General features: G+C 42.3%; 3 protein-coding genes across 6 annotated transcripts; 2 read left to right on the forward strand and 1 right to left on the reverse strand.

Moving 5' to 3' along the window:
• Positions 1-31005: 31005 nt before the first annotated feature.
• On the forward strand, positions 31006-49892 carry GFPT2 (glutamine-fructose-6-phosphate transaminase 2). Its single transcript, XM_054217808.1, has 19 exons — positions 31006-31179; positions 36009-36116; positions 36705-36803; positions 37487-37612; positions 38561-38619; positions 39134-39268; positions 40732-40793; positions 42309-42388; positions 42674-42791; positions 43491-43654; positions 44201-44296; positions 44398-44495; positions 44840-44960; positions 45271-45428; positions 45565-45679; positions 46285-46412; positions 47102-47269; positions 48289-48450; positions 49026-49892. The coding sequence occupies exons 1-19, from the start codon at positions 31173-31175 to the stop codon at positions 49068-49070; spliced, it is 2049 nt and encodes a 682-aa protein (XP_054073783.1). The 5' UTR covers positions 31006-31172; the 3' UTR covers positions 49071-49892.
• A 1968-nt stretch (positions 49893-51860) lies between these two features.
• MAPK9 (mitogen-activated protein kinase 9) lies at positions 51861-83557 on the forward strand. Of its 4 annotated transcripts, none has more exons than XM_054217249.1 (12): positions 51861-52011; positions 56449-56623; positions 61436-61565; positions 62716-62774; positions 63788-63926; positions 66520-66685; positions 67990-68061; positions 72286-72468; positions 73461-73585; positions 74098-74161; positions 75642-75713; positions 76457-83557. In XM_054217249.1, exons 2-12 carry the CDS (start codon positions 56502-56504, stop codon positions 76471-76473), a joined length of 1149 nt encoding a protein of 382 aa, XP_054073224.1. In that variant the 5' UTR covers positions 51861-52011; positions 56449-56501; the 3' UTR covers positions 76474-83557. The 4 variants fall into 4 exon arrangements, with proteins under 4 accessions (XP_054073224.1, XP_054073222.1, XP_054073223.1 ...); XM_054217247.1 differs by having other exon boundaries at positions 76462-83557; XM_054217248.1 differs by having other exon boundaries at positions 76534-83557.
• A 2577-nt stretch (positions 83558-86134) lies between these two features.
• LOC128916230 (rho GTPase-activating protein 24-like) lies at positions 86135-88059 on the reverse strand. Its single transcript, XM_054217600.1, has 2 exons — positions 87577-88059; positions 86135-86342 (listed from the first exon to the last, which is right to left on the reverse strand). Exons 1-2 carry the CDS (start codon positions 87828-87830, stop codon positions 86135-86137), a joined length of 462 nt encoding a protein of 153 aa, XP_054073575.1. The 5' UTR covers positions 87831-88059.
• Between the last annotated feature and the right edge of the window lie 17261 nt (positions 88060-105320).

Below are 105320 nucleotides of genomic sequence, written 5' to 3' on the forward strand. Positions count from 1 at the left end.
GGAGAGCTAGCCCAGCTTCAGCGATAAGCCTGGGGGAAGAACGGTTCAGAGTCTGTTCTACGCAGCCCAGCCAAAGTGACTGCTGACACATGGGGCGTCCAGTATTGTGGGAGTTGTCAGATTTGCTCTCACTTCATATAAATTGTAGAGAAGAGAGAATTTTATCCCCAAAGAACAATAGAAAGAGGTATTGAAAGTACGTTCACCACATTTGCCATCTTTTCGGTACCCTTTAATTTCAGAGGCATTGTTCCAAGTTGTTTTTGCTGAAATAATTATAAGATGTTGGAGTTTATCATCTTCCTGGATGACAGCCGTACCTGGCAAAAAGCAGCGAATAAAAGCCATGTTAGCAGTTAGCCCTGGGCTGGTTCCCACTGTGAGCCAAGTCCTCTCTTCTGGAGCTCAGCTGTTTGCAGTTGGCAGCCCATTTATTTAAAAGCTGTTAAAATACCCAAATATTTTTTCCCTAGGAATTTGATGAAATTGAATGTAATTAATTTCCGCATTTCTAGCAAGCAGTTAAATTATTTTTGTTCCACGTTAGCTAATAAAGCGCTCAAAATGGCAAGCTGTTTTCCTGCCACAATGAAGGAATAGTAATATTTTGCTCTTAAAACATCGGCATTCATCTGAGGGTCACCAAACATTTTGCAAAGGTGGATGAATGTAAGGGTTGGTGTGTATACATACATTGAGAGAGAGAGAGAGAGAGAGAGAGATGGGCCATCTGTCATGGGCATTTCTGTCACAATGTGTTGTCTCTAACTGCAGTCACAGCTGGTTCCGGCTGGGGTGAAAGCTGACCCTCACCAAGGAAATGTGTTAACTTCCAGACCTCTTAATTCTTTAGAGGTGGCTAAAAAAGTTTGAAAACATCTTTTCCCCTCTAGCCCCATAAAAGAAAAAAGACTGACGATGTTTTGATTATGCTTTTTGCTGAAAAAACCCAAGCAAGCAAACAAAAGCCCTTGGCTCCAGTTGGCTGGAAAATTTATTAGGGTGAGTTGGGGGGAGCTAATTTTCTTGAACGGTTTCAATTTCATTTCTAAGCTGAAAGAAAATAAATTTGAAACCTCAATTTTTTTATTAAATGTAATGCCGTTTTCTAGCCAACCCTACATCTAAAAAAAAAAAAAACCCAAACAAAACCTAATGTGATCTAATCTTGGGTGCCAAGGAAAACCTTTTCTGACCTGGGTAAGAGACCAGTCTGCTCCGAGCGGGCGCAGGAGCACAAGGAGAGGTTGGGGCAGGATTTCTGGAGGGATTTTTTTCCTCTCCAGGAAAACTTGATGGGAGGCCCATCAGGCCTGGATCTCTTCCCTTTATCCAATCAATAATTCAGACTCTCAGTCCCCAGCCAAGTGTCTGTCCCTTCCACAAGCCCTTCGGCCTCTGTCTTCTATGTCAAGGGACTGGTTCCCTCTTGGTTTTCTCACCAGTTACCAGCCGAGTCTCTTCACATGGACTTCGTGGACTTGGGAGATTTATCTTCTCCTGCATTTACCCTCACCCTCCTTGCCGCTCTCTCCTCTCCCCCAGCACTGGCCAAGCCTGGCTTGGCTTCTCTTTTTTCAAACTTCTGAGATGCTCCTTCTGCTCCAGTGCATGAGAAAAGTGACCACACACATTGAGAAGCAGCCTGTCTTGACTCTTTTCCCGTGGAGGCAGATTTGCCGGGGAAGGGGGCAGTGAATAGGCTCTTTCAGCCTGAAGCTGGAACGTATCGATCTCATTTGCTGTATGACGTTTCGAAGGGAAAGTGGCATGATTCTGCCCGATGTCAAATGACAAAGTGTAGTACTCTAATAGAAAATTGTTTCCAGTTGCTTTCCAGCAAGTGAAGTGAATCCAACCCAAACCAGCCCGTATTACCCATATTCATCCATCCGTGAGCAGATGAAGTTGCATAACGGAGTGTTCAATGCTGAGCCATTTCCAGAGTGAGAAGATAAGGGGATATATCGTATTTAATTACGAAAGCAGCAGAGTCAGTTCAGAGATTTAGACTTATGAGCAGCTGTGAGTGTGGAAATAAAACAGACCTCTTTAAAAATATACTTTAAGATCCTTTGCCAAACATCTAGTCTTATTCACCTTTCAATGAACACTAGCCTTTTTAATTAAAAAGGGAGCAAATTCCATTATTATGAACTGCTGACTGTCAGTAGGAGAAGAAACATCTGTCCTGTGTTAACTTAACTTTCAGAAGGATTTTATTTCCCTGAAATGCCTCCTTTTTACAGGCTTTAGCTTTATTAATACTATAAATGCAACAAATTGTATCAATTTAAATATCCACCACATTTTATTCAAAATGAGCAGAACACCTGGCTTTTAATAACCATGGATGTAAGCCATAGAAGAGAAATCTTTATGAAATGCAGTGAAATTTTTACGAAATGCAGTGCAATCACTAGAAATTTTACCATTAACTTTGCTGGATTCAGCTCTTCCCTCTGGTCACTGTCAGCTGTCATTTCTTTCCCCAACAGGGGAACAATATTGTCCTCTGCTGCCACCTGGACCTAAACCAGGCTGGCCAGGCCATCCCTTCCTCTCCATCCACAGCTTTACCAGCCTCCCCAAACCTACACCACCACCAGCCGCTTCCCTCCCTGTTGCTTCGCTGGAGGCAAGTGTGACCCAAAGCAGTCTCCAGGCCACCTGCCTGGGCTGCAGCCAGGTTAAATGCAGGCAGGTCTCAGGTCTGAGGCTACTTCTGCACCCAGCAGAGATCAGCAGCACCATTTCGGTGTCTAATCAACATAAATTGGGCTGCCTGAAGCTTGGCAGTAATTTACAGTTATTTACAGCCACCAATTTACTGAGGCGGGCAGGAAGACCTTAAGCTGTATCACAGCACCAGCTGGTGCAGGATGTGTTCCCCCATCCCTTGCCAGTACCACAGCCTCCAACTCTCCCTCCCTTCGTCCCTCCCTCCCATCTTTCACCCCTGCAGCCGACTGGTTCCAGTACAAGAGTTGACTCACCCTGAGCTGCCTAGACTATCTATAGTGGATGCTGCATGGTATATGCTTGACAGATACTAACTATCCATCTTGGACTTACTCATAGCTTCCAGCAATGCTGTTTTTATCAAACTGCAGTAGCTAAAAGAGCTCCTTTCCCTCTTCAGGAACTCAACAGTCACCACCTTCCAGGGCATTTCCTAAAATGGAGAAAAAGACACGCACCATCACCAAGAAAACAAGAGGTTATAAATATTAACTGGGTTGGAAAACAAGTGGTTCTTTTGCGTTTGATCCCCATTCTTCAGTGCTGGGTATAGCAACAGAAAATGACTTGAATGACTCTCGTCATCACTAAAGATGCTCATTTTCTAGAGTCTAGGAGAGACTACAGACTTTCTGGATAACAGCACATGTTGCTACATACGCACAAAATGCCTGGCTTGGGTATTTTATTTAGCTTGGTTTGTTTTCCAGTTTCCACTTCAGGCCTTGGAACTGGCCTGTTTTTCACACCTGAGGCTCACAAGAGGTCTATAGACCAGTGCTAGGCACAAGAGAAGGGGGCAGGAGATGGCTGGCAGGGAAAGTGATGCCTCCAGAATCCAAAGGGTAACTATTTATGTACCCAAAATGTCACTGGCTGGAGCACTGACTGGAACTGTTTCGTGGAGAGGGAACGGGACTCCTCCAACAAGCGTTGCACTCACGGGTGGAATTTCTAAAGTAAATGGAGCCACTGGAGCCTCTTGTCCCAGGGCCCTGACCCAGAGCCGCTGCAGGCAATAGGAGTCTTTCCATCAACTTAAACACACTTGGGATGAAATCTGAGGTACAGAAACACTAGATCTTGTGCACAGAAAAATAATTAGAAAAATTCTGTTGGCTGAAGTTGTTACCATCTTGCATGTTTGTGGATTCGTCTGGCCGGACATATGGTTAGAAGAAAGAATTAGGACTACACACATCCCCCCCTAGAGAATTAACTTCCCTTATTCCCATCTGACCAAACCACCAACCCCAACAAACATCTTGACACCAGACTCTTTTCTAAGATGTTTGCTAATCTGCATTGGAAATGAGACTAAAAGGGCCAGATTCCATTGCTAAACTGGTGAGGGTGGACTGTGTGTAAATCAGGGGCAAAAATCTGTTTGAAGAACTCTACATAAATCCATCTTGCCCACAGAAATCTTCTAGCGGGAGATACACTCAGCTGGCTGGGGCTTGGGAGGCTGGGATCCTCGCTCCAGTTTGGCCATGGGCCCACTGGGTGATCTGGGCAAGTCACCTTTGTTCTGTGTGGTTCATTGGAGGCAGTTGAATTACTCTGCAATTAGATGTTCCTGGCAGTCCAGATGCTTCACAGCTATTGGGTTTTTTTTCCTTTGCACTCCTGGGCAGCCTATGGAGAAATCTTGCATAACAGAGACTCTGGAGGCACACCTAAGTCAGAAGTAAATCCTGATGTCGGAGCGTCTCCAAGCCTTCCCCACAAACCTGATACTTCTGCTGACAGATCTTTCGCTCATGCCCAGTTTTATGCTCACTTAACCTGCTTTTATACATCTATTGGGAGAACTGGTTTCTTGCTGAAAAAAAAGAAAAGGTTCATATATGATGAAATAATGACGGTGCTGGTGATGCAGCCCTTAGTCAGAGACCTGAGCTGCGGGAGTTCATTACTCATAGTGAGTACAGTCGCACTTTTGTCGGTACGCTTCCTTGCTTAGGATCAAGCTGAACACACGCAGCTAGCGTATCTTCACTGTGATTAACGGAGGTTCACCTGTTGGTGCTAGACTTGGGTTTGCCCCAGTATTTATGTGTCTGGTAAAGATGCAGTTGCCTTTTATTTTTACTTGGGCTTTGGCAAATGACAGTCAGGAGAAATATTAATCTGAAATGTGCGTAGTAAACCTTTGATTGCCTTGAGCCAGTGAGAAGCTGTGATTAATTTTAATCCTTTAAATGTTCAAATGCAAATCCAGAAATCTGAATTAATATATTTTGCTGGCATCACTAAAGGATTGTGAAACAGGAAATTAAGAGCACAATAACTTTAAAAAAAAAGCTTATGAAGAAATAATGGCAGTGGAATGGGTAATGAGTCAGAGTGAAGGTTGGGCTGTTCAGAGAAGCCTGTAAGAGCCGGGTACCAGTTCGGTGGGATTTGGGGACCTATTTGCCCCTTAAGTTTCTGGAAAATCCCAGCCTAAAGCAGTTGCTAACATTTTATTGCAAGTTTATATCTTCATAGTAAAAATTCTTAATAAAATTAGCTTTCCTCTGACCTTGCGCTGAGTCCCAGCTAGAGCCTTTGCCTGTGGGTATTCCTGGAGTCTATTGTCTGCAGCAGAGGCTCTGATTTGTTTTTCACGGGAAGAGTGGGGACGGTCTCCTTCATCATGCCAGAGAGATGCTACGGTTTATTTGCTGTTTGTTATTGATACTGGGCAGCATCCTTAAAAAATGCAAGATGTAAAATGTACCTGGGGGTTTTGATCCTGTAAATTTTGGTTATGCATTGTCAGTTGATCTCTAGTGTCATTCATCATATTAAAAAGCGACATAAGTATTATTTATACATGACAGTTACCCTACTAACTTACAAAGATTTAATAGGTGATAGATGTTTCCATGAGGAGCAGGTGTCACGAGTGAGTACAGTCATATGAGCAATAAATAACAAGTCATAAAAGACCAACTCTGTAACAACAGATTAATCATCATTAGCCCTCTCTGGAATACTTATAATTGGAATCAGATCATTAATTTTCTGCCTACAGCCAGCAACAGGTTAACCAGCCACTTTTATCACTGAGCTCCACCTCTGGAGGCCCGATCCTGATTCTGTTTGCAGTCCCACGGGGCTAGAAATGACGTTGCTCAGCACTCTGTGAACCGGTGCTCCTGGTGCGCTGTGCTGGGCTCCTTCGTGGCTACCACAGGCAGGGGACGTCATCCTGCTAATGCTCTCCTAAAAACACCCAAAATATTTACTAGCCTGTGTGCTACTAAGGTCCAGGGGGAATGAGTTTGGGAGTTTGTAATGTCTCTCTTTCTCATACTGCAAGTCTCTGCTGTCTCTAGTAGTCTGGGATTATGTCTGAGCCTGTAGAGCTGAGGAATTGTGTGTGTGTTTGTGTGTGTGTGTGTGTGTGTGAGCCATTGCCGGAAATTCGGCATCTGGAATCGATTGTGCCACAGTCATCCTGAGCCGAGCTGGAAGCCAAAAGAGCTTCAGACTGCATGGATGCATTTTTTTCCTCCATGCCTGTGGGATTTTTAAAGCGTAGAGCAAACTCAAAAAAATCCAAATCCTAGCATCTCTAATCCTCACGAGTTGACTTCACATTCTTCGGTTTTAAGGGTCAAATTGTGACCCTTGCGCAGGAGCTGGGGAAAGCTCCCTCCTCCTACCCTTTCAGACTGCACCCACCATTCCCAGGCACACAGCACCCACAAAAAGCCAGTCTGGGAGAGTGCTGACCCTACCTCCACACCGCCAGGGAAGGATGTGCCACATTTCACCTCTCTGCATCACTCACATAGCGGTGAATGGACCAGAAAGGAGGCTGAAAACAGCCCCTCCAGAATCCCATGTCTCTCTCTGTGATAGGCATCATCCCTGCGCTATCTGCGTCCTCATCCCCTTGGGTGAATACACACAGGAAGAAAGATGGAGAGCAGAGGGAGAAAGAAGGTAGAAAGGGTGGATGGTGGCTGCTGTCACGCAGATCCTCATGAAGCAGCCACGGGACTGCTCTGGGTTACCCTGGGGACCATGCCAGCCCTTCACTGCCTCCAGAGTGCCAGCAGCACATGAGGATTTTTACCCCTTTGGCATTGCTGAGATCAGGTTTGCTCTGTTTTCAAGAGAAGTTTCTCTCTGAGGTTTTTAGAGGGTGCAACATATCTCTCTGCTGCAGGTGGCAGGAGCCAGAGGGTGGATTCAGTGGCCATGCCCAGAGGTTGGTGTACACAGCAGGGCACTGGGAGAGGAGCTGGAGCATCACCCTGCTATGGCTCCCTCTGTGATACCTGTAGGGCCAAAAAACAGCTGCCACCTCTGTGGCACATGCTGCAAGGGTTTACAGTGGCATATATCAGGGAATAATTAATTCCCCCAATGGCACAGCCTCCCCCCCGGGTAATGTCACAATATGTGGTGCGGTTAGTTGGGTTTTTTGCCTGTTAGAGGCTGTTCCAGAACTGCACTGCTATTCCAGAACCGCACTGCTCAGATGGTGAGAAAGCCCCTGATTCCCAGCCTGAACTGCTCTGTGGTCAGTTAACCTCATCTGTTCCCCTGCCAAAATTGCTTTTACATAGCTCTTCTCTCTCACAGGCATTATCTTTCCAAGTATTTATAGAAAGCAATCAGTGTCCATTCTCACTTGTGTAGTCTGAAGATGTAATTTCTCCAAATCTGTCTTTGAGGAACTCCCTATGTGACGTGGGCAGTCAGTAGTTCCTTTTTCTGCTGCTGCTTTGGTATTTCCCTTTTCAATGCAAAATCAGTGTTTTCTCTTTAGCTGGGGAAATTACTTAATCAACAGTTTCTTATTAATACCCATTTCCTCCAATTTATTTGATTTTCCTGGTGATACCTAACCAAAGGCTTTACTGAAATCCTCGTAGGTGAGACCTACCACATTCCTGTTGTTTAGAAAATCACATATCAAGCAAAGATTCTGTTCATGTAACTGGTGTTACCTTTGATAACTTGCAATATGGGTTTATCCTGTTTTTCTACAACTGAATATGGAATGAGACTTCAGGCACACTCAGGTGCTGCAATGGTTATTCCATGTATGAAATAGAGTGATTAAAGTTAAAGGAGAGATTTGAAGGAAATGGATATGATCATCTTCCAGAAGATAGATAAAACATCAGGAAATTAGGTTTGGAGCAAAATGAAAATGCTGTGGGTTGTTAAATTGAAGAAAATCTTCCATTCCAAGCAAAAAAAAAAAAAAAAAAAATCTGTGTTTCTCCTTGTAGGTTTCCTTTTGATGCATGACACTTGGAACACTTTGTGTTTTGACAGGATAAATGAAACCGTAGGCCTAGTGAAGGAGACCTTCCCCTAAAAATCCATTATTTCTGCCTTTCTCATACATTCTGGTCACCTTTCCTTCCCCTCTCTCCTGAGCTGGTGGAGAGCAAGGAAGGCTTCTGTGGTGAAACCCATGAATGCTCTTATTTCAAAACACTAAAATGAGCAGGAAGAGGCTCTGTCCATGTATGATTCGCCTTTAGGGTTGGAAGGGACAAGGGACTTGATCTGCCCATCCCTGATCAGAGCCACCTTGTGCCAAAGAGATGGGAGAGATTCAGATCCAAGCCCCCAGGAACGACGTTGGGTTCAATGTGGGACTTCAAGAGCTCAGCACAGTTTTGTCATCTTGGATATCCAAGCTCATAGTGGATCAAATAGTATAAGTTACATGGGAATGTCTTCTGTTTCTCTCACTTTGGACATCTCTGAAGCAAGTAACCTGGAGCGCAGCGTGCTGGCCCCATGGAGGGGAATAGCACAGGAAACCCAAACAGCTCTTTCTCTGTTGATACAAACCAAGGTTTGCTCATGTGTCCTCATGTGTACTGCTCTTATGGACAGCCTCATGTGACAAATGAACAGCAGGGACTGCCCAGGTGTCAGGCGTGAGTGTCACTTTTTTCCAGGGAGGCAGGGGAGGGCAGTTCTGAAGTGAGGTCTGAATCGGGCTGGTTGTCCTGGGGCTTTGCCATACGAGTGTATCCAAACCCCTGTGCTGCAGTTTAGCGGGATAGATTTGCTAAGACTGAACATTGTAAGTGTTGTAAGAAACAGAATAGCAGCCTGTTGCAATTTTTTACTTTATTGCCTTTAAAAAGTTGTAGGAGTAAAGTGCGCCTCCCCTTGACCCCCAACACTGACTTAGTGATTCTGATATTCCTGAGGTCACAGCTCCCTTGATCCTGCCACAGAATTTGTGCCAAACTCCAGCCAGCATGTGATCAGTGAGGGATGCTTAAACTGAGAAAACAAATAAACCCTGGTGCATTCTGAAGGGGTGCAGATTTTCACTGCATGTGAGTCTTGACAATGTACATTATGTCTACATTCAGTAACAAATCTGTTATCTCCTGGCCTCAAAAACATGCCACAGATGCAAGTTACAGAAAAACAGCTGCTACAAAAAGGGGATGTGTAAGTAGTTACCATCAAAAAAATCCACAAACCTAAACAAATGTGAACTACTATAATGTCTCGCTGGTTACCACAACAGAGAGAGCAAATCTGTTTTAGAAGGGAAATGATGCAAACACCAGTCTCCAAATCAAGAACATCCCAGCAAGACCTCCCACAGCAACAAAAGAATTAAAAATAACAGGGCAAAAAGGACAGGGCAGACAGCATTACCTGGGCTGCACGAGCAGATCTAGAATCCCCCGGTGTTACGATGAAAACATTTACTGATTAAACAACTTCCACTCTGGCACTGGCACTAGTGGCACTGCAGCGTGGTACTTCCAGCGTCACTACTGTGAGCCTGTGCTTACCGCAAGCTGATTACACCGTACAAAGTAAGGTCTCCTACATACCGACTTCAGTCACTACCCCAATTACTAAAATCCAGCTTTCTAATCAACCATATAGTTATGGTTTAGGAGAAGGAGCTAGATCTGGCATTAAAAACCCCATGGCTTTTAATTTGGCCCCTGGGAACATTGCCTGCTGCAGATTTAGGCAGGGGTTATTAGGTTACACGAATTGCCATGTGAATATGTGAGTAGAAATGAAGCGGGCCCTCGAGCACACAGAAATTGGCCATCTCTCAGTTACAGGATGGCTCTTTGAAAGGCTTGAGTGGACGTGGTCAGCTGTTGGCCATGAAGTCACGTCAATGGAAAACAAATGCCAGGGAATGAGCTCTTTGACACTGTACCTGGTAAATGATTACTCCTCAAAGTGGGATGAGAACTGGACTATACAGAAATTTATTATGAAGCATTATACAACAGACGATGTATTCTGAGCTTGGGTCTTAAAATCTCAAAATGTAGCCAGCTATTTGTACCCTTGGCTTTTTATATTTTCTATAATTAATTCAGCCCTTGCCTCCTGGTAGACATTTCTGCTAAAAACTACTAAAGGGACAGCCCAGCTCCATTCCTGGTGTGACAGTCTATGTTTGGATACTGGAGTCTAGGGTTGGAACTATTCATTAATGATTTTGGCCGCTGCAATGACATATCGGGCTTTAACATCTTGACTTCTTCCACTTTAGAGAAGGGAGGGAATCTGCCTCCCAGCCAACTAACGGTTATGTGCTGAGGAGCTTTCTGCCCAAGTCTTTGTGGGCACATGAAGTTTACAAGTATGTGAAAAAGAAATTGTCATATAGCATTTTCTCCTGCCTAAATATCTACCACATTATAACTCTGTAATTGCTCAGCTTTTTGCAATATAAAATGAAGAGCTCATGAAAATGCAGAGGAAAAGCTCCCCAATTCCCCAAAGAACCAAACATGGGAACAACATATTCTAAAAGTTCATCCTCAGCAGCCAAACTCTGATCCAACCCAGATGTAGTCGAATATTGTAGATGGAGAAGATTATCATTTTATATATTGTTTCTCTTGCTTTATCATTCTCTACATTTTTATGGGCTAGCCACATATTGCTTCATGTATGAATGTAAATACATATGTAAATGAACACTATTGTGCAAAGTCTTTTTTCTGATATCAATAATGGGATGTTTTCATCCCAGGGTTAGATGTACAGCATACTAAACTGCACGCTTTTGACTTTTGAGTATTATACTATTTCCTGATAATAAAAGTACGCAACCCCAGTTTATTGCTCTCCGTTTAACAAAGGAAATCAATGTTTATTTGGTATGTCTGAAAAGTACAAACTCAATTAAAGGAATGACCGATGAAATACTGACTCAGGAGCTTGTACACAGACTTAATCACACATGTGGGAGAAACCCCCCTGGAAGACTGATTATGCTGCCCATCGAGAATGATGCCAAAATCTATTAACTTCAACAGGAACAAGAACTGGCCAAATCTCCGGGCTAAGGGTTGGCAAGAAATTTCCAGCATCTGCTGTAGGATCCTGTCCTCTGCTGCGTGTACAGAATTGCTCCTTCCACAATAGCCCACATCTACGAAGACCCCCTGCTGCAAAGGGCAGCCAGCTGGATCCGGGTACCCAGCGGTGCATAGCTTGGATCTCTCAAAGAATTCATCCGGTCTTTTGGTATTAATTTTACTGCACTTGAGCAATATACAAGAGTGGGCAAAGGTCACAGCTGAAAATGGCCAGTTTTGCCTTGTATCACTGAAAGGTGACGGCAATTCGCAGAGCGTTGGTCATGTATTTCCCATTCACAAACACGGCAAGTTTCAAAACCCCCTAATGTCATTTTTTTTAAAATGTCACTGACAAATTTTAATAGGCCTCGCTCTAGCAATTCTGTGTCTGATTTTTAACACATGAAAAATAGAATTCTTTCTTTTTGCTGGTACAGACTGCATATTCAACATCATCGTTGGTAAAGTTGAAGTCAACGACACAATTTTTCAGTTGTGTCATTTTCAGCATGATTTAGACACAGCCATTTTCAGACGCAGAAGACATTAAGTAGGACAAAAAACTGCACTGGGCGTTATAACCCAGAAGGGTGGCCTGTTCCACTCCCCAGCTACTGATGACTTGCGTAATTTGATGGTCAAACCTATTGAAACTACGCAACATACTCTGTTTTTCAATTTCATAGACAGTGATGTAACTCCAAAATGAGCAATGATTAATGAAACATCATTCGTCCCACCCAGTGCAAGAAATGTCACACTGCTCTTTCTTTGCTATTAGACTGAAAATGTGTCTCTAGAAGAGCTTCTGCAGTGCTGTTTCTGTCAGAGACATGGCAGCTGGTCTTCTCTGCCCCAGAAAATTTCATGTAACATGGTAGGGAGGCTCTAGGCACATCTGGAGAATGATTCAAGTGGTTACAATTGGGTAAATGGTTCCTTGCTCAATATCCTAAGTCATTATATCTGCTAGTTTTTGTGTTTTCTTTAGAAACCAACAGAATTGCGTTATCTCATGCAAAGCCACAGCTGAAAAGGAAGTATCGGAAAAGAAAATGTATGAATTTGGGAATGTCTCGTTTTGTGGAAAGGTGACTCTGTCATGTCTCACGCATCAAAGACCACCTCATGGCTGACTGCTGTGGGAGGGGTGCGTGAGCCCTGGACCAGGAATCCCCATGGAAGCCTCAAAAGTTCAGACAGACTTGTTCACTGCTCAGCTTCATCATCTCTCATCCTCATTAAAAGTAAAAATATCATATAATACAGGATATCACACAGTAAAGCGTCCTCTAAATTAACTCATACTGAAGGAGTGAGAGGTGAAAAAGAAAAGAAGAAAGCTGAAGAAAGGCACAAGCAAAGCTGCTGTGTGAAACATGTCTGCTTCCAGGGTCACGCAAATCAACAGTGGATGTTTTAGATAACCTCTTGTGGCTGTAACCTGACGTGCCAAAGAGCATTTCTGCCCTACAGCCCTTCATTTTTTCTTCCTTTAAGAGAGTAATAGGAGAACTTTCTGTCATCCAGTGAAATTTCTCTTCTACCATGATGCTACCGCTAGTGATTTGATATATATCCGCCTCTGAAACTGATATATATCGAAGGGCTGTGGAGGTAGAAATCCCTCCAAGCTTTGATGCTATTTGGGGGATTTATTAGGACACTGTCGATGCTGAAATGCTCACAGCAACACACAGACCCCCGGGCTCTGCAGCAAGCAGTCTCTTTGGCCTGGCCGCTGTTGTGCCAAGCACGGATGGGAACTGGGGTGAACGGGGATGAAATACACCAGGTTGATCTTGCTGTTGGTGTCACGGCTTTTTTTGCAGATAATGTAACTACAAGAACGGTTTGCTGAGAAGGCAGTTGGGCTCTAATCCCTCATGGAAGAGCAAATGTGACACGAATGCAGCTGGCAAAAAAAGCCTTGCGAAAGCACAGTCACTCGGCAAGTTACTGGGATGAATATTATTGTCACCAAAAAGCGGCAATTATTTCTTCACTCATGAGATCTACGTCTCCTGCCCCTCCAGGCACTAGAGCGAACATTTACGTTCTGGTATTCCTCCAGAGTGCATTATAGTGACATGACAGAAACAACAGAGAGATCTTGGAGTTGATTAACCCTCATGTACGAAAGGCATGAAAAAATAAAAGTCCAAAGAAAGACGAAACTGGAGATGAATTTCTTCGATGTCTTCGTCTTTCTAGAAGCACTTTATCATTTTTGCTCAGAGGTGGTGAGCTGGCAAGCAGAAGCATTCCTTGGTAGGATGACCACTGAAGTAATCAAATTGAATAAATATACCTGAACTGCAGGCAATAACCTGGGGCACACCAGAGACCCAGACTGAGCCTTGAAGTCCATTGTCAATGAATCCTTATTATATCACGTTGCCGTACTATACACACACCCCTCATTGCATCTTTAACACAACTACACACATATGAGTCTAAAAGTACTTCTGTCCCCCAATACGTTTAATCAACTCTTTTCTTAACAGAGGTTGATTTTCTTATTTTTTTTTTCTCCAGCCTGCATAATGAAAAATACTGTAGTAAGGAAGAAAATGCTGCAGCGGCTCCTGCTTATAATTAAAACCACATTGTGGCAGAGCCCTGAGGACTGGCTGGGGGAGGTGGAGGCAAGGGGGCTCCCTGGCTCTGCTCACAAGTATGATTCAGTAAGTCATTTCCAGGGTAAACATATAAATCTGTCCTTCTTGAACAGAATCCAAACAATCAGAAGTATCCCCCTTGCTTTATTCAAAATGTCTCTGCTGCTACTGAGGAAACAAAAGTAGTGGACAAAAACAAACACCCTTTGGTGGAAGTCAAAAAAGAAAACATTCAGTGTAAATGTTCAGATGGTCACCGAGTAACTTCGCTCAGAGGCTAAAGTTCTGGCTGCTGCTGATGTTCCTGATAAGTGTCCTACCTCACGAGTGGCGTCATGTGTGCACTGATGTTGTTGCTCAGAGTGTTAGGATTAGATGTTAGAATGGATGCCCTGGAGAAAAGAAAAAACAGATGGGGAAGAAGAAGAAAAAAAAAAAATCAACAGTTCTTCCCCTGCAGCAAATACGGTTTAGCTAATGTGCAAGTCTGGATTTGTACAGAAAGCAGAACTACTATCGCATCCTGCTTTCATCAGCGTGCCCTGCTGGGAAAGCTTAAGGCTGGCTCAGTCGAATGGTGAAGATCAAGAAGAAAACTCTTTTTATGAGGGTCAAAACTGCTGTGTAATCTGCGGTGTCAGATTAAAAAAGCAAAACAATTCTGATAGATTTTGCATTGCAAATGAAGGCTATTGAGCTGTCATAATGCAAGCTCTCCCAGCCCCAAAATCTAGCCCTATGTATAATGTCATTGAAGAAGTCATTATCTGCTACAATTAGTGTCTGGTAAGATGGCTCGCTCTGTTGTAAACCTGTGTCTGTATGAGAAGCTTTTCAGACCTAGTGCTATTGTTTGCTATCTTGTTTAAAAGGTTGATCCTCATTGTTAACTTAAAGACCTTTTTCTGCAAAGGCAGTGATGATCTTAGAAAGTTGGTGTTACAACACCTGATGTTACAACACCTGATGTTACAGAGGTGTTTTCCTCTGGATAGTGAGTTAAACTCAGTATCTAAAAATGGTGATACTTGAAATCACCTTTCTAGCTGTGTTCTACGATCCATTTCTGCTGCAGAATACCAAAACTTCCCATTATTCCCTACTGAGATGATTGAAACAACGGTAAGTCTTCTACTATTGGTCTTCATTGGGAACACCAAGAGCAAACCTCAACGTTCAGCTTTAGCTCTTTCCCAAATTGTGCTATTTAATGCTTTTACTTGCAGATCCTTCCTTTAAATACAAGGCTGAACCTATGCTCCTAGTTTAGCCCAGCTACACTTAGAGTTTGTCTGTTTAGAGATTGTTTGTTACCAGGTTTGTAACGTGGTAAAAGGAGGACTCAGAAGATGAGCCAGGTTACCCACAGTATGGTTGTAGACAGCATAAAGCCAATCAAGTCACCGCCAGTAGAAGTCAGGAAGATGCCACCAGATGGTTCATCCTCTCTGTGTAATCAGCTGGATTCTGCCCTGAGGATCTACAAGTAATTCGGCAAGACAACTACAAGTAATTTTCCAGCAAACACACATAGGAGACTGTGCATTTCTGTGGTTCTTTTACAGCTCTATGTAGCTGCATTCTTATCTTTCCGTACATATCTTCAAATCTGCCAACTTAAATGTAAATTGGTTAGCTATAGAAGGTATAGCTATAAAAGCTATAGAAGACGGTGTGGACTTTCTATTTTTCCCTACCTCTTGCTTAGCTGACTCCACTCTTGAGCTTATATTAATGGTAGAAGACCATGAGATGTAATTCCCAACGGTGCAAGACTTGACGCTACAACTTCAATGGGTCATTTCCATCTTGAGTACAGCCTCTTCCTGCATTAGCTCAGTTGTATGTGTCACTAAGACGCAGATGATCCCATCACTTGACTGTGTTTCTAGGCATAAGGGGAAAGGCAGACAGCAGAGTGAGTAGCTAGGAAGGAATTACATTTTTTCTGTCAGTCCTTTCACTACAGAGAACATTTAGAGATGTTACTGGCATAGTCATGTGAAGTGTTTTCCAGACTAGATTTCATCAAAAGGCTTAAAAAGAGTTAGGGACATAAATTTAATATTTAGATGATTTTGTGAGGAACAGATTAATTCAGCCTTGCTTTAGAGCTGAAGTAACTACTAGGAAAGTAGAATAAAGCCCAACACATTTTGTACAGACGGATCCTTATTATCTGAGCTCACGGCTCATGCAGAGTGTGTCAGGGAGAGAGTCACTGGCGGGGACTAGAAAGTTGAATCTATTTTCCTACATGGAGACGGGGTAACACCGAGCACCCACACAGGGAAGGGCTGGGGGCACGACAGGAGGGCATGAGCATGAGATGGGTTTGGGTGGGAGGGGATGGGTTGCAGTATGTACACACAGGCGTCTGGGAGAGGGTTCACAGCTCTTCTGGCAGAGGGAACTGGCCCCTCCTTCTGTCGGACACACATATCAGGTCAGACAGACGTATTGGGCGGATGCATTATCATCTGAATATCTTTCATATCAGGTCATTTGCAGGTAGCTTTGATGTTTCAGTGGGGTTTATTTCCCAGTTCCCCCAGGACATCCTTCCCTCTGTAACTGCTCTCTTTCCCTGTGTAATTTGAAAGCACGGCTACTGCGGGCTGAGCGCGCTGCTGAATTGGTTTTAGAGGCTCAGGACTTAAATTCCCAAGTTGCCTAGGCACAAGGCATTATGATACCAAGCAAGGCAGTACCCAGATATTTTTAATGGTCCAGATTTAAGTGATTTACCTACATTTATATTAAAAAATCAGTGTTGGAGCATGAGATTGAAATAGGATCTGCTAAAGCCCTTTTAACCCCTGAACCATCTTCCCCTGGTCTAATTGGTGCTTTAGAGCTAAAGGAAAATGCCACAAGCTTAGTTCTAGGGTTCACCTTGGAGACACTTCTAAGTAGAAAGCAGACTGGATAGACATTCCGTGTCCCTTCAGGGGTACATTCTGCTTTCATAGCACTTTCTGAAGGTCAGGAAATCAGCTGCTCAGAGCCTGTTCTGAACAGTTTGCAGACTGGGAGCTTCAGCCTCTTGGCTAGTGGGATGGTGCTTCAGAGGGAAGTCATGTGTTGGGGGGGCTATATTGCAAAATTAGGCTCCCAGTCTACATCCATGGATACTTACTGTCTATTATTGCAAATTACTGTTATATTTCCTACAAGAGTAACTGCTGAAACACTGCATCCAGCTGCTAACAGCTGGGGTGCTGGGGAATATAATGCATGCGCTAAGCCATTTTCTTGGAAATCTTTTAGATATCTAAATACAGACTGAAAAGGGAAATAATTTTCACTGAAGGTATCTTCCTTTTGTTAGCTTCCTCTGCCAACGGTGGTGTTCTGATGTCTCACTTTGCGGTAGGAAGCAGAAAGGCTTGTTGCAAACAGTTAGGATACTGCTTTACCACAAAAGATCCGGCAAAATGTTCTGTGGGTTTAGTTTCATTCTGAGCAGTACAGGATCAAAAGACCAGCTTCTTTCTTTTCCTGAATCAAAATAAGGAAAGCAGAGGAACCTAACTACTTCCATAGCCATAAGGCTAGAGCTGAATGAACATAACAAAATCTTATCAAACAGAAAAGATTCATTCACGCGGTTGTTATTAGCAAGAGTAAGACCATTACTTGGCTGAGTACTGGAATGATTGAACCTTGATTTCTGGAAAAAGTTTATGATTCCTCAAAGAGTTACAAACAATATTTCATCATAAAATTCACACAGGGAAAAAAGCATACTGTAATTCACTACTTCTGTATTCTAACACTTTGAAATTTATTCAAAAGACATAGCATAGAATCCATTTGCCCCAAATATTGTACCGCAAATAGTGGAAATGAACATTTTCAGAAACCCATAGGCTGAACTTTGCCTCATAGTATTATTACTCTAACAATTATGTCCATCTAAAACACAATTAACTGGCAAGCAATACATTGACAGAAAAGGGAAAATATAACTAATATTGCTGAATAGTTTATTTTGTATCTCTCAGTCTTATCGGCACCATTAAAGCTTGGTTAGCTTGAGATGGCTAATTTATTTTTGAAAGAATCTCCATCTGTGTAACATGTTTTGTTAAATCTAAGCCAAATTTGGTAGAAAGGAATTGTATTTTTGCATGCCAGAAAAGGATGTATTTCCTGTTAATTTTGCCCAGTGAACTGAGCTCAGATCCATTAAAAGACAGTCAATTACTGGAAACCTCCTCTAAGTTGTCACTAAACTGAAAAACAATACATATCACAGGACAGTAAGAAGAGGTAAAGAGGAGAAGGGTACTGGAATTGCTCCTTTGTTTTTGTTGGCTGCAATAAAAGCATTCAATCTCCTCTCGGCTACGTTTTCTCAAGTGCCAAGTAACACAACAATAGAGTAAGAATTGCAAGGTAAGAAGAGTTAGAGCCTTCAGAAGCTAAATTTGTAAAGGACACGTCCTATCTGTCAAGGTCATCTGGGAGACTTCTTGTATGGAAAACTGAAATATTTCATCACCTTTTTTTTCGAGTGTGAGCTGAGAGCTGAGAGATGGGCTTGTGGCTGGGACAGAGACGCTGCAGGGGCTTCCCGCTCAGCATCATGCACTCCCTTGGCTTCTCTAGGGCCTTTGGCAAGTCCTTTACCCCATAAGCAGGAATAAGAATATTTATTTGTCACTTTATTTAGATGTGATATTTAGATATTAGATTAGATATATTATTTAGATATTTATAACAGATGCTTCGCCCTGTTAAAACCAAATACAAATGTTGAACAGTAGGTGCAGTGAATAATCCCTCCTGCATAAATCTGTGCACATTCAAAGCCACGTGCACAGATTTGAGATCACAGCCTAGAAAAGACAGCCCTTGCCCCAAGCTACAAAGTGTGCATCTTGCCCCCAGCGTTATACTTCTGTGCTTTGAAACTTCTAGCAATAAAAACCTGCTTTCTTAGGAATTTTCCTAGCAGCTGATTGCCTAGGGAAAACAGACGGATATGGGCGTAAAGAGACACAGAGGTACCAGACGCAAATTATCAGTGGGCAGGGACTCCCTGCGGCCAACAGTTTGGCTTGGGTAGAGTAAGTGACCACCTGGCCTGGAGCTGATAAGAAGCAATAAAACCCAAGAAACATCCAGTCTGAACAAGAAAGGAAGAAATAGGATCCAGCTTCATTCTCACCTATTTTAACTCAAAGGATGATACATGGGATAACCCTGGGGGCAGATCCCAGTAGCTGCAAAGCAAAACCAGGTGGCTGGTGCAGCAGCGTACAGCATCGGCCACTGCTTATCTTGAATGTTTCCATGAGAGCAGCTCAATTTTGAGCCAGTTTACAGAAGAGTGGTTTTCAGGAGGGCCTGATGGATGCAACATTCACAAACGTAACTCAGGCTTCTGAAAGCTCAGATCTCATCCTAAGTCCTTAAGCCATCTGTATGGAAAATGGAACTAAGGTTCCCAACGCAGCTGTGTGTTTGAGTATTTTTCCTTGAAAAGCTTATAGTCTCCATCTGTGAGTTAACTCAGCTGCTCTCAGCTGGTGAAGATCACGTAAATTATTCTGTTGTGTGGGTGACCCTTGGCTATATTTAAGGGCTGTAGCCTTAATCTCTTCCCCCCAAAATTGTATCTGACTGCTTAAGTAGAAGTGAATTTTTTTTTTTTTTGGGTACATTTACGTCCATCAATTTAAAGGATAAGGAGGAAGCTTAAGTTGGTTTGGTCTTGTTGTATCAGTAGCCAAACTGGGCCCTACCAGTCTCAAGGCAATGAACAAGATGTGGTTTACACCATTGACAGAGTAGGGAGAAGAAGACTAGGACTGAGTTTTGGGTTTTGTCAGTCTGTACAATAACTGAAATAGTATTTATTCATGTTCATGGAAATTTATAGGAGCTCTGTTCTTAGGAGGAAAGATGTGCTTTATCCTGAGTTGTGTTTTTCCCCAGCCTATCTAGAAAAAATGCGTTCAGGTAGGCTATAACAATTGAAGCACAAGTTATTTATGCATTGCTGGCTATTTCTGACTTGAAATATTTCAGAGGCTCTATGTTAAATATGTGGCTTTAGTTTCTAAATGTCCATCTCAAAGCCTCTTTTTCCCCCATGCCTTATTAAAAGGCTGTAAGAAAGGAAGTGAGGAAACCTGGAAGTTAAAAAACATTCTAGGGGTTTGCCCAGAGAACAGAGGAGGATGTAGGAAGCCTTCCAAAGCATTAGCTCTCCTTGCCCTCTTACTAGTGCTTTGAAATTGCTATATTAATTCTATTGATTAATTAGCTTGTCTTTCTTTACAAATTATAAATGCATTTAGGACTTTTTAAGGAAGAATTTGCACTTAGGCATAGAGTTGTCAAAGATGCCAGAATTAGAATTAGCTAAAACTTCATTTGCCTCACAACATTTGCCTCTACGATTGATGAGGATGCGTTTACTGGGCTGAAGGTAAGAAGCAATCACTTCAACTGTATGTGTCCGAAGAAAGTTTACTTAGAAACCACCTTCCAGAGGCAAAAGATAAAATCCCTGCCGTATTTAATACCAGCTTCAGGCTGCCCAGTGTGATTTGCCGTGGGAAGCTGCGTACTACTGGCAGAAGCTGGCTCAGGCTGGTGCCTTTGCTGTCGGGTCTCAGTGCTGATGCCCTTGCCTTGAACCAATGCCCAACGTGGACCAGGAACCCTGCGCTGCTGGAGCTGGTGTCTGCAGGTAAGGCATAGAAAGGTGGTCCTGATCCTCTCAAAGCCATTAAAGATCCTATACTATTTTTCAAAAGAGGAAAAGGTTTAGTGCTAGTGCTTTAATCAGGTTCTTTGCATCAAATGAGTGCGATGGGGGGTGATGGCTGCTGCTCTTACAGAGGTTGCTCTGTGGTGTCAGCAGCACATTCAGGTGAGCAAACCAAGCTATTGCCCTTATACTGCACAGTGACAGTCATTAGCAGACTTGTCGATGGATGTCACTGATAGCCTCAGAGCTGGACAAAAGAATTCTTCTGGTTGTTTGCAATGCTAACGCAATGATTTGGTTTGAGAGACACCATAAGCTCAACACATACTGTCTCCTTGAGAGCCGCTGGGCTGCCCAGGTACACCAGGAGAGACTCTGAGCTAGTTAACATCATTAATGTGCAGCGTCCCAACTCCTGCCTCCCAGCTTGGATGTTAAAAGCCCTGGCAGTGAGCTTTGCTGGCCACTGTCTCTTTCTCATAAGATTGCGCAAAACCAATGAAGATGGGCCACCTATGTTACCTGGCTGCCCAATGTGATCAGGCTAATATTGCTGGGTTTTGCAAAGGTAAAGGTAGCGATAAAGCCTTGCGTTGAACCTAGTGGCTTTCTCTAATGTACTTCAATAAGCCTGCAAATTTGGGAGTGTAGAAACACAAGTAACTGTATAATACTTTGTTGCCCTTCATACAGCTGTGCTCAGTTGTTGACAACATGACTTGGGAGAAAGCAGATGGTTTTGCAGTCCAGAAGTCTGGAATTCATTAGTGGAAATTTTCAGACGTGGGTTGGTTTTGGTTTGGGTTTTTTTTTTTTTTTTATTCCTTGGCTTAGCTACAAGAAGTCAAAGCAAACAGAGCTGAAAATTCATACTGAGGGGTGTGAAAGAGTTTCTTTGCTCTCTTTCACCAAAGAAGTGACTGGACAGAAAAATCAAACACTTGTGAATTTCTTTTTCCTGGTTTGTTTTATCTGTGAGAGCAAACCTTTACTGAGAAAAGGAGCTCTTAAGAGCTTCTCTGGAATTCAGGTTTATTTGGAGAACACCAACAGGATACTTGCTACTAAAGACTGCAGTTTTGCTAACCTCGTAAAGGAAAGGGGAGGAGACGGGAGAAGTGATGTTAATTTATTCGCTGAAGAGTTCAAACTATGTAGTTTTCCCTACAAGGATCTTTTTCTCCTACCAAAAAACACACAGGAACCCTGCACAGAAATAAAAACTGCATAGCAAATGTTAACCTGTGACATCCTGACTTGAGGCAGGAGCAAAGCTCTTCGATAATGTGACGCTGTGTCTTGGAAAGGTGGAGTTTTGTGCTTGCCCTTCTTATTGGATCAATTTGTTTTCTAGGCACTAGCATCTCAATAACATGATTGCCTGGAAGAAGCTGGAGGTTGAATTATTTTGAGGGAAGTAAAAAATTCTTTGTATGAGTAAAATGTTTGTATGCCTGCTGCCCTGGCACAGAGCTCTTAGCCAGGTTCTGCTTCGAGCTCTCCCTTCTCAGAGTCTCATATCTGTTTCTTCCACTTTGTAGGTTTTTCATCCATTCCCACCATCTAGATTTGTTGCTCCAGGCTCCTCTTATCTGCGGGGAGGGGGGAGGCAATGGCATTGTCCCAGCTCCTGGCAACTCATTTCTACAGCGTTTTCCTTGAGGTGCTGTACCCCAAGCCTGCCCCAGGAGCCGCCCTTCCCTGCCGTGTTACTTCTCAGTATCCTTTAGACAACAAGTATTTCCTATCTTGTCACACTCCTCTGATGCTAAGCCGCAGAAGGGTCTGGGCTCTGGTCCAGGGCCAACAACTTTCTGACAAGCACAAGCGACACCGTAACAAATAACAAGGCTTTGGAGAACCGCCTTTTCAATAACTAATGGGAGGTAGAGAGAGAAAACATGCATGTGAAACCTCTACTGCTAAATTTTTTCAGCACACGCTGTGGATCTGCTACAAAAGATATTTCAACATGAGCTTCTGGAAGCTGTGTTGCTTGTGAATGACGAGGTGGTTTACGCACACCTACAGTCTGGGAAATCCTTTAAGCCTTATGTAAATACAGGCTAACAAAACTACTTTGCCTGGGACTCTGAAAGTGTTAGGTAAACTTCTTCAGGATTGGGAGACTCAGTTGCTTGAAAAAAAAAAATCCCTGTTACTGCTTCTCATTCTTAGTTGTCTTGGATTCCAAGCTGAGTTAGGTTTTATCCTCCTTTGCAGACATGGGGGAGGGGGGTGCAGATTCAATGTGTCACAGCAGCCTCAAGGCAGAACTCATGTCACAAGAAAGCTTTGCCTGTATCCAGACAGGACGATGACTCTTCCAGTTGGAGCTAAGGACTAGCTTACCCCTCATCTATAGCGTAGGGAGGGTGCTGTGGCTTGTTACTTCACTTAACATCTGTGCTCCTCGCTCTGACGCAGCCAGTAAACAATGTGACTCAAAGAAAACGAAATCGGAATTATTTTTTTTTCTGTAAACTGGAATGTGTAATTATGGCAGATGATAATCCTCCATTTCTTGGAAAAGGCAAAGACTCTTAGCTGGGATTTCCTTAGCATGACCCAGTTCAAAAAGCAAATGACACTTCACAGGAATCACTGCAAAAATTGCTGGCCCTTAGTGCCAAGGGTGCTGGTGCTCGCTTGGTGAACCGACAGTCTTCCCTAAAGAGCATTGCCTTCCCTTCCCAGCGCGGAAATTCTTGTTCCAACTCCAGTGGCAGATGCAAGACAGACTGAGAAGCTGTTCCTTCTGCCTTCTTTTAGTGCTGCTTATTGTAAATGAACTCAGAAGATATGTGATATAAAGTAGAATGGTGCCTTATTTGAAAATTTCTCATGAGCTTTGGCTTTTTTTTAGCACATACGAGGTAAAACTGCATTCCTTTAGGTTGCTTAGAAGTAATTTCAATTTTTCATGCCAGGGGGATTTATAAATGCACATAATCCTGCTAAATGTTGGTCATTTAATGCCTTTAATTCAACATCTATCTGTGCTTGAGTTAATTTGATGTAATCAAACTGTATTATAGCAACATAGCTGAGGCCAAGCTCTGAACCGGAATGGACTGTATTGCATTCAGATGCTCTCTTAGGCTACAGCGATGCCCTTGTGTCACTGTACAGGCACCAGTTTAAACATGGCTATGGTTAGAAGACTTTAGCACTACTTCCCTCAAAAACACGGGCAGAACCTTCGTAGCTTGTAAAGCCAGAAGAGACGCGTGATCATCCCGCCTGCCTGCTGCAGGACCCCCCGCTCACTGCCTCGGCGTCGCGTCGATGTCCTGCAGCACCATCATTTATGGGGGTGGAGGCCAGTCTGGTGCACACAGCTGTACAAATAAGGGATTTGGCTGTTTTGGTTTCAAGTTTGCTGGCCAGTTATGGTCAACTGAATTGAAAACTGCCTGTGTTTGCTGTCAAAATGTACAGCTTAAAAGCTTTTTGGATCTGAATTGAAATGAAATGTTATGATTGGAGGAGGATAGTTTTTAAGAGTAAACCCACTTCATTTTAAGATGTAATGAAAATACAGAAAACATAAATATCGACTTCTCTTTGGTTTTCTGGCAAGTCTCTCCTCCTCCCACTCTCCCAAATTCTTCCCTAAATTTTGTCCAGGTTATAGTGACCACCATCTTATCTCCCACTTGCCCAGGTACAATGATGGGGTAAGTTGAGGACAATGTTTTGCTTCAAAACTAAATTTCCTGCTTTCAGTCAACCTACAGTTTACTTCGTCTGGTATGTTCACACCAAAATAATCCTAGCCCAATGACAACACCACAGGCAACTTTGGTTGCCAAAGGCAACTTTACAGTGCAACAGCATAAACATCCCCATGGGATGTCATCCTTTCACGCACCTCATGGGACACCCTGAGCATGAGGCTCTAAATCCATTTAGTAATTGGAGCTATTAGGAGTAGATAGAGTCTATCTGAGTGAATGAACCCCAAAAGGGACTTTTAATTTTACTGTAACACAAAAATCCTATGCTTAATAGGAGGGAAAACTATATTTAAAAAAATAAATAAGGAAAAATACAAGGAATTTTTTTCTGGCAGTAAAACAGTGCAATTCATAGCTTGGTCATAACAGTTGTCTAACTGTGTAGTTTTCAGAAGTTGTCGGGGACAGATTTATGGCTGGGACTTGAGCCTGACCGAGGGGCGGCAGGGGCAGAGGTGGGCTGGTGTGGGACAGGCACTCTAGGGGACGAGTGGGGGAGCTGCCATATCACAGCACAGCTTCTCCTCCATTTCCTGCTAACTTAAGGTTAACATCCCGCATGCTTGTTGTAGGTTGTACAGCACTCTGTTTCTGTTAATTTATCAACGTGTAACTTCTACTCAGCAGCGTCTATCACCCTGTCCTATAGCAATACTAGATACGTAGTGAAAAAATTGATGCCCTGCATTATGTCGTCTTAGGTGCTTCCTAATCCCTAGGATGGAGGAACTGCACAAGAACTGAACTGGGTTTGTATACGGCTGGTGATAGAAAAGTTATCTTGAAATCCCCTGTGTGCCATGTCTTTATTTCTACCAATGCAAATGTGCTCAAGCCTGGTTTTGACAACTGGTAGATTACGGCAGGCAGATCTAACAACCCCCAAACTCCAGACACAGAGATACAGAGGGGTCATTAATTGGCAGTGAAAGAAAATGAATGCTTTCATTTAAGCATAGTTTATGCCATTTTTCTTGGAATAAGCTGCCAAACGAACGAGATCATAAGCTGTTACAAAAACAACTTAAGCTGTAGCTGTGATTTGTGTCGAGCATTCAGAAAGGAAAAATACAGAAACTGTAGGCAAGAGCAGATATCAGTGCAATAGCTGTGACTCCAGGACTGAAAATAACCCACCCGTGACATGAGTTTCCTTCAATAATTTACCAGTTGTTAAACAAATAGCATTGCATGTCTATCATAACTGTCAATGTATTTATTAAAGCTGGGGAATCTCTGGTCACTTGTGGGTGTTTGGTGGTGTTTAGGCATCAGGTACTTTACTTTCAGCCTCTTTTAAAATAAAAAGTAACATAGCAGCTGCACCGTTAAATGCACCAGTCCTAAAAATTACTGCCGTATCTCGAATCTGGCTCCCCTTATTTATTTATTTTAGTCAGAAATGGGAGAAAAAGGGGAAGAGTGGTAGTGTTGAAGTTCCTGGTATGTAATCTTTTGATTCCTATCTGCAATTGTAGAAGGGAGTGATAGGGACAGTAGAGCTGAACGTGTGAGGTAAAGCCAGATGCATCTTGTTATATGGGCTACTTTTAGAAATCTGGATTTGTTTTCTTTTAGTCTAGAACTGCTGATAACTGGAGCTGTATGGAAGCAACTCATGCTCCCAGCACCTTGCTTCCCTCCAGCTCCTTCCAGTTGCTGCTGTAGCAGCTTCTTGCTGGGCAGCGGTGGCAGAAGCAATGTTGGGGGGTGAGATGGTGGAGAAACTTGGATTGCTATTGAGCATCCCCTTGCCTCGCTTTGTGGATAGTGCAGGTACGTGCTCTGCAAAGCAGCAGGTTTCGATTTGCAAAATCAGAAGCTTCTTGCCAGAAAACTGTCTAAAGGGCAAACTGGAGGGCAGCCAGCAGCAAAACTATTTTCTAGCTTCAAAGGTGCTCATTTCGAAGGCCAGTCTAAATCTTTGAGGTATTAAAGCTGTGAAAACAAACCAAGAGAAGAATGGAATGAAATTGTTCTTACCAAAATAGCAAGCCAGGTTCATGTGCTTCAAAATAAAATTACCCAGAGCAGTGCAGAAGTTGCACTTCCCCCTGCTCTGTGGTGTTGAGCGAGCCAGGGCAGCTCGGAAAGTGCTGAATTATTGCACTTGGAGGGTGGTTGCTGCCAGGAGAACTGGGAAGGAGTGCAAGGCTTTCCTGTAGTGGAAGAAGTAAGAGGTGATGCTGGGGCTGTAATGAGCCACATACAGCTGTAGCTGCGGTACCTGTTTTGATTTTATAATCAGCTCCTTGTTCAAACACTTTCAGTGAAGCCATAATTTGGTGTATACTGGACAGAATTAAGGATTTCTTTTAACGCTTTCTTTATCTTTGGAATTTAAGCTTTTTGACTTCCTACACGGGCATGCTTTGCCCAGCTATTGTAAGTAGCTAGCTTTGCTCCCTCCAAACCCACCTAATCTGTGAGAATCTTGTATTTATGCAAAATACTGAGTGGATGGTCCTGATCCTCAGAAATGGGGCAGGGGAGGGCAGGCATTCAGATATCTGTATTGCTCTGTCAGCATTTCTCACTCTTGACCTGAAGGACCACACAACGGGCTGAGAAAATTAATCCAGCACCAAAAGCTAGCTTGAAAAATCAACAGACTTTTCCAAATATTTCTTTGTTTCCCTGACACTTCCCATTAACTTATTTGCAGCTCCTGTTATGAGGCATTTACATCAAAAACTCAGGAAACCACTTAATGCTATTTAGAACATAATACATTCAATTAATTATTACTAAATGCGTCTTTGTGTTTTTAAAGTATTTCAAATCTAGTTAATTAGCCGGGTTGGTTTTACATTACATATGCTTATCACGAGAATTCTGCTGAAAAGCCGTCATTGAATTAAATCATGGTTACTTAATTCTCAATCATAGGTATGACGTTGATTCACGTTTACGCCTAACTCCTCCTAAAACACATAATTTTTAGCATTTCAAAGACACCTGTCTGACAGCAATGAATGATGATTAACTCTCATCTGTTCTCAAATGAAAAGCTGTTAATTACTATTATGTGCTCTTAAATAGAAAATAACAACTCCTTAGTCCTAGACAGATCCTAGGTGACTTGCTAGTTGACACCTCTGCTGAGAGAACCATCAATATAACACACGTTTTCCTCCCCTTTGAACTTCTCAGCAGAAGAAAGGTGTTGCTGTCTTCACTTCCGAGGCATGTGCCAATTATCTTCAAAACTCGCTGTGGAGCTGAGACAGACGCAGAGGGCGGCCGGCCTTTCCCACGTGGCTGTGTCCTGTCCCAAAGCACACGGGCACCATGTCCTGCACAGCCCAAACTCCTTCAAATGCCAGCATGGTCAGCCCTGACATTCGTGTTTTTTCTATGAGTGAAATTCAGCTTCACTGGAGTGACTCCTGGTTAGCAGTCACCAGTATCAGACTGGGAAGAAATGGGAGAGGAAACCAGATCAATCCAGCAGCCCAAATATTCTTGAGAGCCTTGGTAGGGAATAACTGTCCCATTTTTTAAATTAAAGTGATGGTGATGGGAGTGCTCAGCTTTTTGCAATGTTTTACATATTTTTATTAGGAGAAATACATAAAAATTGCAGAAGGGCAGGAGTCCAGTTGAGGAGGATGATGGTCTGTAATGTACAATGGCTGCTTTTGGTTTCTCAACTTCCACGTTTTAAAGCAAGAAAACCTCTTCAAGGGAACTAGATGATCTTTAAGGTCCCTTCCAACCTAAAGCACTGTATGATTCTATGAATCCTTCCTAGTGGTCCTTTTCTCTAGTTCGTTATTTCTTTCTTTTTTATATATATAAAAAAATAAAATAATGCATTGTTGTTGTTAATATAAGAATGTGTGCTGTGTAGTCTAGTATGAATCTAGCAACAGGCTGTTAGTTCTCAGAAAGTGTAGTAGCCACTTAACCAGCAGTCCAAAAAGGGGCAATTTAAAAGGAGTTTTATAACCCAGCTATAATCATAGAAGTGCTAGAGTTGGAAGAGAATTCCATTTGGTCACCCATCATCCTTCGCACCATACACAGATCGCTCACTCTAGCGATGCCTCCCAGGACAGGGTCTACTCCAGCAGTGTCACCAGTGAAAGGGCAACAAACCAGCCTTTGCAGCCTCTTCCATTGCATAACTGCTCCTCCTGAGTTTTTCCTGATATTTGTCACAGCTTTTTTTTCTTTTGCAGTTCACATCCACTACTACTTTCCTGCCCCTGTTAATTAATGAGAGTATTTTCCTCAGTAGGAAATTCAGTCTGCTTTGGTGTCTAGCATGGAACAGAACAAGGTATTGAGATATGTATCTGAATTTCTCAAACATGCAAATAATGCTGCTGGCTGCTTTTCAGGGCTGTAAGGACTAGTATCTGCATTAGGCTCAGAGAGAGCCTAAGCATAAATCCCTCTTCTTTCCAACTACATCCTGAATGATTTTTCATTGCTCCTTGCCTGTGCCTGCTGGTGCCCCAGGCAACTTCCTTGTTACCTGGAACAGTGACACAATATTCTCCGTACTGTACCCTACTATCTCCTACTTCCATTTTTGATCACTTACGAGAAGGCAGAAAAAAAGAAAGAAGTAGCTGAGCAGAAACTCCTGATCCCCAGAGTATCACTCAGATTTGTGCTCGGACTTTCATGGGAAGCAACATCAGTTATCTCCTTGTGGCTTCTTAGATGCCTGTCTCTTATAGCGTAAGATAGATGATGTTTTCATGTATTTTGGCTTTTAGACTTTAACGAGTTTTAAGGTGAGGTGGGATCAGTTTGATCATCTCATCCGAGCGCTGTAAAATCTGTCCCTTCAAGCCAAAAAAACCCGCCAGTAAATACAATTACTGTATTCTTTAATATACTTCCAAAAATTCCTGAAAAAGCCAAATGGCATCAGACAGGTGAGTCTGGGAAGTGTTGATTGATAAATTATTAAAGTGACACATTAACCACTAATTAACTCAGTTCATACTTGCAGTTGAGTCTCATTTTTATTTAGTTTTCTTCCTGGGAATGTCACATGGAAACATGAAATGTCTTGCATGAGTGAAATTTTGGTCTCTGAACTTGTGATCTTTGGCGATTAGTGTTGCAGTGATGTTTGTTTTTTTTTTTTTTTTTTTAAAAAGTGTTTCTTTCCCACTGTCTGCGCCACTCAGTTACAATTCATGTTGCACAGGGAGCAACAAGAAAAAAGTTTATCTTTACTGTATATGATTTAGTATGAATAGCAATGCTACTTAACAAGCGTAGCTGAGATTAGGAACCTCCCCCTTTGCTCGGGCTGGACTGGGGGAAACAAGATCAGAGGTTGCTTCAGAGGAGGAGCAAAGTAACGTAAACCGACAAGACAAACTGGAATGGAGTGTCAAAAAGACTTGCCTGATGTCACACCGCAGGTCAGTGACAGAGCTGGGACTACAACGGTGACAAATCATGGGCCTCTTTGGTCTTATTCTGGGGGCTGGGGCGAAGGAAAACAAACCTGGGGTTTACTGAGCATGGTGTGCATAGCACACAGGCAGTAAAAAATACACGTAATTTATTCCTCCTTATAAACTAATTTACAGCAGAATTTCTAGCACTATTTTCTTTAATTTTATGACTTGAACATACTTTCAGTCTATGTTTTTGCCTTAAAATAGAGACGTAGTTTCCCTTTCTTGAAGTGGCACAAAAGTTTACAAAAAAACAAAGGGGTTTTTTTTTGCAGTTGAAATGTTGATGTTCCAATCTTTATCCTTCATTCAACCTCTTCATCAAAAGGGACAAAGTTTGAAGGAACCACTGCTTTATGTAAAAAAAATTAACTACAGAAAGAAATGTGAGAGAAAATGAACCCTTAAGTTCTAGCTTAAATAAGATGCCTTGTGCTTGAGTTTCAGTAACTCTGTGTACGAGATAACTAGGATCATCTCTATGAAATATTTTGGTACTTTTTTGATAAGGAAGAAGAAACTGTAATCAGGACGAATCATCATGAAGCTTTATGTATTTTTAAAAAATCATGTTTGTTCAAATAGTGGCTTGAAATAATTTGTTCAAATCGCAGCTTGAGCTACTTCTGTGACTCCCAAGCATGTTGCAAGGCACTCGCTTTAAAAGCCACCGTTCCCTTTGCTGGGAGGAGGCTCCCTGAGATCAGAGATGACGAGTTTCTTCAGAAGCAGCTCGGGGCAGCAGGACAGGGCCTGTGCTGAGGTGCGCCCTGCAGACATGGCATCTGGGCCTGTGGCCACCATCACCCTCACGGTGTCTGCCCCCAGGAGAGCTCAGCCCAGGAGGAAGAGGCTGGAGCCGATCTGCAGCTTCCTTGTTGCCAAGTAAACGGAGGAGAGCACACAGAGTGACCAGGAGTTTAACCTGCTACTTGCAGGGAAAGGCTCTCCACAGGCAAATGGCCCTCGCCTGTGGCCCTCGTTCAGCCAAGCACCAACGCAGGCGCTCTCGGTCCTGTCTCTGCAGATGAAGGTGGCTGCTGAGGGTCTGCTTCTAAATGCTGGTGGCCAAAAAGGCTGGAAAACGGTGGACACCTTCCCCTGCCGAGCTCGGAGAGGGGCTGCCCTGCCCCTCCGCCTCAGGCCCGGCCATGTTACCCTGACAGAATGGACTGAACCGCCTCCCGGCCGGGCTTCTCCCTCTGCGGAGCCCGGCGGCCCCCGCCGCTCGTCACAGCCCCCGGCGGCCCCCAGCAGGGTCGATGCGGGCGGACCCCGCCGCTCGTCGCGGCCCCCGGAAGGGTCCAGGCGGGCCAAGCGTGCGCTGGAGGCCGCCGGGGCAGGGCTGGGCCGGGGGCAGGGCGCGAACCGCCGCCCCCGCGCCGGGGCTCTGCCCCCATCGTGCGGCCGCTCGGAGCCCCGGGCGGAGCGGCCCCGGCGCCCGCTCCCCGGCCAATGAGCAGGGAGGCAGGGGCCGAGCCGGCCGCGCTTATAAGAGCCGGGGAGGCGGCGGCAGTCCCCCAGCCGGGCCGTCGGGCGGGAGCCGCGTTTCCTGTCAGCGGGGAGGATCGTGTGGCGCGACCATGTGCGGTGAGTGACGGGGCCGTCAGGGGCCCGCCGCAGCCCTTCGCCCTCTGGAGCCGGGGATCGCTGGTAGGAGCGAGGTGTGCCCGGGGCCGGCCTCCTCTCCTGGCGGGGTGGGGGACACAAGGGCCGCTGTGTCCCCGGGCGGAGCGGTGCGGGTCTGCCCCGCTCTGACAGCGGGGCCCGGCGCGGCGCCGTCCCGCTTCCTTCGGGACCCGTTTTGTGGGGGTGGGAAGGGGGAATGAGCGGCTCCTGCGGTGATGGCAGGTAAAGGTGAAGCTCCTCCGTACTCCCAAGGAAAGGAGATTTTCTTGCTGTCCCGCGCAGCCTCGCCTCTCTGTGTGTCCTCCGTGCCTGGCGGCTTGTCCCCGGGTCTTGGGATCGGAAAATCCCGTTCCCGCCGCCCGGCTGCTCCGGGGGTGTCCCGGCCGCCCTGTTCGCCTTTGCTGCTGCCGGTCCCGCTGCCCGGGTGCATCGCTGCCGTGGCTGGCACACAGCCGCCCTCACGGCTGGGCTCTGCTGGGCCCCGTCCGGCACTGGGCATCGGCTGGGACCCGCTGCCCAGCGCCGCCATGGCAAGAGGTTGTGCTTCCCAAACAAAGGCTGTGGAGGAGCTTAATTCTTAGCTGATATGAGTTTGTTCACCTTCCTTTATCTAATGAAGATGAGGTGGTGAAGATAATGCCAACAGCGTGTGTACAATTGCTTACATATGCTTTGGGTCAGATTAAAATCAAAGTGCGGGTTCATAAGCTGCTAATTTTAGTTATGAAGGACATTTTAGCGAAACTTTACCTATCCCTTCACTGAAACCTCCTCTCAGGTCTGGAAGGATACTTTTTTTGAGATTAGAAAAAAAATGCGCATGTACTTCTTAGCCCTCCTGAACAAAACCTCTTTTGTGAGACACAGACTGAAAGTGACTTGAGTTACTGCTCCCAAAAATGTGCTTTCTGAGCTAGATATCTTTTCCCTGCCTCCACATCCTCTTTAATTTTAACCTCAGAAAGAGCAAGGACTCCAGTAAGCCTCTTTCACTTGAATGGAAACACGAGGTGATATCTGAGTTCCTACGTGACTCTCAGGTCGCTATCAATGGGGCAAACTCAGTGTCTTCTAAACAAAACCCCTTCAGGTGAGAGACTTGGCTCAGTGCTGAAGCAAACCAAAGGTATTGGTGGCAAGCAATACCTTGGTGAGACATGTAATGGTAACTCAAAAACTTAGCATATCTGGGCTGTATATTGATTGGGAAATGAGGGTGTTAGCAGTGTTAAATGAGTTTAGTAAAACATCTAGCTTGAGGTGGAGTCACTGACTCAGTATGAAATAGCAAAGCGAGCAACACCTCATGAAGTGCAGTGGGAGTAGTGCTAGTTTTCTTCCCATCGACATACAGAGGCCTTTTATGTGACATTTGTTATCATCAGAGATGTCTCATATCTTCCTTGCTATGCTGATCTGCTTTAGGAAGTGCAGGAGACCTTCAGGTTGCAACCAACAGTTTCTAAATTACTTTGTTGTTGTTATTTTTGCGTATCTTTCCAGGTTTAAGTGTTGAAAACATGTCTTGTTGTGTTTTCCCTGACACAGGAAGATTTAAACCCATTGTTTTCTGTTTTGAAAATACATAGGTCATTAAATACTGCCATAAACGTGTTCTTTAGCAAACAAAGTTGAGATGTTGTCACACTTACACATAGGAAAACAGTATAGCAAAAGTACGCAGGGTTTAAAAAACAGGTAAGATGCTTTTAAACTGATGATCTACCTATTTTAAATCAGAATATGAAGTGGAGACTGGGACTTTCTCAAAACTAAGTTTCTGGCATCAACAAAGTGCTTACCCCAATAAAAGCATCCTTTTATTTTTTTTAAATAATTAATTTTGTTCAAACTTAAAGTATAGGCTGCCCCCTTCTTGTTTTTGGTGAAGTCTTGCAATTGCAAGAGTTCTTGTGGCTTTTTCCTACAAAAAATACTCAATTTTTCCTCCTCTTAAAGCTCTGCTTGCCGTCCGGAAAGGGAAAGGGGAAACTCTAAAGTCTTGGTACGCACATGAAGGGAGGGCCTTGCTTTCAGTGTCTGCACCTGATTAAAGCTGGTTTTAGTAATCTTTTAACAACGCTCTGTTTCTGTTTTGAGTATCTGATTCTAAAGGTAAGCCATACATGATTGACCTAGGTCATGCTTCTATGCAAACTCTGTAATTATAGAAAGTTATAAACTAGATTTAGCTTTCAGGTCAAGAGAGCAATGCACTAGTAAAACACTTCTTAAATGCTTTCATTGGACTCTGTTTGTATGTATGACTTAGGAAAGTATTTCATTGCTTATGTTGTGCTGACAAATAAGCGTTACTTTACTTGATACATATCACTTCAGTATTGCATTAGCTTGGAGAGTACTTGAGTCTTCATTGCGAGGAGAGATGCAAGCTCTGGAAATGGTATCTAATAGCTTGAGGAGGCCATTATAAAGTAACTTGCGAGCATCACAAAACGCTCTTATCACGAGTATGATTCAACTAAGATTCAGTCATATTGGTTTGCTTCCAGAAGGAATTAAGCTACAAGAAGTCTTTATCAAAAGTTGTTTCTACATGAGTTGAGCAATGTGCTTTAAATCTAGCCAAAATGATGACTGAGTAGGGAAGAAAATATGCAAGTGGGTAAATCATTAAGCAGAAAAGCACTAGAGAAATGGTGCTGAGAGCTAAGATTTATTTCCTTTAACTGAAAGAGTTTATAATATATTCCTTGAGAAGTCAGGCTGTAGCTATCGCTTTCATTGTAAGCGGCCTTTGGTAACTTCTGCATCTTCTCATTCACGTGTATGGAAGCACAGCTACAGTTCCCTGGAAACAAGGATCTTTTTAACAATTGCAGCACACTGGTAGCATTGTAAGGACGGTCCTGAAGGAAGTTTTTTCCTGGAGCTCTGTGTAGTCAGAGATGCCACATAGAAAGTACAAGGCTGATGAGTCTTAAATACATTGTGAAATCTGGCCTAGAGAGTAGAGCTGGATCTGAAATGAGGTGTGTAGCAATGTTTTGGAATGATGTTGAGAAATTTGTATTGAAGAAATTGAAGAATGCTGCTCTTGAGGTTCGTGGTTAGTGCCAGAGAACGGTAAATATCTGTCTGGAAAAATGATCAACAAGCTCTCAGTCTAAGGTGACTGTATATAACCGGAGGTGTTATTTTTCAAAGCGTCCATGAAGGAACAGTATTTAGCTGTTCAAATTCCCAAATACCTCTTTAAATGCAATGATTGTCTTAATATCTCCCTTAACATTGGACGGTCTAGAAATAATTAGGCTGGGCTCCTCATAAATCTCACTTCTGTAGCAGAAAAGCATTTTCCACCCTTTAATCCTTCCAAGATAAATTCAGAGGCCAATGTAATAGTCTCTTAGTCTCACTGTCAAATCATCAGTGTTAATGGCTTAAAACCAGTGGAGCAACTGAATTCACAACAATATTTATAAGGGAGATTTATTGGTGTATCATTATAACAACTTCTTCACTACAGCCATTTACAGTTCAAAAGCCTTAATTGAAGGGGAAGAGGGTGTTAAATTTCAAACAAAGGCTTTCTCTATTTAAAACATTTGCTTGTCTGAACTGCTTATCTGTTGAGCTCTTAAAGCCTGGTTTTTGCTAACTATAGTCTACAATCCTGACTTGTTGCTTGGAGAAACTATCGAAACAGTGAAATTAGACATTCTGTTTTGTTGGGGCACAGATTTGCAAGAGTTAATAAAAGGGCCTAATCTATCCTTGTAAATGCAGAGGTCCCAAAAGAGCAGTAGGCAAAAGAATGGTTGTGTTTTCCTTTGCAGGTGACCTTTTTATTACACCTTTTCTAAAGATAAAATGACATCCCCCAAACTTTTAATGAAGAAATGCTTGTGTACTTTTGCCTTCCAAAAAAAAAAATTGTGTAGAGGGGGAGAACCAACCCAAAAACTAAAAAAAGCCACTTCTTGGTAGATGACTGGTCTATTCAAGAGGAGAGGGATCAGATTTGCAGACTCTTCCAGGCTCTGTTTGCCGAGTAGGCAAGGAGTGAGTTCATGTCTTTCCTGTGACGCCTCTGTAAGAGTTGACCTGAGTCACACGGGGCAAGCAAACGCATCTTGTGTCTCTGTTGAGTTGGATTTGGCAGGCAGCATTGTCATGAGGCACCAGGAAGGGTGAATGCTTGTTTTTTGGGTGACCCTGTTTCTCTGTCTTCTGTTTCTTGTCTTTGTTGTCCTATCCTTTTGACTTCTGCCCTTTCTTTATGTTTTCTTCTCTCTTCTCTTCCTGCTGAAGTGACTGTTATATACTGGATTAAGCTGGAGCCTTTCAGAAAGAGATGTTGTGCTTAGTACCTACCCGTGGGTATTTAAGGCCATGACTTTGATTACAAAAGTCTCCTTGTGTTAGTACTGGTGAATATATTCCTTCTTTGAATGTCTAGTTTTAGATCTGGATATGAAATAGATCACAATGTTCCCATTTTCAGCTGCGGTTTTAATGAAAAGTAGAATTTTTTAAGCTCTCTCAGCTGTTTAACTCTTGGTGGGTAACATGAGGAGAGTGAAACTGGCCAGTAAAGCATATGCGTTTGCGTGGTGAAAATGGGGGTCCTGATTCTTTTATTGTATTTAAACTCTTTCATTTAAAAACCCAGTGGGAAGAATTGTACTAAATGGGAGATGGGGTCCCGCTAAGGACCTCTCTGTGATGCTAGTTTTAAAGGGTTTTGAATTGAGTCTGAAGGGATACAAACTCTAAAAAAAACCTTTGCTTCTTTTTCCTCCCCCTCCCCTTTTCTCTTTAAACAGGAATTTTTGCTTATCTAAACTACAGAGTGCCTCGGACTAGGAAGGAAATATTTGAAACCCTGATAAAAGGATTACAGAGACTGGAATACAGAGGATATGACTCTGCAGGTATGTAAACTAACTTTTTTGACTTTTTTGGGTGGTTTTAACTTCTGCGTCTTGGATTTCTCTTTTTTTTTTTTTTTTTTTTTTTTTTGTCCTGCAGATTGAAAGATCAGAATGAATTACGTTGATTATTGGATTTTCTTCTTTAGCTTTTCTCAGGACTATAAATTGGATGTTCAGCTCTGTAGTCAGGTGGTGGTTGAAATTTAGTACACATAAGCACAGCAAACAGGGTGCGAGGAAGAAGACCTCCATACAGGGTCATATAGTTTGTGCCTCGGCCTTTTTTATGCATGAGTCCCAGTGAAAGGATGAAGAAGATTAAACTTCTCTTTGAGTTGGCTAACTTCATTGGGCAGACTATATCAGCATGTCCTCAAGCAAAATATGAGATGGCTTATGTATGTTTTCATCTATGCAGGGAATATAGACTTGATCTAGTTTGACTTGCAACAGACGGTCTAGCTACGGTCTATCCTGTTGCAGGATAATTTTAAAATAGTGTGTGCTTGCCTGTATTTTCTCAGCCTTTTTTTCATCCAGTGTATTTCATGCTTTAAATAACGCTTGTGACTGTGTCTTGTATTGTAGGAGTAGCGATTGATGGAAATAATAATGAAGATAAAGAAAGGTTCATCAAACTAGTTAAGAAAAGAGGAAAAGTAAAGGCCCTGGAAGAAGAGTTGCACAGTAGGTATCTCAAAAATTACCCCTTTACTTTGGCCTCCCAGTCAGATAATATTTGCATCCCAGCAGAAAGTCAGACCATGAAATTACGGTTACGATTTTGTACCAGAAATAACTGCATTGTGTAATCCAATGGCAGTTTAATGCTTTGTGCCCTCCAAATCTGCACTCCAAAAGCAAGTTGATCTCTAAATATAGTACTGTGAAATTATCGGTCTACTCTCCCCTCTTTTGGTTGCTTTTTTGTTCAAGACCTGGGCTCTGTTGGTGCTTGACTTGGATGATTTCTGTGCTTGGTAGCTGAAATGTCAGAACATGGACTCTGACAGAATTTACGAGCATTTAAGCATCTGGCTGTCATCACAATCTGCTTTATGCAGTGCTTTCATCTGTGAAGAACTGAAGTTGTGTTTTAATGCATTTACATTATGATTTGTAGTAATGTTGTCTGTTAGCCTAGCTGTTAGTATTGGCTGAAAACGCTCCAGTCTTGGCAAAAAAAGTTTTAATCACAGTATCTTGAACTATCTGAAGTGTAGTGTCAAGAAAGCAAATGGTCTAAAAGAAAGCTAGAAGATAACTTTTAGTTTTTTGCCTGTAGGAATTCTCTTAGTGTTTTACTAGCTGTGTGTGTGAGAGAGAGACTCAACCTTAAATATTCAGTTAACTGAATTTCTTGTGTATAGAACAAGATGACCTGGATTCAAAAGCAGATTTTGAAACCCATTTTGGAATTGCTCATACTCGCTGGGCGACCCATGGAGTACCAAGTGCAATAAACAGTCACCCTCAAAGATCAGATAAAAGGAATGGTATGTAATCTCTGCAGCACTCTGGAACTGTATGAATCTGAAATGGTTGAACCCACGTAGTATATACATATGTACTCTCTTCTTTCTGGTGTTATGGTAGTTATTTTGTATACTAGGGCTAAGCTGTTGCTATTCTATCTAGGTTAGGCACTCTTCCAATAAAATAGCCTCTTCTGAGGCTAAAGTAACAATGTATAAGATTAATTGGGCATGTTTAGCTTGGAGAAGAGGAGGCTGAGGGGAGACCTCATTGCCCTCTACGACTACCTGAAAGAAGGTTGGAGAGAGATGGGGGCTGGCCTCTTCTCCCAAGTAAATAATGACAGGACGAGAGGAAATGGTCTGAAGTTGTGGCAGGGGAGGTTTAGAGTAGATATTAGAAAGAATTAGTTTACTGAAAGAGTGGTCAGGCACTGGAACAGCCTGCCCAGGGAGGGGGTTGAGTCACCATCCCTAGAGGTGTTTAAGAAACGTCTAGATGTGGCACTTCAAGGCATGCTCTAGTGGCAGAGATTGTAGGTTGTTCGGTTGGACTCGATCTCAAAGGTCCTTTCCAACCATGAAGATTCTATGATTCTAATGAGGTCTGTTTTCTGGAAATTGATGCAAGTTAGTCAAAGGTAACATTCTTGCTTTAAAAGGTAGGACTCTTAAAATATAACTGCGTCAATATTGTCTGGGCTGGAAAAGGGAGATTTCATGTTGTTTTTCACTTGAGATGGCTTGGTGCTATTCTACTGGGTGTAGTTTAAAAGTGTCGTGATGATTTGGAACAACCTTCATATGCCTTCAGAATTTGTAGGCATCTGCTTTCTGTTGTCCATGTTACGATAAACTGTAGGTCTGAAAGCTATAGCAGGTAGTTTCTAGTGTACTTCTAATCTTGTGTTCTGAGTTAAATATCTTCATTTTCCATTACTGATGTTTACATATATTTTTTCCTTTTAGAATTTGTTGTTATCCATAATGGAATCATCACAAATTATAAGGACCTGAGAAAATTTCTGGTGAGTTTGTGGCAACTTGATTCTAAAATTAGAAATTAAATGCCTCACCAGCTACTGTCAGGTCTTTCATGACTTTGTTAGAATCTGAATTCAAGTTTCTAGATATCATCTATAAAATCATAGTGTGAATATGAGTCTGCCTAATAAAGGTACAAGGTAGTTGGTGAAGTGCAATATGTTCTTGTAATCCTAAATACAAAATACTTCTGAGTAGAGTAGCAGTTTGTGCTCAAATTGTTTGAGAGGGTGTGTGGAGTGGGCTCCCTCCTGTCTTTTGTTGCTTGACGGATGCTAACCAAGTGTTACTACGTCTTATTGCAGTATTTCTGAAAGAGTAAGCTAGGACAGGATAAATCTTCATATTTTGTCTATAGTGATAGATATCCACAGGTCCAGTGTAGTCCTCCAAGCCATCTCTTACTGTGCAGTTTCTGGTGGGAGACAGCTGAAGGGCTCATCAGTGTTTCTTGCCTGAGGATGAAAACGCTTTTTACTCTTCTGTATGACATTGCAGGAGAGCAAAGGCTATGAATTTGAGTCTGAAACGGATACAGAAACGATCCCCAAGTTGATCAAATACATGTATGACAACAGAGAGAGTGAGGACACCAGTTTTTCAGCCTTGGTGGAAAGAGTTATTCAACAGTTGGTAAGTGAGAAGTTCCTTTTTTCCTGTACTACGTTATAAGCTATCTGTGAGATTCCTTAGTATTCTCCATTTATGCATTTAGATCCTCTGCAGGAGTCTTTCAAAGGTGCTGCAAATAACGCTTTTTCACTTCTAAACAACGCTTAATAGACCAAGAAATTAGATTAAGATTTTCGAAATTTCAAAGGGTTTTCAGTGGTAAATTTTTAAATTGCATTAGCAGTAGGTCTTGGGTTGTTGTTTGGTTTTGGTGTTTTGTTTTTTTTTTTTTTTAAGTAACAGGTTATCACAATTTTTAATGAAGCAACTTAATTAAAAGAAATTGTAGGAGCCTCTGGGGGTTGAAATCTCTCATAAAGGATAGTGTGTTCTTAAAGGCTATTCTGATCATGTTAAAACACTGCTGTGATTCAAGTTTGTCTAATAGTGTGCCTTGGCTCACCTATTTGGAAATAGATCTAACAAGCTGTACGGATCCATGGCGTAGTGGTTCCCGAGCTGTGAAGTGGGAATCTACTGTTACTTAGTATGTGAACGCTTAAGAACTTCGATAGATGCATTGCAAACTTGGAGAAAGCTCGCTTTGTTTCTTCTCCCAGTCTCTGGGCAGATGTTTTCCCTCCCCTTCCTGCAGTTTCTTACACTTCTTTCACCACCCCTTTCTCCTCTCTAAAGCAGCTCTGTAGGATTCCCCTAGAGCAGGGCTGGAATTCACAGGGCCTGTATGGGCCAAGAGGGAATAGTGGTGCAGCCATTTAGTTGAGCGGAAGGGAGACTTCACCTGAGCACAAAAGAAGAGCAGAATAGTCTCTCGCAGGAGTCCCTGCAAGAGGAATGCGTGTTACCATCTCTCTTCTCTCTGCAAGGGCGGGGGGGGGCTTTTGCTCCAGCTTTTAGAATACTCCTCAAGTTTGCAAGCTGCATTAATAATACAGAGCAGTTGATTTTGTGTTCCAGTTTTTGTTCTTGTGTTGTGAATTTTTTTTTTCTTGTGGAGGTTTTTTGGTTTTTTTTTTTTGAAATATGTTAGTGAGAATTTGCTGCTTAAACTAGAAGTAGTAACTCCAAAACTGTAGCTGAAAATGCATGATAAAATGCAGCTACATGCACATTCTTATTAAAAGTCTTACTAAAAGTAAATGTCTAATAGTCTTCATGTTCATTACAAGTAACATCTCAGAGATTTTCCTAACCCTTGCATTAGAAGGTGTTGTTTTTATTTATAAAGAGGCCAAGTGCTCACTTCCTGATCATTCAGCTGTTACCCTGTTACTAGCTCGGTCTGTTCCATGACCAATTCCTTTAAAGGTGCAGTCTGCCCTCCAGGAAGAGATTCCTGATAGCAGTAAAGAGCTTTCCTTCAAAACCTCCTCAGGAAGAGGGGCCCCAGTTTAATGAGATGCAACCAGTTGAGATAACTTGTTCAGGATTTTTTTTTTCTCTTCTGTTTGTGTGGTTTCCAGGAAGGTGCTTTTGCATTGGTTTTCAAGAGCATCCATTACCCAGGTGAAGCTGTTGCTACCAGGTTAGTAGAAGTCCATTTAATACATAATTCATGCTTTTTTAAGTTAAAAAAAATGCTAACGTCTTGTAAAAGCAAAAACCCCATAGAATACTGATGTTTAAACTGCTTAATGAACCAAAACTCAGGAGGTAGATAGCTGCACCAGTGAAATCCTTGTGAAATGCAGTAAAGCTCTGCTGAGTGTCTCTTTAACTGACTATTAAATATAACTTAATTTCAGCTGTACTGACTGCAGGTCACAGAATTTCCGGGGGCTTGTGCTGATTCCCTATAATCTTTAACTTGATTTTGTTTAATAAATTAGCTGTGACTACTCACTTTTTGAGGATGCACAGACAAGTGAACGGTAATCAGATGATGTTTTCTTTCTTCCTGCAAATACACTTTCGGTTGCAGATGGTCCAAATGACACACTCAGGAGAATGTACCACTGACATTCCCACAGCATGTCCCTTTATCTGTTACTGTATCACTAAAGAAGCTTAGTGTATCCTCTGTTTCTGAAGTTATATTAAGATAAGAGTGTGCTAACCTTTCTCCTACATCTGAAAGGGGAGGGAAAGGATATGGTTCAATTTTACGTCACATTGAATAAAGACCGAGAGAAGTATTTTCAGGTTGACTAAAATGCCGTCATACTAATAGGTTATTCAAATAGCGTTCTATAGTTGTCTAGCATTTATGATTTTTTTTTTTCCTGTATAAGTTCTACTTTTATTTATCACTTGGAAAACAACTTTCACGAAACGTAAAGATATTAAAGTAGCAAGTGAAGTAGCAGTGGGAATAAAGGCTGTTTTATGCTACAAATAAAAAGGCCATTGCTTCTGTGGCCTAAAACAGGACTATATTAGAATTGTGAAAAAGCCAGCTCTACCATCACTCTAAATGGAGAACATCTTCTGAAATGAACTATTCTATACGTGGTTCAGGTTTGGGTTTTTAGGAGTGAGGGGGTTAAGAGAAGCTAAACTTGTAATCTGAGGTGTTGGGGTGTGTGTGAATTACTCTTTTATTCCTGTGACATATATTTTTTTTTAATAAGCTCTTCAATATGGTGTGTGACCCATATAATTAAAAAATGACCTTAATATTCTACAGTTTCAGTGGCGCAGCTGACATTTCTGAGTTTAAAAGGCTAAAGGGTGGAACAGTATTTGGGTAGTAAAGAGCACTGGAGTTTATTGCTGGCTCACTGCAGAGGCTCAGTAAGCTTTGTTTAAAACCGGTATTCAAATTGATGCCTGTGCTAGGCTGTTTTGTGATTACTGGAAGGAAAATGGCTAGTTCATATACATTTTCCTATATCTGGGTGTAGTTCCTGGGGAAAGACTCACCAAGGTATATGGTGCTTATTCATATAATAATATTTGTCGAATCTTATGTAACTCCTGCCATGTAATGGCTTTAGGATCAGGGTTGAGGAGGATCTTCCTATTTAGGGAACTAGATGGGATACTGTCAACTTCACAGATGTCCTTTGACTTGTGTCCTTTGTGTGTTTTCCGTTTGTAGGAGAGGGAGTCCTTTGCTCATTGGGGTTAGAAGCAAGTACAAGCTCTCCACTGAACAGATTCCTGTTTTATATAGAACATGTAAGTTGATAAATCAAATTATATTATTTTTAAGTGCTAAAATTGTTACTTTATGATTAGAAATTAGGTTAATTGGTCTTTGTACTATAAAACTACCAGCTGATGCCCCAAATAGCTTCTTAGCTGAAGATATTCTATTTTTACACTACTGAACATGTAGTTTGTGTAAAAGTCCCACCCCCCCAAAATACTTGTGTAACTGTGATACCTTGAACCTGTATAGTCTGTAATCTCTAATTTTAACAGATCTGGTTTTGCATTTAAAGTGTCTCATTTCTTTAATAGGCAACATTGAGAATGTGAAGAACATATGCAATTCACGAATGAAAAGATTGGACAGCTCTACCTGCCTTCATGCTGTTGGGGATAAGGCAGTAGAATTTTTCTTTGCTTCAGATGCAAGGTAGTAAAAGTACTTAAAAGCTTCTCAAAATACTGTTTTTGTTTAGAAGTGAGATAGTTCTGAAAATCTTACGCTATCTTGCTGCTGTATGATTGTTTCCTGATAGGATAGCTTCTAATCCAGGTAACTTCATAAAGCCCACGGGTACTTGAAAAATGTGGAGGCTTGACATTAGCATTTGAACTGTAAATATCTGTCAATTACTAACTTCTGTGTAAAATAAATCCAGTGTAGGAAGGTAAGTTGGGTACAAATAGACACCATCAGCCGAGTATTTGAGCAGACTATAGGTTGGTCTGGGTTTTGTCATTTTAATCCAGCTATTAGAGGAGGAAATAGTGGTGGTGTTCCAAACTTAGCAGGAACCTGGACATCAAGTACACATTTGTCTCTCTCAGAAGCAAGATCCTAACCTTAGGGGTCCATCAGAGACCCTGGAAGGCAAGATCAGATCAGTAGGAACTTGCTGATGTGAGATGCTGTGGTTCCTAAGCCTTCTGCTCTGAGTTCCTGTGAGAGTGCAGGAGGAGCAGCAGATGGAGCCATTTCCTTTAAGATGGTTCTATCTGCAGTTATGTCCAGAAGGAAGAGAGAAGGGGGGGCTAGAAGTGCTGTGCAGCATATTTAATTGCTTTGAGAAGTGCTGCTACCAACTCCTGCTGACGTGTCAGCTTTGTATTGCTTCTATTTTTTCTGTAGTGCTATCATTGAGCACACCAACAGAGTAATTTTCTTAGAAGATGACGACATTGCAGCAGTAACTGATGGGAAGCTTTCAATTCACCGTCTTGAGCGTTCAGCTAGTGACGATCCTTCCCGGGCCATCCAAACCTTGCAGATGGAATTGCAGCAAATCATGAAGGGTGGGTTGAAACATCTGTAAATGATTATCATCAAAGATGGATAATTACTGACTGTTTGTGTAGCCGAGAAGGCAGAAAACTGCTAATCTGTTGTGAAAATGATCTGATATTTAGGCTGTTTGTACTGGGAATCAACAATACCAAGCTTTAAGCCCAAGCGGTATGGGACCCTATGCATTTTTAGCCTTGGAAAAGTCCTAGATGCTTCTGTTCATCTCAACATTGAGTGAAAATATAACCAATGTTTAAATGTTGTCATAGTTGTTGGCAAACTTTGACTGTAAACTGAGAACTGAAATGGAATACAGAAGTTTCCTTAAAAAGGAAGTCAGTTACTTTGTTAGCATTGGGAAATGAAACCAACCTAATAGAGTGAACTACCAAGCCCTCCTTTCTTCTTGCCTATTCTTAAGCTTTTCTTTAAGCTAACACAGTCAACTTAAATTAGCTTGCTACTACAGCAAGTCTTAGAAGTCATCTCTTTGCAACTGTAATAGACTTCAAATAACAATCCTAAGCATTACCATGTAATCTTTTTCTAAACAGGTAACTTCAGTGCATTCATGCAAAAGGAAATCTTTGAACAACCGGAATCAGTTGTCAATACAATGAGAGGCAGGGTGAATTTCGAGAGCAGCACAGGTAATTCAGAACAGGCATTCAAGCGGCACTAAGCCTGCAGATTTTGAACATATTAACTAGAAAATAAAATACACCATTGATATATGCGTGTTTGTTCACAGTTCTGCTGGGGGGCCTGAAGGATCATTTGAAAGAAATCAGAAGATGCCGAAGACTGATCATTATTGGCTGCGGGACCAGTTATCACGCCGCAGTAGCCGTATGTTCAGCCTTAGCAGAAATGCATATATAACTCCTAGTTGCTGGGTTTTTAGGCAACAGCTCTTCATCTGCTTTTTCTTCTATATCTGAAACTTTGCCTTTCATTGAGGGGTCTCACCCTTTTATTTAGTTTTTCTTTGTGCCATGTTCTTTATTACTGCTCCAATGTTATTACCTACCATGCTAGAAATTAACTTTTTTCACCTTGGCTTTTAGAGCTCTGATGAGCTGTAATTACCAATTTTTATAATAAAAGGCCATTTAGATTATCTCTGACTCTAAAGATGTCAACACTTTCATGGGTGGCGATATTAACAAATATTGTGTGCTGCTTGAATGCAGACTCGACAAGTATTGGAAGAATTAACTGAATTACCAGTGATGGTGGAACTCGCTAGTGACTTCCTGGACAGAAACACACCTGTGTTCAGAGATGACGTGTGCTTTTTTATAAGTCAGTCAGGTGAGCTGCATTTACTGTTTGTCTTCAGCTGAGTGAAAACTAGAAAAATTTTAAAAAGCCAATGATTTACTACTTTCTGCATGTTGCAAAGGAGGATGATGGCTAATGGGCCAGATCTGTCTTGAAAGTTTCTTTCAGGCTTGATTCAAATATATAGACAATGAGTGAGTGCTGAAAGATTGTTTTCAGTTTCATTTGGCATTGTGTGAGCATGGAGGCAGTTATTTAGAACACACTTGTGTAGAATGTTATGCTTTTCAGGAATCGTTACTGTCCTCTGCCAAGAAGGCAAGATGTAAATGTTTTTCAGGTGAAACTGCAGATACGCTTATGGCCTTGAGGTATTGTAAAGACCGTCGTGCTCTAACAGTTGGCATCACAAACACAGTTGGAAGCTCGATATCCCGGGAGACTGATTGTGGTGTACATATCAATGCAGGACCTGAGATAGGTGTGGCAAGCACAAAGGTAATTGCTGTTCAGTGTTTTACTTTCGTACTTCACCCTTGTGGAATCCAATTAAAATTTTAATTGTAGTACTTCAGTCTGAAATCATACTAACTTTTTGCAGACTTAGCTGCTAAATGTTTTGTTTTGTCTGCAGGCTTATACCAGCCAGTTCGTGTCTCTTGTAATGTTTGGCTTAATGATGTCTGAAGACAGAATTTCCTTGCAGAAAAGGAGGCAGGAAATCATTAGTGGACTAAAATCGTTGCCAGGTATATTGATATTTTGGGTTTGAGGAGGGATAGGGGATGTTGTTTAATGGGCAATATAAAATACTACCTGAGAATGTTCCTTTCTTAAGTTTCACTCTCCCCCTCCTCCTGAAAGGTAGGCAATATAAGAAAAATGGACTATTAGTTTCTACACTAATTGCCCATTTAACAAGTACCCTTCCAAGAAACTTGGCAGGAAGATCTGAATTTTCATGGGTTGGGTTTTCTATTTACACTGAGGTAGTTTTATATGAGAAATATTACTTGATCTCCTAAATTGATGATTTGAAATTTTTTAAGCCTTTCACTTTAAATCAGGATAGATAAAAGGAAACTAATTCAAGGTGACTTTAGAACGGATGCTCACATCTTCCTTTAGAATATGGGAAGTATGAGTGCTGCTTAAACTAATAGTTGCTTTAAATTTGTTACTGTAAATAAGGCTGGAGAAAACATCCTTAAACTGCAGTCAAAGTTGCAAACATGCGAAGTTGAATTATGTTAACCCTATCTGTTCTAATAGATCATTAGAACATTCTACTGCAAGCAGACTATTTTTTCCAATTAAAAAAGTTTTTACACGTGCTTTTTATGTACCCAAATAGAGATGATTAAAGAAGTCTTGTCCTTGGATGAGAAGATACATGATTTGGCTCTTGAACTGTACAAACAAAGATCACTGCTGGTTATGGGGCGTGGATATAATTATGCCACTTGTCTGGAAGGAGCGCTGGTAGGAACCTCTCAGTATTGCTGGATGTTATTTACAATGAGCTTTTGTGGCTTCTGCAACATAGTTTATTTCTAATATTTCACTACAACTTAATTCTGCTGGAGTAAAACTGCTATCTATAACTAAGAGTATTTAGTCCTGTTGGATGAACACATGCACAAGGTGAAGCTCGATACGGTATCAGTTTCTTGTTTCTTTCACATACTAAATACAGTGTTTAATGAGTCTATTAAAAAAAAAAACAAAAAATTTAAAGTGCTGACCTATTTGAAAATAACATCAGAAAAACACAATGGGCTGATGTTCAGGTGAGATGCTCATGCAGAAACTCATAAATTGTTATGAACATTTTGGTGGAATGAACGCATATCCATCTCTTATCCTCTCCAGTAGTTTGGAATGTTAAAGGTAGACTCCATTAGCCAAGGTTGTGCTGGGTGTTTGGTTCTTAAAGTTCCTGTTGATTACTCCACTTCTTTATCTGCAAATGAATGTGCAAGGGCAAACTCTGCTTCCACCAGCAGCCTCTTGTCTGTTTTCACCATTAACTGATCTTTGAAAATACCAACTTAATACCGTATGTCTAGATTTAAGCGGCAGATGTACAGCCTTCGTGTTTTGCTTCTTGTGGCTTTTATTTCTCATCTTATTTACTAGTAACTTGATGGCTTTTTTTTTTTTTTTTAAAGAAAATAAAAGAAATCACCTATATGCACTCTGAAGGTATCCTGGCTGGTGAGCTGAAACATGGGCCGCTAGCCCTAATTGATAAACAAATGCCTGTTATCATGGTGATAATGAAGGATCCTTGTTTCACCAAGTGCCAGAATGCTCTGCAACAGGTCACTGCTCGACAGGTAAGCTATTTAACATCATAGGGAAGGAGATTGTGCATGCTGTATTGCTGCTGACTGTGCCTCAGAAAAAGGATGTATTGGTGATTTTTTTTTTTTTTTAATAATTATTAAGTTATCATAGAATCACAGGGTTGGAAGGGAGCTCTGGAGATCTTCTAGTCCAACCCCCTGCCAGAGCAGGGTCGCCCAGAGCAGGTGGGTTTGGAATGTCTCCAGAGACGGAGACTCCCCCACCTCTCTGGGCAGCCTGTGCCAGGGCTCTGCCACCCTCAAAGGAAAGAAGTTCCTCCTCAGGTTTAGGTGGAACTTCCTATGCTCAAGTTTGTGCCCATTACCTCTTGTCCTGTCCCCGGGCACCACTGAAAAGAGCCTGGCCCCATCCTCCTGACACCCACCCTTTAAGTATTTATAAGTGTTGATAAGATCCCCCCTCAGCCATCTTTTTTTCAGACTGAAGAGACCCAAATCCTTCAGCCTTTCTTCATAAGAGGGATGTTCCAGTCCCCTCATCATCTTCATAGCCCTTTGCTGCACCCTCTCCAGCAGTTCCCTTTCCTTCTTGAACTGGGGAGCCCAGAACTGGACACAGTACTCCAGGTGCAGCCTCACCAGGGCAGAGTAGAGGGGGAGGATGACCTCCCTCGACCTGCTGGCCACACTCTTCTTGTTGCACCCCAGGTTGCCATTGGCCTTCTTGACCACATCCTATAAATAAGATGCTATATCTGCATTGTAGGCTGTCATTACAGGTTCACACCAGTAGTGAAAACTCATTACATGTGGGTCGCTTGTTTGGGTTTTTTGTTTGTTTTGAAGCAAATGTAATAATGTTAAAACTACAGGGTGAAAACATTAAAGTCTCACAAAACAGTGAATGACAAAAGTCATTACGTAAGACTGGCATTGTCTTTGTTAGCCCCCTGACCATCTTCAAACATACTACAGGCATGCTGTGAAACAATATTTCAAAGCCGTTCTAAGCCAGCTCTTCACTTAACACTGCAAAATTTTATTTTCAGGGTCGTCCAATCATTCTGTGTTCTAAAGAAGACACAGAAAGCTCAAAATTTGCCTACAAAACCATTGAACTGCCCCATACAGTTGACTGCCTTCAAGGAGTCTTGAGTGTTATTCCTCTCCAGTTGCTTTCATTCCACCTGGCTGTTCTCAGAGGATACGATGTAAGTGCTTTCTATATTTAGCGCTCCAGTTAGTACCATTTTGAACTTCCTTCTACCAGTGTAAAGTTCATGTAGTTAGTGGAGCTTATAGTGACTGTGGTGGTAGAGGTGGTGTTTCAGTGCCAAGTCTCTTCAGCTTTACATTTTTTTAATTAGCATCCTTCCAAAAAAATTATAAAGATCATTTGCTTAGTTTGGTTAAGTAAGAGTGCAGATAGGACTTTTTCAGAGAACTAAAACCCTAAAATGTGATAGTGCACTTTAATCTAAAATAGTTCAGTCCTTTGTACAGTGTAGTTTGTTGACTCTGGCTAGGTGTGTCAGTTTGAAAATTATGACTGCTTTGGAAAGGTACACGTGCAAAACAAATATGTATTTGTTAGGAAGGTTTTGGAAGCAAAGATGAATTCAACAGTGAGTCATTATCTGCAAATCTACAGTCTCTTGTGTGTTAGTGTGTCTAGAATAAAGCAGAACTCATTAGGAAGTCTAAAAAAAGCATGCTAAATGAACTGTCAAATGCAGAATGTCAGTATTGCTCTGTCATATACTGAAAGTCTGTCTCTTCGTTCTAGGTGGACTTTCCAAGAAATCTGGCCAAATCTGTTACTGTAGAATAACAGCCAAGAACAGATGATGTTGTTGTCACCAGACCTCTGAGTTATACTTGTAGAAATGTGTTGTTCTGAATTGATAGGTACGTGTTTTTCTAAAGAGAATGACAGTGCTAACTGGAAGGTGCCAGAAGGATTTATCTTGCAGCTTTGAAAGCTTTTGATGTGCCTTGTACCCAAGTGCTTTTGCTCACAGCAAATATTCCTCTAGGTCGTGAAATTGCCAAAGAAGATAAAAATTGTTTACACATGGTATACTGAATGAACTTTTCTACTGTGCAATATATATATATGTACAGCTCTCTTCAGAGTAACTGTGAACGTTTTTTTTAGCCTACACTACTTAACTAGTTTTAAAGATATAGTATTTATAACTACAATTGTATAGCTTTTTTTAAGTTATTTTTTTAGTACGTTGCTTACCTATAGCATTGGTAATGCTCAGAATGTAAATACTGAGCATGGTGTCACTTGTGTACAGTTGTTAGGGGTTTTTCCCTACTTTGTCCTCAAACTGGAAATTTGCTGTCCCTCTTCCTCCCCAGCTTCCCCTCCCCGCTTTGCATCTGTGTTTCGTATTTAACCGGTCATTTGCAAAGCTCTCCTGTGGCTGTAAATTCCCAGCTATGTTTTAAGTTTCTGCATCTTTCAACTAATTATTTGAAAAGCCAGAGCAACATTTTGGTTTGTATGCGACCCCAGCTCTTATTTGCATAACATGTACAGTGCAACAAAATAAGGGAACTGGATGTCTTTCAAGTGATATTTCTGTTTGGAGAGTGTACAATGAAATCACAATGCAATTAAAAGATTATATAATTCTTCCTAGTTTGGGTTTTTGCTTTTGGTTTATTTCTTAACTTGATGGCTCCTCATCTCGGGTCTGAACACAGATACAACACCGCAGTACTCTGATACAAGTAGGAGAGACAGTGTTCTCCCCCAGCCTTGCCTAAATCCTGATAACAGAGTTACTTCCTCTGTTTCTTGGGTTAGTTCTGTGTCACACCGGTCTCCCAGCTAGGCACGCCTTGCTTTTCACACCTTACTTTTCCTCATCCAGCAGCTGTGTTTCAAAATAATGTGTCAGGTTTGGATAGTTTGCTCCATATCACCATTTTTCTGAAGCACATGAGTACCGGAGAATTGAATTTGGTGACTCTTCCTCAGTGTTTTGCCAGGCATGTACTGATACAACAGCGTAATCCCCAATTGTAGCTCCTGCTGTAGTTCACACCAGCTACTGATTAAACCTTTGTATTTTACCTTTTGCTGAGGCAGATGAATGTGGGAAGAAATTGCCTTTGTGAAAATAGAAGCTGTGTCTGTATTTTTACATATGCTGTTTATGGTCATAAAGTTGCCTCCTTGGCCAAGAAAAAATGCCATAAATTTGCATTTAATATAGTATCTAAGCTACAGATACTGGAATACATATACAAAACCCCAACACCCTGTACCAGCAAGTAAGAGAATACTAAGTACATGCTCAAGCTGGGACTAAAGCCCTATTTTATTTCGTGTATATTTGCAAAAGCACACTTCGCTAGTTGTGAACTAACTTCTATCTATAAACCTCAAAGAAATAAAGTAGATATACACATGAAGTTCCCTGCTCATTTACTACTGTGGAACAATCAGAAATCATAATATTTAATTTCTGCATTTTATTAACTAAATCCTTAACTAGCAAAATTTTTCTTTATGATATTCCTCTGCAGGCTTGCTTCTAAATGGAGATCTTTGAATGCTTATGTAGGTTAGTAGCTTGAAAGTGTTGCATTAGCTTGTAATAGCAGCTTCTTACTGGAAGCCGCTCTAGTACTTTTTGTAACCACATAAAAGAACCCAAATCATAACAAAAAGCACAGTGATAATCTGACCTAGATGCCAAGAACATGAAACTCAGTATCATCATGTTTTGGTAAGTGATACAAAGGCCCCTTTTACTCTCTGTCTAGAATTAATGTCCTCTTCATATTAAAAAGTGGAGCTATTAAAGGAAACATCTAGCCCTGTATGATACATTAAATTGATTTCTTTAAAAAAATTACAGGTGTGTTTTTTTTTAAATCACCAATGAGAATAGGAATCACAGAAAAGAAAGCTCCCGTTAGTCCTAGGGGAGGTAGAAAAACAAGCAGTCCTAACACCGGGGCAGGCGGTGTGGTGACGTATGGAAAGCTTATGATTTTTTGACTGGGGTCAGCAATTCCGGGGCTCCCCGGGGAGGGGCTGAACCCCGTCCCTTCTGAACCACCCGCTCCGGAAAAGCCACGTGAGGCCCGTGCCCCGGTGCTCGGCACCATTGCCCACGCAACGGGCCAGCCCGGCCCTGCAGCATGCGACTGGGCACACTGTTGTCATCCCAAAGCGTGGATGTGAGGTAACGTGGGGTGTGAGGTGAGGTGACACGACGCGGTGTGTCGTGGCGCTGGGACAGGCTGTCAGCGTGTGATGTCAGTTTGCTTCGAGGTCCTCCTGTACAGGGGAGGCGTTTCCCTCACGGAGCGCTCCGCCCGCTCGCCGGAGCAGGGCGGCTGTGACGATCGGCGCCACGGCAACCCGTGACGAGGCACTGCTGTGACGTGACATCATAAGTATGGTGACGGCTTGACGTGCGATGATGACATCACGCCAGGGGGCGGGGTCTGCGCCCCGATTGGCCCGAGCCTCCCCATCTCTACTGCAGTCCTTCACCGCCCTCCCTTATATAGTAGCTACTAGGTCCCGCCTCCGGAGCTCGATTGGTTGAGCGTCGCCGGCACAGGGCCACGATTGGTTGGGCGGCTGTCTGTCAGCGGGCTCGGGCCTGGCGCGGCCTGTGTGGAGCACCGGGAGGCCATTGTGGCTGGGGCGGCTCTGCGCGCTGGAGGAGGAGGCGGCGGCGGCAGCGCCCGCCAGCGCCGCGCCCTGTCCCGCCGAAGCCCGACGGAGGGAGGAGACGGTGAGGGACGCCGTGAGTGGGGCTCTGCGGGCGGCGGGGCCGGAGCCGGAGCGGAACGAGCTCCCGACCGCGGGGCCAGCCGTGTGGCCACCGGAGTCCCCGGCTTCTCCCGCGGGCCCCGCCCGCCGAGGTGCGGGCAGAGCCGGGGTTCCCCGCGTGCCTTTTCCAGGGTCCGGCCGAGCGGGAGGACGGCGGGGGGAGAGACGCGGCAAGGCCGGGGGCCCCCTTCCTCCTCCGCGCCTCTCCCGCGGGGCTGCCCTGACCGAGCCCCCCGCCCTTACCCATGCCGCAGTGCCGGCCGCGGCCCGCCCCGCCGGGCGCCGTCTCTCCTCCGCCTTCTCCCCTCTCGCTTCGTGTCCGGCCCGGGGCGGGATCGCCCCCTGCCCCGCTGGTGCCGCGGTGTGCGGCCGGGCCGGCGCTCGACGTCCCCTGGAAGCGCCCCCGTCCCGGGCGGGAGCGCGGCCGAGCCGAGGGCAGGGCCCGTGCTGCGCGCCCCTCGCCGCAGCGAACCCGAGCCCGCTCTTGAGCCGAGGCGGTTTCTCAGCAGAAGTTTCAGAAGAGATGTGGGGAGTGCTCTGGCTCAGTTCTGTGGCTGTTACATCATTTTACAACAGCGTAATTGCTTACAGCAGATGCACGTCGAAACTTTTTCCCCTCTTTCCACCGACTTGCCCTAGCAGGGGCTTTGAGATACATCTGTGTTTGTCTGATACATGCAGTGTTTGTTTGCAGTGCACGTTTAACAGCTAAATGATACTACAACAGGTAGCTGGTAAAATCTTTGGTCAGTAATAGTTTAAAGAAAAGGGTTGACTTTTCAGAGAGCTAAACAGGTACAGAGTACCTCCAAGCTCTGCCCTAAGTGATTGATCTTCCTCAGCGACTGCTTTGCTACACTTACCTTTTGTAACAGACTATTAAAGGGTTGTGAGTAGAGGAGCAGGAAGTAACTCTCTGTGATTTTCATAGTTGGACTCATACCTGTTGATATATATTGCTGTAAAGATAAGAAAAAAACCCTCAACACTATTGTATAGTAGTCCTTAAAAGGGCATAAAGTGTATTTGCAAGGGTGAATAAGAGAATAGGAGGAGATATTCTGTACGGAATTTCCATATATTTTCTTTTCATAAATATAGGTTCATTGTCTTATTCATTCTGTCAGCAGTAGAATTTTAGCTTCAGGCTTAAAAATCAAGCTAAGCTTCTTGATATTCTTATGCTTCATTGTCAGTAATAACATTTCTGTAACGAAAACAACCCTGGGAATGTGCTCCCAACTGCTACAACCTGTTTGTTTCAGAAGCTTTTGACTTGAAGATATCCAGATATCCAGACCTGGTTAATAATAAGTTGCCATTTTAATAAATACCTTTTAGGGAAGTGACTTTAATACAGGATGTATGCTGTAGTGCAGTTGCTTTCAACTTCTAAAAATTTCCTAGTGGAATTCCATATAACAACTCATAAGCCTACTGGTGGTAGGTTTGTTGTATTTGTTATTCTTCTAATTATCTTTCATGAAGTACAGGTTAAAAACCGCTCCTGTAAGTTTCCTTTGTGTGATGAGCTCTGTCAGCTTTGTGATTCTTAAGTTTTCCCAATTGTGCAAGCAAGTTATATTAAAAAAAAAAAAGCCAACCGAAACACTCAATTTATCTGCATCTTGTGCATGCTCTAATGCTCTAAAATAGAAAAACATCTTGAAACATTATGATTCAGTAATATGCCATTATCAATAGGCAGAAGTATGTTTGGTGACCGTCCTGTGACTTTTACATTTGCTGCTGGTCCAGTTTGGTGCAGCTGTAGCTAGGAAGCCATAAATGAAAACTTCTATTTCAGAAATGGAAGTAGTGCCTACTTCCAAAAAATTCCTGCACAGAAGTGTGGAGTATGTTAGATGGAGTGATGAATCACATTATTTCAGGTAGGAAAGTAATAGCTCAGGATTAAGAAACTTATTTGCCAGGTATACTTTTCCTTTGAGCAGGGGGAAATCTGTTTCTATTTGAGGGATCTTGCCCTCAAAATAGATTGTCTGTCTGAAGTCCTGTGAGCAGCCACAGTCCCACAGCCCTTAATGTTACATTGATGTGTATGTCTGAAACAATGTATGTCCTGATGGTCCGAGCAGCTTGGAGCCCAAGTAAAAATTAGGGCTCCGCTTACGGAGAAGCCGGGTACTTAGCATGGAGAATTGCAAAAAATGTCAGAATACATAAAACTTGTGATGCCTAATTCCCTCTTTGAGTATTGTCTAAAGAGCTTATCCTGATCTCTAAATGATTTTTAAAAGATGGCTTCGTGCAGACAAGGTTCCTTAAAGGAGGGAGGGTTTCTCTGGTTCAGGATAACTTCCCTTTCCCCTACTTCTTTATCTCTGTTACAGAAAAGTGTTTCATTAACCCACAAAGAGGTACAGTGTAGTTCCTGTGTAATTATCAGGTCTTTAACTCAATACCCAGCTTATGCAAAATCTATAGTTTTTTGGTTTTGTTCTGGAAGCCCTTTTCAGAGGTAAGATCTTGACCTTCTGGCTGTACTTTTCTTCCAATGTATGAAGATTCACTGCAAATACCATGGCTGCTCAGGGACTGTTAATCAGCAAATTTGGTACCTCAGAGTCTGTAACTTTGGAGTAATAAAAAGGGTTGGAAAGAAGAGTGGGGTTTTTCCTGGGATGTAGTAGGAAAGGTTGAGAGCACCTCTTAAGGCAGCGTTTTGGTCTCGCGTTAGCATGAGCTGATTGTGGAATTGTATCTGACTGCCCCTAACCCCACTACTACTGTGGCACAGGCAGAAAGTTGGTAGCTCACATTTTCCCTTTGCTGATCCTTTCTCCTCTGCTTTTTTTTCTGAAGCTTCTAAGAGGAAATATCAAGAAAACTTCCTTGTCTGAGTTGCTTCCAGAGGTGACCAAGTTGAATATCTACTTCTTAAAATGCTGCTTAGATTTTGAGAAACTAGAAGGTAAAAGGGACTTTTAGACATTTCTTGAGAATCTCTTAGACCAACCATTACCAGTTCAGGTCAAACCTGGCCTTTATTAGGATTTGTAGGTCTTCACCTGTTTTACTGGCAAATTTCTTGGAGTTCACCTGCTGGCTTAATCCCTGGAAAAGATGCTGCTCCCTCCTATGTGCACCTAGGAAGAGAGAGGTCCAAATTCTGATTCTTGAAGCAAGGAAAAGCTGTTCGTGTGGGTATATGCCCTTCTAGGATGGGCTTCTGGGTTCCTCTTGAGGTTTTTCTCTTTTGCATTGGCTCACAAATATTCTGTAGGCCAGCAAAGAGAGAGAAGAGCTGCTCTTACTTTAGCTGAAAGAGTCAGCGTACAGGCTGGTGGTTAGGACAGCTGCTCCGGGGGAAGGTGATCTGCTTTCATTTCCCGTTTCAAGGGACTGTGCAATTTACTCTGGGCTGTAATGACACTATCTGTCATAGTGAATGTGAAATTGAAAATGGGAGAATTTGTTAGAGACCTCTTCGGTAATTACTGAGGTAATTTTCTTTTAAGGTTTGGAAGAGGGATGGAGGCCCGGGAAGACTGGACATCTGTACTCTCGTTACTGTAGCACTTTAGAGCTAAAGAGCTTTAGTCCATTACCTTGCTCTCCGATGTAATTACCTACCGCTAATTCATTCCTGACAGATGGATATAACTTATTCTCTATTATGGCGTGAAAGTCTCTTTCAAACTACGGTACAAAACTCTTATTTGTGTAGGACTGTAAGTATTCTAACTGATGGCCTAGGGTGTTACGGTGTGTTTAAAATGGGAGGGAGAATGGGTTGGGATGTCTCTGGCTCAGGGAAGAGTTGCCTGGCAGAGGTGAGGAGGCAGAACCCTGCTTGAAATTTCCAACTGAACTAGGTTGAAGGGGGTGTTAGAGAAACTGCAGCAGCAGCGGGCATTTTGGGGACAGTTATTTTGTTTCAAACCTGTTCTGCAGTTGTAATCAAGTCTTTTATTAAAATCCTGTTTCTTTCTATGTCTGTGGACTCCACGGGTTTCTGCTGTTGCTTTCATCTGCTTTATCAGTGTTTGAAAGACCTAATTTATGATTTTCTTTGTGTAATACAGAACTTAATACTGTCCTAGCACATGGTAGTAATTCTAAGTTAGGAACTAGCTGTCAAGGGGTAGAGTTGTTGGATTTGGGGTGGTTTTGTTGGGTTTTAGTTGTTAGCTGCTTTTTGTTGTAGGGATTGGAATAGAAACATGCATTTTCTTAAAGCTGTTAAGTCTGTAACTATTTCTGTCTGTCTGCAAGTATTTTTCATTTGCAGTGGTAATACACAAAGTTGAAAGAATGCTTATTTAATGGTATACTATTGCAAAAATCATATGTATTAAAGTATGTATAATATATTTTCTATCTTGTCTGTCTGGAATTAGTGAGAGATTGAACGCTTGTTTTCTTTTTCTTTAAGATCTTGAAAACTTTACCAGGTCCTTGAAAGAGAAAACTACATGACACTACACCATGAGTGACAGTAAATGTGATAGTCAGTTTTACAGTGTTCAAGTTGCAGATTCAACGTTCACTGTTCTAAAACGTTACCAGCAACTGAAGCCCATAGGATCAGGGGCACAGGGCATTGTTTGGTGAGTAATAAATACTTTATTTAAATTTAAAAATTTATAAAACAAAATTTGAATGTATTCCTGATAGAGGTGAGAGAATGTCAAATACTGATGATAATTTCTGCCACTTGCTACAGGGTTATGGACTAAATGAATTCTAAAACACCTGCTTGCTGTAGTTCATGTGCAAATCTATTTTGTTTTGGTTTTAGGAGAAAATTAATATTTGGATAACTGCACAAATTAAAACGATCATCACATTTCCTTCTCATTAACCACTTTATCTGTTTCTAGTTCTCACATTCCCTGTGCAGTTGTGATATTGCAGTGTAAGGTATGACAACGCGATGGTGAGAGAATCTGGGTTTTACTCGTTTCTTCATCATGGCCCCCTTTCTTCCCCCCCTTTTATTCCCGATCACTCCTGTCCATTTCTAGGAGCCATCAATGCAGTGCCTTGCCATTAACTGGCAGGATGAGGCCAATCAGTGGCATTGTCACTCCATGGATTAACCAGAAAGGGATGCTGTGTGAGGGGTTGGGCTGGCCGGCCCTTCCTTGGTGTGTCACCTCAGCTATGTGTCCAGCCTCCACTGGCCCAGGACGTGAGAGTCGTTAGTCTGATCCTGAACCTTAGTCTCTTGTATGGCACCACACCTCTGGGCCAGCTAAAGGTAAACACTTTCAAATGTTTTTCAGACTGCAGCAATCCGTTCTGCACCACTTAGTGCCAGCCCATATTTTGTTGGGCAAAACTTGCTTGGTAACAGCAGAAGTGTTTATTGATGCGATTTCACAGTTCCATACACAGGGGAGCAAACAGATATGCTCAGGAACTCTCTAATATTAGACTTAATCACAGCACATGGTGGGCTGTTCATGCTATAAATCCAGTCTGCAATTTCTCTTCATCTGTAAATTCTGCAGAAGTGGTGTGATGATTCACGTATTGTGAGCAACTCCTTATACAGCACCTGCCTGTGTCTTTTTGGCCTTTTCATAACTGTAATAGGTTATATATATATAGGAAAAGAGTGTGTTTTTATGAGAACATGCCTTTATTTTTAAATTATTTAGATACCCCTATTGCCCTGCTAATAGGTGAAAAAGAAACAAAATGAGAACACAGTAGTTCGTTCTTCTTTAGTGGAATGAGGGGATAGGCATATTGGATCTTGGTTATTAGTGCTTGGGTAAGATTTAGTGTAGTGCTAACGCTTTCCAGGTGTAAGTATTCTTAAAGTTATGCTTGTTCTAGGTGGCATGCAGGAATTAAGGGTGGTTTTAAGTGTTCCTCCTTTCATTAGAAGTAGTGCATTTCTGAACTATATGACTTAAACTAGGCGCCTGCTTCAAAATGAAGTTAGGGTAGTGTTAAGGCCAACATTTTGGGAAGAAGGAGGAATGATCTGATTTATTGACTTGTTTTGAGAATACTTTATTTATGGAACAACAGAGTGAAACATTGCATAAATTTTCATGTTCATGTGAAACATGTGAAAACTACATCCAAGTTAAAGGTACAAAATTTTAATTTCTCCTAAAATTCCTTATAGTATGCAAAAGAAAGATACAAAATATTAGGATGTAAAATGTAGAAAACTCTGTAAGGTGAGTGTTATCCTATAATTTTTGTCTGAAAAAATTGTCAAGTCATTAGTGTGACACACAGATGTGATGATTTTTTTCTTTTTTTTTTTATTCATCCAGTGTTTAACATAAAAATTAGGAAAAGTATTTCTGGAGTCATGTGTGGATTTTATTTTTTGATGAGAAATTTTTAATGTCACATGTGTCACTTCAGCTAGAAGAGGTCTGAATTTTGCTGGTTTTTGCTCAAAATATTAATGGGGAAACTCCATTGGTATTGCTTCTGCTTAGTTTTTTCTTTGATATTAAAATTTAGGAAAAGAAGTAGTTTTAAAAATACATACTTAACAAAAGCAATAAATTAAAGTTCTAGGAATATGAAAAAGGAACTCAGTTGTTACGTAGAAGGTGTTTTTCTCTCACACCGCAAACGGGCTAGGAGAAGAGATAAGATATACCTTTTGTATTTTATATACAAAGTACACTTTTATACATGACTTTCTGCACTTCTTTGTTCCTAAGTATTAATACATTTGAAGTCTTATGATCTATTTAGGACTGAATAATCACTTACACAAAATTATTCTTTTGAAATAATTTTTGTCTTTGACTTCCTGACATCCTTTTTCTGTTCTTGTCCTAGTTTTCTTAAATTTTCTAGTGAATCTGATTTTTCTGTTCCAACAAACCTCTTTTGTTATGCAGTGCAGCAAAACCGAGATCTTATAAATAGCACAGCTTTGACACTGTTGATAACTTAACTTTACTTGCAGTTGAGGTTGAAGAAAAGGTCGGGATAAGTTTGTTACTATTTGCAAACTCCTGTTTAGACCATAGGGAAAGAGTGAAGTGGAACTGGCAGAGCAAGAGTCCATAGTACTAGCATAGTGCAGTTCAAAGCAAAGGTCATTTGCCTACAGAAATGAAGTGGGATTTCCTGCTATAATTTAGGTCATAATGTTTTGTTAATAATTTCATCATGTATCTGGCATCACTACTCTAGCATTAACTATTTGCTTGAGATGCAAAACTGTCACAAGTGCACTGAAGACCCTACTGCAACTCACTATGATCAAATTGGAATTGCTGTTACACAGTGGGATAGACATTGAGATTCTTCCATGATATCAAATACTAAAATAATTTATAGAAGTTCTGTTAGTAGCCAAGGTGGTAACTGGCAAATCTGCATTTTTCAAATCTATGCCTGAAACAGTTGTCATGACGAAAGGGTCTCTTTTGAATTCAAATGAGCAAGGCTGGGGAAAAGAAATTTAACACCAATTACATCCATGATTTTTTTATTTGTTCATTTATGAAAAATTATGTGATATTTAGAAGTGTGATCTTATGTGATCTTAGTGGTCATAGAGGTTTTATTCTGCCTTTTTTTTTTCTTGGTAAATTAAATAAATGCATGCTTACACAATTTTTTGCCACTTTTTTTTCTTCTTAAAACAACATCTGTATTTAATACTTGGATCGTGTAAGGAGCAGACAGATTTTTCGTCCTTTTTTTTGTTTTTTTTTTTTTTTTGAGGCGCAATGTTGGTCACTCCCATGTAGATGAGCAAAATAAGAGGTTCAGGCGGATTTCTTCATAGGTGCTCAGGCTGAGCCTTGACATGTACCTGATGTGTCAAGCCACAAAGGGACACTTCCCCTAAAATTGCTCCTTTGTCCACTGCTGACCTGTGATTGATGCGAACAGCTAAGTCATGCAGACGCTGTTAGTTATTGATTTGATACTAATTCACAGTGTTGTTAGTCATGAACACATGCAAAACTTTATATTTTACGTATAGTGCCTTCTATATGAAGTGAATACTGAAACATCAGTGCATTCATATTTGGGAGGAAAATAATTTCTCCGGTTGTCTGGCCAGTCATCTTCCTCCCATTTGGTGTTTTGTTTTGCACAGACATAAAGGCTTTAAATCTGAGAGTGATCATATTATTGAATAATGACTTGCATATTTCACAGAACTAAGTTGATGTAAATGCTAGCAAGCCCTTAGTGCAAATGCACATTGATTCAAATCTTGAGACATGTCTCCAAAAAACCCACAACGTCTCATGGGTGAGCCCTGCTTTGTGGTGGTATTGCTTCTTCCAGTAGGGAAAGAAGTGACTTACGTTGGTAAACTTCATGTAACTTGAGAATTGTTGCTATCACGGAGGAGCTGTATGTTTTGTAAGAGTACTATAATATGGTGATCCTTTTAAGTCTAGTATTGTACGTATCTTGATGAGCTGGGGAAGGAGCTCACAAAAAGCTTAAATGTGCTTGGAATGAGAATTGTTTCCTATCCTGTGAAAGTAATGTTAAATGGAAATAGAGTAATGTGGGAATCCTTATTTAAAACTGTAACTATTTAAAGGTTGAGTAGTTTGTGGTGTGAATTCACATATATTTTGCTGAATAATCTGTGTATTAATAACGAAGAATATTCCCGTTTTAGTCTGGTTCTGGATATATAGATAATTTAGCTGTAGATTTTTACAGCTATTAAAGCAAGTCTATACCTGTGCCACAAGCTGCAGAGGGAAGGAACAAGCACAGTGGAAAAACAAGATAAAACTAATGGTCACGTTCACTTTTAAACTCTTGTCCTGCTCCCTGCAGTCTGAGTTTTCCATATTACTCAGTTCTATGGATTTTTATATATTTTTCTTTTTTAAAACCAGATGATGAATGTAAGCTTCTGCTAGGCAGTAATATTGTTTATAATTGTAAACTGTCCACATAGAGGAGAGTATTGATGCCTGCAGAACGGATCACAGAGACACGGTTGTGACTTTCCTTTAGGAAAGAGAAATTTCTATTGCAAATATTAAGCGATTGCCAGTCCGCAACAGTGTCCAAAAAAAAAAAAACCCCTCCAAATATACAGATTAGGCAACTGAAATGCTTCTTGATTTCAAATATGCTTAAAATATTTTTAGATCTTGCAGTTTTGAATACGAGTCTTGAGTCAGCGGATTCAGTTTGAAGACAGAAAAGAGGGCAGGAAGACTTCTGATGAGTGTCAGTGGCTTCTGTTTATGTATTTATTAAAGGATGTGAAGATTTTAAAGAACGTTTGGTTTCTCAATGAAAATTAGTTGAAGTTAGTGTAAACTGCTTAGTGGATATGCTTTGTCTCAAATCTTGATTTCTTTCCTCATTCCTGTCTCCCTTTTGCCCCCTCCTTTCCCTTAAACAGTCTTCAACTTAAGTTGTTTGTCTTTGAAAACTTCTAGTGCTGCGTTTGATACAGTCCTTGGAATAAATGTTGCTGTAAAGAAGCTGAGTCGTCCTTTTCAGAATCAAACCCACGCAAAAAGAGCTTACAGAGAGCTTGTTCTTTTAAAATGTGTCAATCACAAAAATGTAAGTTTGGGCTTTATATTTCTCTCCCTTGTTACTGTAAGTTGTCTGAAAAGCTGGGGATTTGCTCTTTTATGTGCTGTTAGTAAGCAAAGTAATGGAAAAAATAGTGAGAGAAAGACTGGAAAGATATGCTGTGGATAATGCAGTTCTCCGTAACGTATGGTTAAGTTCTTGGGTGAGCTCTTTGGAGTATGAAGTGCCAAGAGGAGGTTTTTGCTAAGCTGTTGGTATAGGTTTACCATCAGCATCAGCTTTATAGAGCTGGCCTTGCTGTATTGCGTTTGCCCTTTTAAGTCATACTGCAGCAAAGCCTGTTTGGCAGTGGGTTTGTTTGTGGGCTTGGCTCTTGTAACTGCACTGTAGTTAAATCTTCTGAGCTTAGGCAAGATTTATATTAAATAGTGTTTGGTGGGGTTTGCAGGGGTGCAGTACTGTCTAACAACTTACTGGAAAACAAAAGTGAAATACTATAGACAAGACACACATATTTTAAAATCTTTGAACCTTCTAAAATAACAATCCTTAATGTCAATATTTCAATGTTTGAGTACAAGAATATAAGGTTTATGTGACTCATGTTCTGATACTCACATGAATTAAAAACATTACTGATCATTGAAATTGTGCACTCAGGTCTCAAACTTCCTGGAGTCAAATTAGCCTTTTAGGATTGATTTTTTTTTTTTGTTTTTTAAAGTAAGCTTTTGGTGAAGTCCAGTACAGTAATCTAACAGTTCTCATAGAATAGTACGTCATAAGCTAAGTTTAATGGGATGGTGTGGGGCACCTCTGTGTTGTTGGACAGCCTTGGTTAAAATTCCAGCACAACATGGGATTTAAAATAAGAGATTATGGGGAAAAAAAGGGGATACATTTCAGGCCGTGGGGAGGGAGATAGAAGGTGTCATGTAACTTTAAAAAGAAAAAAGTGGTTTTGTCCTGTCATAGTTCCCTTGGCACACGTGCTGCAGTTTGGAACTATTTCTGAATTGGCAGTTTTTCAGCACATGTGAATTAAGTGAAGCCAAGTAACACTCAAATTGTGTATAGTAATAGTGGGCATTTGATTTTGAATAGTAACTTCTGCAATAGTGGATTTTTATGTGAATTAAAGAGGAAGTTTCTTCTAACATTTATTTTTATTTTATAGATAATTAGTTTATTAAATGTATTTACGCCACAGAAGTCACTAGAAGAATTTCAGGATGTGTAAGTATGAGACTTTTGCTTTAATTTTCCTGAAAAATACTGGCCTAAGCGCTAGAGCTGTCTTTCCTGTATCTTACAGACTTTACACTTTGAAAACAGAGGGTAGCTAAAGGCTGGATTTAGCCTTTAATTAGTCTTTATTTCTATATTTCTTTAAGAAAGACCAAGAAAGTTGTTTCGCTATGTGCATAAGATGGAAGTGGGAAATAAAAAAGATTATTTACCTTCTATTCATCTGACTGCCATACTTTGCTGATTGCATATGCATCTGGTTTGTGTGCGTTGTCATTTAGCTACATGGGTCACCTCAGGGTAAGAACTTGGTCTGGATAACCTCATATTGCTTTTTTGCTGTGCCAGTCACATCAGCACAACAGTGTTTTTGGACTGAATTAAGAAATGAATATATTTCTTTTTTATGCAAGCTATGTCAGTTGATCTAGAAAAGGATTCGGAATGATTTAATTGGTGAGGTATTCATAGGTTCCAGTGAATGTGCTGTTGTGGTTTGTGAATGGGCTTTTTGGGCAAACAGGGGAGTGTGTGTGTCTGAAGCGGGTAAGCAGATGATATTTTAATTGAAAGTGAATCATTCCTCCTTAGTTCTTACTGTGCTTTTCTTAATTTTCTTTTTTTTATGTTAAATTACAGTGAAAGGAAGCATCATTTTTTGATATATTGCAATATCTGCAATTTCTGCATCAACTTCAGTCAGTTTTTCATGCTGCATAAACTCAGAATTATTCTTCTGTATTACTGTTTATAAAACTTGTGGAATTCTAGTCTCTTGTGATGGACTGTTGAACACTTAAGTTTTAATAGCAAGACTATCTGAATAGATAATAATTTAATTTTAAAACTGGTCATGCATGATTATTTTTTTAATCATAAGCTTTTTTACAGTTATGTTAGCAAAGTAATTGACTTCTATTAAACATATCTCATGCTAAGCTTAAACCTGATATGAAAAGTAAGACTGGAATTTTCTTAATGCTTGCTTTCTTCTGCTTTAGATATTTGGTTATGGAGCTGATGGATGCAAATTTGTGCCAGGTTATTCATATGGAATTGGATCATGAAAGAATGTCTTATCTTCTTTATCAAATGCTATGTGGTATCAAACATCTCCACTCAGCTGGTATCATCCACAGAGTAGGTAGTATTAGATCATTAACAATACTCTAAATGAACACAGATGTTCTTATGAAACAGGGGGGAAGGCAAGGAGTTGCTATTTCATAAGTTTATATTTCTTTTATTTATAAGAATATTATTAAACCTGAAGATTTTTTTTCTAGTTCAAAGATAAAGATATATCGTAAATAGATCTTAAATTGGGTTAGCTCTGTGGATTTAACTAATGCTGAACTGATTAAAAGATAAAACATGGGTATCTGCGGACCTCTCAAATTACTAAAGAATGAGTCTTTAAAATGTAATATTTACCTCTTAAATGTCTCTAACCTTGGAGATAGTCAAATGCTGTCTGACATGGTTCTGGGCAACTGGCTGTAGGTGGCCCTGCTTGAGCAAACGGGGGAGTGTGTGTCACTCCCAATGGCATCCTGGGGTGCAGCAAGAAGAGTGTGGCCAGCAGGTCGAGGGAGGTCATCCTCCCCCTCTACTCTGCCCTGGTGAGGCCACACCTGGAGTACTGTGTCCAGTTCTGTGCTCCTCGGTTCAAGAAGGACAGGGAACTGCTGGAGAGGGTGCAGCAAAGGGCTATGAAGATGATGAGGGGACTGGAACATCCCTCTTATGAAGAAAGGCTGAAGGATTTGGGTCTCTTCAGTCTGAAAAAAAGATGGCTGAGGGGGGATCTTATCAACACTTATAAATACTTAAAGGGTGGGTGTCAGGAGGATGGGGCCAGGCTCTTTTCAGTGGTGCCCGGGGACAGGACAAGAGGTAACAGGTGCAAACTTGAGCATAGGAAGTTCCACCTAAACATGAGGAGGAACTTCTTTCCTTTGAGGGTGGCAGAGCCCTGGCACAGGCTGCCCAGAGAGGTGGGGGAGTCTCTGTCTCTGGAGACATTCCAAACCCGCCTGGACGCGTTCCTGTGCCACCTGCTCTGGGTGACCCTGCTCTGGCAGGGGGTTGGACTAGATGATCTCCAGAGCTCCCTTCCAACCCTGTGATTCTATGACAGGGGTGATTGAACCAGATGACCTGCAGAGGTCTCTTCCAGCCTCAACCACCCTGTGATTCCAAAAAGTAAAGTTTGTAAATGATCAGAATTTCAAAGTCTTGTGCAGACTTCATATATTTCTCTGCTTCTGTTATTCTACTGCTGCTCTCTTTTGTTTATTTGTTAATTTCGTGACTAGTCTTACAGTTCTACTTGTTTTCTGTTCCTTTCCTTTTCTTCCCCTGCTTCCTGAACACTCTTGCCTTTTAAATTTCTTTCTTTTTTTGACTGGTGGCTGAAAACTCTATCCAGTTCTGGTTTAATGTGCTTTTTTTCTTTATGTCCAAACCATAAACGTAATTGAGAACGTGTATAAATTACAACAGATCTTTTTCTTTATTTTGCTGAAAAAAATCTAGCATGAAAATCCTGTGGTATTAGTAGGGAAATTACATATAGTTAGCTTAAGTCTCTATCCAGATAGTCTTGGTACTGGGCTTTCCTAAAATTATGGAGTAAGGTGTGTAAGGGACTGAAGCAGAGAGTCCCCAGCTGAACTCCACCTGACATCTTGATTGTGATTTGGAGCTAAAGGGGAGATGCAACATTTGCTGAGAATCTTGAGCTCATTGGAGGTAGGAAAGGAACAGAGCTGGAATAATTCAGAAGGAATGGAGTAGTAAGAATTATATGTAGAAATTACTCAAAGAGTCTGTGACCAAACAGAGTAAATTCAGTAGCATTCTGCAGCAGATTTGTTGCCTTCCTAAAATGCGCAAACCCACACAAACTATTTGCATGTCCCTATCTCCTTTAAGAAAAGGAAGTTCTGTACCTGAGAACGCGGTTCCTGTGGTTGAAACTAAGTCAAACATGAGCAGAATTAAATGTATTAGTACATGTGTAATTTGTTTGCTTCTGATACTGTGTGAATAAAACCCAGTGATGCTAGTTTTCCCTAACTGTGTATTTCTTTGGGTGCAATAACGACTGTTCTGATGAGGTATATATCTCCTAAAGTATCTTATTTTTCTCCTCAGTCATCAGGTACCTTTGTGTTTTCGCTATATCCTAAATCTGTGCAATTTGCTATTCGCTATAACCCATGTGGCTTATCTGTCATTAGCAAATACACTTATTAACGCTTTGTGTGTTGGGATATTCCTTTCCTACAGATACTTGACTAATTCATGATGATGTCTTTAGGATCTGTTCCCCAATAATGACAGTATTTGGAACACAATCCACTTTACCATGCAACCGTTCGTACCCAAAATAGGTCCGCCTAATGTATTAAAGAAGCAGATATATGTATGCATTGTGTATATATACAGACTGTAATGTAGGTGACTATACTGTCAGTGCACTACTGGGTAAATTAAGACTCTGCATGACTTAGATTCTGGTTTTCCCTGAATTTTTTGAGTACTTAGCTGTGCAGCATTTAACTTGTCTCTAGCCTATGTATAAATAAGCAGATGCCTTGGAGCAGGAATATGCAGTTGTTAATGTGAAGTGAATGGGTGGCATATATTGGCTGTGAAGGGGGGTGCGTATTATTTGTGTATTATTCTGTGTGTTGATCCTTCCTTAACTGCAGTTGTCTCTTGTTAGGATTTGAAACCCAGCAACATAGTAGTAAAATCAGATTGTACGCTCAAAATCCTTGATTTCGGATTGGCAAGAACAGCGTGTACTAACTTCATGATGACTCCATATGTAGTAACACGGTATTACAGAGCACCGGAGGTTATCCTTGGAATGGGATATAAAGAGAATGGTAAGTTGCTGGAGTAACGCTTTAAATCTTTTGTCTAAAGCATATCTGTCTCGGAATATAACAGCTTTAAAAAGGGGGGAGGGCTCTTTTCCCCTTGTCATGCCTGTTGTTAAAGTATGTTAATCATGGTATTAGAAATAACAATTACGCTGTAATAATTTGGGAGAATATAACAGTTTCCTGCTCTGTGTGCCTATCTCCATTTAACATATACTGCTCCCTCTCCCCTGCCATTGTTATTTTTTCATGTGTTGTCCTATTGTTTTGTTGCCATTTTTTTATCCTACACAAAAACCCCTGTTGAGACGCTCATGCTGGACGATGTTAAAAAATTAACTATTATCAATCTATAAATAATAAACCCTTTTATTAATGTGATTTTATTCTGAAGCATCTTCTTTTGACAGTCTGCCCCGTTTGCGTCTCTGATTACTTTATTAAAATCTGTTTCAGAACCCTATGATAAACTATGTCTTGTAGTCTCTTAAGTCTACATAGCACTCAGTGAGGCTGGGTGTTAGATTATTAAAGCTAACACAGCTGTAATATAGTGAACATTCAGCCAACAAAATTGCTGGCGAGGAAATTGTCCATGACTGGCATTATTGGGGGTTTTACCTGCTGATTTTTACTAGCTGTGGAGTAATAGGCTGCCTTTTCTGGACTTCTGTGCTAGCACATCTTTTTGCTTTATCACAGGGGCTTGGGGATACCGTGCTTTTTGTATTTGTGTAACTTTGGCTGTGTAAAACAAGGGACTCGCAGGACCTTGCTGGGCTAATGATAATAAAAAAAACCCACTTTCATTAATGTGCGAGGCAGCTTGTTGTACAGCAAGTACTGATGTGGATCAGAACTTTAGTAGATGCTGTTCTGGATGAGACAAAAAATAAATTATCTGAAGGGCTGTAGGAATACAGTGTGAGCATACAAATACATAATTGTGATATTTAAAAAACCCTCTTTAATCTTTTGTCCTTGTTGCACCTAACATATGATAGTGGATATCTGGTCTGTTGGGTGCATTATGGCAGAAATGGTCCTCCATAAAGTCCTGTTCCCAGGAAGAGATTGTATCCTTCTTCATGGTCGTTTCAGAAATGTAAACGCCGATTTTTATTTTATAAAAAGCTAATAGCAAAATTTAGCAACAGTCAGTTGGTGTGGATATGATTGAAAATTCATGTTAGCAGTTTGGTTTTCCACATTGTTGTGTTTTATTGTAGATGCTAGATGTTTTTGTTTGTTTTCCTCACTTTTGTTCATGATACTTCATAATTTGATCATTTCATTTTTACTTTCAGTTGATATCTGGTCAGTTGGGTGCATCATGGGAGAATTGGTGAAAGGTTGTGTGATATTCCAAGGCACTGATCGTATCCTTCCCTAGTCATCCTTGAGTCCCACTCCACTTTCAACAGAAATACAATTATTTTGATCTGTATAAGTATAAAAGCATAAGCAATATTTTCAATAATATGTTTTAATAGATCTGCTGTACTATTTGAAATTAGTGTCATTAACCAAATTGTTGAGCTTACCATTTTATTTTCTTAGCAGACTATATTTAGTGTAATTTGTACTGGTTGAATCCATAGAATTTATATTAAGAGCTTCAGCTTTTGTAGCTTAAAAAAGGATACTGTTAGGTTTAAAAAATTAATAGCAGTAAGTGTATTTTCTTACTCTTGTTCTTTGTCGATAAGTCTTATAAGCAAAAGCCTACAAAGTTACTTTTTACTATGCATGGATTTTGCTTACTGTTTGTTTGAACGGTAGACTTTTTTTTTTATTGTACAGTTTTTTGAGTTTCAATCAGATTTTTTCTTGCTTATTAGCATTTGCTGGACAGCAGTGTCCTAATTGCAAGCACACTGCATGAGAAATGTTTTGGGTTTTTTTATTACTATAATTTATTATAAAAAGAAAAACTTTTGAGAGTTTTTTTTCATTCTATGAAAATTTTATTTTGGGTTTACTTTTTCTATAAGATTGTTATTCCTCCGTTCCTCCCTCCAGTATTTTTGACCCAGACTTGTCTTGATAAAATTCTGCTTTCTTGTACAATAGTAGTTCTAGGAAATTTTACTGTATTAAAAACAAACCCCTCATATATATATATATAATGCCTTAGAGATTGGAAATCTCAATAATGCGTCAATGGATCACAAGCAAGTCTTTACACTGTATTAAGTGAACAGAAGTAATCATTTAGTAAAGTAAATGTTCTTTGAAGATTTTGATGTATTTTAAAATATTTCCCTAGAAACAAAATTTAAAACATTTGCCTCATTATCAAGTTCCAATTATAAAAATTGGAGCAAAACCAATTTCATCCTTTACAAACAATATCTTATGAAGTAGTAGTGTTGTAGGACTAGATATTCAAAATTGATCAGTAAATAAGTAGAATCCAGACAATGTAATTAAACCATAATTGCCAGTTGTGGCTGTAGGTCATAAGAAGCCATAGCTACTTGTGGTCCAAGATTTTGAAGAAATGTAATCTTTTTGCTTGTCAGCAAGGAAAAGTTGAGTCTGCCACTAAAAATATCAAGTACGTGTTCACAGATACTGATGTATCTCATAGAGGAGGACTTTCAATTCTAATGCTAAATTTCATGACACTAATCTTCAGCACTTGATTATGCATTATTTAGTAATACAAATGATTAATTGTTAAATAAATCTTTTTGTTTTCCACCTTTCTTCCTTTCTATACTTATTGTTTAACCTTTTGAAGCCTTCAGACCAACCTAACACAATTCTTCATGTACGTTATATGTCTTTCACCTGCATGTTAGCATGGACTATTTTGATTTATTCATGAATAAATGAAGGAAATTTTGTCCATACTTGTTGAATACGCAAGTTATCCCTTGTGGTTCTCTGGAGGTCACTGAAGCTCCACCAGTCTATGTTCCAAGGAGTCTCCTCCCCCAGTTTCTTATCAAAGGGCACAGCTTACAGGGTTTTTTCCTCTTGCAAGACTTGCAGTTCTCTTTAGTGTGAAATACAGATAACTGTTTGTGGTGTTAAAGCTTTTTCTGACTGATAACTGCTTCAGTCAGGTTGTTTTCGTTTGCCTTCAGCTGCAGGATTGTTTTGAGAGTCTGGTTTAGGGGGGATGCTGGTGTGCATGGCCATGAAGCTTTCAGTTTTTCTGTATGTGGGCTTTTTTTTATTTACTTAAATTTTAAAATGTCTTAGTATTTGGGGATTTAGAGCAGAGAACCAAGTTCAGCATGTTGCCTAATGACGGGCCACCTTGACTATCTCCTGGAAAACCTACTTTTGTGTTTCCCCATATGGTCGGCAGGGATTGCCAGGATGCTTGCAGCGATGCTCTGGCTGGACTGGGATGCTCTGCCTTGCCAGGGCGATGGATGCACTGAGCCCGCTCCTGACCGGCTCTATGGAGGACCAACAGGGCTCTAACAGCTACTGGTCTGAGTTACTGGCTGTTGCCCTGGAAACGAGAAACGTAGAAAAACCAGGCAATGTAGATACCTAAGATGAAATAATGGAAAGCCTATCATCACCAGAGTGTTTTTAATGCTCTTTCTTCCAAGGTGGTGAAGGAAGCTAGTTGCCTGACTGATGCAGAAAGCATGATGGGGTATTGATGCTTTCTTGGGGGAAAAAAAAAAATCATGCTTTGTTGTGATTGTAATAAGACTCTGTTTTCAACTTCTCCTCTTGCAGAGTCCCCCAAAGTAGGCAGGCGTACTTGGTGTGGACTGAACTGTTCTGGTTACTCTTGACCTTGTGGTCACTAGCGCAAGAAGGTAGTTTTGTCTGCGGGTTGCAAGGTTGTTCACATTGCATGCTCTGCAAGCTTTACATTGAAATGAAGGTTTTCTCCCAGTTGGGTTTCTGATAACAAGTGTAGCTTATTTCAAGCCAAGTCTATATTGGGGAATTTTAATTTATTTTTTTTTTTTCAAATTTGAGTATCTGTAAAGTACTTTGAAGCAATCTGACAGAGACATTTTTTGTCCAGTTTTTATTACTGAAGTGGGATAGACCATTAAGTTTTTCTGCCCTCCCCTCAGTGCTCTGAGACCACAATAGACTGGACACTAATTTGACTAGCTGACTAACCAGACTGCTGCTACTCAAAGAAAAAGCATCTTCTTGAATCTAGAGTGGTGGAGATCTCTCAGAAATCAGTTTTCCAGCTAGGAACAAAATTTCCTGATGTATGTTAAAATTTTCTTTGTATGTCCTTTGTTTTAGCATGAGAGTTAATAATATTGACTTCTTAATTTTGATTTGAATATATTTTTTTCATTGGAATGTATTCAGTAAGCAAATATAATTTTCAATCTTTGTATCAGAAGTCTAAAGTCTTAACAAGAACCAGTGACTATGTGTATATTTCTAGTTGCATTCTTGGCACGCTAGCTGAAATAAAACTACCTCAGTGTTTTTTAAATACATGTTAATTCAAAGCGCAGCAAATTTGTTGTTTTGTTACAAAATCTGTCTATGAGAATGGATAGGTTGGAGTGCTAGGTTATGAATTTAGCTATGAATGTTTGCAAGGTCAATGGCTAGACTCTGCTGGAATTGCACATTCTTCTTATCAGAAAATCTATAAAGTGTAAATCTGAGTAAACTTAAATCTCAGGAATACTAATGGAGGGTCTTCTCAGTGTGAAAAATGAGCTTTGTTATCCTGACTAGGCTCGTTCAGAGCAGACTCTGGTCTCTCTAGACCAAGTGTCACCATGTCTAAGGCAAATGCCTTCACTGGCAAGAGGACGAAGGGTTAGTCCAGAGGAAACATGAGGCACAGCTTCATCTTGTGGCTTGTAAGTGCAATTCCTATAAAAAATTTAAATTCTGAATTTAAGAACAGAGTAGCCTTTGGGTGTTACCACAGTTGATACACTTAAACATAAGGACCTGCTAAAAATCTACAGGAATCTGGATTCATTATTCAGAACTCCTTTGAGCCTTTTCTGAAGTTGAAACTAAAAAAAAAAAAAAAAAAAAAAAAACACCGAAGCAAAAATCAACAACAAAAAAACCCCCAGCCATCCAACCAACACTCCCCCTCTGAAACCCTATAACGCAAAGCGTAGTTTCCTTAGGAGACAGGCACAAAATGCCTTACTTTGAATGTGATGTATTTGTGCTTTAGCTTTTTTCATGTATTTTTTCCTATCTTCAAGAATCTTCGATGTAGATGGTATTATGTTGTACTTCAGAAGATTCAACAGCAGCCTTTCTTTTCTGTCCTTATAGATATAATTCTGTCCTATGGATATAATTGCCACATAAAGCTTTTTACGGACTCCAAAAAAGTATTGCTTTCAATACTAGCCAATAGATAATAATTAGCAAAAGGTATTTAAGCATAATGCATTGTGCAGCACTTCTAGCCTGTCCTTAAGATTAAAAAATCAGAATCTTATTTTTATGTCAATCCAGCTTTTTGCATGGCAGCTCAGAATACTGTTGATGCTAGAATGAAGTTCATATTTGTGCCCTTTGTTCAAGTTTTCATTAATTTTTCAGATTTCTCTAAGTGATATTTTTGTATAGTGCAGCCTTCAATTTCTTCAGCTGATTTTCCTAAAGATATGGTGCAGATATTGATCAATGGAATAAAGTTATTGAACAATTAGGAACACCATCAGCAGATTTCATGAAGAAACTACAGCCTACGGTGAGGAATTACGTAGAAAACAGGCCAAAATATCCCGGTATTAAATTTGAAGAACTCTTCCCAGACTGGATATTTCCATCAGAATCTGATCGTGACAAGTTAAAAAGTAAGGCGAGTTTTTCCTCTTTTTAAAAGATCTTAATTTAAAATGTCTGCAGTACACTTAATTAGAAAAAATAACATAAAATATAAAAAAACACCTAATAAAAATATAAAATTCTCTTAATTCTAATCTATTGAATAATGTCTGTTGTTTAAATGTTCTCTGAAAGTAATACTTGTTATGGATGTTATCTGCAATTATCTTAGTTGATATGTGCGTGTAGTTCATTTTGGCTATACTTTGACTTTAGATAATTACTGATAAAATGAAAAAAAACCCCACCTTATTATATTCTCTAGATGGGCAAATAATTTTTTTTAACATAAAATAACTTGTTATAGCCTATTTTATTATTACAATGATTGTTCAGACAAGAAAGAATGTCAGTGAAGTGCCACTGCGACAATGGGTAGCCAGTTATGGTGCAGTAACACCTTTAAAAGAAAAACTAATTTGATGTTAGAGATACTAGATCATTACCGTACCCAGATGTATTTTTAAAAGTTTATTAAAAGAGGTTAGTGTGTTTTATGTTTGGTAGTTAGTGCCAAATAAACTGTGACCCATGTGGCAACAAAACTGTTCAAAATTGAGGTTGGTTGGTGTCAGCTGCAGGGTTTATGTTTTGGGTAACAGTAAAATAACATTTACAGTAAAGGATTGCGTCCTCATTCAAAAAACAAAAAAAGTAACAGCATAAGAAAGCTTCCATCTCTGGGTCTGCTCTGACAGTTGCACGCTGATTTTTCTGTGTATGTGGCAAGATGTGGAGCTTTGGTACTACACAAGCGACTTAAAATCAGTACACGGTGAGATTTATCTAATCCTACAGGATTAAAAGTTAAGTATTCTCCTGTCACCAATAAATGGAACTTGTCAAACGGCATAGATGCTTAAGAAACTGCCATGTGTTTCTGTTCCCAGTATTTGTTTTCTGTGTCAGCCATTAATCTCCACAGCTCTTACGTGTATGTTTTTTCATTTTTACTTTCTAGCCAGTCAAGCTAGAGATTTATTATCAAAAATGCTTGTAGTAGATCCAGACAAGAGAATTTCTGTAGATGAAGCCTTACGTCATCCTTATATTACTGTCTGGTATGATCCAGCTGAAGCAGAAGCCGTAAGTTTGTATTTAAAATAAATTTTAAGATATCAGTTTAATAACTTTAAAGAATACATTGCTTTAGTCAAGAGCATTCTTTGAACCCATCATTTGGTGAGCAAAAGTCACAGATAAATCCTTCAGATCAGCATTAGGGGCAGAATTGCCTGAAGAACAGCTGCTGGAGTGGAATTGATGTAGTTTTGAATGTAGTTGTTGGTAGCTGCCTTTCCTTTATGGTAATCTAGGGCTCTTGGAAAAGAGAGCTTTCTCTAGGGCCCCATAAAGCCTTGTGGCGAGTTTAATTTTAGTTGATGCTTTTAAACAGCCTTTCAGTGTGAGGTAGGACTTAAAAACACATTCTGGAGTTGTAAAATGAATGTGATTTTGAGGTATGGGGAATAGACTGCCAAAGATAAAGGTACCAAAATGCTAAAAAAAAGTCATTTTTTAGTTTTTTTTTTTTTCTTGAGTCGTGATTGTGTTAACCTAATGTAGTAGGTACACTGTAAGCTTTCTTTTCTTTGTAGCCCCCACCTCAAATCTATGATGCACAACTGGAAGAAAGAGAACATGCAATTGAAGAATGGAAAGGTAAAAAGTGAGCATGACAAATGACAATTATTGTAATACTTTTATTATGTGTGTATATGTACATATATATATACAGGTAGCGTTCTGAAGTACGTTCAATCAAATGCTGCAGTTTCTTTTTTTTTTTTCCCCTGAGTATTTTGTTGTTGTTAAGTGTTTGTAATCTCAATGGGTTTTTTCTTGATAGAAAATTCTCTGAGAGAGAAACAAGTGCCTCTTCTAGTGTGCATTATTTATCTCTTGATAATATTTGGTAATTAATTTGTTCTAGAGGTCTTCAATAGCAGAAAACTTTTTTGGTGTGTTTTTGCTCTCATCGTGGCTTATTTTTTGATCATATAGGTTAAAGTGTTGACTTAAACAAAACAATAAATGGCATCGTGGTATTGAAGTCAATTGTGCCTTATAGTTTTAGTCAAAAACACTAAGTGGTGAGGCAGTTCAGATTTTATTTTTTTTTTTTAAACATGTACCATCACAGGACCAATAGTGATAGACATCTTTGCTTACTACTTGGGAAGCTGCTTTTTGTAAAATAGCTTTATAATTTTCAAGTATTGATTTAGGGCATGTCTGCACAGGTACGCTTCAAATTATTTTAGATTAATGCAAGGTGGAAGATTAAAATGGATCAGTTAAATCTAATTGAAGGCTTCTAAATGTTACTCAGAATTAAAGAGGTCTTAGCGTATTTAAATATTATGTTATTCTTAGTTATGTTAAGACTATGGGTTCATACACAAGCTACTGGGAGTTAACCGAAGGTATAACCTCAAGCGTACCCTGCTGCTCTGCAGCTGTAGGGATCCCTTTGCTCTGGAAGGGGCCAAGGTAAGCTGCCTTGTGTGTACCATGCTACAGAGGTATGAAACAGAATAACGGACATTCCTCTAAAGTTACAGCTCTCTGATTATTTTGTTGTTGAGGTGCCTATATCCTAAACCATCCTTGATTAGTAAATGAGGGATTTTATGCAATATTTTAGCCATTTGTTTAATCTACTTCAAAATGACCTGACTTTTCCTCATTGTATCTGTGGGGATTGTTCTTTAAGAGTAAAGACGTTTGTGTATGGTTTTGTTATCAAAGTAAAATTTCCACGGGGATTATTTTTAATTTTTTTGAATCCAAATCTGATTTTTTTCATTACAGTTAATGCATTGTAGGTATATATAAAGTTTTAGGATGGGATGGTTGTTATTTTTAAATGGACAGTTAGTCTACGTTAAAAAAAATGTTGATTTTGGTACATTCTTAATGTCTTTCTGTGATGCATAAAGAAAAACTGTAGAATTCCCTAATCATTGCCGTAGGCCTTTAAAAAACAGAAAAGGAAAATAAATACCTATATTGTACTTCCAGAGTGACCCTTAACTGTTTCATTGTACCTTTATGCATATGTAAATTGTATACAAATTCTCTGTGATCTTACAATGTTATTTTGTCTCTTCTCTCATTCCTCCCACCCTTCTCTCTTAAGAATTAATATACAAAGAAGTAATGGATTGGGAAGAAAGGAGCAAGAATGGTGTGGTAAAAGATCAGCCCTCAGGTTAGTCATTGTTTCAGTAGTTCTCCTCTAACTGTGACACATAGTGCTGATCTGTTGCACTAGTGAGTGAAGATTCCTGCCTAATAGTCCAGGTAGGCAAAAGTTTTGTTGTTCGAGACTCTTGATCCACGTGCAGTAGTTTTTCATTGTTATGAAGTAAGTTATGAAGGAGAACTTAAGTCTCTTGTGTCCAAGACCCTGAGCTGCCTTCCCCCCAAAGGACTCAGCCATCAAATGAAATAATCGACCCTGTGTTACATCAGGTGTTGCATAGGTGTCTTTTGTGCTGAATGCGTATTCCGTGGCTCTGCGTGAATGAGAGTCCCTTTCATGCAGGGCTAAACATCGTTAGGGCTCCTTGTTTTAAAATAGTTAATAGTGCAAAGTATTTATGTCCATGATTGAATTCCTGATGTTTGCTGCTGTTTACTTGCTTCCATGATTGGAATATTGTGCTGTCTTTTATTAACTATATGTATTAGATTTCTTGAAACTCAAGTCACTATTCATGTTATACATTGCTTTTTTTTTTTCTTCCTCAGAGATGGAGAAAAATAAAAATCTCATAGTTCAACTGAGGTTTCGAGTGCGATGCAACTTAGTGCTTGTTTTTCTACTGTTGATTAACTACTTTATTTTCTAAGGGTTTCTGTGGGGAAAGTGCGGCTTAGAGCCTAGAAGTATGGTTATTTGTACCTGCAATATTGTCTTGCCTCAGATTTTATTATGTTCGGTTTACTTAGCACAGATGCAGCAGTGAATAGCAACACCAGTCCTTCCCAGTCATCATCTATCAATGACATTTCATCCATGTCAACAGAGCAAACATTGGCCTCAGATACAGACAGCAGCCTCGATGCCTTGACAGGACCCCTTGAAGGATGTCGATGATCAGCCAGGATTGCAGACTTGACTTTGGAAAAGAGCTCTTGCTTCCATTGGGCCTGAATTGCTTGTAAGTTAATGGAATCAAGTAGAAAAACTCCATGTTCTGCATGTTCTGCTAAAGTAATGCCTGTTTTTTTTACTCAGTTGTTATGAAATTGCCTGCTTAATGTTGTAGAATGAAAGCAAATCAATGTCTAAAGAACAAAAAAAATTAGACACTATTATAGGCTTTTCTTCGTGCCAGCCTATTTCAGGTGAGCAGTTATAATAGACATTTAGCCAATAACTCCTCTTAAGTGGGTTCATGGATCTTCAGTCTCAACTGGCAGGCTTCTGTGACACAATGGTTGTTTACATTTTAGTACAGTATTGCTCATTAGTAGGTTTTTTTGAATGTATAGTCTCTATGAAGTTTGTTTTAACGTGTGACTGTGGCAGTTTGCTTTATTTAACGACTGGAGTGTTGTGTGTAAGTGTGAACTCACACGTTGAACGCTCTCAGTACTATGCGTAAAGGGCAGTTACTCTTCCACATAGCACTTTTTTTTATTGAGCCCTTTCTATCTTCACTTTCCAACGATTCTGTCTTCTTGTAGAAGAGATAAACGTGAAGTTTAAAGTGTATAGCCATTGCTTTCTATTTCACCTATGAGTATGTGTCTCTAACTTTTTCAGTTTTTTAAACGTGGATGGAAGATACAGTGGCTTAATTAAATCTTAAGGATGAGTGACTTATCTGTGAAGCAGTGCCTGTGTGGAAGAGGAAAGAGTGCTAAAATGTTCTGTATCTTCTAACTTGTGATACTGGTCCTTTAACAAAAACAAACAGAAAAGGAAATTCACTTCATTCACTGCAAACTGATAAAAGGACAGATGACTTGCAGCCTCAAAAAGAACTGCATAAATGTTTTCCATTTTTTTAATGGGTTCATTCTACCTAACAAGTAATTAAAGAAATGAAAATACAGTAGTTTTGAGTCACTTGTAAATTAAGTATTTAGGTAACAGAACTTAGCCCTGTTCCCACACTAGAAAAACCTCTCTATTGGGGGAGGAAAATGTACTTAATACGTATTTTCTAAATACAGTGTCAGAGAGGAGTAGTAGATTATTTGCTGTTCCAATACAGGCTTATCAATACAGTTTTCAGAATCAGATAATACAAACACTGCCTGTTACATTGCACGACATATTGAATTAGAAAATGCGTTAGCAGCAGAGTAGGGCTTAAGTTGCTTTATACGACACACTTGTGAATTTGTGCACGTTCACTTTGGAGTGCACAGGTGTGAAATTTTGCTAAAGGATCTTGTGTGTGTGCATGTGTGTGAGATTAAAATATGTAAGAGAGATGTACAAGATGAGGTAAACCACCACTTTCTTAAAGGCACTATATTTAGCTGTTGATCCAGATACTCTTGACTTGAATATATAAATAGAACTTATAAAATATACTGGCCCAGCCAGTCACTGCATTACTGACATATTTCTCTTGTAAAAGAAAATTGTCCATTGTTTCTGACCTTACAATTTGAAAAGCATCAATTTCTCTTTATGCAAACGCTGCTTTTATATTGAAATTGCATCCCTTTGCAATAGCCGAATTTGCGGTAGCAAAAATATTAAGGCTTTACTATCCCACAAGGTTTAAAAAAATTTAGCAAAATACTTAGTGTGATATAAACTTCAGAATTGTCATCTGGAATCTTGGTTGTTTTTTTTTTTTAAAATTCTGTTTAATTGAATTGCCGGATATTGGAGCTTGGGTTTTTTCTTGTTGTTTGGTTTTAAACCTACGGATACCTTAGTTTATCTTTGGATACTGACAGTATATGTGAAATATTTTTAGTGCATTTTTGTCACTGGAAAAAACATTAAAAAATACCTATTTACCATATATCAGAACAGTACAGGTTGCTGTTCTTTTGCATTTTTAAAATCCTTGTTATTTGTGTAAGTTAAAATTACTAAAGACACCTATTCAAAATGAAAATTAGTGATTCACTATGGAAGTAATCTACTGGATTTAATTTTTAAGGATTTTTCTCTTTTTCAACGGAAGTTGCACTGTTCTCTGTTCATTTTAACAGTTACTGCTCTAGAAGACTACGTAACAATTTTTTTTCATGTGTTTTGGATATTTGCAGAGTTGAATTTTTCCTATTGGCCTTAAGCTGCTCAGAACAAGAGGGGGTTGGACCAGATGACCTCCAGGTCCCTTCCAACCTAAATTTTTCTGTGATTCAAATTGTCTTTTAATGTTGGTTTTGTTTTTTTGCCTTTTTTTTTTTTTAACACAACTGCCCTATCTCCATGATTTGAACTGGTATCTGACCTTCTCCTAGTACATACTGTTAGCTTGAATACGTACTCTTGGAATAAAAAAAAACAACCCTGAGATTAACTGAGCTTATTTGTAAATCTTATTTGTAGGAAAAGCTGTCTCATACTTATTTTTTTTTTTTAATGTCTTCTTGCTGTGGCATACGTTGAAGCTTCAGAATTTTACAGAAACGTTGCTTCCTTCAGAGCATGCATGAAATGTCTGTGAATATTGTGGATTTTGGTATAATTCAAAACCAAATTGCTATAATCACCTGAATGAGCATCGATCTCAAGATGGCACATATGCAGGTTGTACTCAGAAAAACGCATGCAGAATAGATGCATGCTGAAGTTCCCATGCTATTTCGGTGTGCAAATATAGACTATAAATACACTGCATGCGGATTATATACATATAGTTGTATTCCTGACTGCGGATTATGTTCAGTGCCACGTTTGTGAAATGGTTGTCGATGCCGCGAGAACCTCATCGCTGATAGAAAACAAAATGCACATGTAACATGACAGGGGTTTAAAAGTTTAGAGAGTTGGGTGTGCAATATAATCACTTTTATTCCTAATACTAAAATCATGTATGTAAAGTGATGCAATTGACCATTTTTTTGCACTTTGGCATTTATAAATATTTATATGTATTTAAAGATTAAGAATATGTGAGTGTGTGTGTATACATATATATTAAAAAACCTGCTCAGTTTTGTAAACACGAATGTTACTTTTTCTTTATGAGAGACTTTGTATAGTGTTAACACTACTGCAGTATACATAAACAATTTATGAAATATGACTGAAAAGAAACGGTGGTCAACATAGATACAATCTGTGATCTTAACTGCTCACCTGAAAAAAAGAGTTCTATGGCTATCAATCAGATTATTTACCAGAAACATTATGTTAAATATATGAACACTGAGTAGCTGAATGGCATTGCAGAAATGGAGTATGTTTTAAACAGTTCATTTCATCTGTGCTCATATCATCTTTCCTCAAAAAAAAAAAAAGCTTGGCATTTTGAAATCTGGGTAAACAGCCGATGAGTGTGCTTTGAGGAAATACTGTGATATGACAAGTCTAGTTTTTATTGCAAAAGATGAGAAATGAATGTCAAAATTAAGGCTTTGTCTGCATGGTTCGTACAAAATAAACTAGTGTAAGGACTGGAAACAGTGTTTCCAAACAGCCTTTGAAGTTTTGTAATGTTTCCGGTAAGGGTTTGCATTTCTTTGTCAAAATAATGAAAAATAAACTCAACCTTAACTAGAAATTAACTAGTTGGTTGGTAAGTTTCAAAACCTGTTAGGAACCAGAGGGCTCTTGAGGTTTCCTTTGTCTTTTTTACGTCCTAAGAGATTCATTTTTTTAAAAAGTGATTCTTTATGATTATTTTTCTTTCATAAAGGAAGGACCTTAAATGCTAAATCAGTTTCCTTTTTAGATCTGATTGTATTTGGCTTAAAATTGTAATTTTATGAATGAAGTAGCATTTAGACATTCAAAATACAGCCGACGTACCAAGTCTCCGAAAACTGAGCGGATGACCCTGCTTTGGGCAGAAGCGCAGCCCTCTGGGTTCAGATGTTCAAGTGCAGACAGATCTTTGCTAACACGATGCCGCTCTGCAGTAGGGGTTCGGCCTTGCAGCAGTACGGTTTGTGTGGAGTGTTTCATTTGAATTGTCACACTTGAAATGGAAGTACTTTAAGCGTGGTGGGGGGTAAATGCTGAACAGCCTTTGTCTGTATATTCTACATATGTCATATGGATTCTATCAGGGCTTGATGCTAAACTTAGTGTGATACCATATACTGGGAACCAGATTCTTTCCTGGGATGTGTATTGTGTAATTCCTGCTCAAAACTGGTTTTGATCCAGGGACACCTGCACCCAGATGCAGAATTTGGACTCAAGTTCCTATAGATGAATCAAGGGATTTCTTTGCTTTTTCCAGAATGTCTTTGATTTTTTTTTTTAACATGTTGAAATATGACAGAAAAAGTGTATTCTGGGTTATTATTTTACATATATTTTAGATTGTCTATTACCTGAGTGATAGTGATGTTCTAAAAGCTTATTACACAACTTATTGGTTTTATTTTTTGCCCGCTCTGCATGCTAAAAATGTCTGGAGCTAAACTAATGTTTTAAGTAAACCATCTTTTCTCATATTAGTGTTGGAGGAAAGTGGAGAGATAACCGTTGTTTCTGTTTGTGTTCTATAAAATGACTATTTTTGTAGCTAAAATTTTAGTCGTTGGATTTCAATCCCACAGTGTGGCTTTGTGGATATAAATTTACCTGGGTCCGCCATTTCAGACAGTATATGTATAACAAGTCCAGTATAAAATTAAACTAATAAAATGCACTCTTCTGTAATCTGCTAATGAAAATACGGCAAATTATTTTGGTCCAAGAATTCAAAACAAAATAGAGAAAATACATTTAACTATTTACGTTTTTAATCCTTGATGCTGCTGCTTATTTTTTGAAAAGGTGCTTGCAGTTTTGCACAAAAGAAATCGACTTTATTAATTGCTGGGTTTGAAGCACTTTAGGATTCTTCTTAATACAACCAGTATGTGGTGTAAAAAGGAATGACATAAAAAGTGTTTAAATTTTGGTTGCAATCTTTACTATTCTGATAGATTTGATCAACATGTTCCTTTAAATATATACATGAAAATATATACATGTTTTCAGAGATTTTTAAATTAGAAATTTTTTTTTTTAATGGGCTGAAATTTAACACATAGTAAGAGATCGTTTGAGGAACATCTTGTACTCAAATGCCTGTAGGCTGACTTAAATAGCAGTGTGACTCCCTAGCCATCTATTATATAAAGAGAGAACAAAGATACGGCGACGTTTGTTCCTGCAGCAAGACGGGCTGGCTATGAGCGCTAGCGTCCTTTTTGTTAAACAAACAAAAAAAAAATTTATTAACTGTTGGCTACGCGTCTTAAGGTAGTCATATATGTTACAGTAAGGCCAGAACATGCAGTTATCGTGACTCCACTGCAATGGATGCTCTGTGAATGCTGCAGGAAGACTCTGTCCCTGCTCTAAAATACTGGCCCGAAACCCCGCGACTTCCCCCGCTGTACTGCAGCGAGTCCGTGGCTAGGTGTTTCCCAGGCTGGGTCTGTAGTGCAGCACTCCGTAGTTCCTTGGGATAACAGAAGCAGAGAGAAAGTAATGGGGTAAGAACGACACTTTATGTTCGCTACCTGAGACGGTAGTCGTGTTTGTTACTGATAGCGAAGCTGATGTAATACCCGTGAGCATGTGCTATTGTATTGTCTTCTAATGGGGAAAACTTTTTTGAAAAACCAAGTGTGTCTCTAGCTTTTGTATGAATTCAGATGCTTAAATTGGTGCTAATTTTTTTAAAAGAAAAATGTAACAGATGGTTAGCAGTGTATTTGTCTGTTTTTGATAACTATATTTTCTTAAATGTTGGCAAGCCAAACTTTATAAAATGACTAACGTGCATTTTCAGCTTCATCAGATTCCCAGATTTTCCTAAAGTAAAATGTTTAAACTTCCATGGTAGTTGCTGCTTCTTTGGGGCTATTGCTTTCAGGTGTGTTACACACTACTAAAACGAACACAATTAGAAAAGATAGCAATACATAACTGTCCCTTTCTTTGAATTACACGATGTGTTGGGTTCCCCTAATGGTTTTAGCAGTCTAGTGTAATCAAGGTACCTAATTAAGAGTGAATCACAGATACCTGTGTGCAGTTAACTCAGTACAGTGAAGCCTTACCTGGTCATTAAGATAATTTATAAAGATTATACAAATTTTCATCTATTTTAGAGGGAATGACAAATAGAAATAATTAACTGTTTTCCTACAAATTCAAATGTTAATTCCAGAGAATATATTCTATAGTGTACTCCAGAACATGTGCTATTAGAGAGTATAGTAGGCTCCTTGAGTGATTTGTTATGAAATCCGGTTTTATCTCATGACTCAAAATAAACCCCCTCCAAAAACTGTTTCTTTGAGGATTTCTTTTGATTCGGCCTTCAAGTTGTAACCCCCTTCAGAATGCCTTGTGCGTCTTGTTTTGGCCCTCTTTCCTACCTTCTGTTTACCAGATGTCACAAAAAGTAGCATCAAGCCCTATCACTTGTTACAGTGTTCTGATTTTATGGCCTTAATATTAGTTATAGTACGGTATATAATTTCAGAAGAAAGATGTGCTTTGAAGTCTAATTATATAGATACTCGTGGCCTCTTCTGCCTATGAAATTAGGCCTTGATTGTCATATCTCATTCTCGATGCTTGTGCAATAGGAACATGTTCCTTTCAATGCAGTGGCTCTTTTGTCTGATGCTGGACTTTGTTTTCAGGATGACTAGAAAGTTTTTAGGGTTTGGGTTTTTTTATGGACAGCAGTCATGCTTCCTTGTTTTTTTGGATTGATTTTCTTTAAGGAAATTAGAATTTCATAGGGAAAACTGTCAATAACTAGTTATGAACTGCTAGTTAAAGCCTTGTTCTGAAGCTTTTTGGTTGTTTTTTTTTTTCTTCTCCAAGAATGTTATTGTAAAACAGTACTAAAGCCACTGTAAAATTACAAATAAATATGTATACTTAAAAGATTTGAGCCGTCTGTCTTATTTACTGTAGCAATGTTTTCTTTTTCTTGATTCTTGCTGTGTTGAAGTGTTTATGTAACCAAAATGATCCATGCTCTTAGTTATTTTAAAACAGAAAGTCTCAGTTACCACTTTAGCTTCCAGTTAACCAAAAAGTAAGTACTGGTATGAAAAACGAATGAAGAATGGCTTTAAGAGACTGGTTGGAGCTGCTTTCTCCTCATCAGCTGGAACACTGGGACACATTAACAGCACTTGGTTTTACTGCCGAGTGTGTTTTGAAATTTGGGGGTTTTAAATCACAGAAGCCTGCCTGGTGATACTGACAGCTCTGTGTTCCCATCCTTGGGTTGAAGGGCGTCCTCATCAGACTGTCAGACTGCGGGCAAGTTTCAGCTAAGCCGCTGGCTGTATACCTGTGCGCATATATACGTGCGGATGTAGAAGGACTTTGGAAGAGTTTTCTCTTCACCTTGTGCTCAGACAATGTTGTGGTTCATTTTGTTCTCACGGAACAAGACGGAGGTACAGCTAATGTGAAAAAAAGAGTTCCGATATACTTATTTTGAGGAAGAGGAAAGTGTTCTTGCAAGGACAGTGATGAGGTTTCCAGGTTTGCAAAGCTGCCCGCTCTACCTGCGGGGAAGGTGAAGTAAAACTGAACTGCCACTCTCATCTAATTGCTTTTCAAGAAGGCTTTCTAACGTTACATGAAGGGTTAACATAGCTGCCTTTGTAGATGAAGGGCTAGGGCTCTCAGCCAGACTCTGGTGTTGTAAAAGCTTCACCTACGACGGTCTGAAATAATTTTTACAGCAATGTTGCTATTTCTCGTGTGGAGAGCCTGACATTTTATTTCTTCCCTGCAGGGCGCTGCCGCAGAGTATGTGGACAAAGCAGGGTTGCCCAATAGAGCCCAAAGCTCCCCTGTGTTTGATGATAGGGTATTTTTCAGGTTACTTCTTCCCCTGCAGAGGAAGACCTAATTCATTAAGTAGAGAGCAACAACAAAAAAAAAACTTAAGCAGGGCAATGAGGTGTGTGCAGGGAAGTGTTTTACAAAGCATTATCCAAGTACATTCCTCGCCTTTTGCCATATCTTTTTATTTCCTGCAATTTCTTGAGGCTGGCAGGACAGTTCTGGAAAGGTAAGGAGGGAGGGAACTTGAGGAAAGTGGAACTTCAGAAGTGAGGGCTTTTTCATAGTAATGAGAACTCAGAAGATGGGGAGGGAGTGGAAAAACCAAAAAGAATGTAAGTGTGTGGAATTCAGATTTAAAAATGGTTCAGTTCATGATTACTCGGTGTGAAGGTAGGGTGGCAGTGAAACAAGGTGCAGTTCAATGGTGCGCTCGTGGAGAGCAGGCGGCGCTGGGAAGGGGTTGCACTTCGGAACAAAGGGCCCGTGGCGTTGTCCTGGGCACGGAATAGGGCAGGGCTGCTGCCCTCCGCCAGCCTGGGGGGATAAGACTCTGGGTTTTTTTGATTCACTCATATTTCATCTTAAAACGAGCTGCTCGCTCCTCTCTGGGGAAGAAGAAAAACATCTGTGCAGTTTTTGCTTACACATCGTACGCTGTTCTAGTGAGACGGTGAGTTATCAAGTAGGTGGTCGGTCTTACGTTTAGTCTTGCTGAAAAGCAAATAATAAACCACATGTGTTTCTCATATAAAGTATAATTTTAAATTCAGTACAGGTTTAAGCGTACAGATGCTATTGCTCATGTTAAAGTTCCTCTGCAGTAGATTAAAAGAGTGGTAGTGTTTTCCTTGATATTTAACTGTATATGTGGTGTTACTGCTGGTATCAAAACAGGTAACACACCTCTCACGTGGAGAGAGGTAGCTCTGAGGAGACAGGAGCGAGGGGTTCTACCAGTGACCATCTTAAGACTAATGTGTTGCTGTGGGAGTCCTGGAGGGAGCCTAGTTATAATCCAGAGGAGCAAATGGCTCTGTAGGAGGAGTCCTCCCCCTCCATGAATGCATATCCCTTCAGCGAGGGCGCGAGAATTGCTCTGAAGCTCTGGATCCCGGGCACAGGGCGATGCGAGCGCTGGTGGGAGCCACAGGGAGAGGTGTGTGGGCTCATTGTTCCTCTGTACTTGGCTCTCCCTGAAGCAGCTCTTGGGGTGCAGGTACGAGCTCAGCACTCCTTAAAGCCCATATAATACCTGCGTGACTTCTGGGTGGCTGGTAAAACACGCTCCAACCAGCACGACATCCCTTGATTGAAGCCGCTTAAGCATTTAGTGCGTCGGTACCAGACTCCAGGCCAGGCACAGAACACCAGGGTGCTTCCCCAGCACGCGGGCTGGGCAGCTGGTGGTGCAAAGTGTGCCTGAAAGGTTTTTCCCGTGGTAAGGGAAAGCATTCCTGGCGTTAGCGGGGTGGTGCAGAGCTCCTGCAGTTCAGGGATCCCAACAAGTTTGTATCAACTGCTCACTTTCCAGTTGGCAGCCTAGTTTTTACGGTTGGGTTTCTTATTTCACCTCTGAAATGGGAGTTTGTGCTGAAATCAGAATACGGCCTTTCTCCCTCCTGCAGTTGAGCTCAATTTCGAACTGAACAAGCTGCGGTTTATTTCCACCTGTTAATTTCCCCGAAGGTTTCGAAAAACTCTTCCATTTCTTTTTGGAGCGTTTCATTTCTTCTCTCTGCGTCTTCCTTTGCTCTCTCCGCGTTCCGCACTTTCATCTCCGCGAGGCTGTACCGCTTGCGCTGCTGCCCCAGTTTTGAACGCGTGGCCTTAATCTCCGCCTGCAGCTCCCTGTGCCGCTGCTCCAGGCTGGAAAGACAGACATTGTAAATCACACGGTTTTCCCTCCCCACGCACCCCCTTTCTCAATAAAGCTATAGGCTTTGTTGAAAGCTAGGCTTTTTTTAACATAGGAGTAGTAACTATAAATACGAGTATTGGCATCCCCAATACTTTTCCAATTTATGGTGTTATATGTTACAATAAAAACTGCGATTTTTAGTCATCCTAATTTACAATAAATATAAATAACCATATGGCCAAAGGAGTCAGTTTTGGGGTTGGTTTTTTTTTTTGTGTGCAATGGAATACTACAGTAGTCTAACACAGCAAATGGTAATGCAACGTATTTTAGGAAACACTGAGGATTCTGCTTATGTTGCAGTTCCCTTGAACTGCAAGAGAAAACATAAGTAGAATACAGCAAAAAGGAAAAAAAAAAACCAACCTAGGAATAGGACCTTTACTAAGAAGAAATTGTTAAGTACTTCTTCAAGAAATTAAAGATTACATGGATTTATTTTTCTTTACACAATGTTCAAGGCAAAGTGTAATTCAGCATTACCCGCTTGCCATCTGCTGCAGTGATGCACGTTGAGGTATTTCATGATTTAATCAAATAGTCAATTTGCACGGCGTACCTGGAATTATCACTAATGAACAATATTGTATTTAAAATGTTCATTCCTTTTAATTACACGAGAAAAGCAGCACTGTTCGGAAAGTAGAGCCTGCAAATGTTTCTGCTTTTTTCTTTTTTTCCTCTTGATAACAAGCTATGCCTAAATCTCTGTTCCGCTTCTAATCTTAGAAATTGGGAAAATACTTATGAACAGTTTCCTCTGAGTTGTTAAAATTCATGACTTGCAATTTGTAAAGAATAATGACTTACTGCTAATGCTGCCGAGAACCCCGCACGTTTTTCCCTAGGGAAATGCTTAATATTGGATTAAGGCAAAAGAGAAAAAAATACATAATAGAGCAGAGGCTTTTCAAGAGCTCTGCGCAGCCCTGCAAAAAAATCCTATAGATGCTCTGGAGTTTCTCAAGCACCTCACATGAAAATGGATTCAAGTAACTCTGAATTAATTGCGAAGCTCATCCTGTAACGCTGGATCCCGGGTGCGTTCACAGTGGGATGGGGACGCGGTGGCTGCAGCAGCGTCCAGGGACCCGAGTGGCAGATGAGGACCCTGCCGTAGCTGCACACGGCAGGAAGAGGTGCCTTCCTTCGAAGCCTCGGTGTTTTTTTAAAATCCTTTACCTTGCAATTTTAGACTCGTACTCTGCCTTCTGCCGGGACATCAGCAGCCGCAGCTTGGCCAGGCGGTGCCGCGGGGAGCCTGGGTTCGCTGGCAAGTCACCGCGGGAACCAAAGCTCTCGCTGTCGTCCCCTGGGACGTGTCCCGTCTTTTCCTGCTCCCCCAAAGCAGGACTGACAGCTGTGTTGGTTTCTTGGGAGTTTTCTGGGTGGGCAAGCCTCGTCGAATGTCTTGAAGGAGAATTTTCCTCAAACATGGTTTAGCAGCGGGAGCTTGCCCAGCTAGCAGCACCCCTACCCTCCGGGCCTTGCCGAAGACTCAATGCTTTTTCTGTTCGAGAGGGGACCTTGTTTTCGGCTCTGTCTCGCTCTGCCTTGTCACGGGCTGTGAGAGTTTTCTTCCTCCCCGCAGCTGTTTGAAGCTTTTTGAAATACTTGGAAATAGTCCATTTTGCTGGAGCCTGGATCTTCTTTCAGGCTCTGCCTTTTGCTTTTTGTCCGCAGCAAGTTGAGGTCTTGGGCTGCTGCCCGTCTACTGCCCGCTTGCCTCTGCTGCCATGGTGCTTTATGCTCATCCCCAGGAGCTACTGCTGCTTTCCTGCCCTCGGTGCGTCCGTGGGCTTTGACTGACATCTGTGGGTGGCTGGTTTTACAGCTGCCCACCCTTGACTCGTTTCCCGCATCCCTGTTTCTGCTTCGGAGGCAGCAAATCGCAAGCGCGGGCGGCCAGCTGCTCCGGTCACGATGCTTCGAGGAGGTTAAGGAAAAACAGGCGAGTTGTCAGTTGTATTTCAGTTCCTCTTGGAAAAGCTATTTGATGTGAATAAATAGGGAGTGTTTATTTTAGCTGCTTGTTCTCACAAGAGAATCGAGCACGGTACAGAAATAACTTGTTGATAACTAAAGGAAGAGCAAACTGCATGCAGTTTAAATGCATATCTTAAAAATAATAGAGATGGTTCAAAATAATCTGGAAAATTTTTTTCCTCTCCCTGATCCCCACCTGTTCAGTCTCCTGGTACAAGAAATGAAAATGGGCTGGTTTAGGTGCCACTGTGTTTCTGTAAGTGTTTTACTGGTCTTCTATGTGAAAACCACCCCGGCTTTGACTCTGCACACCTGCCAAGGCTCTCGTGTGTTCCTTGCAGAAGTCGGAGCTGGGAGGTTATTGAGACAATTCCCTGCTTTAAGCAGCGCTCCCCTCAGTAGGAAGAGTCCTTAGGAATGAGTAGGCAGGTGGGTGAATGCTTTAGGAACCTAAAGAAGGCCTGGGGTGAGGATAATATTTAAAAAAAAAAAAAAAAAAAAAAAGTAAAAAAGTAAATAAGGCTTTTTGCCTTCTGAGGGTGAGATGCTGTACTGGAGGAAGGTGGGGAGAAATCCACTAATTTGATTTTGCAGAAGGAAAGTAATAAACTGATTTAAACACCACCATCACATCCCCCACACACCCAGACGCTGCAGCTGCTGCTAACCTAAACTTTTCCTCCAGAAAAAGGTATTCCTGGAGTGTTAATGCTACTGCTTTGCATGAGTTCTGTGTCTATTAATAATCCAACAGATGGCTGTAGTTTCTGATGAATCGGATTTGGTTTCATTGATTAATCTGTTTTCTCCCCACCCCTGCGGCGCGGCAGCAGCTGTGCCCGCCGGCAGCTGCTCTTGCACCACCAGGCGCCTCTCCGGCCCCGATTCCCACAGGCATCTCAGCTCGCAGTGATCCTGGCATTGCCGCCCGTCGGGAGGCTGGTAGGGAGCACGTCTGTCACCTCTGCTGAGGCAGGACGGAGAAACGGGACAGCCAAAGGGTCCCCGTTTGAGAGCGGACAGACTGGGAGGAGTCCCACCTTCGGGGTCCCCTTTGCAGTGACAGTGCTGTAATGACACGACGTGGGTGAAATTAAGGAGGCCAACGGGATATGTGAAATTGGGAGAGCTGTGCTTAAGGTATGTCACTTCTGGTCATGGTCAGCAAGCCAAGCTGTTCCTGGAACTGGTTCTAGTGGCTCGTGTGGGAGACTCTTTGGAGGCAGCAGGTTTTCAGCGTGTGGGGCCAGGGTTTGGGAAGAAGCACCCCCGAGCCCTGCACCTCTAACGCCAGAGCTGTGTCTTGGCACTGAGACAGTGACCGGTTCCTTTCCTTGGCATTTGATCGCTCAAGGAAAGTGTAAAACCACTGCTCAGTTGTGGAGCCAACCATGCGATAAGGTGGCTGTGGAAATCCGCGTGAAAGTGTGACGTGTCTCCCTCTGCTTCGCCTTCCTTGTGCAGCTTAGCACTGAGCGAGAGACTTGCCTTAGCTCCTGCTCTTCTGGGAGAGCTCGCTCGCTCTATTTTTGGATTTTGCTAATTACTCACCTTGACGTTATCTTGCAGCTGATGTGCAAAGAAAAGACGATAGATGAAACGATTCCCCCCCCCGCCCGGCTGCCTCTCTCACACACCCACTCCTGCTGCTGGTGTGGCTCCAGAGCGACGTGAAGCGCGTCAGCGCTGACGCTAGAATGAAGAGGGGCTGGGGAGGATGTGGCTTTTCCATTTTCTCCTGGAGGTCAGTGCTGGCCGTGGGGCTTTATAGCAGGAGCCGCGGGAAGGAAAATACTTACTCCTTGGGTTAGAAGCTGACAGCTCCTCCATGACAGGTCATTGACGCTGGGCTGGTGGTGCCAGAGGGGAAAGAGGAAAATAAGCAAGTAAAAAAGTTGCATTGAGGGTTGCTGCACAGGGGCCAGCTTCAAAGGTGGGACGAAGGTGAAGGGAGCGATGCAGAGGGTCCTGTCACAGCAAATGGTTTCTTCAAGCAGGAGACTGTCTGCTATGCATCCCGCGGCTGGGTGACAGACCCAGGGTACGGAAGGGTTTGTGCATCTCCGATGGCTTTCTGCGGCGCGTGCTAGCGCTGACAACTCCCGATTTCTCGGAAATTGCACCCCTGTGACAGTCCTATATCACCTCTTCTATAGGGTGGCTGCTGAGCTCCAGGTTAGGAACACGGCCAACATCAGCGGGGCATGACAGCTGGAATCTCATCTACTCTGTGCTTCCTCTCCTAATTATAACCTTGATCAGGCCCAGCACCACAAAATGTTGATTTCCTCCCCCCGCACCCCTCTGGATTTGCATTTATTCATATGCCTTGTTGTCCTTTCACCTTCCCCGTGGCTTCCCAGGGAAGATTGCTGGTATTAGTTTCTTGACAATGTAAAGGTCAGCGATGAAGGAGCTGTGTATTTTTTTGCCCTGAGGCAGAGGAAGAGCTCTGTTCCAGACTCTCGGCTTGTGGGGAGCTGGGATGTTTTGAAAAATTGTTTCTTATTTTGGACTGACTTGGGATGGAGCTTGTGATTCTCTGCGATGACCTCTCCCTGGAGCGCAGAGATGCTGCCATGTGTGGTTAAAATTTAACATGCTTGAAATAGTTCCTCCGGGCGAGCTGTGGGACTCGGCCTCCCGCGGTTCTGGTCGTGCGCCAGCTGCCTGTTCCCCGGCGTCGCCTCTGAGCTCTGCGAGAGAGACCGCAGCACCCTCGCTTCGCCTTTTGTAGGGTATCATCTGTGCTGTGGACGGATGAGGTGCGACTGTTCCAAAAAGGATGCCCAGGGACGTGCATGTTTGCGATTACTGCCTAGATAAAAGCTCATAACTTCTTTTTGCGCAAAAGCTGATGATAATTGGACTCTGATTCGTAAGCCAGGTTTGTCAGCACTTTCTCCTCTTCAACCTGATGGTAGAGATGAGCTCAGTTGCCAGCAAGGGAGAAAACAGAGTCATCTGCACGCAGCCTGTGGGGCATCTCCTTATGCCAGGCTGAACTATTTCAGTGCATTAAAATAGCTCTGTGTAGTGCACGTGGCAGCCGAAGCGCGTTCCCAGGTGTCCGCCAGAGCGGCTGGACGAGGTAACACCTAAACACCAGCACTGCGCTCCCGAGTCACCCCTCACGTGTAATGAATGAACTATTTACTGCGCTTAGCAGGAGGAATAAATGAAAACAAAGAAAATGTTCTCTCTGCACCTGCAGAAAGAGGCCCAGGACACTCCAGTCTTGGCTGGGACAGACACTGGATCCAGGTGCTCAGCGGCTTCGGGAGCCGGAGCTCTTTTAAACTTTTGGCAGCAGTCCTGTATTGCTTGATAGCAATCTTTTTGCGAAGAGAAATAGAAACAAACCAATAAAGAGCAAACTTTCATAACTTGATTTTGAAAGCGAATTTAATTTTTAATCTTTGTTTGCCTTTTTATGGTGCTTGTTCTTATACAAAAGTGTTGCCACATCCATTACAGGAGGAAGAGGTGCGTGTGGCTCGGTGCCTGAGCTTTTCAAGGGGGCTTGTCAGGAATATCGTGTATTGCCCCGTCTGCATAAGCTAATGTTTCCGTGCATAAATACAGAGGTCTGCAGCTAGATAGCATCACAGAAAACAAGGGCGCTTGCCTTTGGGCAGCTGGAAGCCGCTTGAAAAATAGAGCTGGAGTCTCCTTGCTGCGACCCCCGCACAGAGCTGGGAGCATTTTTTTTTAATTATTTTTTTTTTTTTTTTGGCCTGTCGCAGGGCTGCAGCCGACTGCGGAATCGCCCTCCTCCCCCGGAGCCGGGGTCTGTCCCCGCAAACAGCCGCTGTAACGCCGCGGGGCTGGGGCGGGCTGGGGGCCTCGCAGCCCTTCCCCACGGGAGACGCTGTCGGATGTGGGGGGGCTGCTGCTGCCAGGGTGCAGGAATGGGTGGGAAGGGAAAAAAAAACCTGACCTTTTTCTTCTTTTCTCTCCAGAGGAGAAGAGTGGCATTCAGCCGCTTACCCACTAGATGTCACGGTTGGGTCTGGGTTTGTGCTGCTGTCACCGGCGCTGCCTGAGCCCAGACGCCTGGCCAGGAAAAAAATCACACAATTTTTTTCAAGCTCGCTGGCAGTTTGTGACCAACATCTTATAAAAGCAAGGCATAAATTAATTTTCAGCGCTTCAACAAAGGCAAAAAAAGGTGGGCGAGGGGGAATATTTAAAAACCAGAGGCTCCTGGCGGGAGAGGGCACCGTGTGCTTCGCCGTACCCAAGGGGACGTGCATTTAGGATGAGTTTGTTTCAGGTGGGAGGCTGTGCGGCCTCAGAGCCCCCACCCCGTTGTCCCTGGGGTGTGAGACAGGGCCCGAGGAAAGAGCTTGTGAGCCCGGGGCTGCTCCCTGCTCCTCTTCCCGTACCACGCTGGGTTTCAATGAAAACCTGCTTTGTGCCTTGTGCTGGGTTAAAGGGGGCAGCCTTGATGGAAAGGGCTGGGGCGAAGGGGAGGGTGGATCAGGGCCACAGCATGGGCAGCGCCTGCACGTCGTCAACAAAAGCATCCTCACTAAATATATGAAAATAGCTTTAATCTAAGCCAATTTTCTCCCTCCCCAGCTGTATTTTGTGTTTCTGACATAGTTTACCTCGTTGCTGTAAGTGTAGGGTTTCCATCTGTGGCGGGAAATGGTGTTTCATTTGAAAGGTGAGTTCAAATTAACTCTCGCATCCTCCTTTTTCTTCTGTACAATAACTCCTCTCGTGTTGTAAAGGGGAAAAACTGCTTGGAAGGAGCCCTCCCGAACGGCCTTTCTCATGGACTTTGTTTTTAATTGGAGGCAGTTTCGATGCAATCCCCTGCTTCATTTTTATTTTAGCTGTGCAGATCTGCCAGGAAGGATTCTGGTTTGTTCAGCGCTAGAGGCCGGTTTGTTTGTGCTTTCAAAATCACCCCCGACCACTCTCAGGGCCCGACCTGTTTAGTTCAGCTTTTGTATTTCTGGTTAACATTAATGGGAGCTGCTGATTCTGCTGATTTTCAGTCTGGCATTCAGTTTTAAGGATTTTTTTTTTTTCCTTTCAGGATCTTCTCAAGGCATGTTTCCATGTGGGACTTTCGTCTTTGCATAAGGACAAGGCTTTGACTTTAAAATAGCAAAAAAAAAAGAGTTGAGAGCTCCTGCAATCCCTCTGGAAATGATCATTTTTACAAATGCCTGCTGCTCTGCTTAAAGCAAGCTGTCGTGTTTAGCTGCATTTTGGATGGTGTCTATAAACACAGCAGCTGTCTGCATGCAAACGGGACTTTCCAGCAGTGCATAATATGAAAAGAATCTTATTACGAGTTAAAAAAAAAAAAAGCACGAAAGGCTCAAAGAGCTCGGATGATGCCAGCTTCCTATCAGCTCCAACAATAGTCTAGACATCTCGGAGAGTCATCAGATTAATGGGATGCGCATTCGGCATTTACAGCTCTGTGTTTCTTAAAGAGAGCTGGGAAAAGGGAGCTTCCCTCCAGGGATCGGCACAACTCGGAAGGGCTTCTTCTGTCCTCTCTCCCGCTTCTTACTTTTTCCTTTCCCTCCTCTCATCTCCGGGTGCGGGTGTCATGGGTCACCTCTTCTATGAATCACAACTTAAAGCATGCGATTTAGTGTCATTACCGATGATGACCCTCATTTAGCGTCATTACCCTCATCGGCACCTTTGCTCAGGAAGTCCATAGCTGTTTGTGTAACGCAAGGGGGAACTCTCCTGGGGCAGGGATGGGGTCGCTTCATTTTGGCAATGAATTTTGGCACCACAGCAGGGTGGCAGCGAGATGGGCTGAGGCTGTCGGAGCTCGGCCGGGCTGGATGGGGAGGTTGGATGGCGTCACCACCCCCTTCCCTGGCCTTTCCCCAGGGAGGTGAGGACGGGACAGAGCCAAGGTCTTGACCCCACTCCCAACATTTTCCCCAGCCACTCTCCCTCCCGTGAGCCGCTGCACCAGGGCATCCTGAGACAGGGCAGCTGGTTCTGCTGGGGACCGTTTCTCTCTGGGTCGAGTGTAGCCATCACCTCTCAGGCCAGGCTGCTCTTCAGGGCAAGAATAAACCATCTCCCAGCTGCAGGAGTCAATGTCTAAAACATGACAAAATTTGGCAAAAACCCCAATCCCTTGCTATTTAGCAAGTGCCGTTACTTGCTTGAGTGCAAAGCCAGGGATGGAAGTGGGTTTCGTGCCGTCCCTCGTGGCCGGCCGAGCCCCGGACGATGCCACGGGGGAGACTTGGCTCTGCCTGCCTGCAGCGAGGAGCTTCCCAGAACAGAAATACCAAAACATGAGGGGAAAGACTGCTCTCATTGTATCCTCTGGCCAATCCAGAAGGAGAAAATGTTAGGAATTTCCCAAGAAAATCTGTGGTCTTTTGACTTTCCATCTGAACTGTCCAGAGCTGGCTGGGACGGAGGAGCACCAACGCTGGTGAGCGTCTGCCTGCCCCCAGCACCGAGACCCGTCATTTTTTACAGGCTCTTATTTTAATTTTTCTTTAAACCACATTCAAACAAAATTTATTTGGTGCTTCTGGGTTTTTTCTTCTTCTGGTTTGTGTTGACACGATGGTGTTGGGGAGCATGTTGGGCTGGTACGTGGCTGCGTTGGTTGAGTGTTACAGGATGGAAGAAGCAGCAAGGAAATGGTGAGGCTTGTGGAAAAGTAGCATTTCTTTGGTAGCATTTTTGGAGAATATGGCACAAAATTCACAAGTCCCAAGCAAAGATACTAAAGAAAGAGGGAAGAAAGGAGATATGTCACTTAACAAGTTATTTTATTTAGGCAAAGCAAGCTGATAGCAGTAAACTCAGTGGAAGGAATAAATCCATGTTCTTATTCAAACTGATTAGAAAAACACATATTAAAAATTAAGCAAGTGATAACTTTAGGGGGTTTAAAAATTATGGCCATAAAAAGCCCCAACGACTTCCTGATTTGAAGGTACACGGTTGAAAGTTGCTCCTGTCTAATCGCTGCCCTGTGAAAATGGTTTTGCTTTCCCTGCAGCCACTGCTGGGGGCTGTGTGCGCCTCACCGCAGAGGCTGTGAATTGCCCTCCAGCTCGGGGATGCTGCAGGTGGGCCAGTCCCCTCTGCTCCCTCGTCCCCGCCATCGATGGAGGCTTCTTATGGCCGGCGGGGAGCGTGAGGGACAGACGTGCATCCCACGAGGACCTGCACAGCCCCCCCCGGGGTGCCCGCCTCAGCCCACACTGAGTTTTGGGGAGAATAAAGTGAAATGGTGAAATCCCGCTCGGATGCTCCGGGGGAGGAGGGGGCTCAGGCAAGGCTATGCCATGGGGTCACCCCGGACGAGCACGGGAGGGGGGCAAATTGGGAGGGAAAACAGCCATCTTAAGCCCTCTGATTAAATCACTTTTTCCCAAATGTCACTTGAAGAGAGTGGCCGTAATGTTGAGTCATTACCAGCCATTTGCATGTACAATAACAGCAGGGAAAAAGATAAAAAATCAATACAGGAATCAATAGAGAGCTCTCTGCTCTAGGTCTTTTGCCCGGAGCTTATCATTAGTAGACACTCAAGGAGCGGAGTACTATTAATTAGGGGAAACATTTGCAATCCAGGGGAAACGACTGGCAGCTGCAAAAGTCTCAATTTTTTTTTTAAACTGAGTTTTTGGAGGTGGGTTTGTTTTCCCTCTCTCTTCTGGACTGCTCTGTGTGCAGAGTGAAGTGTCTCCTTCCCACCTGTGTTTTGAAGGAAGAGGGAGGTTTCTCACCCAGGATTTTGGGAAAGGATGAATTTCCAAAACCTGTGAGGAAAAGCCAGGGGCAGCCCTGCTCGAGTTTAACCCCTCTCTTAAATCTTTGGGCAGTAAATCTCTGATCCCTCCTCTCTTGTACCCGTTCACCCCCCTGCAGTCCTCGCAGCCTTGAATAGCACAGAAATAAGAAACATGTTTTGATGTTTTTTTACAAACAGCAGCTGCCAGGTTTCCAGGAGAGGGGGCTCTCGGCAGGTAGAGCATCCCCTGAACGCTGCTGGAAGCCTCAGCCCTGGCCTGAGCAGGACCAGGATGGGGCAGGTGGGTTGAACGTGGCCCTTCACTTTTATCCGAATTGAGTGACTTGCATCAAACCCCCAGGAAAAATCCCTGCTGCCCCCTCAGCCACGGCTGGGGCCATGGCATCCCACCATCCCCAGCTCGTGGCACCGTCCGAGGGGAGCGTTAGTGCCATGGCCTTTGGCTGCTCATCCACGGCCACTGGGAAATGGCCCTGTGCCGAAATGCAGTTTCGGAGCTCCTGGCCAAGCCACCCACAAACAGCGGTTATTTATCAGGGGGAGGAAAAAAAAAAGTACAGACATAATTGCAAAAAAATAATGCTTTTTCTTATTCTTCTGACAGTTCCGTGAGCCAGAAGGAAGACCAAATGCAGTGTGACGTTTTTAGGGATAGCTGCGTGCCGTGGCTGTGCCGGCGTTCCAGCTGTGCCGGGGCCGGGCAGGGGCTGTGCCATGGCACCATGTCAGGGAGCACACTGTGCATCTCAGCCAGGGGTCAGAGTCCCAAGCAACGCTCTTTTCTTTTTTTGCATTTTGGGGTAGTTATACTAAATTTTAACAAGTGGGAGAATGTGCACAATCCTGCCTGGACGAGCTGAGCTGTGAACCTGGCTCTTGGCAGTGCGTTTGCTTTGTTGTCTGCGGTTGTGTATTTATTTTAATTAATACACATACGCTGAAACCACATTTGAGATTGTTTCTCCTCTGCATCATGGTTTAGCTGATCCCAGGCAGCTGCTATTAGGTGGCTTTGTATTTTGGTTTTTTTTTTCTTACTCCCTATTACTATCGTGAAATCAGTTACAGGCCCCAGGGAGGATGGGGCGGGGGGGGGGGATCTCTTTAAAAACAGCAATTATTCTTAGTAAAATATTCTAAATAATTCATTGCTTATTGGCTGCAGTGTGCTATTAAATGCCTTTTAGCTACTACTTGTATAAACTCTTAAAGCCCTGGTTCAAAGCCAAGCTCAGGTTAATGATACAGCAATTTCTGTGGGAAGCTCAGCGCCGCCGATAAAGCAGCTCCTGCAGAGCCCCACGGAGCCGGGCACGGTCCCGGGGGGATGAGGGGGCTGTGGGGTGCCCACGCGGGGACCTGGTGATGCCCTCAGCGCCCGTCCAGCAGCTCCCCTGGGCTGGGGCGTGTGGGAGGGCTGGGGCTCTCGGGCAGATCCCGCTCGGGGTTTATCCCTGCGGCTCCGGGAGCAGCTTTACCCCCCCTTGCGTTGGCACTGCTTTTCTGTTTGTGGGGTGAGATCTTAAAAGTGCCACAGTTCATTGGGCTGAGGGGTTCCCAACGTGTGCCGTTGCTTCTCCAGGTGACGGAGAGGCGTGTGTGGGCGTGTGCCGCTGTCGCTGTACTCGGTTTTAAACCATTTTCTCAGGATTTCTGCACTTAGAAAGTCTTCTCATTCGTGACCGCGCTCCGGAGGTGCTGGGTGGAAAACATACTGTATCGGTGTAAGGATCTCCCAACAGTACTCCTCAGGATTTATGAATCACGGAATCACGGAATCTTCAGAGTTGGAAGGGACCTCTAGAGATCATCTAGTCCAACTCCCCTGCTAGAGCAGGATTGCCTAAAGCACATCCCTCAGGGCTGCATCCAGGCGGGTCTTGAAAATCTCCAGAGAAGGGGACTCCACAACCTCCCTGGGCAGCCTGTTCCAGTGCTCTGTCACCCTCACTGTAAAGAAGTTTTTCCGTGTATTTGAACGGAACTTCCCATGTTCTAGCTTGTGCCCATTGCCCCTTGTCCTGTCGCTGGGAACCATTGAAAGGAGCCTGGCTCCGTCCTCCTTAAACCCACCCTTTAGATACTTGTAAACATTAATCAGGTCCCCCCTCAACCTTCTCTTCTCCAGGCTAAAGAGTCCCAGCTCTTTCAGCCTTTCCTCATAAAGGAGGTCCTCATAAGGAATGGTGACAACTGCCTTTAATGCACGGAAGAGAGGGCAGTAAACGAGAACACGGCAGTGGCTCCGCTAACCCGCGCCCGCGGCCGCCTGTCTCCTGTGCAGGCCCGCCGGAGGTCGGTGAGAGCGCTCAGCAGGCCGGGCCCCGCGCGGCGCCAACCATTCCCCATCTTTGTAGCGTGAAGGTGTTTTAATTTGGTTTAATCCCAAGCGTTTCCTTTTGCCTCGCGTGCTTCAACCCCTGAATCTGATCCAGAGAAGTCTCTTCTTGCGGTGCGCCAGCTCCCTCGGCCGCTTTGGCGCTGGCGAAAGGCCGGGTGAGAGGCCTGAGCTGGGCACAGCACTAGACGCAGGGCATCTGCCTCCCCCGCGTCTCTTTGAGCATCACTTTCTGGTGCAGCTATGATGACATGACCGAAAGATGCTGAAGCACCAAAATTTAAATTTAATTTTTTTCTATAAAGCTTTTTTTTAGTCGCTTCTGCCTATTAGCCGGTATTAGCATCTCTCTGCAGACAAGACGCTGAACATCTGGGTAAAACGTAAGAGCTGTGGCATTGTCCAACAGCCGTCGTATGCCTCAGATTTCAAGTCTGTTTTCACCAGCGACTCAAACAGAACTCGTGCAGTCTGTAGGACCGTGTGTTTCCAGGGGAAATGGCTGGCAGAACCAATTAAAGGTTTTTTGGTTCCATTCACTTTTAAAAGAGGAACATTGCAGAGTTTCAGCAGTCACCAGGCTATTTATTCTGTTATTTCGAGTGTAAAATAGGTCAAATCATGACTTAGACCACAGAACTGTTTGCAGAAGTGGTTCAGCTTGGTTTTCAAGGAAGAGTATTTTGTTATTAGACCTCATAATTGTCCATCTCAGCTGCTGGCCCTGGTCCAGGAGCATGTTTGCCCCGGGAGAGCAGGGTCTCCTCCTCCAGGCTCATCTGAAGACCGGGGATTTGCAGGATCCGGCTCAGGGTGCTGTTTGGAAACCCGCGGACATGACGGAAGGTCTGTTCCCCCCGGAAGGTCTCCAAGTATTTCGCAAACGGTGACCTTCGCTGTATCTCTTGGAGGTAGGTAAATAGTAATATACTAATTTTACAGATGACTAAACAGCGTAGAGTGCTTAAATGGCTTGGCCAAGGTCAGAGCAACCGGCGGTGGGGCGGGGAGGAGAAGCCCCGTCCTGCTGAATCCTGTCGTTTCCTCTAATAGCTCTGAGCATTCCCTGCCTTTAGCAGAGCTCCATGGCATGGTGTTGAATTTAAATGGATCTCGGTTTCATACACAGCAAACGCCAGGATATAAACTGGGGGTTTTGGAGCAAATCTTTTATCTGGGCATTTTTTTAAGGACTGTTTCATTTAAAATTGCACTTGGCAGAAATTGGGCTCTCAGAAATTGGAAAATAAGCCGCCTCCTGAATGACAGCTATGACGGAACGGTTGAGTTAGGGGATTAATTTGTTTGATTAAATCTTTAAAGAGTTTACTCTGAGAGTGCAGGCAGCCCTGCAGATTATAGCATGGGCGCAGTGGTGGGCAGAGGAGTTATTTAGATAGAGCCCACGCTCTATCTTTCATTTTTCTCTGTCCATAATTACTAATAAATAAAATAGAAGTAAAACCACAACCGAAGCTGCAGAATTAATTACCATGCTATTTTTGCTCCTCCAGGTTAATAAAATAGTGCAAATGACTGATGGCAACCGAAGTTGCTCCTGCAGCCACCAGCACCCTGACATCTGAGCTCCAGGGAGGAATCTGGCGGCGTAAATCACTGCACAGGGAGCCATCGGCTACATGGCTTGTGCTCCGAGGAGAAACCATGCTTTATCTGGAAGGAACTCCAGCATTTGGGCAACATAAATTGTGCCAGGATCAGGCTCTTATCAGGCTATTTAAAGATGCACAGCTCATATTTCTATAACACTGCTGAAATAAGGACCCAAGGCAGCCACATATCAAACTTGTTGGCCAGAAGTTAAAGTCTGACCCAAAGTTGAAAACACAAGAGTTGAGTGTGGCCATGGTACTTTCTAAAGTACTTTCTAATGCTGCTGTGGGTATTTCAGGATTTCCGTGGTAATAAGTTGTTGCTGGGCGGGAAGAGGCACAGCAGAGCCAAAGCCTGGTTCCACGATGCCGGGCTAAGAGGAAGCCACTTATCCAAATCTGTTTCTCCGTCTCAGTTTTGTTTTAAATTACAGGTAATTAAGGATTCTCAAAAGCGCTATCAATGGTTCTAATTTGCTTTTCACTTTTAAAGAGGATGTTCTGCAGCCCATGTGACTAATTGTCCATTTTCTCTAATGATCTGTGCTGTTGCCTGAACCCATGTTTGAGAGGCACCGAGGCTTTGCTGTGTACAAACCATTGAATGTTGCCGCGTTTTAGGCTGAAAATACCCCAGCTGTAAAATTTTCCCAGATGTGTGTGGCTGCTAGAGGAGATTCCCCAAAATAGCCTTTTTTTTGGATCTTTAGGCAAACCTGCCCCAGAGTTGAGGATCTGTAGCCAGCCCAACCCAAGCACGGCTGGGTTGGCTGAGAGCTGTAGTGCGAAGGTGGCACATCTCTCTAACTGGGGCATTGACTGCACTTGTGGCCACGACATTATGGCCCAATTCATCACGTTGGGTAATTTCTTCAGTTTCTGTGGCTCACCAGTGGAGCATCAGTGCCTTGAGCTTGGTCTTCTCCATCATCGGTGGAGATCAGCCCGTTTGCTCACTGGTAGCAGGAATACAAGGTGCGTCTGTCCTACCCCCCACCAGGAGATGACAAATTGCCACCCACCACCCCTGCGGGGATGCCAGGAGCCTCATCCCCCCAAAAGGGTTCCTTTCGTGTCAGGACTTCAAAACACAACAGCAACAGCAAACCCCCAAATGGGAGGGAACCAAATTAGCTCCAGACAAATCGACCACATTTGGCAACAGAGGATTAGATTCGTGGCCCCTGGCCACCCCCTGGGTCCAGGGGACAAGGTGGAGATGGGGATGGCATGAAAATTCCCTGGTGCAGCAGGATTTGTGCACTACATAGAGCTTGGGGCTGGAGGGCAGATGGTGAAGAGGCTTTGCTCAGTGCTGCAGCCCAGGAGGGCTTTTGGTAAAATAATTTTTACCTTCCCAAACATTAAAGCAGTTGCTGAAAGCACACATTCAAGCTAGAAACACGTTGGAGACACTGAAGTTTTTGATCACGTTAATGAGCTGTGTTTTCATTAGGGCTAAGAGACTGAAACGTCCCTATTTTGTCTCCACTCGCAGCAGCCGCTCACGCAGCTCCTGAGAAGTGCCTTCCCTGTCGCTGGCCATTTGTTGCTGCCATCTGAGCACACGAGCACATTTATTAAAATCAATAGTAATTAATGGGCTTTTCTTTTTCTTCATTTCTTTTTCTATGATATGCAATGCAGCGGGAGCACGGCAACCCAGGTTTTTACTTTATTTAATGACTCCGAATGCAACAGTTCCCTGCCAGCCTGCGGGCTGCGAGGCACCGGCTGTCGCAGAGGAGCGGCCGAAGGAGCTGTTTATTAACTGGGTTTCCTCCCCAGGAGTACGAGGCTGGCCTTTCACAAAGCCAGTGTTAAGGATGGGGTAAGGTGCTGCTAATCAGGGACAACTCCCCTGGACCAGCCTTTCCTGAGACACGCCAGGGAAAGCCGTGCTGGGTCCTCCCCACACCCCCGGCCCGGGTGGTGCCCTCAGCTGCGTTAATCACTTCAGGGCCAATAATCCCCCAAAGACCTCCCCAGTTTGCCATCAGCTGCCCAGAAGGAACGATGGATGAGCTCGTTACAGAGTTTGGCCCTCCACCTAACGGCCCTGGGGCGGGTATAAAAGAGGGGAATCCCCTGAAATGGGGGTTCCCCTGTGTGGGTGAGGTTGGAGGCAGGCTGGGTTCATGCTCTGTGACGATGCTAAAGATTTTTGTCTTGATTACAAGTTTTGGTGGGCAGAAGTGGTTTGTGGAGCTGCAAAGTTGTACCCTTAAGCTGACCAGAGGAGATACCAGGTAAGTGTTGCTTAAAAAACAAGTTCTTTAATGTGAGGGTCTGTGGGAGAGTTTAAGTGCTTCATTGAGCACTTGGAAGCCCGGTGCCAGGCTTGTATGTGGATGGTGTGTGAGGTAGGCATCTGCCTTTGGTGACTGCTGACCCAGGCTGCAGGGTGGGAGGGGGAGGCAGAGCATCTCCCCAGTTTGGTATCCACACGGGGACGCACTGAGTGGGGCTGTGTGGCCGTATGTGACCTCAGGATACATCCCTTACTACAGCTATGAGGAGTGATGTCCTCAGCTGCTCCTTGTCCCTGAGCAGCAACAGCCATCCCTGGTGGGCACCTCATCCTCCTGTGCCTGCAAGGAGAGCTGCCGGGGAGGTTAACTGTGGGTGGTTTGCTCCACAGAAAGGCCACAAGCGACTGCTCTGGCAGGACTGGCCCCAGGGCTGGGGAAGGTGCTGGCTGCTGGTGCCATCATGAGCATCTCCTGCAAGCTGGGCACCCTCCCTAAAACTGACTCTCTTTAAAACACCATGGAGCTGAGAAATTGGTTTTTTTGGAATTGTTTGGTATGGGAAAGGGTGGAAATGGCTAAATGACACTGTTGCTGTTAGAGAGTCAGAGGCTTTCAAAAAGCCTGGGAAGGACTTTGTTGCAGGTTGTGACTGGGAGCATTCACCTCTAGCCTAAGTTTCATCAGTCCCTGAAGCTTTGTTCCCTCATATCTGGTTTATGAGATGGGGTTTGGTCCACGTCCCTCCATGAGCCCTGACCACACAGACCTGCTGTGCTGGACTTGCTTGATTTGAGGGTGCTGCCTTGGTAGAGGTGAAGGTTCCCAGTGATGCTGAAGCATCACTGTGCTGTGGACAGGGCAGCTAATGAATGGGAACATCACTTTTGCTTTTTATTTGCAATTAATGCTGGTTTTGCTCCTAGAACTCTTTTCTTCAATGCATGCAGGTCTGTTCTGGGCTATTAACCTGACAGCCAGTGAATAGTAGCCTCTATTTTGTTGTCTCCAAAACAATAAAAGCACTTTTGTGGAAGATGAATGGAAGATCAGGTTATGAAAATCTTAAAGGCGCAGTGTGGCAAGGCACTGAAAAGCCCAGGTCTCTCTTGATCACCTCACTCTGATGTTATTCACACAGGTACCAGGGAAAAACAAGACCTCAAATCACTGAAGCCATAGTTATAGAATCACAGAACGTGTTGGGTTGGATTGAATCCTTAAAGGTCGTCTAGTCCAACCGCCCTGCAGTGAGCAGGGACATCTTTAACTAGATCAGGTTGCTCAGAGCTTCATCAAGCCGGACCTTGAATGTCCTCAGGGATGGAGCCTCCACCACCTCTCTGGGCAACCTGGGCCAGAGTCTCACCACCCTCAGTGTAAAGAATTATAGTTCAATTGTAGTTCATTGTAGTTCAAGGGCAACTGAACAACACGCATCCATAATGCACTGCATGAGTGGTGACGCGAACCACAGAGGAAGGGGGCTGTGACTGGAAGGGAAACACAGCTGTGACAGCGGTGGGCGTCTCACAGAAGGACAGAGGAGCCCTTGGCACGGGGCAGCATCTTGTCCTCCCAGCAAACCCATCCTGTGGCGGGAAGAGCTCTGCTCACCCTCCTGCTGCCAAAAACATCCCAGTGCAGGGGTGGCTGGTGAGCTGCTCCGAAACGATCATTGCCTTTCTTAGGCTGGGTTTGCACCTAAACTTTGATCTATAAAGGCGCTGTGTGTGATAAGCTGTTACAACACGTACCCTGCTGGCATCCTGCCACTACAGCTGCTGGTTTTACCCCCGCACAGCTCCCTTGGGCTGGATCCATTCCCGGGTTCGTTGTCTTCAGTCAACCCAAATGCAGCAGAGCTTTGCTGGCTCGTGCCAAGGCAGGGTCTGACCTACTGACTTTGCTTTGCTCTAGGGTGGGATGTAGCTGGGTCAGTGCTTATGAGCAAGTACACAAAGAAAGTGGGAGTGATTACCTGGGGGTATCGCATGGTTTGGTTGACAAATGATGTGTTAGCTGTTAAAATAGCAGATTTTCAACACAAGCACTGTCCTATAGCTTTTCCTACATCTGATGATGCATAGGTCTTCTAGTATGGTCAGCAGCGGAGAACAAGAGCTGGATACGCAGTGTGTATAAGTTCATACAGCTTTGGAAATGGAAAACAAGTGTATTTCTCTCTATCCTTGTCAAAGTGATGGTGCTGGGACAAACCCAGAGGAGGTGTCCTGAAGCTCCAAATTCACGTGGTGGTGCTGAAAACAGAATGATCCCTCCGAAATTTTGTGGCAAGTCTTTGCAGAGCAAAGAGTTCCTGTAAAGCAAATGGCCCTGAGCTGTAATTTAACTTCACTTTTGTTTTTCTTTTTCATTGTTATTCCAGAAGCAGTTCGGATTCCCGTGATATTCTGCTGTTACATACATATGTAGGAAACAGTCTGGTGAGAGCCTGCTTATGGTGTAGAAAGAAACATCCTGGGGGACTGAATGCCTCACAGATAAGGTTTAAATTTTGTTTCCCTGCACAAGTTCTCCCAACTGAAGGAAGGGTTGAGGCAGCCAGTAACATCCCTGCTCCCACCGAGAGCATCATCGCCATCCTGCAGCTTTGGCTGTAAGGAGAATTCGTGGGATTTCTTGGGGGCATGATCCAAAAGTGCACAAGAGGCAGCACAGGGGTGGAAAACGGCCCTTTCCATACCCACAGCCTTCTAAACGCCCCTGGACACCACAGAACCACCTGCTCTCCCTGAGGTGCCCCCAGGAGGGCTCTGGGGAAGGGCTAGGAGCAAACCCCCCCTGCCCAGGTTGTGAGGAGCCTGGAGCCGGTCAGCTGCCCTGGATGGCTGCAGGCCCATCCCATGTGTTTAGGGTACCATCTCTGCTGTCATCCTGCCCTCTGTGACAGCCCCCTGCATTGCCAGGGAACCTGTCCTAAGGACTGAGAAATTCCTTGACTAATT

Source organism: Rissa tridactyla, chromosome 11, assembly GCF_028500815.1.
Source record: "Rissa tridactyla isolate bRisTri1 chromosome 11, bRisTri1.patW.cur.20221130, whole genome shotgun sequence".
NCBI lineage: Eukaryota > Metazoa > Chordata > Aves > Charadriiformes > Laridae > Rissa > Rissa tridactyla.

Excerpts from the sequence above, each read along its gene's own strand:
- GFPT2 (XM_054217808.1), top strand. Across the intron at positions 44,961-45,270 it reads CTTTTTTATAAGTCAGTCAG|GTGAAACTGCAGATACGCTT; the intron begins GTGAGCTGCATT and ends AATGTTTTTCAG. Across the intron at positions 45,429-45,564 it reads TAGGTGTGGCAAGCACAAAG|GCTTATACCAGCCAGTTCGT; the intron begins GTAATTGCTGTT and ends TTTTGTCTGCAG.
- LOC128916230 (XM_054217600.1), bottom strand. The coding sequence starts at position 87,830 with ATGTTTGAGGAAAATTCTCCTTCAAGACATTCGACGAGGCTTGCCCAC. Across the intron at positions 86,343-87,576 it reads TACGAGTCTAAAATTGCAAG|CCTGGAGCAGCGGCACAGGG; the intron begins GTAAAGGATTTT and ends CTGTCTTTCCAG.
- MAPK9 (XM_054217247.1), top strand. The coding sequence starts at position 56,502 with ATGAGTGACAGTAAATGTGATAGTCAGTTTTACAGTGTTCAAGTTGCA. Across the intron at positions 61,566-62,715 it reads AATGTGTCAATCACAAAAAT|ATAATTAGTTTATTAAATGT; the intron begins GTAAGTTTGGGC and ends TTTATTTTATAG. Across the intron at positions 72,469-73,460 it reads TGATCGTGACAAGTTAAAAA|CCAGTCAAGCTAGAGATTTA; the intron begins GTAAGGCGAGTT and ends TTTACTTTCTAG.